A 144,179-nucleotide genomic window follows, 5' to 3' on the forward strand; every position below is an offset into this window, starting at 1 on the left:
TCTAACTGTGACTGCCCCTCATACAGTGGAAGCTCTATGGAGGGATGCCACAAATCACTAGATGTCAAATGCCCGTCGCACTCAATATCAAGCTCTCCTCCTAGACAAAGACAGATTAACCTTCAATAAATCCCTGGCGATCAATCCAGCAACAGTATCCACCGGGCTCCCTTTTTAAGCTTAACACAAGAATATTGCCCTGAATCTCTCGTGGGTGAGCTGAGTATTTATAGATTCTCTACCTACTGGACTACCAAACTACATCTCTGTGTTCTTTAGATCAAAGAAAACTTCCAAATACATAGCAATTCTGGATGTTGAGAAACTTAAAAAAGGAATGTCCAAAAGAATATCATTTCAACAAAACACAGAAGTCAAGGGAATAGATAAAGGACAAATAGCCAATAGTAGCTAGTGACATCTAATATTATGATGATAAGATGAAGACAAAATAGTCTTTATGCTAATTTTTGTAAGTGTTCAACTATTGAATCATTTATGTTGATGGATGTGAGCTCATTCTTGTTGGTGATGCTGCTGGCCTGTGTGCTGCCAGTCATGGTTGGCTCATTTAATTTTAATCCTTAGACAAAAATGAAGAAATCAATAAATAATAAAAATAAATAAACAATTAGATACACAGGTATCACTGGCTTTTTTAGCTTTTCAATATTATACTAAGGAAAGCTCAAATCCCAAAGTATTGCTAATTTTCTTGGGGAAAAAATTTAGTAATATAAAATGTATAAACTGCATGGCTCAATGCAACAAAAATATTCAACATATAATTTGGAATAAATACCTGATTAATTTATCCAAAATATGAACAAATATTTTTTTTTCTTTTTTTGAGTTAGCATAATTTTTGATCCCTTATTCTATATTTCATTGACTTCAAATTATTTTCATAGCCAGAAAACAATAAAGCTCTGTGGTACCTTCTCTTGCAATTTCCAATCATTATTAAATATAGAAAACGGAGTACAGAATATAAAGCAGGATATACAGGTACAAACAACTTGACAATTCTCTTGAAAAAATTACCCAAGCTTTTTGTTTTACTTGATATGTAATTAATAAAGGATTTTTTTCTTCTTTCCTACTGTAGGTTACTTTGCTATGTAGGTAAAATAGACATAATACAGAGAATAAGAATGAATGGAGGAAAAAAGGGAGAGATGGAAATTTCATTAATTTGAAATTACATATGGAAAGGTCATCTATTTTATTTATTCTTTTCTCCCAAACAATAATACTTGCATTGTTGTAGATATTTAGCAACTAAAAATATATATCCTCAAAACTTGACAGAGAAACAGTAGTCTTTGAAAGCTTAAGAAAACATAGCCAATTTTTCTTCTGCATTTGCCGTCATGAAATTAATATTCTCAAGAAGAGGACAAACATAAAGACTGTGGAATGAGGTGGACATCATTATCATAAGTACATGTATGAAGACACAAATGGTGTGACTCTACTTTGTGTACAACCATAGGTATGAAAATTTGTGCTCTATATGTGGAATATGAGTCATAATGCATTCTGCTGCCATATATAACAAATTAAAATTTAAAAAATACAAAAAAAGAACGTGAAAGTAAAAAAAATACTACTGTAAATCTAGGCCCCATCTAAGACTCTTCAATTTCAAGTAGCAATTTGTATGACATAATTCTAGCTGAAAGTGCCAATGGTGCCAATCATTTATTAGTCTTCCTTTAACTTGCATGGTTTCAAGAAAGCAATGGTTCAATGATACACAGACAGATAATTATTAGAGTCCTTATGGGCAAGGAGAATCTCTCTACTACAATTTGCCTAGGCTTTTCCTTTTGATAAGATACACAATTTTTCCAGCATTTTTCTTCTACTACAACGTTTAGTCTCATTTCAGACCTATACCATAGATACCTCTAAAACATAGATACCTTCACTTTAGATCCACATTGGTTTACTGATAAACACAAGATGTCTGTATTCTAAGAAATATGGGAAGTATTGCCCTTTATCATGATGTCAAGTCAAAGTCAACCCATTTTTGTTAAAAAGTTTTTGAGGAATAAACTTCCTTTTCATGTGAGTGAAAAATCAAATTCCAAAACAGATAAAGTCTGATGAAATACGGAACATAGCAATGTAATCTCCAATTACTCTTTAAGTACATGCACTTTTACTTCTCCATTTTCTACAACAGGTATACATGTTATCTATTTCAATATCAAAACTCTATTATCAGAATCCAACAGTTAATTCCTTTAAAGGCTATGGAACCAAGAAAAAAAAGGTATTAAAATCAGAAGTTCAATTAGAAAATTTAACATGAAAAAATCATAATTTTGAGAATAAGAGATTTAATTAGATTTAATTCTCTAAGATTTAATTAGAATTAATTCTGTACATGTTATTTAATTAAAACAATAGCATATGTCAATTACAAAAAAGCATATGTAGTCAATGTTCATAATAATCAGAAAATTAGTAGACTTAGTAATTTTGAAAATTTTATTGTCAACCTTATTTTTTATTCCTTTAATAAGAGACCTCTATGTTGCCTGAGGACTGCTAATATTTTTAAAGATTGTTCTCTGAGGTTGGAAAAAGGCTTAAATTTTGTTTACTCAAATTCAATTAAACTTTTATTTCTAAGTACTGTAGCACTTACAGACTTAGTTGTAAAGTCTTAAAAACTCAAATTTAACTCCTGTATTTATTAGGCACATCATCTTCTACAGTATCTATTGATTTAAAGAAATCTTTACAGTGAAAATGAAATGTTGACAAACACACTCTCTGATACTGATGATCACTGTTGAACATCAGCTAATTGATACTCTTAGCAACAAATACATAGGAGGATTCTTAAAATATCACAGCTACCAAAATAATGAGTGCATTTGACCTTTTTTTAAGTTTGCATATATTTTATTTTCATTTCATTCTCACAAAAGTCTTATAAAATAAGTAGAACAGGTAGTTGAAAGTTGAGTTTACCAAATAAACAATCAAGATCCAGATAATTTAAATCCCTCTTGTCACAGCTAGTAAAGTGAGGAGTCCTATATTCAAACCTAGAGTTTCTAATAATGGGACCAGTCGGTCTCAGAGTATGGCACTCAACTAACAGAATCTGGGACTTTTTTTTTCCCCAGTATGAGTGCATTTGATCTTTAAGAACCATTTTAAATGACATTTCTAAATTAAGTATTAAAGTAGAAGAAGTCTTAAAGGCAAGTAAATTGGATATGCCTGAAAATTTACCCACTATGCACTTAAAGCATGTACTCCCAAATCAAAAACAAACAACTTAACATAAAAATATTTTGAATAAAACTGATAATTATTACTTATATGGTTATTAAACCTTTACTTCAAACTAGACCACTTAACATTAAATTTGTCTTTACAATGGAGGCCAATTTAATAAACAAAATAGTAACAAAATATTAAGCTTTTACATAAAAAGTAAGAGTAATACACAATTAGAAACAAAGAATATACCACAGCCTTGTATTGTTTTTAGTGTCTGGAGCTCCCAAAGCATGTCATCAGTCATTATAACTTAGAAATGCAAAAATAAAAAGTTACTTGGATTTTTTTTGTTCAAAGCATGCTTTGTTAAAGCTGCAGTTTACCTTTTCAATACGTTGGTGTTACAACAGTATATGTGAATGATTAATTAAAAGTTCAATACCTGAATACAAAGAAAGAAAAACACAGCTTTAAAAAAATTGAATAAAAGACACTATGGGGTTAGAAATGATGGTAGAGGGGCTGGGGTTGTGGCACAGTGGTAGAGCACTCGCCTCACATGTGCGAAGCCCTGGGTTCGATGCTCAGCACCACACATAAATAAATAAATAAAGATATTGTGTCCAACAATAACCAAAAAAATAAATATTTACAAAAAAAGAAAAAGAAACAATGGTAGAATGATTTGGCCATTACTAATGCATGGGCCCACATGATTACATGAGTTTTGTAAATCTGCTTCATGGACAACCAGATGAAGGAGAAATTACACTTCACTGATTTGGGATGTGTCAAAGTGCATTCCACTGTCATGTGTAACTGATCAGAACAAATGAAGAATATATTTGAACAAATTAAAAAGCAGAAAGCAAGCTTACCAAAGTTCTGGGGCTGGTGTAAGTAGCAGATGCTCCTCTGCTGTCTGCATGTGTGGAAATTCTGGCTGGTGCGTGGGTCCTGGTCACAGGTGCTTGTGTCTTGATGCCAACAGCAATCCTTGTGAGCACGCAGGCATGTGTGTGAACACAGACAGCAGCTTCCACTTCGAGGGTCCTGAGGGCCATAAGGCACCTTGCTGGGAGATGTACATCAACGAGTGTCATTCAGAGCCCTGCCAGATATATGTTCCCCATGATAAACAAAAACTAAATAATTTACAACTAGAATGCCCACACCACACAACATTCTCAACAAAATATTTCATGAGGATGAATTAAAAACAAAACAGGAAAGGGAGGATCTACACTAAATACACAGTCAACCAAACTAGAAACTAAGTCACATTAATAAGCAGATATAAGTCAAAATGAGTGGGAGCCCAGATCATATCTCAATAATAAACTTGAATATTAACAGCCTGAACTCATCAATCAGAATATGCAGACAGGCAGATTCATTTCATGGGGAAAGACATCCACAGGCTGAGGGTGAAAGGATGGGAAAAAACATCACATTAATTGTGTAAACAAGCTGGGGTTTCCATGCTCATCTCAGATAAAGTAGACTTCAAGCCAAATTTAATTGGAAGAGACCAAGAAGGATATTTCATACTTCTTAAGGGAAGTATGTATGAGGAGGACATAACAATTATAAACATTTGTGTCCCAAACAATGGACGTCTGCATGTATCAAACAAATCCTTCTCAATTTCAATAGTAAGATAGACCATAACACAATAATACTGGGTGACTTTAACACACCTCTCTCACTACTAGACAGTCATTCTAAAGAAAAACTAAATGAAAAAACTATAGAGGGGCTTGGGTTGTGGCTCCATGGTAGAGCACTTGCCTAGCATGTATGAGGCACTGGGATCAATTCTCAGCACAGCATATAAAATAAAATAAATAAAATAAAGTTCTAAGAAGTAAAAATAAATATTTTTAAAAAAGAAACCATACAATTATACAATCAATAATTTATACTTAATAGAAATATATAGAATATTTCATCCATTAACGAGTAAATATACTTTTTTTTCAGCAGCACTTGTCTTCTTCTCTAAAATAGGCCATATCTTACACTGAAAAGCAATTCTTAGTAAATACAAAAAAAGCAAAGAAATTACCCAGCATTATATCATATTAAAATGGAAGAAATTAGGAATCAGCGCTCAAGTAAAAAACAGAAGCCACTCTACCAAAGGGAGACTACATTATACATTATTTAATGAGGAATGGATAGTCAAATAAATCAAGGATGAAATAAAAAAATTGTTAGAGGTAAATGAGAACACTGATATGACATATCAAAATCTCTGGGACACTAGGAAGGCAGTACTAAGAGGAAAGTTTACTGCACTGTGCATGAATAAAGGACCTAACACTACATCTCAAAGCCCGAGAAAAAGAAGAACAAATCAATACCAAAAGCAATAGAAGACAGAAACTAATGAAAATCAGGAAAGGCAGCAGAATACAACAGACACTAGTATGGAAGTATGTATAAACGTGGATGTATAACCAATGTGATCCTGCAATCTGTACAAGTGGTAAAAATAAGAATTCATAACCCACTTGAATCAAATGTATGAAATATGATATGTCAAGATCATTGTAGTGTTTTGAGCAACCAATAAAAAAATAAAATAAAATCAGAGCTGAAATCAATGAACTCTAAAGGAAAAAAAATTGAAAAAACACAAAGTTGGTTCTTTGAAACAATAAATAAAATACATAAATCCTTGGCCATGCTAACAAAGAGAAAAAGAAAACTAAGATTACTAAAAAAGAAGATGAAGCAAGTAATATCACAAGGGACATGTCTAAAATGCAGAAAGAAATTAGAAACTACTTTGACAATTTGTACTCCAAAAAAATAGAAAATATAGAATACATAAACAAATTCCTAGAGTCATAAGACCTACTCAAACTGAATGAGGAGGTCATACACAATTTAAATAGATTAATTGCAAGTAATGAAATAGAAAACACCATCTAAAGCCTACCAACCAGTCTGGGGTTGTGTGGTAGAGTGCTTGCCTGGCATGTGTGAGGCACTGGGTTTGATTATCAGCATCACATAAAAAATAAACTAAAGGCATTGTGCCTATCTAAAACTAATAAAAATATATTTAAAAAAGCCTACCAACCAAGAAAAGTCCAGGACCAGACGGATTCTCTGCTAAATTCAATGAGACTTTCAAAGAAGAATTAATACCATACTTTTCATAGTATTCCATGAAACAGGAAAAGAGGGAAGCCTTCTAAACTCATTCTATGAGACTAACATCACCCTGATACCAAAACCAGACAAAGACCCTTTAAGAAAAGAAAACTTCAGACCAATATCCCTGATGAACATACATGTAAAAATTCTCAATAAAATTCTGACAAATTGCACACAAAAAATATTAAAAACATAGTTCACCATGATCAAGTGGGGTTCATCCCAAGGACCCAAGGTTGGTTTAACATGCAGAAATCAATAAATGTAAATCATCATATGAATAGACTTGAAAACAAGAATCATATGATCTCAATAGATGCAAAAAACAGCATTTGACAAAATACGGCACACTCTCATGTTCAAAACACAAGAAAAATTAGGAATAGTAGGAACATATCTCAACATTGTAAAAGCTATCTATGCTAAACCCAAGGCCAGCATCATTCTAAATGGAGAAAAATTGAAAGCATCCCCTCTAAACACTGGAACAAGACAAGGATGTCCTCTTTCACCACTTCTATTCAACATCATCCTTGAAACTCTAGGCAGAGCAATTACGAGAAAGAAGTTAAAGGAATACAAGTAGGTATAGAAGAACCCAAACTGTCCCTATTTGCTGATGACATGATTCCATATCTAAAAGATCCAAAAAATTCTACCAAAAAACTTCTGAAACTACCAGATGAATTCAGCAATGTTGGAGGATGTAAAATCATCACCCATAAATCAAATGCATTCTGATACACCGGTGATGAATCCACTGAATGAGAAATTAGGAAAACTATTCCGTTCACAACAGCCTCAAAATAAAACAAAATAAAATTCCTGGGAATCAATCAAACAAAAGAGGTGAAATGCCTCTACAACGAAAAGTAGAGAACATTAAAGAAAGTCAAGAAAACTCAGAAGATGGAAAGATCTCCCATGATCCTGGATGGGCAGAATTATTATTGTCAAATGTGCTCTACTACCAAAAGCATTATATAGATTTAAGGCAATTTCTATTAAAATCACAATGACATTCTTCATAGAAATATACAAAGCAATCATGAAATTTATTTGGAAAAATAAGAGACACAGAATAGGCAAAGCAATCTTTAGCATGAAAAGTAAAGCAGGAGGTATCACCGTACCAGACGTAAAACCATACCACAGAGCTATAGTAACAAAAACAACATGGTATTGGCACCAAAACAGACTTGTAGACCAATGGTACAGAATAGAGGATGTTGGGGTTTTTAGCTTCTTTTATTCACTCTGTCTCACAGAGAGGCTTAGGAGAGCAAGCCCCCAAACCGGACGGATCAAGAAACGTGAGGGTCGGCAGGTCACCCACCCAGTCCTCCCCACTGGAAGACAATCAGAAGCACCAGGGAGACCAGTCAAAGCAGGATCTCCTTTATTGAGGAAGTACACACAGCTAATATAATGTGCAGGAGCCAATCAGGATAAAGGTCAGAGGGGTGGAGCAAGTTCACATGTCATGCCCTACAAGAGGACACAGAGACAAACCCACATAAATACATTATCTCACACTAGACAAAGGTGCCAAAAACTTTCATCGGAGAAAAAAATAGCCTATTCAACCAATAGTGCTGGCAAAACTGGGAATTCACATGCAGGAAAATGAAATTAAACCTCTCTCACACCATGCCCCCAAATCAACCCAAAGTGCATCTAAGACTTAGCCACTAGAACAGAGACCCTGTACCTAACAGAAGAAAAAGTAGAAACAAATCTTAACCATGTCAGCCTAGGATCAGACTTCCTTAACAAGACCCCTGAAGTGCAAGAAGTAAAATTAAGGATCAATAGATGGGATGGATTAAAATAAAAAAGATTCTTATCAGCAAAGGAAATAATCAACAATGTGAGAAGAGAGCCTAGAGACTGGGAGAAAATCCTTATCACATGTACCTCTCACAAAGCATTGATCTCTAGGATACAGAAAGAACTAAAAAAAAAAAAAAACTTAACACCAAGAACACATATAACCCAATCAATAAAGAAACTAAGAAAATGAATATACACTTCACAGAAGAAGAAATGCAATCAATCAACAAATGTAAGAAAAAGTGTTCAACATCTCTAGCAATTAAAGAAATGCAAATCAAAACTACACTAAGATTCCATTTGGGGGAAAAGTACACTCATACATTGCTGTTGGGACTGCAAACTGTATGACCACTATGGAAAGCAGTATGTAAAGTATTCTGAAAACATGGAATGGAACCACCATTTGACCCAGCTATCCCACTCCACCCTTTATACCCAAAGGACATAAAATCAGCATACTGCAGTAATGCAGCCACATCAACATTTACAGAAGCTCAATTCACAATAGCTAGATGTCCTTCAATAGATGAATGAATAAAGAAAATCTGAGATAGATATTCAATGGAATATTACTCAGCTTTAAAGAGAATGAAATTATGGTATTTGCCAGTTAAAGGATGGAGTTGGAGAATATCATAATAAGAGATGGAAGACAATCCCCCAAAACCAAAGGCAAAATAGTTTCTGGAATATGTGCATTTTAATTCATAATAAGGGGCAGGCAGGGAACCAGAGAAGAATAGAGTTACCTTGTATTTGGCAGAGGGAAGTGAAGGAAGAGGAGGGAACATGAGGATAGGAAGGATAACAGAAGAAAACAGACATTGCTACTTTATGTATATATATGACTGCAAGACCAATGTGATTCTACAACATGCATACTCAGAAAAATGAGAAATTATATCCCATCTATAAATGATAACCAAAGGGCATGAATGCATTCCACTGTCATGTATAACTAATTAAAACAAATTAAAAATTTAAGAAAAAAGAGACTCTGTGGAAAAGCAAACTCTCCTGCTGCCCCAGAGTTTTGCAAAATCTGTCACATTCCATTAATGGAAATGGATCTAACTTGCAGCACGTGCTCTGTGGTACTCTGGACCTCTTCTGTGGAGACAGTCACCATTTGACCCAGCTATCCCACTCCTCGGTTTATACCCAAAGGACATAAAATCAGCATAATGCAGTAACACAGCCACATCAACGTTTATAGAAGCTCAATTCACAATAGCTAGATGTCCTTCAATAGATGAATGGATAAAGAAAATCTGAGAATCTTGAATGCTGAGAGGCCCAGCTAACACTGCTGAAGTGACTGCTGAGGTGGCTGCTCTGGCTGATGAAGGATGCCAGCTTCTGTAGATGTGGATGGTGCCCTGATTTTGACCTATACCCTCAATGTAGGACCAGCTCTCGCTCAGCTAGCATTTAGGAACACAGAGTGGGGACCCTTTGGGTCTGTCACTGTCTGCAAAGTATGCATTGACTAAGGAGCAAGGTACAGTCTTTTTCCAGGTGGGGTGCACAGAATGAAAATGGCATGATATTGGCAGCAAAACACATACAGAGACCAATGGTACACAAGAGAGGACACAGAGACAATCTGACAAAAATACAGTTATCTCACACTAGAAAAAGGCACCCAAAATATACATTGGAGAAAAGACAGCCTCATAAACACGTGGTGCTAGGAAAACTGGAAATCCATACCTACCAAAAAGAAATAAAAAGCCTCTCTCTCATCATGCATAAACATCAACTCAAAGAGGATCAAAGGTGGAGGCACTAGGTCAGAGACCCTGGGCCTGATCCTAGTACATGTAGGCCCATATTTCCACCATGTCGGCTTAGGAACGCACTTTGTTATCAGGATTCCTAAAGTACAAGAAGTGAAACCAAGAATGGATAAATGGGATGGATTCAAACTACGAAGCTTCTTCACAGCAAAGGACACAATCAAGAACGTGAAGAGAGAGCCTACACAATGGGAAAAAATCTTTACCACATGTACCTCAGATCAAGCATTATTCTCCAGAACACATTAAGAACTCAAGAAACCTAACATTCCTCCATATATCTGGTTTGGTGCCAGTACTGTTTCTGATTCATTCACTATGCTCTTACCTCTTGCCTTCCCATTCCCTTCACTCGTGTTTTTTTAGGACTCTCCATAAAGCTTTCTATAGTGCTTGCACAAATGTGCAGTCCCACCAGCATTGTATGTGAGTACTTTTCCCCCCACATCCTCACCACCATTTACTGTTGCTTATATCCTTGATAACTGCCATTCTGACTGGAGTGAGATGGAATCTCAGTGTCATTTTGATTTGTACTTCTATAATGGATACAGATACTGTACATTTTTAAATTCATATGTTGATCTATTGGGTTTCTTCTTCTGTGAAGTGTCTTTTCATTCCTTTCCAATTTGTTGATTTTTTTGTTTTGGGTGTAGCTGACTTTCAAATGTAGAATTTTCTGTTACTAAAAACAAATTAACAGCTTTCTCACCACACATCCAAAACTAGTTATGATAAAGATATAGGGATTTGCTAAGGGGATCCATTCTAGATCTGAATAAGGTTATTGTCCATAGAATTATTTCTCAAAGGCATATTAAAAACAATTTAACTTTAAAAATGAGTACCTAAAATAATAAGAAAACCCAGTTGCAGGTGCCCTCTGCTCTTTTTTGTAATACAAAGAACTTTGAACTTCTCAATGCAAGAAATTTGAAACAAATAACAGTATCAGAGTTTATATTTTCTTCACGGACTGGAATTGTCAGAGAAATACCTGGATTTTTAATAGAAAAAATAAACTTAAAGATTGGGCAGGGGAGTGGGTGTTCTTGGAACGAGTTTTTAGCAGGTAATTCTACCTCACTTACCCTTAAGACATATCAGAAGGAACCACTCTACATTTTCTAATCCCTATGTGCTTTCTAATGTATATGATTTTGTTTCTCATCCTTCCTTCCTCTCCAGATTATTTCTATCTTCTGAAAAACAGCAAAATGAATGAAATGAAAATGTTCTCCGTGGTTTACATAGATAGCAGAAAAGGAAAAAGGGTCATATCTATGTGGCATTTTGCAGCCAACAGAGGGAAAGTCAAACCCCCATAAAAGGTGGGGTGAGGGGCTGCTAAGAAGTCAACAGGCAGAATTCTATCAGATTTAGTCACTAACAAGCTCTGATATTACCTCACATGAGATAAAATATTGCATGCGCCCCGGTGCAGGGAGGGATTCAAGTACTAAGGGACAAAAAGACTGACCTGATACCTCTAGAGCTCTCCAATGTCATCAGTCCTTTCAAAGCAAACAGGTTTTCCAAGACTTCATCCAGGCAGCCATTGACAAAACAGAGCCAACAGGCTCCACCCAATCACAGAGATTCTTTTCTTGTTCATGGTCTTCAAGGATCTTCACCTGGCTAGGGCAATGTCATTTTTCCTAAAGAAAGAACAAGAGACAGAAAGCACAAATCTGTCAACAGTTCTTAAGAATGACAGCTGCCATGACACTCAAATAAATGCTGTAACAAGAGCTGACTGGGGAAGCCAGATTCGACTACCCTCTTTAGAAGAAATCCTCTACACAGGATGGGGAAGCCCTGTGTCTGCAAGACCCAGAGCTGAGGAGCACCCTGGTGTCATCTTCCTCTCTTTCCAGAAGCACCCATCTGATCCTTCAGCTGCAATATGGAAGTTACTCTGACTTTCTGCTGTAATAAAAGATAGATAAACTACAAAATATAAACAAAGACCCAGGCTTTGTGAGCTTAGGGTATGAGATGGCTTGGGGTTCTCATCAACACAGTGGAAGTGGACGGTCACAGAGAGTTCCTAGGGTTTCAATGTAGGCTGAATCATGAGGAACATTTTGGGTTCGTGTAATTTCATTATTGAGATAACCTACTCCCTATGTGAAAATCTGTCAGAAAAGTTAAATTCCAGCACTTGTAAACTCAAAAGCTCCAGGAACTAGCAAGGTGGATTATATAAAAGTTTTCAGGCAGGACAGAGAACAAAAGATAAAACTGCTGTGACTAATTTGCAAAAGTATTCAATTACAAAGTAAAATAAAATAAAAAAAAAAACCTGGGCACAATGGCACATGCTTGTTATCACAGCTACTAAAGAAGCTAATGCAGGAAGATCACGAATTTAAGCCCAGCTTTGGCAAATTAAACACATTAACCCCTACTCAATAAAGGAGAATAAAATAATATATAAAGGGATGGGGATGTAGCTCAGTAAGAGAGTGCTTGCCTAATATGTGCAAGATCTTGAGTTCAATCCCAGTTAAGTATCACAAATGAACAAAAAAGGAAAACAAGAACTGCTCTGTCAAACAAGACACACAGGCAAATTTCAGTGCAGAACCATCTACGATCTCTGACCTGTGTCCTCAAAGATTTATTTGAAAATATTTTATTTTGTGACCTTACCTTTAGTATTGAAAGGAAATGACAATTCTCAGAGGTGACTGGGCAAGAGTGCTGTAAAACACTCTTGCTATACTTGAATGTACACTCTCCTTGGTATATCTTCTCAGGCTCTTGGGTTCTCTGGGTTTTACATTTATTATGTAAATTTAATGCCTCAGAAATATAATCACATCATAGTCAAATGTAGTTTTTCGTTCTTGGAAAGTAAAAACTGAAATTGCTTTCAACTCAGTGGAGGGCACTGACTTAATCCTAACCTTAGCCCAAAGGTTTAAGTTTATGTATGCAAGTAGAGTTCTCTACGCATTTTCCCTTATGGTCACATCTTTTACTCAAGCTTCATATCTGACTCAGTAGATGCTGCCAGCCAGTATTCTATCGTAACCCAGTAAACCAAATATATAGTGGATACCACACATAATCTGTTCACTAACCTGTCCTTCAATCATGCTTGTTTGGGTTGGGGTTGAAGACGCTAAGAACTATCAAAAGCATGATTTGATTACTGTTAATGTTACTGGGTTGCTGTTGTTAGAGGACTTACCCTTTTGTAGAGGAATAAAACAGAATTAATGAAAGCATCATGATTGCATAACCTAAGCAAGGAATGAAAAACGAGTTGAGCTAGACTTCATTCTGGAAGTTAATGCTGACTCACTAGACAATATTGAACTAGTTTCCTAAATGTTCTGTGTCTTAGTTTGCTCACTGTTAAATATCCTCTCTTTTCCCCAAGGTTTTAACAATCACAGGTCCTAGATTTTCAAAATGCTCCAAAAGGCCCTCAAACATTTAACAATACTTTTTTGTTTGTTTGTTTGTTTTGGTACTGAGGATGGAATCCAGAGGAGCTCAATCGCTGACTCACATCCCCAGTGTTTTTTGTTTGTTTGTTTTTTGGCTTTTTGTGTTTTTTTTTGAGGAGACTCATAGTATTTCCATAACTGCTCTACTAATTTACATAGGTATAAGCATATTAATCATTTAAGGAATATTTGTCTACATCCGATAATTTACTTCCTTCAAGGCTGAAGACATTAAGGTCAGAAAAACTAAGATATTTTCTACAGACCGAATTCTTTTACTATGTCCTGTTCCAGGAACCTGGAGTGGTGCCCAGAAGTCTTCAGTCTTTACCTTACTTTTAGTAGTCAGTCTTGGAGGCAGATCAAGAATTAATACCATACTTTTCATAGTATTCCATGAAACAGGAAAAGAGGGAAGCCTTCTAAACTCATTCTGAGACTAACATCAATACCAAAACCAAAGACCCTTTAAGAAAAGAAAACTTCAGACCAATATCCCTGATGAACATACATGTAAAAATTCTCAATAAAATTCTGACAAATTACACACAAAAAATATTAAAAACATAGTTCACCATGATCAAGTGGGGTTCATCCCAAGGACCCAAGGTTGGTTTAACACGCAGAAATCAATAAATGTAAATCATCATATTTTGTTGTTATTATAATATTTGTGTTAGTGGTATACTACATCATGAAATCACTCAAAACCGATGTTGAGTCCCCCTTAACACACTGGTTCCATCTACTCCCCATAGTTTCCTTGAAACCTCCTTGGGGGCATTCAGTCTTTGGTCATTTCAACTCACTCACATTCAGAAGCTTTCACCTGGCCTACGGCTAACAGGGAAAGGTCAGGGGATTTCAGGGTCTAACCCAATTCATCACTAGAGTCAACAGAATTGAGCTGGACTCCTGAGAACAGAGTAGCCATCCAGGACTCTACCCAAGAATTCCCGGACTCACCTGGAGGATGACACCCAGCTGCAGCTCCCAGCAGAAGTCCTCTCAGCAGGAGCCACCTAGCAGCTGTGCTGCACTCCCAGGTCTTCCGTGGCACTCCCAGGATCCTGCGCGGCGCTCCCAGGGTCCTCCATGGCGCTGCCACTGTCCTCTGCAGCACACAGGAGAGGCTGTGTACCCAGGGTGCGCGGGGCGGAGGCTCTGGCCGCCACAGGGAGGGCGACCTGTTGGGCTTCTTACCAGCTCTCCAGGTGAGCAGCAGACCCTCAGAGGTATGGACGCCGGCACAGGAGCAGGACTCACAGAGTAGGGCTTCGAAAGTGAGAAGCCACCTGGTGAAGGACGGCCCAGAAGCCAACTCATGGGAACTGCCCTTTGGGACGGGTCTTGAGGGTTGTGTTCCCCACAGGCGCCTGGGCCTTCCGGGGTCCTGGAGAGTGCGGAGCACGTGCGTGCGTGTGCGTGGGGGGCGGAGCTAGGCGTGGGCCACATCCGGGGTAGGCAGGCGGGTGGGCGGGGAAACTTTCAAATTTGGGCGGGAAGCACAAGGCTTCAGAACCAGCAGGATGTGGTGCCCGAGGGTGTGCGACGGCACTTTTAAGTTCCCATCCTTGGGAGGCCTCGCCTGCGTGGTTTTATTAGTTGCTTCAGTCAAACTCTGAAACTCATCTCCCCCACAGAAGGTAGTAGTGCAGCAACTGAGTGACCGAATAGCGCTTAATAATAATATCTTTGGAGCTGGAGTTGTGGCTCAGTGGTAGAGCGCTTGCCTGGCATGTGTGAGGCACTGGGTTCCATTCTCAGCACCAAGATACAGGCCCATTTTTTTTAAAAAAAACATCTTTTAAAAAATAATAATATAGTCATTTATTTATCGTTTTATTGAAATGCTAGTGAGAGCATACTGTTGGGTGTTGGACACAAAACAAATACGGGCCCTGTCCACCGAGTTTCTAGACTAGTGAGCCAGTGCTTTTCAAAGTATAAAATCAAGCATTCATTAAGCTCATACTTATGTGGTAAATACCAGGGAAGTGTGAGGTTTTCTTGTTCTCTGAAGGAAACAAAAGTTGTGGTTCTGTGTTTCCCTTAGAAGAGTGATGGACGCAGAGGAATGGAGAGGGTGCATATATGAAGAGTACAAGTCTGAAAGAGTGGATATCCAATCTAAGTATGAATTTATGTACTAGACTTTGTGTGTTCAGCATATCTCGACTGATGTTGATATGTTTAATTGCATGCCTGTCAACAGTGTGTTCACATTGATATTCAGCTGCAGATAATCTATCAGGAAAAACCTACAGGTGGACATGAGTTATTTTAGGGAAAAAAAGTAGACAGTAGGTTTCAAGTTTGAGAGGATGGGATCAGATATGCAAAAGCAGAAGTGGGGGTGTTTATAATCTGGTATGAAAGTAGCCATTTTAAAATTTGTGAATGCACAAATAAATATGCATATATAATATATATGCAAATATATTTTTGATAATTGAATATATAGGTCTTGTTACCCATGTATATTCACAATTTTATGTATGCTTTATATTAATGTAGATTCAGGTATATGGTTATATTTAGGTTTAGTGTTAAACTTTCTGTAGGGTAAGGGTTAGGGTGAGTGAAAAAAATGCATATGGAAAACTAAGAATACTCATTAGAATAACCCATGAATACATGTATGAAAATATAAATAAATATGTTTTGAACTAGGGAAGGTTTTATTTTTTTATTATTTAAAAAAAAATTAGTTGTTGATAGACCTTTATTTTATTTATTTATATACAGTGCCGAGAATCGAACCCAGTGCCTCACACATGCCAGTAAAGTGCACTACCATTGAGCCACAGCCACAGCCCTGAACTGAGAAAGGATTTAATGTGACACATATGAATACAGGTTTTTTAAAATAGTGCTTCTCTGCCTTCAACACACACACTTGCGCTGCCACTCCCTTGTCAGAGCACAGCCTGTGCAAGGCACCTGAGGCTGCTAGGGCTGCTATATAACCTGAAGGCTGCAGGAGGAAGGGGACCCAATAGGGGGTCTGGCTGCCCAAGCCTCTGGGGACCAAGTTGGCGGTCACTTCTGAAGGCTCCCTCTCTTAGCCCTTGTTCGCCCATTCCTGTTGCCTGGCTGGCCTGGGTGACTATCTATCGCCCCAGTTCCTACACTCCATGGTGACGATTGATTAACTGGGAGAGACGGACTGCAGTGTGCTCAAAAAGCCTATGAAGTTGTGCGAGAACCGCTAAGGCAGAGGCTGTAGCTGTGGCGGCCTCAGAGGCAAAGAGTTTGGGAGATGGTGGTTGCCCTGGGTTGCATGTGAGGGGTGGAGACTGCAGTGCCTGGCGGCAGCTGGGCTGACACCAGTGGCAGCCCCTGAACCCTGGGGCTGGGGAGCGCCAGCAAGCGCTTGCTGCTCGACTTTTTGCACACCTTTCCTATCAGAGGTTCTGTCCACCTTCTTCAATACAACACCCAGGAAAATAGGCAGGCCAAGGGCTCCAGGATCCTGGAGTCCATCCTGCACGCTCAGGGGGAAGTGCGCCCTCTTGTGCTCCAGTCTCTACTTGGCTGCCATCCTCTACTTTGAGTGGAGCCCAGGCGCCAGGGGCTCAGGGAGGACCTCACCTTGACTCTAGTAGTGCGGACACTCCATCCTAAGCCCCAATGAAGAGACATCTGCTTGCTCAAAGGTGGCTGTGAGAAGTTTTCCTCTGCTTACCCAGAATTCTGTTCCAAAACCAGCGCCCCGGCAGACTTCTCCCCAGTGCCATGGAGTCCTTTCACCTGCATTGCAGCTCCACTGGAGCCGCTCTGCACAGGCTGCGGGGACCCTTGGAGATTCTTCAGTTCCTCTACTTCCAGGTTGCCTTCCACGCTGCCTGGAGAGACATGCTGCACGCCCTAGGGATCACAGTCCTATTGAATGTCTCCTCCCAATGCCCAAACCACATGCAAGGATGCTACCAGTACAAACGCATCTGGCGAAAGATAACCACAAGTCCAACATGGGCTCCTGGTTCATGGAAGCCATGGAGTAGGACTGTGCGGTGAAGGACTACCGCGGTCCAGGGATGGTGCACTGCTAGGAGGGCATCCTCTGCTCTGCTACCATCTGCTTGGCTTAGCAGATGATAAAGGAGCAGCTGAGGCTAGAGAAGGCCTTGAGCCGCATGGAGCAGCTGTCCCAGGTGCTGGACACATCCTGCTCCTCCAGGCCTGCCAGCCCTTCAGGCCCCTTAGGGGTACTGCAAGCCCACTCCCACCCTTACCTCACAGTTTGTCTTCAGCTTCCCTATCTCCCTGGGTGTGCAATTGGCCCCCAGCCGACTGCAGGACCAGCACAACCCCAACCTTACCTCCCCAGCACTCAGAGCCACTCACCTAACCCCTGAAACTAAGGTTGCTGCCAGGGATGCCTCTGTGAAACTGAACAAAATATAAATTTGTATCAAGAGTATATAATGAGTCTAATGTCTACTATGGTAGATGTCTTTTTCTCCATTTATCATACCTTCTACTACTGCATAGACTGATAATATATAAGTGCAGTTTCCAAGTCTCATCTGGAGTAAGGATTGCAGTTGGCACTGATTCTTCAATGAGATGAATTCATGTGAGACAAACCTACATGTGCATACGGACGATTCAGGGTAGGAGTGGCATGTAGGGAATTTATATTCTTGTGAAGAAAGTGAGTATCCTGATCAAGCTCTGGAGTTGGGTTTCTGGCAGCAAAGTGTTAAATGGCCCAAGTTGGGGAGTAGTGTCCACTGGAATATTTCTGTGCCGTGTTTGGACCTTTCTCCTTACTCCATTTTTTTTCTAGCTGTGCAGCATCCAAACAGAGGTCTCTATCCTTCCTAGAAATTTTATAAAGTATGGAAATATCTTAAATATAACCCTTAATGTAATATAATTACATTAGATTATATAATTACATGTAATTATATGTAATTAATTATGTAATATAATTCTCCTCTCTACATATAAGACCTGACTGATGCCTTATTTGTGAAGATTGAGTTGATTCACCTAAAACACAACATTGCTGTGTTAATGAGCTTTGATGAAAACTACCTGAAAGAATAACTTTTAGAGGAGAGATTTATTTTGGTTCACAATTTCAGAGTGTTCAGATCATCATTGGCTGGCTCCAAGGCAGAAATATTATGGTGGAAGGATGTGATGGTGGAAAGCTGCTCAGCACATGGGAGCTAGGGAGCAGAGAGAGGGGAAGGGACCAGGACATATAGAGCCCAAGGTCATGCTCCCTCTGACCTTCTTCCTCCCATCATGACTCACCTGCTTACAGTTACCAACCAATAGTTCATTCAAATTTTTAATTCATCAAATGGATCAATCCAGTTGTTGTAATCCAACTGTTTCACCTCTGAATATGGTTGCCTTATTTAACACTCGAGTTCTTTAGGGGACATTTCTAGGTCCTTACTATAACAATTGACTTGCCCATGGTTAATATTTTTTCTATTATTATCACTACTGCTACACATAGAGCAACTACCACAAGATGTGAAGGAAGAAAGAATCCATTAGTAACAGCAACAGCAAACCAAATACTTAGACAAAAACCATTAGAAAGCTGTGCAAGATCTATTGGAAGGATAATTTAAAATACTGTAATGCACAAAAAAGAGACTTGAATTGATTTTTCTTAGACTCAATATCCTTCATTTTCCCTTCTGCCTACAAGATTCATAAGGGACTATAATTTCAACAGAAATAACATGATTTCTTCAATTTTAGAACAAGACAAGCTGATTTTAAAAAAATCAGATTGACAAAGATTTGAAGAAAAAGCAAATTTACTTACTAATGAAAATATAAGACAAATTCATATTCAAAAGAATTGATACACAAAAGTGAATGAGAATGACAAACACACAATCAAAACCTTTGGTGGACTACCAATTTATAGGATGAAACCTAAAATAAGGTTTCATCAAGGACAATTGTGTTTTTCCCCCTTTTTAAACAGCTTTTTAGCAGTAGATGGACACAATACCTTTATTTTACTTATTTATTTTTATGTGTTCCTGAGGATCAAACCAGGGCCTCACACATGTCAGGCAAGCTCTCCACCACAGACTCACAACCCCAGCCCCAAAGGATAATTACTTTTAGTTTAGTCAGTATAGTGACTTGATAGTGACTGTAGTGACTGTCACAATTGGTTTATTTAGAACACTGTATATATATATATGTGTGTGTGTGTATAAAATTTTCTAAGTAGATTACACTATTCTTTGCCTAAAGAAAATAGCAGTCACTGATATTGTCAAGAGTAGAGCAAAGGGAAGTATCCTAAAGATGCACTGTTTAGAATAGAACCTGATATTACAGAATACATAGGGGTAGCTTTTTCATTTTTACACGTCTCTTTGGCAGAGTCAACACCAGTAGTGTAGTCACAAATGTATATAGGGTATTAAAGTCCCTCTCATTCCACAATCCTCCACACCTCCACACCCCTCCCTTTACCTCCCTCCCCTCTGTCCAATCCAAGGTTCCTTCATTCCCCACCACCCTGCTTTATAGATCAGCATCTGCTTACCAGAGAAAACATTCAGTCTTTGTTTTTTGGGGTATGGCTTATTTTATTTTCTATTCTTAACACTTGTTCTAGGGACTAATATAGAAATGGGAGACAAAAAAAAAAAAAAAGAAACTATTTATACAAACTTTGCTTTAAAAGAAAACAAAAAGCCACTGAAAGACCGTTACAGTTTCACCCTGCCTGCCATCAGTGATGTTGGCCTTCAACGTATGGCTACAGCAACATAAATAAACCTCTATCTTACATTTACGCATACTAGGAGCACTCTGAAGACACAAAGGAGGCTTCAGTACAATTGGGGCCTGGCCCACACCACTAAGAAACAAGTAGAGGCTGCCATATGCAAGACTTTGCATAGGCTTGGTGTGGACATCAGTCTCATATTCCCCTGAGGGAAGTTAGATTAGCAAAATGGCACAGCATATTTAATGTGGAGGAGTGGGGGCAGTAAAATTTGGAGAATGAGTGAATAAAGGAAGCAGATTGTGCTAGGCTATAAATGAGAGGGCCTCTTAGCAAGTCATCAATTTCCTTCCTCACATGGACTCAAAGAGGTGAGACCTGATGGTGCAGTGCAAAGTCCAGCCTGGCTTGGCCTAGAGGAGCTACATGGTCAGGTGTGGATCTGTGAAAGGTGCTAGCTGAGTCTCACTGACACTGTCCAGCAGGGCCCTGCTGCTCACTAGGGTGCTTCTAGAACTGCCAAGGAGCTCTACATTGGAACCACATGACCCTTGTGTAGGAGGCAACAATTTCCCCAGAGCTGATTTTCTGAGGAGAGCTGCTGAGGTGAGAACTGTGTTGTGACAGGTGCTGTGTCACTGAGGCTGTTCAGAAGCAGTGTCTCGAGGTTTAGCATGCACTCTTAGGTGCACTTTGTCTTAGTGAGAGGCCTGGTGGTATTTGACTACTGGTATTCCATCACTGCCAGGAAGTCATTCTGCCTTTCTGACTACCCTAGTAGGAGACATTTCTGATCACCTCTTCAGACCTGCACCAGATTTGAAGGAATAGGGCCCAGGTGCTCCTTAGCAGATAGACAGTTGTTCAGATGTGGTGAGGGGGTTAGGCCTAGGCTTCCTCGTGTTTAAGGGACCTGTGGTGGCTTTGCTTCTTTTGTGGCTCCTGGAAGGCAAGAGTCTCAATGCTGGAGCACACAGAAGGACCCTTAACGATTTCACCTGCAAGTAAACAAAAGAATCCTGTTCAGATGGAACTGTTAGACCCCACTTATGATGCCCAGACACTGGAATTAGGGCAAAGCATGCAGGAAGGTATAAACATGGTGGGAGGTGGTAAAAAGAATGAGTCAAGGGGATGCACTGGGTCTGGAGGAGATTCCAGGTTCCAGCTTAGAGGATAAGCTTCCCTGTGCACCCAAATCCCTGGTGCCCCAGCCATAGCCCTACTGCATATCATCCTACTACTGTCCTTTTATTACCCAGTTCATACTACATGTTATATGGTCTGAAGAAAAATAAAGGCCTTTGCCATATTCTAGGAAAATAAGGATGGAGCATGAAACATACACATGTAGAAACAGCCTGTACTGAAGAGGACATATTGAGGCAAGTTCCCCTGTTAAGTGTGTGTCTCATTTTTCTTAAGGAGAAGTCAAATTGGCAGGGACCTCAGAGATTATCTAAGTCTAGGTCCACCTTAAACAGATGAAGGGTAGTAGCTCACAGAGGCAAAGGGGCCAGCCAAAGGCATACAACCAGTTGACATTAAGCCTGGAGTTAGAGACCAGAAATCATGAACAAGGAGAGGGTGGGCTGCACACTGGAGGGAGCCAGCAGGAACTGGAGGCTGTGGGTTAACTTGGCAGCGATAGGAGGAGGCTGTACAGAGCCAATCCTCTAAGTGTTGTGATAAGAGACTCAGGAAAGAAAGCAATCCTCAGAGAAGATCCAAAGGGAATTAGAAAGCAAGAGCTAGTTGATATACATCCCATGCTTGATCACACTCTGTGTGTCAAGGCTCTCAGGGTACAACTTAGGAACATTCCTAGAAGGCTCAACTGCTCTGATGTTTACCATATAAGTTTAAAGGTTTAATGTCTCATATTTAAAACAATCAGTTACACATCAAGTTTCTCTTAATAGGATTTCTAGGGAATTATTAACACAGCATTTAAATAAATGTAGAGAATATCTGATATATATATAAATAAATTTCCCTTAAAGTGTCTTTTTTTCATTATCAGTTTTTTCTTTTATATCCAGGAGACCAAGTGGATCTTCCTTCATGTTTTTGAAAGAAAATGAGGTGTTAAAATAAAATGCTGTTCTTAACCTAATTTTGTGCACTAAAGTCAATTTATAAGGTTATGCCTTATTTGGTTTTTCATAAAGTAGTTCAGGAAAGTCCAGAATGCACATATGGCCTCGAGATCTCTTGGTAGACAACTGATTCACAGGGAGACTTTGAAAGTTTCTTCCCTCAAGGACCAACTGAACTGCATTTCTCTGACTCCTTGCTTGACTGACATCAAGGAGAGAAAATTGGGCTAAAGGGGACAGATGGTGACGAGAGGAGAATAATAACAGGGTAGAAAGCTGAGCGGGCAGGAGGGTGAAGGTATGGAGTCTTAAGAGGAGGCTATCCAGGAGCTAAGACCTGTGCGGTGGACCAGATATCTCCTAGAAGGTAAAGGAGGTCAGGGTCACTTACAGATCTGATGTCAGATGGTGATGTATTTGAAGCAGGCTCTGTGACTGTGTAAGACGCAATCGTTGCTTTAGCTCCAAGTTAGTCCTTGCCTTCTTCAAAACATCATGTGTCCTGGTCACTGAAAGAAGAAAAGAGCCCCACAAAGAAGGAATTTCCAGCTAGGCTCTACTTGCTGGGCATGCATTTTCTAGAGCATTTTCTTCTCACCCCTCAATCATGGCCTATTGCTGACCCCTTTGTCCCTGCTCCCGCTGCAACCACAATTGCTGTAGTCTAGCCTTCACCACACAAGATCTAAGGTGCCAGGACTTCCTTCTCATATCATTAGCATATATATGTCACACAGAAAAGCAAAAGTTAGCAGATTGATATGTTTCTATTATTTAGGAAAAAAATGTTTGATGGATGGATATTCCACATGAATGTAACTTCCAGTAAAAACTTGTTAGGTACAGTTTCATAAACCACCTTTATGTATAATTTTCTATGTGCTTTCTAGTACAATGCCTTGTAGTGAAACTTCAATATGCACAAAATCACATGCATATATAAAATACATATACATATGCATATATGTGAAATATGTATATGTTAAAATATTTATCAAGGGCTAGGGTGCAGTTCAGTGGTAGAATGAAGAAAAAGAAACCACTCTATAGAGTATGGCAGGTCTGGCACACATAGAAGAACTTGGGTTCAAATTCTCTGTATTACAAAAGTTCATCAAAATGTAAACTATCAATAAAAGGAGTTCCTGCTAAGAGGAGAGTGGGTCAGAGCCAGGTTCCAGTTCAGGCCTCTGGGGCTGGGAACAAGAGGAAGAGCAGGGACTGAGCCATGCTGCTGCATCTCAGCTGGTACATGGGAAAACAGTGACAGGGAAGCCCTGTCAGGAGGAAGTGAAGAGGAGACTCAACACCACACCCACCATGGCAGCTCCAAAAGGGCAAGGCAGCAACCTAATGTATGCTGAGCACTTCCTGCCAGCTGGGTAATGTGCTTAGCAGTTTATAGATATCTCTTACTTACAGGCCACAATAAAAAGTCCATGAAATAGTCCACTTTCATCTGACACTTGAGGTCATTATCTGAAAAATGTGTATTCAGCGCAACAGAGAAAATAAGGATTAACATGACCCAAGAATATCTGGCATGAGAATGTCAAGGCTCAGACTTAGAGAAACCTGAGCAGAAGTGATTGAGGATATGGCCATGGAGGTGATTGGAGAGCGTGAATCAATTGGTGTCCCCAAAAGACAAAACAGAAGACACAGAGTGGAATGTTGTGTCAAGAGGCTGGGGAGTGGGACCTCTGTTAACACTCAAATTAAAACTAGGGAGGCAAGATAGAGGCTGGATATTGAAGAGAGCCAGAGAAATCTGGTGAACATGCTTATCTGAAGAGGCAGGCAAGAGACTGGGGCACAAGTGGATGTCTACCACGTGGAATAAATGTGCCTGCCACCCAGCACATTCCCACAGCCCTGGTTTCCTTAGGGACAGGAGCATTGTGCCACATACTGAGGTCCCCCTAGGTGAAGAAAAGGAAGCCCTTCTAGAGTGTGGAAGGTCTGTGATACTGAGACGGAGCCTAGTGAGGTGGAAGGAAGAGCAACTAAAAAGCCAAGCACCTGATTAGGTCTCTAAGCCGTGTAAACCCAGCTTGTCTATTAATAAGTCTCAGTGCCCCTCTTTGCCAGTTGGATCATGTAAAATATAAAAATGTAGTAAAACCTGTCCTACTATAAATGACATTGGAAAACACAGGCTCCAGGCCAGTATGTGTCTCCCACTTATAGCCAAACTTCCATAGAAATTTGTTTTTGCCTTTTTAGGTTTCATAATGATTTTCTTACCTATATTTCTTTTTTAAGATTAGAACTGTGTAGTTATACATAGTAGTGGGTTCATTCGGACAAAATCATACACACATGCAATTTGACTTCAGTTCATGATTGCCCCCTTCCCTCTCTCTTTTTTCTCCCATTCCCCCTAACATTTCCCAAATCTTTTTCATCTACTCTACTAAACTTCTTTTTGCTCATCTATTAATTTATATTTGATTGCTTCTTTCTACCTATGCATAAAGGTGGCGTCCCCTGTGGTATATTTATATGCCCACGTAATAACTTTTTAAGAATTCATTCTGGGGCTGGGGTTGTGGCTTAGTCGAGAACACTTGCCTCAAATGCCTGAGTCCCTTTGATCAATCCTAAGCACCAGGTTAAAAATATATATAAATATATTGTGTTCATCTATAACAACAAAAAACAATCATCTGCATTGCCTCCCCTTACCCATCTCTGCACTCTGCCTCTCAATCTTCTCCATTACTGCTCTTTCCTTTATCTGTATGATATCCTATCCTGCCCTCCCCATTTCCTTTGTTTTACTCTAGTTTCTGCATGAGAGTAAACATTCAAGTTTTGAGTTTTTGTGTTTGGCTTATTTCACGTAGCATGATATTCTCATTGCTATCCATTTACCTGTAAATGTCATTATTTCATTTTCTTTTATGCCTTTGAAGAACCCCAGTGTGTGTGTGTGTGTGTGTGTGTGTGTGTGTTTACACACATATCATATATATGTGTCAGAATTATAAAATTTATTTATCTATTAAGGTGATTCCATAATTTAGCTATTGTGAAATGTGCTGCTATAAACATTGAGGTAGCTGTCACTGTAGTATGCTGATTTTAGAAGTTTTGGCAAAATACCAAGGAGTGGGCAGATCCTCATAGGATGTTTACATCTCTAGTTTTTTGATGAATCTCTATAGTGGTTTCTGGACTTGTACTAGTCTGCAGTCCCCTTAACACTATACAAGTGTACATTTTCCCCACAACCTTGCCTGCATTTTTTTTATGTATATTCTTGAACATTGCAATTCTGGAGTGAGATAAAATTTTAGTATTGCTTTCATTTGCTTTCCCTAATTGCTAGTGATGTTGAAACTTTTCTCATTTATTTGGCTATTTGTAATTTTTTTGTTAAGAAGTTTCTATTTCATTTTTTCTACTGCCCATTTACTGATTGGGTTATTTGGGATATTTTTGTATGAAGTGCTTTGAGTTATTTATATATTTGGGGTATTAATCCCTAATCAGATGAGTAGCTAACCAAGATACTTTTCCCATTCTGTAGGCTCTCTCTTCACACTCTTCTTTCTTTCCTTTGCTGGGAAGAAGTTTTGTAGTTTGATGGCGTCCCACTTATTTATTCATAGTTTCAGTTCATGTACTTTTGAGGAAGCTGGTGCCAGCAATAATATGTAGAATGTTGACCCTACGTTCTTTTCTAACAGTTGTAAGTTTTCTGGTCTAATTCCTAAGTGTTTGATTCATTTTCATTTGAGTTTTGTGCAGGGTGAGAAATAGGGTTTTAGTGTTATTTTTCTACATAGTTATCCAGTTGTCCCAGAACCATTTATTAATAAAAAGGCTCATTTCTCCAATGTATATTTTTGCACCTTTGTTAAGTACCACAGGGCTCTAAGTATGTGGATTTGTCTCTGTCTTCTATTCTGACCTATTGGTCTTTGGGTCTATTTTTGTGACAATATCATGCTTTTGTTACTAGAGCTCTGCAGCATTACTTATTGTCGGGTGTTTTGTATTTAACAGTGGTACCAATAATAAAAAACAAACTGAAATAGAAAATTAGTTCAAGAATTAGATAGTAGGAGACAACTATGTAGGCTAATATATTAACATCCCAACTTGAAGTGGTGGGAATTACAATATATATATATATATATATATATATATATATATATATATATATATATATATATATTTAGGAATACAGTATTTTTCTTTTGGCAGAGCTATTTTTGTTTAATACTTTTACTTTATTTATTTTTACGTGGTGCTGAGGATCCAATCACTGCCTTACACATGCTAGGCAAGTGCTCCGCCACTGAGCTACAACCCCAAATCTAGGAATACAGTATTTTTATTGAAAATTCTTTTTTAAAATATTATTTTTACATAATAGCATATTTTGGCATACTATACATACATAGAATAATTATAACTTGTTGAAAATAGGATCCCCCATTATTGTGGTTGCACATGACGAAGAACTTCATTGTTTGTATATTCATACATGAAGATAGGAAAGATGTGTCTTATTCATTCTCCTGTCTTTCCTATTACATGTTCCCCCCTTCTCTTCATTCCCCTTTGTTTAGTCCAATGAACCTCTAATCTTTCACTCCCTTGTTGTGAGTTAGCATCCACATTCTGCCTTTGGGTTTTGGGACTGCCTTATTTCACAAAGCATGATAGTCTCCAGTTCCATCCATTTACTGGTGAATAATTTTATTTTTCATTATGGCTGCGTAGTATTCCATTTTGTATGTATACCAAATTCTTTATCTATTCATCTGATGCAGGACACCTAAGTTGGTTCTGTAGCTTGACTATTGTGAATTGAGCTGCTATTAAATATTGGAGTGGCTATGTCACTGCGGTATGCTGATTTTAAGTTGTTTGGCTATAAAGTGAGGAGTGGGATAATGGGGTCAAATAGTGGTTCCATTCCACGTTTTGTAAAAAAGCTCCACACTGCTTTCCAGAATGATTGTACCAATTTGCAATTCCACCAGCAATGGATTAACTGAATCTCTTTCCCCACATCCTTGCCATCATTTACTGTTGCTTTTATTTTTAATATTTACCATTCTGAGTGGGGTGAGTGAATTCTCAGTGTACTTTTGATTTACATTTTCTAATTGCTAAGGTTTTAAATACTGCAACCTCTGGATCAACCAAGTTTAGGCAGCTTTTCTGATCTCAGGTTTTTCTGTACTAAATCTGTGTTTCTCTGTGTTCTCCCCTCCATTTGTGGGGAATCTTTGCTGCTTTCGGTACCCATGTGGCAGGTGCGTTGGCGTCTACATATTCTTATTCTTTGTTTTTGTACTCAAATTTCTGATTCCCTAGTCCAATTGAATGTACACTATTATATTTTGTGAAATTCCTTTTTCATCAACCTCAGTAAGTGGATATATTCCTGCTGCTAAGCTATGGATTCAACCTAGGTTTTGATATATATATACACACATGTATTGCTCAGCCATAAAGAAGAATAACTTTATGATATTTGCCAATATGTGGATGAATCTGGAGACTACCATGCTAAGTGAATTAAGTAAATCTCCCCAAATACAAGTATGAAATGTTTTCTCTGACATTCGGAAGCTAATCTACACTAAGGATTAGGAGGGAAGAGGGGAAGAATACAAGTTCCAGGTATTAGACAAAGGGAAATGAAGGAAAAAGAGTACGGCAAGGAAAGGAAATGAATGGTAAGAAAAGGAATGAACCTGACATAATTTTGCTGTGTACATATAGGAACACAATGCAGAGAATGTCACCTTGATGTACATCAAAAGCCTGGGGTCCTAATTAGATTAAGATATATTCCATGCTTCTATATGATATCAAAATGGGCTCTACTCTCATGAATAACTAAAAAGTAATAAAAAACAGAATAAAAAATGACACTTTAATTTGCATGTTTAAGTTAACAATCCAGGGGGCTGGGTTTGTGGCTTAGTGGTAGAGCACTCGCCTCGCATGTACAAGACCCTGGGTTCGATCTTCAGCACCACATAAAAATAAATAAGTGAAATAGAGGCATTATGTCCAACTACAACTAAAAAAAATATTAAAAAAAAGATAACCACCCAGGTTTGAGTTAGACTTGTTCCCTATGAAAACCCCCAGAGAGAGATCCATGTGCTAGTAACTTCGGAAAGACTCATTCCCAGCAGAAAGAGGTAATGAAGTCAAGGAAATCAGGTACAGAAGGCAAAAAAGTCTAGAAAGTATAGAATTTAAGGGAAGGTAGCATGTGTCTGAAAGATGCTCTTCATAAGGTTGGGACCCTAATCTGACTGGGCTTCCCTGTGTCAGTTATCAAGAATATTAGGAGACCAGGTGTGAGAACAGAGCAGAGTTCAGAATGTAAACAGGAAGTGTAGATGGAAGGGCAGGTCAGGGCTACAAGGCCATGGGAAATACAGATAAGACCCAACAGAGGCTCCATCTGCTGTTGGAGACAAGCACAGGTGAAGAGAAATCACTGCAGAAGGATGAGCTCCAGTCTTATAGAGTTAAAAGGAGTCAAGTGCATCCCAGAGCCAACATACCTGAAGCCTGAAGGCCAGGGAATCTGCATGCTAGTTTCCTCTTGCTCATCAGAATTTTTCTTACAATTATCCTTTGTTTGCAGACAACTGTGGCATCATTGAGGACATGCTCTGTAAGAATGTGCAAGAAAGACAGGATTTGTAAAATCCAATAGCACCCAGATATATTTGCCAAACACTAGAAAATCAGAGTGGAGGTAGGTTGTGCTTTGGGGAAGAAAGAGATAATAAAAATCAAGCAAAATCAAAGGAGAAACAAACACATTATTAAAGAAAGGAAAACTCATCCTAAGGAATTAAAAAGTATGCATAATAATGATATACTTCATGTATACCCATTATATATGATAAAGCACATGTATAAACAATGTGTAATACACACAGGAGGGATCTCTATATTTATCTGATGGACAACTGCTCCTTTGGGCTCTTGATTCCACCTGTGCATGGGAAACTTGCATCTATGATATGTATGGGCTCACATGTCCACTCAAAGGCCCTTGGGCCTTCTCTGAGGAAGTTGAAAGGAAAAGAGGGTTCAGTAACAATCCCAATTCTTCCTTTGCTAACCACTCCTGGAAAACCCATTTTTTATGTCCCTGCAAATTGACCCAACCTAGCGACCCAGGCACAGTGACAGAAATCATGTGTCCAATGGACATGTCATCTTTTGTACATGTGCCTAGGTATTCTTGGGTGGGTGGTGCCCATACAAAAGTTCCTAAAATAAAGTAATCCAATTGACAAAGAGGGCTTTGAAGTAACAATGTGTTACAGCAGAAGGAGCTACATCCTCATAGAGAAAGCTAAAATGGGAAAGTGCATCCCAGAGCCACAGAAGCTGTCACCACTCTACCCGAAGCTTGAAGTGCTGGGAATCTGCATGCCATCCTCCACTTGCAGAAGAGTTGTTTTCTTTTCATGATCTTCTCTTTCAGGACACTCATGGTATCAGTGAGGACATGCAGCTCACATCCAGGTGTTTTGACAGCCAAGCCCCCAAGGGCATCACCCTCAAGTGTGGGAAGGTTCTGCAGTTCAATGCAAGTATCCAAATTCAGTTCTGAAAATAAAACAGGAACTGTTATCCTGTGACATACCTATTGACCCCAAAGAGTCACCTAATCAAGAAGGCAGCCTTGCACAAGAAAGTCTAAGTATGGATGTGTAGCTTATAGAGACTGATACTTTCAGGGCTGGGGTTGTAGCTTGGAGTTAGAGCACTTGCCTCAAATGCATGAGGCCCTGGGTTCTATCCTCACTACCACATAAAAATAAAGACATTGGGACTGATACTTTCATTTTGTTGATGATTCTGGCATATCCAGTATGATAAACTTGACAGGAGGCAAGTGTGCTTCCAATTCTTGAAAATATTCAAGAAATATGGAAGTTATAGACACCTATAGCTCCCCAATATAAAAGGCAATAATAACACACACATGTATTGCTCAGCCATAAAGAAGAATAACTTTATGATATTTGCCAATATGTGGATGAATCTGGAGACTACCATGCTAAGTGAATTAAGTCAATCTCCCCAAATACAAGTATGAAATGTTTTCTCTGACATTCGGAAGCTAATCTACACTAAGGATTAGGAGGGAAGAGGGGAAGAATACAAGTTCCAGGTATTAGACAAAGGGAAATGAAGGAAAAAGAGTACGGCAAGGAAAGGAAATGAATGGTAAGAAAAGGAATGAACCTGACATAATTTTGCTGTGTACATATAGGAACACAATGCAGAGAATGTCACCTTGATGTACATCAAAAGCCTGGGGTCCTAATTAGATTAAGATATATTCCATGCTTCTATATGATATCAAAATGGGCTCTACTCTCATGAATAACTAAAAAGTAATAAAAAACAGAATAAAAAATGACACTTTAATTTGCATGTTTAAGTTAACAATCCAGGGGGCTGGGTTTGTGGCTTAGTGGTAGAGCACTCGCCTCGCATGTACAAGACCCTGGGTTCGATCTTCAGCACCACATAAAAATAAATAAGTGAAATAGAGGCATTATGTCCAACTACAACTAAAAAAAATATTAAAAAAAAGATAACCACCCAGGTTTGAGTTAGACTTGTTCCCTATGAAAACCCCCAGAGAGAGATCCATGTGCTAGTAACTTCGGAAAGACTCATTCCCAGCAGAAAGAGGTAATGAAGTCAAGGAAATCAGGTACAGAAGGCAAAAAAGTCTAGAAAGTATAGAATTTAAGGGAAGGTAGCATGTGTCTGAAAGATGCTCTTCATAAGGTTGGGACCCTAATCTGACTGGGCTTCCCTGTGTCAGTTATCAAGAATATTAGGAGACCAGGTGTGAGAACAGAGCAGAGTTCAGAATGTAAACAGGAAGTGTAGATGGAAGGGCAGGTCAGGGCTACAAGGCCATGGGAAATACAGATAAGACCCAACAGAGGCTCCATCTGCTGTTGGAGACAAGCACAGGTGAAGAGAAATCACTGCAGAAGGATGAGCTCCAGTCTTATAGAGTTAAAAGGAGTCAAGTGCATCCCAGAGCCAACATACCTGAAGCCTGAAGGCCAGGGAATCTGCATGCTAGTTTCCTCTTGCTCATCAGAATTTTTCTTACAATTATCCTTTGTTTGCAGACAACTGTGGCATCATTGAGGACATGCTCTGTAAGAATGTGCAAGAAAGACAGGATTTGTAAAATCCAATAGCACCCAGATATATTTGCCAAACACTAGAAAATCAGAGTGGAGGTAGGTTGTGCTTTGGGGAAGAAAGAGATAATAAAAATCAAGCAAAATCAAAGGAGAAACAAACACATTATTAAAGAGAGGAAAACTCATCCTAAGGAATTAAAAAGTATGCATAATAATGATATACTTCATGTATACCCATTATATATGATAAAGCACATGTATAAACAATGTGTAATACACACAGGAGGGATCTCTATATTTATCTGATGGACAACTGCTCCTTTGGGCTCTTGATTCCACCTGTGCATGGGAAACTTGCATCTATGATATGTATGGGCTCACATGTCCACTCAAAGGCCCTTGGGCCTTCTCTGAGGAAGTTGAAAGGAAAAGAGGGTTCAGTAACAATCCCAATTCTTCCTTTGCTAACCACTCCTGGAAAACCCATTTTTTATGTCCCTGCAAATTGACCCAACCTAGCGACCCAGGCACAGTGACAGAAATCATGTGTCCAATGGACATGTCATCTTTTGTACATGTGCCTAGGTATTCTTGGGTGGGTGGTGCCCATACAAAACTTCCTAAAATAAAGTAATCCAATTGACAAAGAGGGCTTTGAAGTAACAATGTGTTACAGCAGAAGGAGCTACATCCTCATAGAGAAAGCTAAAATGGGAAAGTGCATCCCAGAGCCACAGAAGCTGTCACCACTCTACCCGAAGCTTGAAGTGCTGGGAATCTGCATGCCATTCTCCACTTGCAGAAGAGTTGTTTTCTTTTCATGATCTTCTCTTTCAGGACACTCATGGTATCAGTGAGGACATGCAGCTCACATCCAGGTGTTTTGACAGCCAAGCCCCCAAGGGCATCACCCTCAAGTGTGGGAAGGTTCTGCAGTTCAATGCAAGTATCCAAATTCAGTTCTGAAAATAAAACAGGAACTGTTATCCTGTGACATACCTATTGACCCCAAAGAGTCACCTAATCAAGAAGGCAGCCTTGCACAAGAAAGTCTAAGTATGGATGTGTAGCTTATAGAGACTGATACTTTCAGGGCTGGGGTTGTAGCTTGGAGTTAGAGCACTTGCCTCAAATGCATGAGGCCCTGGGTTCTATCCTCACTACCACATAAAAATAAAGACATTGGGACTGATACTTTCATTTTGTTGATGATTCTGGCATATCCAGTATGATAAACTTGACAGGAGGCAAGTGTGCTTCCAATTCTTGAAAATATTCAAGAAATATGGAAGTTATAGACACCTATAGCTCCCCAATATAAAAGGCAATAATAACACACACATGTATTGCTCAGCCATAAAGAAGAATAACTTTATGATATTTGCCAATATGTGGATGAATCTGGAGACTACCATGCTAAGTGAATTAAGTCAATCTCCCCAAATACAAATATGAAATGTTTTCTCTGACATTCGGAAGCTAATCTACACTAAGGAGGGAAGAGGGGAAGAATACAAGTTCCAGGTATTAGACAAAGGGAAATGAAGGAAAAAGAGTACGGTAAGGAAAGGAAATGAATGGTAAGAAAAGGAATGAACCTGACATAATTTTGCTGTGTACATATAGGAACACAATGCAGAGAATGTCACCTTGATGTACATCAAAAGCCTGGGGTCCTAATTAGATTAAGATATATTCCATGCTTCTATATGATATCAAAATGGGCTCTACTCTCATGAATAACTAAAAAGTAATAAAAAACAGAATAAAAAATGACACTTTAATTTGCATGTTTAAGTTAACAATCCAGGGGGCTGGGTTTGTGGCTTAGTGGTAGAGCACTCGCCTCACATGTACAAGACCCTGGGTTTGTCTTCAGCACCACATAAAAATAAATAAGTGAAATAGAGGCATTATGTCCAACTACAACTAAAAAAAATATTAAAAAAAAGATAACCACCCAGGTTTGAGTTAGACTTGTTCCCTATGAAAACCCCCAGAGAGAGATCCATGTGCTAGTAACTTCGGAAAGACTCATTCCCAGCAGAAAGAGGTAATGAAGTCAAGGAAATCAGGTACAGAAGGCAAAAAAGTCTAGAAAGTATAGAATTTAAGGGAAGGTAGCATGTGTCTGAAAGATGCTCTTCATAAGGTTGGGACCCTAATCTGACTGGGCTTCCCTGTGTCAGTTATCAAGAATATTAGGAGACCAGGTGTGAGAACAGAGCAGAGTTCAGAATGTAAACAGGAAGTGTAGATGGAAGGGCAGGTCAGGGCTACAAGGCCATGGGAAATACAGATAAGACCCAACAGAGGCTCCATCTGCTGTTGGAGACAAGCACAGGTGAAGAGAAATCACTGCAGAAGGATGAGCTCCAGTCTTATAGAGTTAAAAGGAGTCAAGTGCATCCCAGAGCCAACATACCTGAAGCCTGAAGGCCAGGGAATCTGCATGCTAGTTTCCTCTTGCTCATCAGAATTTTTCTTACAATTATCCTTTGTTTGCAGACAACTGTGGCATCATTGAGGACATGCTCTGTAAGAATGTGCAAGAAAGACAGGATTTGTAAAATCCAATAGCACCCAGATATATTTGCCAAACACTAGAAAATCAGAGTGGAGGTAGGTTGTGCTTTGGGGAAGAAAGAGATAATAAAAATCAAGCAAAATCAAAGGAGAAACAAACACATTATTAAAGAGAGGAAAACTCATCCTAAGGAATTAAAAAGTATGCATAATAATGATATACTTCATGTATACCCATTATATATGATAAAGCACATGTATAAACAATGTGTAATACACACAGGAGGGATCTCTATATTTATCTGATGGACAACTGCTCCTTTGGGCTCTTGATTCCACCTGTGCATGGGAAACTTGCATCTATGATATGTATGGGCTCACATGTCCACTCAAAGGCCCTTGGGCCTTCTCTGAGGAAGTTGAAAGGAAAAGAGGGTTCAGTAACAATCCCAATTCTTCCTTTGCTAACCACTCCTGGAAAACCCATTTTTTATGTCCCTGCAAATTGACCCAACCTAGCGACCCAGGCACAGTGACAGAAATCATGTGTCCAATGGACATGTCATCTTTTGTACATGTGCCTAGGTATTCTTGGGTGGGTGGTGCCCATACAAAACTTCCTAAAATAAAGTAATCCAATTGACAAAGAGGGCTTTGAAGTAACAATGTGTTACAGCAGAAGGAGCTACATCCTCATAGAGAAAGCTAAAATGGGAAAGTGCATCCCAGAGCCACAGAAGCTGTCACCACTCTACCCGAAGCTTGAAGTGCTGGGAATCTGCATGCCATTCTCCACTTGCAGAAGAGTTGTTTTCTTTTCATGATCTTCTCTTTCAGGACACTCATGGTATCAGTGAGGACATGCAGCTCACATCCAGGTGTTTTGACAGCCAAGCCCCCAAGGGCATCACCCTCAAGTGTGGGAAGGTTCTGCAGTTCAATGCAAGTATCCAAATTCAGTTCTGAAAATAAAACAGGAACTGTTATCCTGTGACATACCTATTGACCCCAAAGAGTCACCTAATCAAGAAGGCAGCCTTGCACAAGAAAGTCTAAGTATGGATGTGTAGCTTATAGAGACTGATACTTTCAGGGCTGGGGTTGTAGCTTGGAGTTAGAGCACTTGCCTCAAATGCATGAGGCCCTGGGTTCTATCCTCACTACCACATAAAAATAAAGACATTGGGACTGATACTTTCATTTTGTTGATGATTCTGGCATATCCAGTATGATAAACTTGACAGGAGGCAAGTGTGCTTCCAATTCTTGAAAATATTCAAGAAATATGGAAGTTATAGACACCTATAGCTCCCCAATATAAAAGGCAATAATAACACACACATGTATTGCTCAGCCATAAAGAAGAATAACTTTATGATATTTGCCAATATGTGGATGAATCTGGAGACTACCATGCTAAGTGAATTAAGTCAATCTCCCCAAATACAAGTATGAAATGTTTTCTCTGACATTCGGAAGCTAATCTACACTAAGGATTAGGAGGGAAGAGGGGAAGAATACAAGTTCCAGGTATTAGACAAAGGGAAATGAAGGAAAAAGAGTACGGTAAGGAAAGGAAATGAATGGTAAGAAAAGGAATGAACCTGACATAATTTTGCTGTGTACATATAGGAACACAATGCAGAGAATGTCACCTTTATGTACATCAAGAGCCTGGGGTCCTAATTAGATTAAGATATATTCCGTGCTTCTATATGATATCAAAATGGGCTCTACTCTCATGAATAACTAAAAAGTAATAAAAAACAGAATAAAAAATGACACTTTAATTTGCATGTTTAAGTTAACAATCCAGGGGGCTGGGTTTGTGGCTTAGTGGTAGAGCACTCGCCTCGCATGTACAAGACCCTGGGTTCGATCTTCAGCACCACATAAAAATAAATAAGTGAAATAGAGGCATTATGTCCAACTACAACTAAAAAAAATATTAAAAAAAGATAACAACCCAGGTTTGAGTTAGACTTGTTCCCTATGAAAACCCCCAGAGAGAGATCCATGTGCTAGTAACTTCGGAAAGACTCATTCCCAGCAGAAAGAGGTAATGAAGTCAAGGAAATCAGGTACAGAAGGCAAAAAAGTCTAGAAAGTATAGAATTTAAGGGAAGGTAGCATGTGTCTGAAAGATGCTCTTCATAAGGTTGGGACCCTAATCTGACTGGGCTTCCCTGTGTCAGTTATCAAGAATATTAGGAGACCAGGTGTGAGAACAGAGCAGAGTTCAGAATGTAAACAGGAAGTGTAGATGGAAGGGCAGGTCAGGGCTACAAGGCCATGGGAAATACAGATAAGACCCAACAGAGGCTCCATCTGCTGTTGGAGACAAGCACAGGTGAAGAGAAATCACTGCAGAAGGATGAGCTCCAGTCTTATAAAGTTAAAAGGAGTCAAGTGCATCCCAGAGCCAACATACCTGAAGCCTGAAGGCCAGGGAATCTGCATGCTAGTTTCCTCTTGCTCATCAGAATTTTTCTTACAATTATCCTTTGTTTGCAGACAACTGTGGCATCATTGAGGACATGCTCTGTAAGTATGTGCAAGAAAGACAGGATTTGTAAAATCCAATAGCACCCAGATATATTTGCCAAACACTAGAAAATCAGAGTGGAGGTAGGTTGTGCTTTGGGGAAGAAAGAGATAATAAAAATCAAGCAAAATCAAAGGAGAAACAAACACATTATTAAAGAGAGGAAAACTCATCCTAAGGAATTAAAAAGTATGCATAATAATGATATACTTCACGTATACCCATTATATATGATAAAGCACATGTATAAAGAACGTGTAATACACACAGGAGGGATCTCTATATTTATCTGATGGACAACTGCTCCTTTGGGCTCTTGATTCCACCTGTGCATGGGAAACTTGCATCTATGATATGTATGGGCTCACATGTCCACTCAAAGGCCCTTGGGCCTTCTCTGAGGAAGTTGAAAGGAAAAGAGGGTTCAGTAACAATCCCAATTCTTCCTTTGCTAACCACTCCTGGAAAACCCATTTTTTATGTCCCTGCAAATTGACCCAACCTAGCGACCCAGGCACAGTGACAGAAATCATGTGTCCAATGGACATGTCATCTTTTGTACATGTGCCTAGGTATTCTTGGGTGGGTGGTGCCCATACAAAACTTCCTAAAATAAAGTAATCCAATTGACAAAGAGGGCTTTGAAGTAACAATGTGTTACAGCAGAAGGAGCTACATCCTCATAGAGAAAGCTAAAATGGGAAAGTGCATCCCAGAGCCACAGAAGCTGTCACCACTCTACCCGAAGCTTGAAGTGCTGGGAATCTGCATGCCATTCTCCACTTGCAGAAGAGTTGTTTTCTTTTCATGATCTTCTCTTTCAGGACACTCATGGTATCAGTGAGGACATGCAGCTCACATCCAGGTGTTTTGACAGCCAAGCCCCCAAGGGCATCACCCTCAAGTGTGGGAAGGTTCTGCAGTTCAATGCAAGTATCCAAATTCAGTTCTGAAAATAAAACAGGAACTGTTATCCTGTGACATACCTATTGACCCCAAAGAGTCACCTAATAAAGAAAGCAGCCTTGCACAAGAAAGTCTAAGTATGGATGTGTAGCTTATAGAGACTGATACTTTCAGGGCTGGGGTTGTAGCTTGGAGTTAGAGCACTTGCCTCAAATGCATGAGGCCCTGGGTTCTATCCTCACTACCACATAAAAATAAAGACATTGGGACTGATGCTTTCATTTTGTTGATGATTCTGGCATATCCAGTATGATAAACTTGACAGGAGGCAAGTGTGCTTCCAATTCTTGAAAATATTCAAGAAATATGGAAGTTATAGACACCTATAGCTCCCCAATATAAAAGGCAATAATAACACTAAAGATCTAGACAGAGCTTTTAATCAGATAGAGATTATCAAAGTTAAGCAAAATCATAGTAGAAGGAAAACTATATGAAAGTAGAGAACTGGGGAAGAAACATCCCTGGAATATTTTAAATTTTACTCTGACTGACTTATTTTATATACAGGCATTATTACTAATAGAACTACTGTATATGCCTAACATATAATGGATACATCTGATGAACATAAAATTATGAACATTTACATGTGGAATTGTATAATATCAATATTCTGGCCACTAGAAGTCAGAAATAATTTAGAGACCTGAGGGAAAAAAAGAGAAGTTTGAAAAGCAGATGTTCAAAAATTCCCTGTGAGACACTGCACTACATCCCCAGGCCTATTTTGTATTTTATTTAGTGATAAGGTCTGAGTTGTTTACTGCCTTGCTTTTTTCTGAGGCTGGCTTTTAAAATTTTTTTTAGTTTTAGGTGGACACACAATATCTTTATTTTTTTTTTTTTATGGTGCCGAGTGTTGAACCCAGTGCCTCATGCATGCTAGGTGACTGTCCTACCACTTGAGCCACATCCCATGCCCTCTGAGTTGGCTTTAAACCCAAGATCCTCCTGCCTCAACCTCCTGAGCAGCTGGGATTATAGGCTTGTGCTTGTAATCAAAGGATCAAACATGAGCAAGAACACTGTAGGAGAGATCAGTTGTCCTAGGTTGGAAGAATAAGGTCATGCAGAGCCCTGATATGCACACACATAAATGGTACCTGTGAGTAGGTTACAGTCTCTACAACTTCCCTGCTCTTGTTAGTTCTAGGTTTACCATCCTGAATTTGTCACTGGACCCTCAGAAGTATAATTAATAGGAGTGCATTTGTGTTTTAATGGGGTAATCATGAGCTGCAGCTAGACAAAGGGAGACTTCATGCTCACCCAAGAGATCAGCACTTAAGCACGGGGGCTGGTGGATATCTGATGATTCAGAGTGACTGGGGCAAGTGTTACAGCCCTCATTCAATACGTCCTGCAGGATTTCTTTCTCGTCCTGTGGGGCTTGTCTCAGACTGGAGGGATAAAGAGTATGATTAAATGAGAGTAGTAAATATGAGTCCCAGTTGGTCTAAATAGAGGCCTAAGGGAGTGGTCACAGAAGGGCAAGAGGGTACTCCTTTCAAAGAGAAAGAAAATGATCCTCCTAGGATGTGGGCAGGGTGCACATGTCTTCATGACAGGAGATAGGAAGAGGGGCTCAATCTACTGACTAGAAAAGAGCTGAGGACAGAGACTCCACTCTCCCTGTGTGATACAACCATGAGCCACAGCATACACAGAAAATGGACTTTATGTGTGTGTGTGTGTGTGCACGCATTTTTATATGTGTGTGTGTGTGTGTATGTGTATTCCCCCCACCCAAGGCTATGACATTCCTGCCAAAAAGTCTTATCAACCAGAAAGAAACCAGATTTATATCTCATACTCAATGGACCCATACAAGACAGGAGATGTAGATTCTGTGAGGTAAAAAAACAAACAAACAAACAAACAAAAAAACGAAACATTCAGTTAGTTTGATTACTTCTAGTTGGATACAGACAGGAACGACAGAGAAAAGAAAAACACCTCCTTAAAAGATGGACTTTTTCCGTGATTGAGGAATGCAGTCATACCAGCAGCTTGTGTTTGCCTTTGCATGTGAATAGTGTGGACACTTTGTACCTCTTGGTTTGCTCATCTGGGGACCCTCCTCATATTTAACCCATCCTCTTCCAGGCTCTTAACACTCATTGTTACCTGGGAGCCAGCAAGTCCTGTTCTTTTCCACTCTCCTCCTCTGCACCACTCCCTGAAATCAAATTCAGAAACATCCAGTCAGTCAATGAGTAGTTTCTACATCACTCACTACAAACACAGGGGAAGCCTGAACTGAATGGAGAATCATTAGTCCCAGACCTTTACCAACACGGCTGTTATATGTCTGTGGATCTGATATGGTACAAGAGAATACTGTTAAAAAAGGTTTGAGCTATTCTTGAGGATGAAAAGGCATTTTCATGTCTCCAGTAGAAATCAGTAACTGGGAATTAACCTATGCCCACCCTACACTTCCCTGTAAACTAAAAGTTGCTGTAGTCTTTGTGTTTCATTATTCCATTGTTAGTAAACTGAAGGCAAAATAACAATATCTTTACTTCTGGAAATGATGGATTTCCTTTTGATGAAAGAAAAGAGGAGAAAAAAATTTGGAGAAAATCTTTTTCTCAGAGGGGAAACAGACAATCATACCTCACTTTAGTGACCATAAACCTATCTGCAACTTACGATATTTCTGGAACTGGTTGGTAAGGGTATACACGGTAGATTGACATAAGATGAATTTTTCTTCCAGATCTCGGAAATTCAGTTTGTGTTCTTGTAATTCAGCTTGTAGTCCCCGTATGATTTCTTTAAGTTTCATCTGAGGCTCTCCATCAAGGTTCATTTCATCCCCTCCATCAGGGGAAGGGCTGAAGAATACTGCCATGTTTGTACAGTAAATGTACAGCCAGGACCTGCAAAGAAAACCCAAACATGTTATGGGTTAAAAACAAGAGAATCCAAGAGCTGGCTGCAGTGGCAAACGCCTATAATCTCAGAGGCTCAGAAGGTGAGACAGAAGGATCTAGAGTTAGAAGTCAGCTTGAGCAACAGCAAGGTGCTAAGCCACTCAGTGAGACCCTGTCTCTTAATAAAATACAAAAAAGGGCTGCATATGTGGCTAAGTGTTTGAGTGCTTCTGACCCAAATATTTAAAAAAATAATAAAATAACCCAAGTAGAATTCATCAGGGCTAAGGGAAGACAGCAGCTGTCATGATTCACTTACTGTTGAGAAACAAGTACTCAGCAGTCCACAACACTTGAAACTCCTTCACCTTTCAAACAAGGATTCACACACCTGAGTCTACAGCGTGGACTCAAGACAGAAATGAGGAGGTAGGGCTGAGTGCGCTAGGTAACAGTCTAACAGAATTAGAAGGTTGGAGATGTCATGGAATGTGGGAGCCTCTGCCTTCCAATTGGCTCATGATGGCTGATCCACTGGTTTCTTCAGGTCAGTACAGACGTAGACCATCACTCATTGGGCAGTCTCAGTACTTGTGTACCCTCATGCCAATGTTACCAACTTTTCTTTGTTCCCTTCTCCAAACACCATATTTCACATTACTCCTATAGGTATATGTTGAGAATCCTTGAAGTAAAAATGGTTTCCCAACAAGTTAAAATTATCTACAGGACTACCCAGTGGTCACCTCATTATTCCCTTAATAATAAAGTGGATCATAAGGTTTTTCCTCAAGGGAACAATGCAAAACTGTCAATGTAATATAGCCATAATGTTCTTCTCTGAATATGCCATTATTTCAAAATCCACTAAAAATACAGAACAAAGAGTAAACCATGAGTGTTTGAAATTGTTTTCTGCACTCTCTCAATATTATTTTGTTATACTCCATTTTTATTGTGGCTTCTTTTCTCTCACTGGGACATCTGTTGGTGTACAGGACTCTGAAGGAATTCCTTACTTATTACAAAAGTTCCAATTGGCTCAGGCAATAGGAACATGGAAAGGAGAATAGAAACATGGAGGGGAGCCATGCTAAGTCTTTGTGAACCCTCAACTGTGGGACGCTCCTTGGAACAAATTTTCCAGATCCCTCTTACTAAGTCCAAAGCAGATAATGTCCAGTGCTGACTCTGCTCTTCATGGCAATCCTCCCTTCACTAGGTCAGGCTACTGGTGTCTGCAATCAATGTTCTCACCTACTGAGAACCATGGCTGAATCTGAAGCAGATACATTAAGCTCTTTTCAGTAAGGATTGGATACCCTTCCTAGCATGCTGCAGGGAAATGAGACCAGTGCTTTACCTGTCCAAGCTCAGCAAATGCATTCATTTGCTTTAACTCACTTATAATGTAAGTTCTCTATATACATGGAGATTTTACATTTTATACACATCACAGGGTAAACTGAGGAGCAAAGCAGGGGAGTTAGTTTATTCTGCTTCTATGAACACAAGAGTCATCGACTCTCATCCACTTGAATGTCAGAAAGCCAGGCTTTTAGCCACACCTTCCTCCCTTTTGACTGCAAACCTGAAAATTACTTCAATTATTTACCTGCATTTGAAATGAAGTTTGAGTAAAAACAAGAGTTGAACTTTGAGGAATGACAATATTAGTTTGTTTTGAAGTGGACAGAAAATGCTGAGGTCTAGAGAAAACATCACAATAATCTTCGCAAGGAAGAACTTATGTGTCTTACTTACCCTGCCTCTTTCTCCAGCTGGCCAGAACATACTCAGTATCTATTGATGTCATCAAAATCATCTTCGGATCTTGAGAATATGGATTTCTATGGGCCAAACTGGAGAGCAGGTGTTGGTCTGAGAAGTCATCCATCATTATGCTGGGACCTGTTGGAAACAACTAGTAGGGGGATCAACCTGACTACCAACATTTTTTTGATACAGCACTGGCTACACTCACCAATGAGTCCACTATCAGTTCTTTCACTTGCTGTTTACAAGACTGATAGTTCTGTATAAGCTAAGATTATGTTCGACCCATCTCTGTGTTCACAGTTTCCAGTGAGGCCCAAGCACTGAGGCAGGTTACACTCAATGAATGCATAAAAGTGGTTGCATACCACAGTTATTACAATGAAGTCCCTTTACAGTGTCATCTAAAGCCTTCTAGTTAGTGTCCCCTTCAATGAGTCCACAAGTGCCACATACAGAGTCCTGCACATAACTCTGCAGATGTGAAGTAAAGAAAACTGTCTTGAGAACAGTTTGTTTCCCACCTATAATCCACATTGCACTCTAGGGTTTGTAATCAGTGCTTCTGTCAGTTTTAATTTTTTAAAAATTTTTAATTTGTATAAAAGTTAAAGGTTGACTGAAGAAAAGACTTACACATTGACTTATGCTTGTCCTAAAAGATAGCTGTTAGAAAAGCATCTATGTGCCAGTGATTTACGAAGACCATGCCTCCCAGGAGAAAGAGGGAGTGGAGCTGAGGGAGCTGGGAAAAAAAGGCAAAACAGCCTGCAAAGTGTGTGATTTCAGGGACAGCGCCATGTGTTTAAAGGATAATTTTTATAGTATTTGGACACTGAGTTGGCTCTGCGTCAGTGTGGCAGTTACAGAGAAAAGCAAGACAGCAGCTTTGGATACAGAAAAGAGTTCGGAGTGAAAACCATAGAAGTGAGCCAACCTTATGCATAACCAAAGTTGAATTTTACACTCTCCTATCAAGTGAATATAGGTTCCTTCATGTGGAAAGTCCCACAGAACTTGTGCCTTGTAGGCCTCTTCCTGTCAATATTTTTACATCATATGATATATTGGTGTTGTTTGTGTAGCTGCTGTTTTTGCTATGGCAGAACTGTCCAGGATCTTGGGATAACACTGCAGAAAGAAGTTATTCATGTCATTCTCATTTTAGTTCTTTTAAAGGAACAACTGACTTTTTTTTTAAGGGAGAAAGTCCCCAAGACTTCTCAGACAGATGATAAAAATGCTCAACAGAAAACAGGCAATACAGAGTGGTTTAGCAAGGGAAACCAGTGACACCAGCAGATGGTTTTTACCTTTGCAGCTATTTTGGCCTGTTTGTGTGCTCCTTTTTGTCTGACAATTACCCTCCCAGGATGATTCCCTGGGGGCCAGTGATTCAAGTGATGCTTTTTCTTCATCATGATGCTCTTCACTATTTCCTACAACTGAATTTATAAAAGCCCCTTTAGATATTAAGCAATTCTACCTCACTCGTTAAAAACTAATGGAAGGTAGGAATCAAGAAAAGAAACAACGGATCCCCTTCCTGGTTACCAGAATGAATGGAATAAGTACATTCTGTACTTTTGCTCTTCCTTGGGACCTGCAAAGACAGACACAAAGAATAACAACAAAAACTTATCCTTATGTCCTGTTACCAACCTGGTACCAATTTATTCACAGGGTGAGTGTATTCTTTATGTGATGAAAGGAAACTCTGAGGAGTACACTCAAGGAACTCTTGGGGTGTATCTTCTGAGAAATGGAAAGGTGTCCTTTCCTTAGTCACTGGTCAGATATCCCTTGTTTGGTCAATTAATAGCATCATACTCTATTTTTTTAATCTGGTGAACAGCTGAAACTATTCATTATCCCAATGATCAAGAAAAACTTAAAGACTGGCTTGTAGAACACTTTCTTCAAGACTCAGACCTTACTCCAGAAGCTAGTTTCTTTGTAGATTTGAGATTATTTACAGGGACTGAAATAATGTGTGGGATCTATAGACCTTCCTTGAGGAAAGATCTTCTGTGCTACTGAGCAAACAGAATAATTTCTATTAAAGGGAATGGAGTGTGTCAGGGTCTAGTCCAGGCCTTCAGGAATAATTCTAACACATTCACGAGGGACCATACAAAAATATCTCCCATGATACAATCAAGAGCACTAACCTATTTGTACACTCACCAATCCTCAAAGTAGACTTACTGTTCAGGATCAAAAATTAGCAAGGACATTATAGGAGAGATCACCTGTTACAGCTTGGAGGAAAGAGACCATGCTGATCTCTGTTCCACACATGCATCAGTGGTGCCTGTGGGACTGTTGCAATTTCCACAACCACACCACTCTGGTGATTCCTGTGTTCACCATCCTGAATTTTCACTGAACCCCAACAGAAATCTGACTGATATCAGTATAATTCTCTTTTAATGAACTACTCCCAAGCTGCATCAAGAGAAGTGACTTCATACTCACTAAGAGGTCAACACTGGAGCAGGGATGTTGGTGGATATCAGGCAGTTCACAGTAAATGGAGGATGTCTTACGTGTCTCATTAATGAGTCCTTCAGGGCTTCTTCCACTTCCTCCTTTTCCTCCTGTCCCTCTTTTTCAGCCTGTTGTGATGAAGGGTATTGTTAAATCAAGAAAGTCAGATGCAAGAGTCCCAGGTGGTTCTCAAAGAGGCCTAAGGGAGTGGTCACAGAAGGTCAGGGGGGAACTACCTTCTAAAAGAAAGAAACTGGTCCACCTAGGATAATGGCAGAGTGCTGCTGCTTTCATGGCAGATCATAAAAGAAGATGCACTGACTAGAAAATGAGCTGAGGATGATGGATTCTCAATGCTCCCTATTTGATACAAGCATGGCCCACAGCAACGACAGAGAACACAACAGTGGCTCCAACTTTTCTATAAATTGCATTGATTTTTACACACTTCAGAAGTCAATGCACTTGAAGCACTGCAAAATCCAAAAGGTTTTGTGCATTCTAGGATTCTTTCTCTATATATTGTGAATAGATATCATGTTTTTTCTGGTTCCATGGTATGAAATCCCTGCCAATATGCTAAAGCCACCCATGCATAAACCAGATATATATCTCATCCTCAATTTATCCATACAAGAGTGTAGACATAGATTCTGAGTTTAAAAACTTTAGTGAAGCTGATTATTTCTACCCTCATGAAGCCCAGCATAGGAGAGTCCCCCCCCCCAAAAAAAAAAACTCTTCTCAAATAAATGGGTGAATTTAGTGTGTTACTTTAAAGCTGAAGAGGATAACTTGAGCTGTAGCCATAAAAAAGACTTGGTGAAACTAATAAGAGCAAAAAAATTACAGCAAATTGTTGGAAATTGTCTCGTAAATTAGAAGCAATAATGCAACACCTTTCTTCCATCAATCACTCAATCAATGTACCAATATTTATACATAGGTGCGAGTGTATACATACATATAGACAAATACACAGGTATTATATTTTATATCATATTGTGTACTTAGTTTTCAAAAATGAATTAAAGCCAAATTCTGTTTTATAGATTTTGTTGTTAAAAATGGAAGTGTACTCTTTATTTCTCATTTGAAAAAACAAATAGAACTTAAATCATATTAGATAACACATTATCCTTTACTTACACTTATCCTTATCCTTTACACTAACTATTAGGTAGTAACCAAAACATCTCTATTACACTTAACTAATTTTTCAACCATTATCTGTAAGAAAGACATTACACCGAACATAGCTACAAAAAGGAAGTTATATAAGTGGTGTAATCTTGAATAATTACATTAAGAATGAGATTTACTTATATATACAGTTATTCAAAACAATTGTTTAATATTTTTTTTCATTTTATATATGGTTGTCCTTGATGTGTACAGAATGGTTCCTGGAATTTTACAAAAGTACACTGATGCTCAAATCCCTTAAACCATATGGTATAGTATTTCCATATAATATACACACACTTCCTGGTACTTTCAGTCATCTATGGATTTTGCATAAACCAAATACAATGTAAATGGTATCTAAATAGTTTTCATACTGTATTGTTTATGGAATGGCAAATAAGCCTGTACATATTTAGTACAGCTGCAGCCATGAGAGGCCGGACTACATGCATAGTAAATGATCTGCAGTTGATTGCAGCCACAGATATGGAAACTGCAGATACAAAGGACTCAAGTTGCTTTAAGACCATTTTATGTATCTGTATTTGCTTTCATTAAAAAAAAAAGCTTTAACTTAAGATTTTGGGGAAGTTTTACTACTTAATTGTTTTATGTCCAATGAAAATGTAAACTTAGTTGCTTGTAAAGTAGGATTTTTTAAAATAATTCTCATTTTTAGAATTAAAAGACACTGATGATTTTACACTGAAATTTCTTAATGCTATTAATTAGGTTTGCTATCCTTATATGCATCCATGAAAAAAATCCATAAAATGTGTTTATGTAGGTTAGTTAACAGCTAGATTAACTTTTCATTATTTCTAATGTTTACAAAGTGAATTATATAAGAATCTGTATGATTTAGTATGAATTTCCTATATTTGGTTTCTGGCAGTTATATAATCTCTCATATTTCTTTGAAGGACTCATATACATATACTACACAGTATTCACACCAAACTAGAATGCACTGAATGCAAAGATTATTGTTTTTTGAAGAACTGAAAATTCAGTTTGTCAACAAAACATTGTTCTATGTGTGAATGCATATTTTATCTATAAAAGTACACAGCACCACTTTTATTAAAACATGCCTGCCGCAAACTAATTAATCTATTTTAGTGCTCCACACCAATCTTATCAAAGTCTTTGTTTAACACTATCTTCTTTCCTTGGTAAAGTTACTAGATCAATTGGATTCAGTGTTCCAAATAATCAACTAACATTATGACAAATCAAATTTTTACAGTAATTTGAAAAGAATTAAGTGTGGAGTGTATCCATTCTTGTATTTTTTTTTTTTTTTTTGGTCTCATCTTGACAATGAGTCTCTGAATATTATTTAATGACATTAGCAATCATGTTATATCTAGAATGAAACAGTCTGGGCTTAAGCCACTTCATGAAGGTTAAAAAGACAATTTTAAAATAACAACTTGAATAAAATGGATACTAAGATAACTTAAAAATAGTGTAGGCAGATTTTAGAAAACTTATGGAATATTCATGAACTATATGCAATTATAGTATATAAAACCAATTTACATGGCATAAAATTCAGGCCATGATAAACAGTAGGTAATGTGATTGCTCCCCAAGGGAGAAATAGGAATGAAGTTTAGCATCATAATAATTGACTGCAACAGAAGATATTTTGAGACTCATAATACTATTTCCATTGTGAAAATAGAATTGAACTATTTTATTGGGGGAGATTAATTAAGCATTGTGAAGTATATAGAGCACCTGTACTTAGTTTTAATTAAGTATTATTGATTTGATGTTTACCTGGTGAACTTCCAAGTACAAACTCCAGGAAAATGAGGAATTTAGCAATACAATCTTAAACAACTTAGTGTACACAATGTGGGAGAAATGGTGAAATAAAATCTAATGGGCTAATTGAGAATTTTGGTTAGTGCATTGATAAAATATTTAGAAATTGTTTGGCTCAATTTAAAATAATTTGGCAAATATTAGAGCAGAGGTCAAAACAAATTGCTTTACAAGTCCTCAATCAATGCTTGTGACTCTGAGCCAATAGAAATCAGGGACATAAATTCTAAATAAATGTCAAAGATGACTTTTTAAGTTTGCCAGAAATTGTAATTGTAGGTCAAGAGTTTGGAACATTTTTCTTCTGCTACACACAACTAATTAGATATCCTTAACAAACAGTTTGCTATAAATGCTTTGGGCAGGGCATTATGCATAGGAGTAAAAAGAGGAGAATTAATGATGGTAAATGATTTATATTTCAGACAGAAAACCTGTCACTTCTGTTGTTACTAAAAGATAAATAGCATAAAGTTTTTAAATTATGAATTTGGAATGCACCTTAAGAGGAGTTTAGGCTTAACTGTTGCCCATTTTAGGAAACTGCCAAAAACTTTTGCTCCCTCTGAAACAAACATTTTTAGAGTTCTATAAAAGTGAAAATGTGTAACTTGATGATTGATCAAATAGAACGTTAATCTGGTTTAACTTAACTGCTTTAAATACTAAAATGAAAACAAATAATTGTCATTCAGTCAGAGATATGCTCCTTTTTGTAAAGAATTGTTTTACTATGTAAATAGATGTGTATATATGTGACAATATGTATATGTGTGTGAGTGTGTGTGTGTGTGTATATATATATATATATATATATATGCATGCATGTAGGCATATATAAATATTTACCTAATTATCACACTAGTAATATATTCACTTATAGATATTGTATCTGTAATGGCTCTGCACTGGCTCTGATCTGTCTTTCATCTTTCATTCACTGTTGTATTGAGATGTACAGGATATCTGGGCAGGATTAGTCCAATGTTTGTCAGGAAGAGAGTCAAAGTAAACTCCCTGAATCACAAAGAACACAATCCTATGATCCTAGCTATTTTATCTTGCTGCTGGAATGAACTCAGAGAAGAAACTTTACATACATTTATCAAGTACATGATATTTTGCCTTCAGTCCTTTATTGAATTAATTACAGCTTGTCTAACAATTTTATCTTTTGTTTAAACTATGAAATTTAGAAAGCCAAATTATTTTTCAGTAAAAATTATTGGAAATTTCCATTATATTTAGAAAAGAAAAAATGTAGCTACCTGGAAATCCTTTCAGAGTCTGTACATTATTCTAATAGCTTGTTTCAACTCTTAACATTCTAAGTTTTATGTCAGAAATTTGACAAAATTGAGAAAAAAGTTTGGGCTCCAATCATTCAGGTCAATTTAATGTTCAGCATTCATTAGTGACCTAGATTGTATATCCATGTATTTGAAAGACTGAAAGCTCTTGAGAAAGATTTCACCTGTGATAACTTTAAATGCTTTAGAAGTGAAGTCACTTTCAGTCATAATTTAAGAATTTCTAGTTGATACCACTACTGAGAAGCAATAATATGAAAAGAACAAAGAAGGAGCAGAATCAGAAAGTGGGAATTAAAATTTCTTTATATGATCATTCCAATTATATCTGTCAATTCAAAAGTGGTTTAATAAATTAATGACAAAGGTTTCCTTTATATGGCATGAAATCCTAACTTTCTTAGTTTGAGGGCTACAACCTGGACTTGACTCAAATTATTCTTTCCCATCTAAGTCTTTCTGATGTGCAGGTTTGAAAAAAAATGCAATCATTGAGTTACTGCTGAGACGGATAGCTACTAATCTGTGGAGAAATATACAATTTGTTCCTTTAGATGATGCAAAATTGATTTAGGGAATAATAAACCTTAGCAGCAGAGGCAAGTCTGGATGAGGGGTGAAAACAGAATGTAGAGAAGGGAGCTTTAGGGCCGACTTTTTCTTCTATTAGGTGCAGGGTCTCTGGTTTAATTCCTAGGTCCTTGATCCATTTTGGGTTGTGTTTTGTGCATGGTGAGAGAGAGGGGTTTAATTTCACTTTGTTGCATATGGAGTTCCAGTTTTCCCAGCACCATTTGTTGAAGAGCCTATCTTTTCTCCAATGCATGTTTTCGGCACCTTTGTCTAATATAAAAATTATAATTGTGTGGGTTAGTTTCTGTGTCTTCTAATCTGTACCATTGGTCTACCAGCCTGTTTTGGTGCCAATACCATGTTGTTGTTTTTTTAACTATGCAGTATAGTTTAAGTGGTCTGGTATAGTGATGCCACCTGCTGCACTCTTCCTGCTAAGGACTGCTTAACTATTCTGGGTCTGTTATTTTTCCAGATGAATTTCATGATTGCTATCTGTTTCTATGAGGAATGTCATTAGAGTTTTGGTTAGAATTGCATTAAATCTTTATAGTGCTTTTGGTGATGTTGATAATATTAATTCTGCCTATCCAAGAGCAAGGTAGATCTTTTTATATTCTAAGTCTTTGATTTCTTTCTTTAGGGTTCTGCAATTTTTATTATATAGATCTTTTTCGTCTTTCATTAGGTTGATTCCCAGGTATTTTATTTTTTTAGAGGCTATTGTAAATGGAGTTACCCTGACTAAATTCAATCCCTAGTAACTCCTCCCCGCCAAAAATAAAGTATTTAACTTGCATTTGGGCACAAAGTGTGATTGTGGCTGATTTAGACAAATGTTCCAGACACTGTTCTCAGCATAGAACTAAGAGGCTCCAAGAGGAGTGAGGGCACATGAGAAATGCATTTTATTAATGGAGCATTTTAACTTGGTGCTGCTCAAAGCAAAGTGATCTGGTGTTAGCATTTTTTTCAGGAATTAAATTAAGAAACTAAATTTTTGCTCTGGATGTTTCTCTTTATCAATTGCATTATTCTAGACAAAGGTAATGATCAGTTGAGTGGTATAGGGAATGAAACTATAGAAATTTAGCTATTCTTCATTTAAAAGTTAACCAGACTTTTAATTGACCTTACATTTGCAATCATTATTTTTTTTTTCAAATCAGAAATAGCTAAATGCATATCAAAAGGACCTGCTAGTTGATACCCATCAGGATACAGGTAATAAGTGGAGTTTTCACTGAAACTGGTTTGAATGTGGCTTTGAAATAAGAATTACACCATACAAAAAATAAAAAGGTCAGAATATCAAGGTAAATAAACAAAACGGAGACATTAAGAAAAACAAAGAGAAAAATGGAAAACTAACAAATGAAAAGTGTTAACTTTTTTAAGATATGGAAAACTGAACAAGAATAAGGTAAATAAAAAACATATTCCTGCAATGATTACTTTTGGATTTGTAATCACAACCACTTTTGTAAAGTATCTTTTGATTTTTTTTCTGAAAAACTATTTTTTACACTTAATTCATATTTTTATGAATTCCATGAATTCTCAAATATTTTTCTTAAGTACTTTATAAAATTTCATATTGCTCACATTATTCTGTAATAGTCTTCAAACTTAATATCTCAATAATTTTGTTTGTTTCCTATGGCCCTTTGCTTTTATATATGTGAACAGGACAGAGGTAACATAAACATTAAAGCATATAATCATATACTAATAAGGGTTACAATGCATGACAAGTTGAATCACAGCATATATAGTGAATGCGCTGGGGCAGAAGGAGACTTTGTTTCAATAAGCTAGTCAAGAACAGCCTCTTTTTAGAGGTAAATATTGAGCACAGCATACAGTAAGTCAGGTAGCAAAAAAAAAAGAAAAAACAAAAAACAAAAAAAACCCCACTAGAGGAACTAGCAAGTTGAAAGCCACTGAAGTAGGAACATTCTGGAAGGCTTGAGGCACATCCAAGTGCATAGCCTTACTAGAATGGAACAGGAAGGCGGAGAGGAGATTGAGAATGTAATGGTAGGGCATTGTAGGTACACAGCATAATCTAATTGATGTTTTTAAAAGACACATGGTAAGAATGGAAAGAGAAAAACTAGGAGATTCTCCCAGTTGTCCACTGATGTAAGATGAAGGCCTGCATGAGCTGGCCTGCAATGCAGACTTAGAAGGTGACTAGAGATATATTGGCAAACAAACTTGATGATGGATTGTGTTTGGAATGCAGGGGGAAGTGAAGAATCAGGGTTGAAAGTGAAGATTTTATAAGAACAATGAAGTAAAAGGGATCCCAAATATAATGAGAGAGAAGTTTGGGGTAAAACAGGGTGGGGTGTGGAAAATTGAGAATTTTGTTCTGACATGCCTGCTGGATATCAAGAGTAGATGTTGTGTAATAATCAGTTTGAGATGTGAATCTGGACAGCAAGAGATGTTTGGGACTCACTGATATATTGATTGTATTTTTCCATATGGGGAAAACATCTAAGGATTATCTAATTTTTATTCTTTCTCACACATTATTTATGAAATATTTTCTCCTGTCTTGCAATTTGACTTCAGACTATATTATTCTCTCTGAAAAAATACAACTTTATTCCTTGGACATTAGGCACATATCTGATTATTGTACATGATTGAACACTTGTGATATATAAGATTTCTATATATATAGAAATGAATGAGTTACAACATGCCTTTTCCAGTTCTACAAAGTTTGCTTCCTTTTACTATATTCTACTTCTTCCTTCCCAAAAATAAAAACTGGAGATTAAAAAAAAATAGCTACTCTGAGCAAATATTATAATATGAAAAGTTATTTTACTTAGTCTATAGTTTCCTGGAAAATACCATTTTAAGGAAAATAATGTTACATGTAATGCAAATTTATTATTTGCCTGGTTCTGCTAAGATTGATAGAAGTAACACATATTTCAAAGGAGCCTTGATATATAGAGTTTATAAGTTTGCACAGAATATATGATACCTACATGCAAAACAATGAGAACAAGAAAACAACATAACTATATATATTCAAGCAACATGATTGGTTAAAAAAAAAAGATATTATGGTGGTTCTGGGTTTTCAAAGAGGACACTATATGAAGATGTGTGCAGAGAAAACCTACTGTGCAATCTGAAAGTGAACATGGCTTACTGAGCGGTTGACCCTGGATGATCCTGGCATTTTCCCCAGCCACTGCAGCTCTTGCATGCTGCACACTCCTCATGTACTGTACAAATGCATAACCTCTGTGAACTGAGCATCCAACTTTTTGAAAAAAAAATGGCTTCAATGTAAAATTTCTTGACAATGGCTGAGTTTAAATTGCCAATGAAAACACCGGAATTGATGGACCTGAGGTCATTATTGTTGGTGATGCTACTAGCCTGTGTGTTGCCAGTCATGGTTAGCTCACCTAGTTTTAATCCTTAAACAAAGAAACAAAAGAACACAGTCATAAAGGAAACAAGTATATACACAGGTATCACTGGCATTTTTAGCTTTTCAATATTATACTTAGGAAAGCTCAAATCACAAATTTAGTAATATAAAAGGTATACATTGCATGGCTCAATGTAACAAAAATACTCAACATATAAGTTGATAACTGATTCACTTATCCAAAATTTATTTCCAAAAAATGACCATTTTTTTCTTTTTCAGTTAGCCCATTCTTTGATCACTTATTCTATATGTAATTCTATATTTAATTGATTTTAAATTGTTTTCATAGGTAGAAAAGAATAAACCTCTGTGTACCTTCTTTTGCAATTTCCAATCATTATCAAATGCAGAAAATGGAGAATAGAATACAAAGCAAGATGTACATGTACAAACAACTTGTCAATTCACTTGAAAAATTACCCAAGCTTTTGGTTTTACTTTGATATGTAAATTAATACAGGATTTTTTTCTTCTTTCCTACTGTAGGATACATTGCTATGTAGGTAAAATAGACATAACATAGAGAATAAGAAAGAATGGAGGAAAAGAGGAAGAGAAAGAAATTTCATTAATTTGAAATTACATGTGGAAATTGTCATCTATTTATTTTTTTCTTCCAAACAAGTAATAATACTTCCATTGTTGTAGATATTTCCCAACTAAAAATATATATCCTCAGAACTTGCAAGAAACAGTACAATCTTTCCAAGCTTGAGAAAACATAGCCAGTTTTTCTTCTACATTTGCCATCATGTAATTAATATTATGAAGAGGTGGTCAAACATAAAGATGGTGGAATAAGATGGACATCATTACCCTAAGTACATGTATGAAGACATGAATGGTGTGACTTTTCTTTCTATACAACCAGAGAAATGAAAAATGTGCTCTGTATATGTAGAATATGAATCATAATGAATTCTGCTGTCATATAAAAAATTAAAATTTAAAAACATTTTTTAAAGAATATGAAAGTATAAAAAAAAAGGAAATACTACTGTAAGGTTAGGCTCCAAATTTGTATGACATAATCCTACCTGAAAGTGTCAATGGTGCCAATCATTTATTACACTCTTCCTTTAACTAGCATGTTTACAAAGAGTTTCCTTTTTCTATAAATTTAGGGGCTAAAGGAAAGGTTCAGTGATATACAGACAGATAATTATTATAGTCCTTATGGGCAAGGAGAATATCTCTACTACAAATCTTCTACTATAATTTGCCTAGGCATTTCCTTCTGGTAAGAGTACACAATTTATCCAGCATTTTTCTTCTACCACAACTTTTAGTCTCATTTCAGAGCCACTTCAGTCTATAACATTGATACCTCCACTTTAGATCCACATTGATTTACTGATAAACACAAGAGCTCTTGTATCCTAAGAAATATGGGAGGTATTGCCCTTTATCAGGATGCCAAAGCAAATTTAGCCCATATTTGCTACAAGAATTTCAGAAATAAACTGCCTTTTTGTGTGAATGAAAAACAACTTCCATAACAGATAAAATATGATGAAATATGTAACATAGCAATGTAACCTCCAATTACTCCTTGAGAACATGCATTTTTATTTCTCCATTTTCTAAAACAGGTATACATGTTATCTATTTCAATATCAAAACCTATTATCAGAATCCAACAGTTAATTATATTAAAGGCTCTGGAAGCAAAAAATAAAAGGTATTAAAATCAGAAGTTCAATTTGAAAGTTTAACATAAAAAGAATAATTTTGAAAATAAGAGATTTAATTAGAATTCATTCTATACGTGTTATTTAATTAAACCAATAGCATATGTCAATTACAAAGAAGCATATGTAGTCAGTGTTCTTAATAATCAGCAAATTAACAGACTTGGTAACTGTTGACATTTTATTCTCAACCTCACTTTTTATTCCTTAAATAAGAGGCCTCTATGTTGCCTGAGGACTGCTAATATTTTTAAAGATTGTTTTCTGAGCTTGGGAGAAGGCTTAATTGTGTTTAATCAAACTCAATTAAACTTCTATTTCAAAGTACTGTAGCACTTACAGTTTTAGTTTTAAGGTCTTAAAAGCTCATTTAACTCCTATATTTATTAAGCACATATATTCTGCCAGACATCTTCTACAGTACCTACTGATTTAAAAAAATCCTTATGTTAAAAATGAAATGTTGACAAACACACTCTCTGACACTGATGATCTCTGTTGAACATTAGCTAATTGATATACTTAATCAGCAATGAAGACATATTTATATGAAGATTCTTAAAATATCACAGCTACCAAATTAATAAGTGCATTTGATCTTTAAGAACCATTTTGAATGACATTTCTAAATTAAGTATTAAGGTAAAAGAAGTCTTAAAAGCATGTAAATTGGATATGCCTAAAAACTTATCCACTATGCATTTAATCCAGGTACTCCCAAATCAAAAGCATACAACCTAAAAATGTTTTGAATAAAACTGTTAATTATTATTTCTGTGGTTATTAAACATTCTCTGAAAATCAAGCCTCAAGTCTGTTACTATTGTGCAAATACTTGATTATTAGTCTACTGATTGGCTTGTACATTGAATCAATACGAACGTATTACATGAATTTTCAATTAGTTGAGGAAAGACTTCCACTTTCAGTCATGATAAAATGACAGGGACTAAACTAATCCACCTGACTCAAACAACTAGAAAACCCAGGCAAACACAGATGAAGCAACTGTTTTTCAGACATTAAACTACAAGCAGTACAAAGCCAAGACATCTAAGAGAATACAAATTAAGTCCTAGGGTAGCGCCAGCTTTCTGCCTAGAAAGCATATTTGAGATCACAGAAAATAAAGAGGGGCGGGGGGGGAGGTTTTGCAAATACAGACAGTGACCTGAGTTGAGGAGCTGAAGAACAGAGCTCAGAGTGTCTAAGAAGGCAGGATTTTGTGATGGAGTGTGTGTGTGTGTGTGTGTGTGTGTGTGTGTGTGTGTGTGTGTGTTACTGAGGATTGAACCCAGGGCCTTGTGCATGTTAGGTAAGCACTCTACTAACTGAGCTATAGACTCAGCCCTGTGAGGCAGTTTTCATGAGAGAAAAGAGCTATGGAGAAGAGGAACTCCAGAAATCTGCTTCAGGGTGTCCCTTGAGTCAATGCTCATCTCTATGACATGCACACAATGAGGAAAACTGCATGTGTCTGCTTAAAAAGCTATTGGAAAACTGTGAACTATTAATTCCAAGATCCACAGTGGGTCTATGAGCAAAAGTGAAGAGTCCAAAATGATTCCTGAGAGCATCAAATTTATCATCAGAAGAAGTGGACCTTAGTTAATGGGGATACATGATACCTAGGCCAACCCTGGTAAAACATGAAAACCAGATGATAAAACTGTAGAAATCAAAATGACTATTAGAGAAAAGCATGATATTTCTTTTTAAAAATAGCAACAGGAAACACACCATCTCCAGCATATGATCGAAATCTCCTAGTCATCTGAGGCATTTGAAAAATATGACAAGAGGGAAATGAAAGATACACAAATGAATCAAGTGGAATTTTTAAAGAGAAAAATTTAAATATATAAACATTTTTTTAAAAGAAATCACTGGATAGACAACACAGGTGATAAAGCTTTGCAGAACAGGGAAGAAAATCTGAAGCTGTTCCAATTGAGAATAACCAAAATGTAAATGAAAAGCAAACAGCCTCACAGATCAGTGAAGAATATCAAGTTATTTAAAATGTCTCTAGAGTCCCAGAGAAACTAACACAAAAATATTCAGGAACAGAATGCAAAAAGCTTCTAACTATGACAAAAATGATACTCCTAGAATCTCAATGAATAAATACAAGCAGAATAAATACATAGAAAATCATACAAGATACAACAGAATTAAATTATTGAAAAGCGGTGATAAAGAGGAAAATTGGGGCTGTTAGGCCTTAGGAAAATGATTACATTCTGACAGAAAAATGGGAGTAAGAGTCAAATGCTGCAACTACAAAACAAATGACAAGGGAAATATGATTTTTTTTCAGTAAAAACAGCTTATTTTTAATTCAGAAGGTTGGATGAGCTAAATTGTCCATATGAACGCCACCATAACAGAGAAGATGTAAACTACTGTTGCCTCAAGGAATTTTCAGTGATGATGTGAATATTCTCTATCTGTACTATCAAGAAAGTATTTAATAATCATGCATGGTTTTTGAAATGCAGCTACTATGGCTAAGGAACTGATTTTTAAATTTTATTTAATTAAAATAAGATCATTTTCTAAGGGCTTGCTGTACCCAAAAAGGGTAACAGGGTTTCAGCCCCCTAAAATACAGCCAATCAGAAAAAAATCTATTTATGTCTAATAGAGAATGGATATATTTTTTGTCCTGAAGACTTGGCAAAGATTTGATTGTATTAGTTATATTTAAGAACAACAACAAATAAGTTTAAGTAGCTGCCATGAGAACTAATTTAAAAGATTAAGGTTTTTAGTCTGAAAATATCAGCTGAGATGGTGAATCCTCTGTAAAATCATAGAGAATGTGTTTAGAATGAATAAACATTTTCACTTGTATTCAAGGGAGATTTTTATCCTTGAATCCCAATAGGATATATTAAAGGCAGCTCTAAAGTGTACTTTAGAGGAAATATTTTGTGGAGCATATAACATTAACAGTAAATTCCAGCCTTATCCCAGATTTGATGGTCCTGAATTTCCAATGTAAATATTAGAGGCAGTCAGACTCAAAGAGTAAACAACAGGCTGGGGATGTGGCTCAAGCGGTAGCACGCTCGCCTGGCATGGATGCGGCTGGGGTTCGATCCTCAGCATCACATACAAAGATGTTGTGTCCCCCGAGAACTAAAAAATAAGTATTAAAATTCTCTCTGTCTCTCTCTCTCTCTCTCTAAAAAAAAGAGTAAACAACAGAAAAAAGAGTAAACAGAAACAATAAAATGCCCAGATGTTCCAGAGAATCAACCAAAAATATTATTACATACCATATTCAAGAACTCAGAATAATAATTAAAGGGATACATAAAAAATATATATTATATCCTTAAAGCAGTATTCAAATAAAGACCATAATATTAATTAAAACATAGAAAATATGGTAAGATATAAAAGATGCAAGATATGAAGTCTAAAGTTGTCATCTCTGAGAGAGCATGCACATAAAGGAGTGAGATGACATCCAGCTGAGAAGACCACAGAAACCTTCTTTAAAAAGGTAATATTTGAATTAAATACTGAAAGATGTAGGAGTTCAGCTGACATATAGTAGTTTGCCAAATATTTTTTAATTCACTTCTCTGTAACAGAATAATTTTCTTAAACATGTTATGGGCATATATATGCATAATTACAAACAGGGGAAAACAGAAGATAAACTAATGTATTTAAGCCTCTTTTCTTGGAAAAAGTTAAGTCAAAAGAATGCCATAAAAAGTTTGAATTTATTCTTCAAAAAGCATCCATAAATTAGAAAAATATAACTTATATCCACCACACCACTGACAACTTTGCAATGCATCTTAAGAAAAACTGCCTGTCAAAAATGTTAAAAATCTATTTGTAGAAGTATGCTATGACAAAATGTGATCTTCATTTTGTAATGAAGAAATCACCACAGTATGTTTGTTATTATCCCTCTTATTTACAATATGATGAAGATTGAAGTCTTGAGCATTGAACTGCTTTCTGAAATAAAACAAAAGTAAGCTTTTGAGAGTAAAATTTGGAGAAATATATAAATTTGAGAAATTTGAAGGGATATGTATACACATGTAAAAAAAAACATAATCACAACCTGAAGACATTTTGCAATTAAAATTGTACTTCTTCATTCTTAATAGTTACAAACTAAGTTATAATTTAGAATCAAAAATATTATCACAATATATACCAAGTATCATTACTTATTATTTGAACATCCATTTTATTATGTTGTTAAATAACTTATTACACACAACTTAAATTTGTTCATAGTAATAAAGTTACACCATCATATTCTTTGTGTGCTTGATGCACATTTGTCTTATTTCCAATTTTCTCAGGTCACAAAAATACCTCAAGATGAACTCTGAAAATTTATTAATGACAAGTCCCAGCATTGAAATTCTTTGATCAAACAGGATGGGGAATATTAGTCATCAATGCTCAACTATATTCCTGAAAGACTGAACATTTTCCAACTAGAACCAGCAGGGTAGAAACTACCTCTTTGAAAAGCATGTTCAAAGCACATTTGTCACCTGTCTGCTCTTCCCTAAAAGAAATTTCAGATTCATTAGGTTGAGTAGGAGGAATGGACGGATCATAACAGATGCTTTGATTTGTAATGGTGAATGAAGTTCAAGAGTTAAGTTAGGCTGGTTCCAGAAATGGAAAAAGCACAACTCCTTTGCACTCCAGGAAAAATAAAGTAGAGATTGGAGCTTCCCAGGCATATATTCAGTCATTATTATTTAGAAATGCAAAAAAGTCATTTGGATTTTGTTTGTTCAAAGTATGCTTTGTTAAAACTGCAGATTACCTTTTCAATAAGTTGGTGTTACAACAGTATGTGTGAATGATTACTGAACAATTCAATACCTGATTACAAAGAAAGAAAAACACAGCTGTAAAAAAATAAAAATATTTGAAAAAAGAAACTACACAACTAAATAATACAATCAACAATTTATACTGAATAGAAATATATGAAATATTTCATCCATCAACAATCTTTCTTAACAACAATAAAATTCAAAGAGATAAAACCACATTATAGTGTCAATCAGAAGTATTCACTTCAAACAGATTAAAGAACATTCATATTCTCTGTAATATAATCAAATTGATATACTTCTAGGAAGTTTAGTGCATGTCTTTAACACTTTAGTCTTGAACACTTTCTCCTCTGCAAATGGAACTTTCAGTAGCAAATCAGCTGTCAAAGATGCTGATTATAATTATGTCTTTATGGGCTGGGGATGTGGCTCAGCGGTAGCACGCTCGCCTGGCATGCGTGCGGCCCGGGTTCGATCCTCAGCACCACATACCAACAAAGATGTTGTGTCCGCCGAGAACTAAAAAATAAATATTAAAAAAATTCTCTCTCTCTCTCTCCTCTCTCACTCTCTCTTTAAAAAAAATAATAATAATTATGTCTTTATGATAACTTCCCATTGCTTAACATGACCTAGTCATAAAATTGTTTTGAGTTATATAAAGAAGTCAAACCAACAATCATGAGGCTCCCTTACTTGACTGGGGGAAATGGGTCAATCAGGGGCAGTATCCACTTGTGTCTTAGAAAATGGAACTAGTAAAAAAACAAGCTTCCTCTGAATTGTTGAAGAGTTTGTGATTGGCACTATACCTACATTATCAGGGATTGTGCATTAAAAGCAGACACAACTCTATGCCACTGAGTACTGTTTGAACCATTATTTGTCCGAGAGCCATGAATCATGAGACATCATTATCTTGGTTTGTGACTGTCAACAACATCTAGTAGAAATGACAACCTGGTGAACAGCCCCTTTCCTGGGATGGGAATAGGCAGTCAGCAGAAGTGTGGAAGAAGTAATCAATGGTACATTCATTCTTTGTTCATATCACATTTTTTAAATGCCTGTTGTAGAAAATGCTTGAAATGGTTCCAAGTAGGATTAAGAATTTTAAAAGACTATCTATAAGTCATTAAAACTACCTTTAAAAAGTTGTACAACAATTTCTATTTAATAATCAGAGAGCACTTATTGTTACCCGCCATTGAGCTAGGTACTTATTAAATATTCATTTGCTGACACTAGTTTTTCCTTTTTTCCCCACTTATTTCCTCTAGGATCTGGAGTATTTCTAGGAAAGTGTTCCAAGTTACTTAACGAAGGTGTCAATCACTATAATGCACAAGAATTACACATCAAGAGGCCTCGTCACCACCATGACTAATGTCACCTTGAGGGCAATAGCCACAACTGCCAGGACACACTTTATAATTTATATTGAGAACAAATGCCTGATAAAGTATGTGCAGAATTCCCAGAGATGATTATTCTAATTTTTACCAATAAATTATAAGACTCCTGAAATCATACAAAATAAAGCAGAAATCACGTAAGCTTGTATTCAACTTTTTCTGAGTCACTTGATAATAAATACTATGACATAGTTCACCTTATCAAAGTTCAATCAGACAAATATGGAGAATCAAGGCAGACACACGATATTCACTTCTAAGTGCATATTATAAGAGAATTACCCTTGTGTACACACTGAAATAAAATCTGCTTTATTCACTACATTCATTCACTGAATAAAACATCTTTCTCTTTTTAAAACTCTTAGGTCACTTAAAACTAGAATTCCGAAGGTAAACTTTACTATGTCCACAGGAGAAATTCACTCTTAGTTAACAGGTGCATTCCATTATTGTTCTCCTTTTCAAGCTGGAATTAAATTTAGACCACTAAGTGACTTCATGTAGGCTACTAAATGGCCCACAGAGACAAATAACTGTCAATTATGATTGATGTGGCTTTGGCAGACTGGTTCCAGAGTGAAAGGTCTTAAATCCCACAACCACTGCCCTGAAATTTCCTGTACTCCCCTAAAATATAAATAAATGTCCACAAGAGGTGCTGTGGTGAACTTCCTTCAGCAAACTGAAATGTCTGAGGTTGCAATAAATAGCAAATAAAAATGGTACAGTGAAAATTCCTTTGAATGTATACATCAGATAATGTCCCTATTTACAAATTTCTTCAATTCAACTGCTACGAATGTAGATGTGGTGTCATAGATGATACCATCTAGCAAAGCAGATGATGCAAATAACTGACACAGAACATAATTTCTCAGTGGAAAAGATCCTATTCTTGTGGATACAATAGTCCATTATGATACAAAGACTTTCCACATCTTCCCTCACCTTAGCTACCACATAAGGCAGAATCTGTAAAACATTGAAAAAAAAGAAATGAAGAAATTAAAAATTGCATATGCCCTCCTCCTGATAAGAACTACAGTGTTGCTATTAATTTTTATCCCTTCCTTTGCTTAGTCAAGTTTAAGAACTGATAAGATCTTACTCTAGAAATAACAGAAAGGACAGTGACTATAGGTATGACATAATTAAGCCATTTAAGTATCTTCATTCACTGGACATTTGTAGTCCCCACACAGACTTTGTAATCATTTTAACATCAGCATAACTAGTATAACATAGAAGATATTCCAACTTGGAGAGAAAAAATCTACCTTCATTTTTAAAAAGGGATGTCAATCAAGGTTATGCAAACAAGGATTCCAATTCCAGCTCTGCCTTTTTCTTGCTGAGTAACTTTGGGCACTTTGTAGCTTTTCAGATTCTGTTTTCTATATATAATTTATAAATGGCAATAGGAACTGCTGATATGACTTTGGGAGGTTTAAATGAGATGTAGTATAACATTATGTACAGTATTTAGCATATAGGAAGTGATTAAACTCTTAGTTATTTAGAATATATGCACAAGTTAGAAATTCATGCCCTAGATTATTTTTCTTCAACAAAAATGATATTTACCCACTTTCAGGAATACTGAGTGAATTCAAGTATGACTTACATTTCTCGATTGACAATTTCCACATTCTCAGGCAGTTATCTGATAATCTGATTACTTTTATGAAACTAGATTTAGATAATGATTCTTAGTGTTTTACATCTGTTTCTTTCTAAAAGGGTTAACTGGGTTCTTTGGAGATATGGCACACAACCTCCAATAATATTTGGTCTGAGGTCATTGCAATACATTAATCTCAACAAAAATTTTTTAAATCAACATTACCGGAGAATGTTTTAATTTATGGGCATGTATCACAGCATTGGTTGATATTGATTGACCTTGTGCTCATGAGCAGTTAGGACTCTACAGGTACCTCACTTTGGTTTTATGGCCTAGCGCTTGGACAATACTGACATATACATAGGAAGGACATGATGTTACAGAGCTCTGATGTTTGGCCTTATACATATATTCTTAGGGATGACTTTCACATTCTGTGTGCATCTTTGATGCCGCAGTCTGGCTGGGCACAAATCACGAGCCACTCAAGCAGGAACAAACTTTATTTCCGAACTCCACCAGCACACTCCACACACACTCCCCGGGAACTCTCCCGAACACCACCCACGGGGCTCTTCCAGAAACACACCAACCGGAAAATCCCTCCTCTGGCACTTCCCCAACCAATTCGAACTCTTCAGAAATCCCCGCAAGAACTCAACGGGAACTCTGTGAGAACTCAAAAGTCATCATCTTAAAGGCTCGCTGGCGTCACCTCTCAACCACTACTTCTGGCAAAAATGCCACGCGTCATCCCGACTGGGCTATGGCTCTCAGCACTTTGATTTTACATACAAAGCCTTTCATAACCTCTCCAGGGGCCAGGGTGATTATATAGCTAGCTCTAAGCTTCATCTGGAGTATACATTTTATGTGCTCAGACAACAATGTTGGTTATGGCTCTTTTTAAACAATTTATGTATTTTTCTACAAATTTGATATACTAATAATGAAATCAGTGTGTGTAGAGGGGTGACATTTGAGAAGGGCAGATTCCAGAGTTGGGCCAACACACTGCAGACTGCATTTATCAGCTGTTTACCAGGTGTAATCTACTAGCTCCTATTAGCATCCAAGTGGATGGCACAGATAGACATTAAATAGTCACCTGGTCAATTGCACTCACACACTCATAATGATGGTTTATGATTTAAAAATATCTGCACTAAACCAAAATAGAATGTCCAGAACACATTTGTGTCTCTGAGAATGAACAGAAACCTAGATCGCCACTCAGGAGAGTTTCCCCATCTGCACAGGAATATCTTATATGTACTTGAAAACCAGGGACATTTACCCCAGTGAAGTGGAGAAAGGTGTTGAGTCTCCTACTTGCTCTTGGAGTCTTCTTTCTTCATATTTAAAAGAGACTTATAACTTTTCCTTGACTTATTGACATCAATTTTGCTTTAATTCAGTTGTCTCTGGAGAGTTTCAAAATGAAATTTACATATAAATTATTCTCAGAACATATTATTTAAAGTGCTGAAAATTGAAATGCTGAGATAGATCATGCAGCTTCAAAACAGAAGCAACAAAATAGCTTCTCCAGACTAAGGCACTTAGGAAGTTTAAATATCTGGTCAATGAGCTCTATAAATTTTGCAAATAGGGATAAACTGATTATGCAGTTGATTTACTCAAAATATAAATAAGAACATGGGTAGATGTCTAGCATTCTTTTTAGTTCTCACTGATATTACGAACCGAATTCAACAGAAACATCTGTATCAACATTGCCACACACCACTACCAATCAAGCAGATAACAATAAAATTTTCTTTTCAGATTTTTGAAATAATTTTATAACAGTATTCATTAGCAAATCCATTGCTTTCAATGATAATATGATGAATTTTGTTGAGAGTCAAACTCTTGACAAGAAGCAGTCAGATTCTGATAGAGGAGAAAATCTTTCTGATAGATTAACCTTTGTAAGAGGCTTTGTCATACTGTATGGATAGGAAATAGATTTTTTTCCCTTGTTGCATCAATTCAAAATTTATTCCATCTTATAGACCGTATATGGATAATTTTTCTTGTCCTTTATGTGTAGAGTGATTGTTACCCTTTCTAGCATGGCTAACAATCTAAATCAAATAGAGGATCTATGTACATTAAGTAGGCTGGATTATACAGTGTGGCAGAGATTATCATATTTACAGAAGGAAGAGAAGCACAATTTTGAGAAGCACAGGAACACAGTCAATAAGTTGAACTACATAGTTGATAATGGTATGCTTTTAAATCTCTCATAACCTTTTAAGAACAGTGTTAAAAGGAATATAAACTCAATAACAAATTAAGGGATATTCAATTCTTACTTCAAATAGAATTCAGTACTTTATGACCGCCTATGAAAACATTCCTTTAGGGCTGGAGTTGTGGCTCAGTGGTACAGCACTTGTCTTGCAAGTGTGAGGCACTGGGTTTGATCATAGCACCACATAAAAACAAATAAAGGCATTGAGTCCATATACAACTAAAATTTAAAAAAAATAACATGGTAGCACTACTGTACATGATAGATTCAAACAAAAAAGTAAAGCTATGAACAGGGAGTGGTTTCTATTGTATGAGGAAAAAGCCAGCTTTTTACTAAAGTATATTTAGAAATAATAGCTATCACTATGTAGCTATTGTTTAGTTGATAGCTGTGGCTTATTCAGTAAGACAAAACTGAATATCATTTAGGATCATAAACACAAACACTAATGACCTCAATTTTCCCCAAGATTTATACAGAAAAACATAGGCATTGGAAATATATAAGTAGGTTTTGTGGGGATGAAAGTTCAAAAACCAAAATGATTTTTAAAGAATGCTAATAGTCTCTTACCTACTGCATATTCAGCAAGCATTACTTATAGTACTGTCTGATTGTCCCCAAGGTTCTGTAAAATATTTACATATAACAGGTATTTCTAGGGAACCATCAGTAGAACTACAAGACTCCCTAGAGGACTTTCTCATCTCTAATAACACCTCCACCTGCAAAACCATGTCTTCAATGTAGTCCACACCTGCAGGCCACAATCTACACACAACACAAAGCCTATTCAGAATCTGGACTAAAGTCATGTAATGCCTATTATTAGACTGAGGCAAAACTGGTGCTACTCTGGTTTTAAAGTGTGCGTCCCTCCAAAATGCCTATGTTGGAACTTATGCCCCAAGAGACAGCATTAAGAAGTGGGAGCTTTCAGAGGTGATTAAGTCACAAAGGCAGAGCACTCATGAATGGGATTAGTGACCTTGGAAAAGACCTAGAAGGAACCAGCTCAGCCCTTCAGGTTCTCCAGCCTGCCCTCCCTGTCAAAGCTGCTGTCTTGGAAGCAGAACCAGGTCCTTAGCTGAAATCAAACCTGCCAATACCTTGACTTGCACTTCCCAGACTCAAGAAATAAATTTCTGTTCTTTATAAATTACCTGATCTCTAGGATTGCTGTATGTATACACATGGATGTATAACCAATGTGACCCTGCAATCTGTACACGTGGAAAAATGAGAATTCATACTCTATTTGAATCAAATGTATGATATGTCAAGATCATTGTACTGTCTTGAGCAATAAATAAATAAATAAATAAATTAATTAATTACCTGATCTCAGATATTTTGTTATAGCAGAGGAAATGGTCCAAGGCAGACACCTATTGTTACATTTTAAACACAGTGCAGGTCAAATGAAATGTAGCATTTAAAGACCTTAACACATCGAAAATTCTTGTGATACTTTCATGAAAGCAGAATCCTAAGTCCTAAGTCAGAATGGTATAATGAAAGCAGTAGCCTGAGAATCATGATCTAAGGCAAAATGTGTAGCATTCTTGATTTCCTCCAAGTAGAATGGAGTGCCCTTTTAATTGGATCAAATAATAAAGCAAACTTTGAAAATTTATTTTTGTGTCAAAAAACAAATTATAGATAGCTTTCACAGTACTTGACATGGTAATCATGCAATAAATGTTAATGATAAGCATATATCTCATACTGTGGTTTTAAGTTTTTTTAATATAAATAACATTTTAAATTTACATAGGAATTTGAACCTCACAAAATGCTTCATTATTATTATCTCTTTGATTCTTATATAAACCTTGTGATGTAGATGGGACTTATTATACTGGTTTTGGTTTACACAGAAAGCAACTAAGCTGAAAGTCTGGTTTTGGTTTACACAGAAAGCAACTAAGCTGAAAGTCTGGTGATACTGATCATACATCCACAGTGCAAAATCCAAGATCAGTGACATTTAACTCAGCACTAAATGTAACTTGTATCTGTGGTTCATCTTATTACAAAACAACTGAGTTAACTTGATCATTGTATTAATGTTACCTTATTCATGAATTAGAGGGTCTTATTTTCTTCTCAAGGTGTGTTAACTTGAACATCACATGGTATTCAAATTCCTGTGGGAATAATAATCTCTGAAAAATAGTGTTTTGGAAGTACTGAAGGACCTTTTCATCTATCTAACACAACTTTCCTCCATTTTTCCTCTGAATCACTTCCCTTTACAATGATAGCAACAAGAGTACATTGACTCTAATGCATCAGGTTAACAAGTTTTTATTTAAATTCATCAAAGCAGACTCTTAGAAATGTCAGTCATTAATCTATCGCCAGGTATCAACTGGTGAAATATATCCCAAATTTTCCTCCTTCAGAAAAGATTAGAAATGCATATAAGGCCTACCAAAGAGGAAAATCAACAGCACAGTTCAGTTAACTGTGAAATATACTGTCCTCGGGATCTAATAATTATTGAGCAAAACATAAACTCAAATAAGCTGCTTGCAACTGCCTACAACAATGTCCAGAACCACAGCTGTGAGCTATCCTCTATGGATGCAGGGTGAGACCTTCTCTGTGCTAAACATCTGCCTGCTGTTGGAGAAAAAATAAACCTCTGGCAGCTATAAAGTCACTCAGGCTTATCTCCCATGTCACAGAGCAACAAGGGGCAAACAAAAACCTTATGCAATTAATGAGACTTGACAACCCATCCTTGATGGCAAATTAATATACTGCGTAGTTTCATTTCCTTCTGATTGCAAGATGCTAACCATATGCCACGGTCTGAATTCTAGACTGAAAGCCTAATAGTATATCTTACCCAGCCACAGTTTCTATGCATTGTTTCCTTGTAGAACTGCACACTTAGAGAATCCATAATTAGACTTTGGTAGTTGATACTTCAACAATTAAACAGATTAAATGGGGTCCTGCATGGGACAATAATACCTGCATTTCACGAGATGATAACGATTATTAATACAATTATGTGCACCTGCAGTCAATAAGGAAAAATCTAAGCAAAACTGAACATTCAAATAATCATCATATATAAATGATGGATGAATGAGCTCCTGGGACAGTCTCCTGGTCACTGTAGAATTTGTTGCAGGGAAAGGCAGAATAGAAACACAATGAGCAATGGAAACTCCCCCATCATTAACTTACCAGGTGATGAAAAAGTAACCTAACTCTATAATATGTTCTAGGTATTTTGTCAAAGTACAGGTAGCACTTTCTAGGTAAATACCAGCTAGGTGACAACCCTACTAGGATTGCATAAGTATATACAATTGAGGGTTACATTGAGCTCTGCTGTGTGACAGATTTCACATATAGAAACTTATTCTATTTTTTGTTTCCTTGATAAGAGAATAAAATATCCATTATCCTGAAAATTTAAAAAGCAGATTGGTTTAGGCTAAAAAAATTTTATCCAAAAATGATATTTCAACTAGGAAAAATTCAACTAGACTATTTAAAAGTAAAATTGCATAAATGTGGACTTTACAAAATCTGCTAAATAAGATGCATTTTAAATAAAATACAAAGTCCATTGTGACCCAATATAACATACTTATTTTTCTTAAATTTGAAAATTAGTTTTTATACTAATGATAATTGTGAAAACTAACCATAAAGTTCCTTTTCCCCCCCAAAAAATTATTTCACTTAAAATAACTAAGTATATTTATAGAATATCAAATATCTAATAACTAGTATTTCACAAAATATTTTAATTATTATTATTATAAAAAAAATAACAATTTGAATTATACACTTCATCTGGACAATGAAAAGTGAGGCCAATCATACTTAGAAACACACCAGAAGACCCAGAGAATGGTGTCATTCTAATGTCATGGTGCATTTGTCAGTGCTACCATTACAAAAGTAATGGAGTTGTACATCTCAATATTCTAGTAAATACAGAGAAGATTTAAAACACAGAAAAACAAACACTGTAGCTCAGTGGTGGAGCGCTTGCCTAGCAAATGCAAGGTCCTGGGTTTGATTCTCAGCACCGCATATAAATAAATAAAATAAATAAATAAAAGCTTAAAACACACTGTAATTACATGAGTAAAAAATTAACATAAATAAAATATACAAAACAATTACATGGCTGCATTTTCTTAGTTTCAGAAAAGAGTATATCACTGCAGTGTTTTGTACAAACAGTAGTTTTTCCTATACTTAACACACATAAAGCAACCTTCAATGACAATAAATATACTCTATGTGAATGGCGCTAGTGATAATGATTTATATACTACATTCAAAGTTAGTAACATGAAACGCAAAAGTACTAAAGGAAATGATCTGAGCAAGTTTGACAGCCAGAATCAAAGATTATTGTCTTATATCATCTTGTTATTCTGAATAATTGTCATATATATGTGTGTGAGGTTGAATATTCTGATCTTAGTCCTATTAACAAAATTAATTATTTGACAGAGCTAATTATTTTGAGATTAATAATCCACAGGTAGGGATAGAAACATTTTTATATGCAGACCTAGCTTCCAGGCCACATGTCAGAATACCCAGCATCACATTTAATTCCCATTAGTGAGTCCAGTCATTATTTTAATATGATTATACAGTCTTATAAAATGTCCTTTTTTATGAAAAGCAATCAACTTTCATTTAATAACATTTTAGATGCCAAGTATTTAGAAGTGACTCTGAAGAACAAAGTTATTTCCTGAAAATGTTCATACAAATTAGCACCAGACTGAAGGCAAGGACAAAACAAAATCAAATATAAAGACTGGATTTTAAATGCCACTACTAATACCAGATTAATTTTGAATATTCCTATTTGTAGTGGAGTATTCATAACAAAAAGAACATTTCTAGTTTAACATCTACAGAATAAAGTTTTAAATAGCAATCCTTAAAATAGTTCATTTGAAAATATATATAGAAATATAATACGTGTGCATAAATGTTTTTTCATCAGATTTGATTACATACTGAATGTAGATGTTACAAGTTATTCACCCCTGATTATCAGTAAAGTTTGCTAGATGTCATGAAGTAAAAGACCAGAAAAAAAGATTCTAGAATAAACACTGCCACTGGAAAAGACACTGAAAAGCAGCCATTTGCAACATTTTGAAAATCTGCTTTCATATTTTAGTTTTATAAGAAGTAGTTTTAAGTATTACATACATGATGATAAATTTATACTGGTCTCATGTAGTCCTGAATTTGGTGCAAAAGAAACTACTTTAAAATCACATCAAATCTCAAATGGAGTAAAGTGATTTTGTTTTGTTTTCTCCTTTTGATAAATGAGCATGTGTTTTACAGTCTCTCAGTTCACAGGAGTACAAAGTTAGACCCTGAGCATGACTTGTGGCTGTCTTTGCCTTCCTTCAGAGCTCCCAAATCACAATGAAGAAGTACACTGTAACACAGTACTGAGATTCAATAGTTGAACACCTGCAAAATATGACTGATTAACTGGTTAAAATGTAATCATATTCATCAATATAATTTAAGATTAAAAATAATTCTCATATCTTACTACTGATTTTCAATATCGCCCATCATTTTGATTCTTTAATACTTGGTATATTTCTCTTAAAAAAAAACATATTGGGAAAGGATAGTTTCATTGAGATAAGGACAAGAACAAAAATTATTGAGCTCTATGGAAACTTTGATGATTAAACAGACAGCAGTTCAAGCACCTCTTACTTTCTTAGCTAAAGGTACTATTGATGGGCACATCAGATACTAGGAAGATCAACGTGCATTGTGCTAACAGACATGAGAATTGTATTTAAGGTAGTGTGTTAATAAGCACTGAAGAGATCCATTAGTAACTGCAATGAGGTTTTTTAGTCAAAGGAAGTATTTAATAGAATTATAAATAATGGTTGTTATTCAATTCAACCCCAGAAATGATACTGAATATGAAAAGACGGACTTGATATTATCCAATAAAGTAATGTTTGGCAAGTGTCAACGTTAGACTAAAAAGGAGTTGATTGTGTATATCTCTAAGTTAAATACTATTGCCTAATTGTTGAGTGACTTCTACAAGTGTTTTATTTGTAAGAAGGTCTTTTTTTTTAAATGTGGGGAGACACAAATTGCTATTTGCTTACAGTATTTCAAACTTTCGCAAATAGTGAGGATGGGGGTTAAGAACATAATATTGGATCAAATGTTCAAATGTTCTAATAAAGACAAAAAATGTAAAGAAATCTACAAGTGCTGCAAGACTACTTATTTCTCAGTTCAGAAATTGATTTTATGACATCAATGACAGATCATTGTTAAAAAAAAATTTAAGACTAACTCCTTTAATAGGAATTTTTGATAAGATACTGAAATTGATCTTTTCCTTCACTTAATAAAATTTTGATTCCACTTTCTGCATTCCCTTCTGCTTTCTACCTTCCTTCAAATACATTAACAGATTAAATATATTAACAGACTTTCCCATGAAATATATTAACAGCTTTGTCCATTCTCATTGACTTTCTATTCTCATTTGACAGCCCCACAGCCTTCAGTGCCAAAAGGAAGCACTAAAATAACAAAATGCTTGGCTCCAGAAATTACTCTAGGCAACAACTTCTGTCTTCTGTCCATTCTTTTTCAGTTCATCTCCCATTGACCCATGAGCAGTCTATCCTCCTTTCCTTTGGCACCTTGGAGAGTTCACTGGCTTTGAGTCAGCTTCTACCCGGGTGACAGCTATAAAATTGCCCCAGTAAGCAGAGAAGACTGTGTAAAGGCAAATTCAAAAACTTTTTCATGGTCAGGAAGAGATGAAAGGCTTAGAACCCTCATAAATTAATAGATTCTTCTAATCACAATTCGTAAATAGGATTCTTCCTTTATATTCATATTTATCTTTCCAGAGCTCAGATCTTCAACAATTATTATAATAGTATAATTATTATTAATTTCCTCCTCAATTCACTTAAATACATATACACACATACAATAAAGGACTCTAATAACTCTATCAATGCAATTTTCACAGAAAGTATACCTGACTGCATTATTATCATTAAAATCATTCAATATCACTCTTTGTTTTTAGAAAAATTCTATTTGGGGGGTTGGTGTTTCATGACAGGGATCCTTTTCCCTAATTTGACCTGCTTCTTTGCATTTTAAAACAAAAATGCTAATTCTAGTGTTGCAAACCACTTTGGGTTCTCTAGATGGTCAAGCTTGGGTATTTCTGTGCACCTTCAGTCCCTTACTCCTTAATATGGCATTTCCATTGCCTTATAATTCCTGCCTCATACCATGTCATTGCCTGACTGATTCCTACCTAGCTTTCTAAAGTGAGTCTACCAATGGGATGTTCTGATAACTGGTACTTATAATTCCCTCGATTGCTCTTTCTAGGTGATTCTATGGCACTCTGTTAATTCCCATCTAACAGATACAGAACGTGCACAAATTCTTTTTCTGCTTGCCACTTTATGCAGCTATACCACACACCACCTGAGGGTCTTATATCTTGTATATTTGAATTCCAAGCACTTTATCACAGTAAGTGCACAATAAATGTTTGCCAATTGCATGCCATAAACTTCAGATACTAAAATATTAAAAATTTCATATATGAAATTTCAAACTTAAACTTGAAAATATAAATATTGGTGTTAGGACAAAGTTTCCCTTTTAGAGTCTTTCTATTTTACTAACTGTATTCTAAACTAGATATCAGAGCTCTTAGAACATCAGACAACAACAAGAGCTAGGGAAACTTAACACAGGAATTTTTCTCTACCTACTGGACTTCCAGAATACATCTCTCTCTCTGTATTCTTTAGATCAAAGAAAGCTTCCAAATACATAGCAATTCTGGATGTTGAGAAACTTAAAAAAAGGAATGTCCAAAAGAATATCATTTCAACAAAACACAGAAGTCAAAGGGAAGAGAAAAGTACGAACAGTCAGTAGTAGCTAGTGATATCTAATATTATGATGATAAGATGGAGCCAAATATTCTTTATGCTCATTTATGATATGAAAATACTACAGTTTATATAGCTTAAGAATGAGAGATTAAATAGAATATCAAGCATAATGTATTAGACAGAAGCAGCAAGTTAAAATTGTGACTACACAAGGTATTTGTGACTAAATCATTAAATACATCTTATTCAGCTTTACATGGTTTCCTTTATTTTGGTAATTTAGCTCCATGTCAGTATTTCCCTTCAAATTACTGAAAATAACTTAAAAACACTTTGGAAGATATTAAACAGTTAAAAGCATATACTACTTATAGTTCTTATTAATTCCACACTTAAATGTATGACTTGTAAAGTTGTTAGTACATATTATATTAGAAACAAAAAGTTGTCACCCACATCTTTCTCTAGCTGGGCCCAGTTTTACCTTAGAAATTGTATTATTTTAGGAAGTCAACTGAGTGGTCCTCCCAGTTATGCAACAGTGTGACAAAAAATCACCCTTCTGTGAATGGGGACAGAGATACTTGACCTTCAGTGTTCTGACTAAAGCTTCCCTGACCACTAGACCCTTTCTGTGTAGAAATGATTGTAGAAAAAGGACAAGGAGCCTGCTGGGAAGAAAAAGAACAGAGTTCAGGAGTCAACATCCAGAGCCCTCAGAGACTCTAAATTCCAGAGCTACTTCCAGCAACAGGGCCCAGAAGCATTTGAACATGGTAACTTGTGTGCAGCATATTTTGAGCTCATCAACTTACATTTGTGTATTCTTTAGAATGAAAAAATCTCCAAACTAATAGAATTCTGGAAGTTGTGAGGATCCAAAACAGTTGATATTAGACTTCTTGGCAAAAAGGAGAGAACTCATGCCATTAATTGGGCAAGTACAATATTCAACTGTATTTGTACCACCAAACTTGTGAAGCAGTTCATGCAGCTTATGATGAAGGGGAAAAATAGCATTTGTAACACTCATTTTCCAAACATGAAATATTTTTACTACAAAGACATCTGTCTCTGTATAACAAAGTTATAAATCATCTGGGGAAAAATTATTTCCTGTAACTCTACCTTGTATGGATGCTAAAGCATCAATCATTGTTTCTTCTACAAATGCTATTTTTGTTAAAATATTAATAAATATAAACCTGTTTCCTCTGTTGACCTCTCAGTCATGTTAAAACAACTGCTACCTCAATAATGCTTTTCTCAGACAGCACATACATCCTAGCCAAGCTAGATTAATTTTATCTGCTTTCCTGTTTCTCTTTAACACAGTACAATAAACAAATTCAATATGAAGTAAACTTTAACATATCCAAATTTTTGTACATGTAACAGATACGGTATTTGTAAACTTTTTTTTTTGAGGGAAAAGGTAGCTTAAATTTTAGGTTTTTTGGTGACTTAATCTATTAATTACTACATTCTTGCTTTGAAGCTTAAAAGCAGGCAATATGTACATGAATCATCATGGTTATTCTAACAAAAGTTTATTTACAAAAACACTCATAACAGGTCAGATTTGAACTGTGAGCCCACGGTTTTTTTAATGCCTGTCATGTATTAAAAAACTGGGATATAATACATAAAAGAACGTGCAGTAAAGCAAACCATGACTTAAAGAAGTAAATACAAAGAATTTCTAGGACATAAAGTATATTTACCTCAGATTTGTTATTATTATCTCATAATTAAGTAGCCTACAAATGGTTGACTAATGGAAATACTCTACCAGCATGCAGGTAATTCTAACCTAGGTCAGTGAAAACCTTATTGCCTCTCAAAAATTCTTTGTTGGGGCTGGGGATGTGGCTCAAGTGGTAGCACACTCGCTCAGCATGCACAGGGCGCTGGCTTCAATCCTCAGCACCACACAAAAATAAAATAAAGATGCTGTGTCCACTGAAAACTAAAAAATAAATTTAAAAAAATTCTCTCTCTCTCTCTCTCCCCTTAAAAATCTTTGTCAAAGCTCTAAACAATTGCTTTGGCTATTGTTGAATTTTAATAGTATACTTGCAATTTTCAGATTATCATGTTTTTACTAGTGATCCTTAAATTGAGGAGTAAAAAAAAAAACTGTATTGAATGTGAGTCTTAATTGAGACACCTTCATTACACAGTCAAGAGTGTGGTCATGAAGTTTTGATATCCTCTGCACTCATTTCAGGCAGAGTTCATATCCACAGACCCTGTGATACTACCTATCCCTGCACTAAAACTACAGATTACATGAGCAATTCCTCACTGGGCATACAGTGTGAATAATGCAAGATGAATACATTCTAGACATCTGATGGACAAATTTGTTCTTCTTAACCACACTGTCTTCTATGCCTAAATGTTTGTTAGGGGATACATCTTATGTTAAGTGTTCTTACCACAATAAAATAAAATTTAAAATCACAATAGATTAAATATAACACAGACATTATATTATTATAAAGAGGAAGAAACAGAATTTGAGTTACCTCACTTCTGTCATTCAATGTAACAACTTGAGTTTTGTTCTATTTTCTGGAATTTATTGTGAAATAAGCTTTTTATGTATCTTTCAAATTGATTTTTCTTTTTAAAATGTTCTGTTTGTTATTCATGTTTGAGAGAACCTGCCCTTTACTAGTGTTCTGCTAGAGCACTCCTCATTCCAGTTCACCATGACATGTCACACCTCCCTGCCTTTGCTTAGGTTCTTCCCCTGCCAGGAATCCTTCCACTTGATGAGCTCTTTCTCCTCTGAAAACCACATTCAGAATTATTCTCACTCTCTTTGGATACCCCATAGTACTTTCTCTTTCAAATATTTTGTTTTATTTGTAGTTGGACATAATACCTTTATTTTATTTTTATATAGTGCTGAGAATCAAACCCAGCTGAGCCACAACCCCAGCCCACCCTACAGCATTTTAAAAGTATCCGCATTATTCTGCAGTGATAATTTACTAGATTATAGACTAAGGTTTTGGTTTTACATATTTATTTTACTTCCAAGAACTCTAAAAATGATTAAGACCTTGTCTCCTTGCACTGGATTTCCTACCGCCTAGTTTTATCTCTCACAGAAGAGAAACATCAGTAAATATTTGTTAAATGAATGAGTTTATTGAAAGGTCTATCTATCTTGATTTCTAAGGTGCTATCTATTGTAATACTGTCTTTCAAGTCGACAAAAGTTTTTCAGAAAAGAAAAACTACATTAAACATTTACCAATTTAAAAATGCACCTTAATTTAGGGAATATGAAAATGGAAAAGTATTTACATATCTGAATTGATGTAACCCAATAATGTCTAGAAAAGGGACTAAATATATTAAAATAAAGCATGTTCGCAAAACAAATTAATGCAAAACAAAATATTCCAAAATAAAACTGCATCTTCTGTTTTAGAAGATACTGCATGGAAAATGTTGCTTTTGTTCAGAAAAAGCTTTTAGTTCTAACCCAGTATGTTTTCTCTCTAAGCAGTTTTTTTGCGAAAATACAACTGCTTCCATTTCTCCCTTCTTTCTTGATAATTACTTCACTCCCAAGTACTTATCTCATCTTTTCATCAATTATTACATTTCCCACCTTTCGGTTAATGATGCCTTTGCTTGGGTGCCTATAGGTAGAATTAAGATTAAGGATAAAGGCACATTATTTAAGTGAATTGCAATCATTTATGTTATTATTAAATGGAGAGCAAAAGACTGTTAAGGTGAAATTGGAATTTCTGGATTACTACCATCCTGTGGAAGTTATTAATCAGCTACATCACAATGGCCTGATGGACCATAAGAACTCAGAAGACTTCAATTATGTCACAAGGTCTACACTGCTGCAACAACTAACACTCTATGTCTCTAGAGGGTGAAAGAGGAAAGTATGTACCTAGTCTGGTGTTTAAAAATTTGTGTCTAATCTGCAGAGGAAAAAAGTAATTTAAGATCACCGTTTTAGAGTATTAGCTTCATACCATAGCCATGTAAATTAGGAAAAAAGTAAAATTACATTTAATGATAACAAACTAGAAATTGAAATAATTTTATATTTATTTTAAATGCTAAATGTTCACACATACTTAATTTCATTTTGATGAAATTCTAATTCTCCAATTTTTAGATCTTGAAAATATATTCAAAGTATACTATAAGGAATCACAAAATCATTATCTTTAACATTAAGATGTTCATTTAGACACAATATAGAATAATATAGCTCATATTAATTATCCTCCAACTCTAGGCACAAAATCAATATGCTATTTTCACTGTGTGGCTAGTGAGGGCAACAATTAGTCAACAGTGAATCAGTTACCTATAAGAGTGTCATCAGTCTTATAACAGTACACAAACTATTATATTTATGCTATAGTACAATAAATTATTTTGTTAGTTTGTAATTCTTGCAAGGATGAGTATATTAGTGGAGATCATTTTATACTTATAAGAACAAGATTAGATACATAGTTCCCTATAGCAATTTAAAAACAAAACCCAAAGCACATTTTTAAGAAAATGTGCCCCAAGATACACAGTTCCTTACTGTGTGTATCCGTTTCCTGTGGGTCTTGCTTCATGACCGTTTTGTGCAGCTTGTGTGTGTCCAGTTACAGACAGAGATTTTTAAGGTTGCTAAATGTTGAATGGAATTTCAGTGGCTGCTTGACTGCAGAAGAGCATAGATAAAGGGTGTGATTATTTCACAGCTAAAAGAACACAAAGATATTACTTAAGCATAAATCAGCACAAAAAAATATCAAAAATGAAATTGATGATGTTCAATATTCAATATAACTATACAAGCAAAGACCATTTACTACAGACTCATATGATTAATATGAAAATAACCTTATTACACAGGACACTTTTTCAATAGAAATACCTATCACGAGATTCCATACTTAACGTCATTTGAAAAATTAAAACAAGGGAAAAAACTGTTATTGATTTGTTCTCAATAATGTGGTTCTATCACAAAGATTATTATTTTAAACTTTTTCTGGTTTGCTTAAGTATAAATGTAAAGCATAAGCTTATTAATTGAAGAAAAATTCACTATGGAATAACAATTTCTTCAAATAAATTTGCATATAACAATGCAGAATGATATTAGGATCACATGGTCATGCAAAAGTGCCTTTTTTTTTGGTGGGGAGGGAGGGGGGCATACAATGGACTTAACTCAGGGGCACTCGACCAGTGAACCACATCCCTAGCCCTATTTTGTATTTTACTAGAGACAAGATCTCACTGAGTTGCTTAGCGCCTCTCTAAATTGCTGAGGCTGGCTTTGAATACCAGATCCTCCTGCCTCCACCTCCAGAGCCACTGGAATTACAGAGGCCCCCCCCACCCCAAGCCTGGCCAAAAGTTCCTTTCTTAATTTTCAGGATTTTTTCTCCTTTTAAAAAACAATTTATCAAAACTACACTGTTTTATCTCGCTCCAGTTTGAATGCCAACCATCAAGAGTACAAATAGTAAGAAATGCTGACATTTCTACCTGCGAGCAGAAGTCCGCGGCCCGGACGCCCAGCTTGACGCACGTGGGACGCTGGAGCTTGGTCTCGCTGCTGCAGCCGTCCATCTCGCACACCCGCGTGTCCACCGCCGCTGTGCTGCCCGCCTGCCCGCCTGCTGCCGGCGGAGGAGCGGTTCACCGGGGAAGAGGTGGAAGGGAAGGGGGACCGACAGCGCGAAGGGGAGGAGGTGGCAACGGAGTCTACAAAGGAGTCCCGCCCCCTGGCGTCCGGAAGCTAAAGAGGGAAAAGCGGAATCCCGGAGGCGACCACTCTGTGCGCCCCGCCCTCGTCCAGGAGCGCAGCTGGCGCCCCGCCTCCGCCTTCCCGGGTCTTCCCGACAGAGCGCAAGTGGGGGCAGCTGGGGAGTCCAGCCTCGCTTTGCGCTGGTTGGACGCAGTTCACTGTCTGCACTCAGCTCTCCCCAGCTCTGGGCGGTGAAGGCCTACCTGCTCATCTCTCCCTCACTGAGAACCTCAAAGCATCATGTCTTTGTGTATCATCAGCTGCGTACCTGGCAAAACTTTTCTCCCCATATGTGGCTCATCTTTTAACTTTGTTAACAGTGTCTTTCACAGAGCAGAGGTAGATTCTAACAAAGTGCAACTTCTCGGCTCTTTCTCTCATGGAATATGCCTTGGTGTTGTGCCTCAGAAGACATGTACAAACTCAAGGACTCCTAGGTTGAATATTTTTCTTCATCATCTTTAGGAGGCTTATTAAACATTATATGTTTTATATTTTAGGTCTGTGATTTCTATTTAATTTTTGTGAAAAGTGTAAGGTCTGTGTCCAGTTTCATTTTTGAGGGATGTGAGTGTCCACTTGTTACAGAACCAGTTGATAAAAAGTCTCCTTTCTCCTGTGGATGGTCTTAAATTCCTGATCTAATAATGTTAAAATATCTGTTTGGTCTCTCTCCTAAAATAATGTTTACTCCAAAGTTTATTCCCAATATTTCTTTAAATTATACCTTAGGTGCCACAGTTGGTCAGGTGAGTGACATGAATGGAAGTAAATTCAAATTTCAGTAAGTTTCCCTTTTCAGTTTACCTCCATACTGAGTAGACTGTGTAATTTTTTTTCATTTAAAGAAAGTTAATTGGCCTTTAAGTGGCTCAACTTGCCAATAAATGAATCAGGTAGTGGCATCGGCCTAAGAAACTAGATGCATCATTTGGCTTCACAGTTCCTGAGTACCCAGGAGAGGAAAGGTCTCAAGACAAAACCACAGTGTTTGTGGTTAGGATTCCTGGTTTAATGGCTGCAGTGAACACACCTGGAGTCTGCTGGGCCTGCTGGCCAGTGTGACATTGGTCACTTTAATTCCATGCATGACATTGCTTGTGAGTAGTAAGAAACGAAAGATGTACATCATAAACCCCTAAGCAAAAATATTTGACATGACAAACTAGATGTAATATCTAAAGACATGAATTCCTAAAAAGCCTCTTTTTGATAACTTTATCAACTTTATCTATGCACCTGTTACCCCAAATGCCTGTACAACTTTGACATTATCAACATTAGCTCATATTTTAGCAGAAGTTTCCACATACTTATCCTTCTACTGGCCAGCTCTCTTTTTTGCCTTTTCTATAGAAACCTGCCTTTTTATCTTTCAAATTTGATCTGTTACCAACCAGTAGAAATGAAAGATTCTCATCTTTTTTTCCTCTTAAAATATCCTCCTTGAAGCCAGCTGTGGTTGCCAACAGTTGCATTTCTGCAGTCGAGAAGGCACGGAGGAACTCCTCCCCCATATGGAAGCAGTTGTTTCCAATTGCAGCTTGGTCTTCCTGTTTAGCTGCTCTGAGTTGTGGAGATGTACACTTCCTCCCCATCCAGCACACCTTCTTCCTGTAGCTCTCTGCTTTGCTAGGTTCAGAGTCCTCCACAAACTCCTCATAGATGAACTGTAGAGTCCCAACAGATTTGCCCGCACCACCACTGCTCTTCATGATGACTTTGTGTAAGGTTAAGAAATTCTGATATTTGCAGGGGTGTGCAGCCACCTAGTGCTGTGGAGTTTTCACCATAGTATTAAGAATGATCTGCACAGCAAGCTGTGTGCCACCCAGTAGGTCCCAGAAGCCTCAGCTGGATTGGCTGTGGAGGAGGGTGCTCTGCCTTTGTTGTCTGGGAGACTCCTTTTAAGGGGAGTCAGAAGGAGGAGGCTGCAGGGTAGCAGCAGAGTGTGGGCCAATGAAGGAGAAGGAAGGGGATCCAGGCTAGTCTATGGGGGAATCCACCCTCTTCCTGACAGCTTCCAGGCTCTGTCATGTGCATGCTGTAACTATAGATGCCATTGACCAAAATCTCCTGTACTGTTTTTACTTTTTCTATTTCAGTGTCTCAATTTCTCCTGATTGTTCTGTTTAAATCTAAGACTGTATTTCTTTCAGATCAATTCTCCTGTTATTATTTGAGCCCTGTTGCTGTGTAGGTGAGTTGTGGAAGGACAGGACTCTTTCAACAGTCCTGGAATTTATTCTTAGGTTTTAGTCAGCCTGTGACTTGGGTTGTGACCTTCCCAACTACTCTTGTGTTTCTTGTACCTCTGCAATCTGGTTAGTCCTATGTACACCATCATGATTTGCAGGGGACCCCCACTATGTGATTGGTACAATTGAAGTTCTTTCAATGGAGTCCTCACGAGCTGCATCTGGAGGAGAACTTTATGTCCATACAAAGGTCACACATTGATACTATGGCTCCATGCTCCGAGGCTCCCATGTGTCTGTAATGAGTGATGTGGAACTACTCAATGCCGACTGGACATTTCTGAATTTGATTTCAGAGAATTGTGAAGATGGAAAAGAGCAGGAATCACAGGCTCCCAGGTAACAATGAATACCATGGGCCTAGGAAAGGATGGTAAAATATGACAAGGGTCCCCCATGAGGAAACCAAGAGGTTCAAAGTAGCCACGTATTTCACATGCAAAGGGAAACAAAAACTGCTGGTATGACTACATTCCTCAACCAGTGAAGAAGTCCATCTTTTAACAAGGTGCCCATTGTACTGGTTCTGGTCTGCATCCAGGTAGACGTAATCAATCTCACTAAAGTTTTTATTTTTAACTCACAGAATATACATATGATCAATTGAGGATGAGACTAATATATAGGGTATTGATCGATTGTGGATGAGATGTATATCTGTTTTGTTGTGGTTGACCTTAATTTGTTGGCAGGCCTTTCATAGCCATGAAATTGGATAATGGAGATTTATATCTCCATATATTAGATTGCATTAGATGTCTTGGACTCTACAATGTCTCTGAAGCATTAACTGTTGTATGTTAACACATATAGAAAAGTTTGAACTTGTGTTATGTTCTCTGTGTGCTGTGGGTCATGGTGGTAGCATACAAAGAGAGTTAAGATACCTACCCCCTCAGCTAATTGTCCAGCCAGTGTAAAGGTGAACACCTTTTCTTGCCACTGGCCTTCTACTTCTCCATGGTTTCCCACAATCTCAAGATTCAGCCTGTGGCTGAGTTTTTGCTCCCCTGCACAACTTCCACAGGTGCCGGAGCATGAAACCAGCTCCAGTCAAGATTTTGTGAAAAGGATAGTTTGAGCCCTCTGTTTAGTTCCATACCCTCACACTGATTTATTGCTGCTGTCTAATAGGGCATCTGCTTTTCATGACATCTCTCATATTTCTAAAGGTTTTCTCTTTTCAAGTGACCATAATAATAATTGTATAATGACTCTCCTTTATTCCTATATTATACTTGTTCAGACAAACATGAGTATCTACATGATGTCTACATGGTGGGTAACATATACAGTGGGTATGTATGAAATATATCATTCTTATGCAACTTTTTTGAAATTTATAGGTTTACTCTTCATTAATAGTGGTCTCCTCCTACTTTGATTTTGCTTGATTATTTACTTTCTCCTTCCTTCCCATAGTGCAAACTATACCAAGTATGATTTCCTTATCTTTGCCTTATAAACTCATTTTTTTAAAAAAATATTAAAAATTATTATTTATTTTTTGGTTGTAGTTGGACACAATGCCTTTATTTATTTATATGTGGTGCTGAGGATCAAACCCAGGGCCTCGCATGTGCCAGGAGAGTGCTCTACTGCTGAGCCACAACCCCAGTCCCTAAACCTGTTGTTTTTTAAACAATCCTATTTTACTTGAATATTTTTATAAAATGGGAGAATCTTTGCTTCCTGGCAAGCTTGATCATCACTGGATATGTAAAAACAACAATAAAAATAGAAATATCCAAGTCTTTCTAGACTTTAACCCATTTCTGGACTTCCTTGTCTAAGACTGCTTCCTTGATTTAATGAACATCTTGTGTGGAAGAGTTTATTATAGTAACATCATAGATAATAGATCCTGTTTCTATGGTTTTCCTTTCAGAACTGAACTTAGATGCTTGTCTTGGGAAGAAGAACCCGCCCAAGCTGGAGTGTGATGCTCTTGAAGGCTCAACTGCTAACAAACATGGGTTTCGAGTGCCTGGCTTCATTGATGCCACAACTGTGCTGAGACAGATGATTCTACAAAGAAAGCTATGGCTTAGCATGTGGAAAATAGCCTGTTGATTCCCTGGCCTTCAGCCTTCTGGTACAGCAGTGATTGTATCTGTGGATCTGGGAGTCACTTACTCCTTCTCATGGTGTGACTTTTCTACATTTTTTTTCTAAGAGCTGATGGAGCTTCTTTCTGTCTGGTTTTACCTCTATCTTCCTTGAGTTGCTGCCCTGCCATGCCCTTTAATCTGCATCTCTTGTTTGCACTTGGAGTCTCTAATTTATGTCCTTTAGCACCCAGAGGGAAGCTCAGTCAGATTAGGGTCCGATGCCTCTGAGGAGCATCTTCTACATACGTGCTGCCCTCCCTGAAATCACACACTTCCTGGGCTTTTTGGTCTTCTTTTCCGGCTTCCTTGACTCCACTACCTCTTTCTTCTGGGAGCATGGCCTTCATAAGTCACTGGCACAAGGCTCCTTCTCTTGGGCCTGCCTTGAGAAACAAGATTGAGTCAACCTGGACTGTTCTCTTGGACATGCAAAGTGTTAAAATTGATGAGAAAGACCCCTGATTACAAACACTAAATTACAAACTGGGCTGTAGGTGGGAGAAGCATGCTGGCCTGAGGCACAATTTGTCTTCAGAGTTTTCCAGGACTCAGTGTCTAAAGATCATGGGCTCATTTAAGCTGACATTAACTAGAGGACATTAGATGGCTTATAAAATGGATATCAGTTTAGTAACAGACCCCAGAGGGGTGCTTCAAACAGCTCAGATCCTGAGCTCCTTGGGCTCTGTGTTCTCCCTTTTTATTCCTGTTTCCACCTGTGCATGTCCAGTTAAGAGTTGAAAATGCAACTTTATTGAATCTTGAAGTCTTAGAATATCAGACTTTGTTATTGACAAAAGTAAGTTTGGGGACTGGCTCAAAACCCAATATTATTGTCAAGAACACAGGACACTTGTTGCCTCAGACCTGTCCAAATGATGAAAGAGGGATTTATGTGCAATTTTCAGATAGAAGAGATCCACCTATAGTGCCAAGAGTGAAAGAGCCAACCATGAAAGTGATGGGGAGATGAAAGGACATGATGGGAGTTGGGGTCCATTCACTATATCTAAATGATGCCGCCATGCAATAGGTACCTTAAGATGTTCCTTAAGATGAATGTGAGAGCACACCTGGGATTCTCAAGCAAGTGGTCTGGGATATAATTTGGGCATCAGCATTTTCAAAAGCTCTCAGATAATTTTAGCAATGAGAAGAGCATGGGGTATACAATGATCTCAGATTACCAACATGGAAATCCTCCACACATGTGGTTTACTGCATAGAAAAGGCCGAGCGTCCATCAGCCATTGAGAAAAGGTCGATTTGCCTCTCATGAAGACTCGTTTTATATCACAGAAAAAAAATTTCAAAGGAAAACATGCAGATTCATGGCTTAGATCTGTATCCTCTCTGTTGAAGCACCCATGTGCAACTTGTTTCAAATACAAAATAAATAATAGTTACACTAAAACTCAGTGCACAAAAAACAATACTTCCTGCCATTACAAATTATCAAAACAAGTATTTTTTTTATTTTTTTAAACAAAAACTACAATTTACATCCTACCACATGACCTAACAACCTTTTAATGGGATCAGCACCACATCTGGGAGTTTTACATTTGGCCCATTATTTTCATTAGGTAAAAATCCCCCAATAAAAAATGGTAAATCACAATGGAAATGCAGAAAATGATGGTTATTAGACTTTAGTATGTCATTCTTGAAATTGGTATGAAATACTATCAAGAAATCTTTCCCAAAGTAGAACTTGGGGAAGGAAAAAGATGAAGGGAGGAGAGTACAGTAATACACAATGCCATCCTTTAACTTCAGAGAGGTGCTGAACTGTCCAGACAGAATGTCCTCAAAATAATTCACCTTCAGACAAGGTGCAGAGTCACCTATGGGGAACTAGAGAAACGGATTTGGTCTGTGGTTAAGCTCACTGCTCTCCCTTGAGTCATGGCACTTTGACTCCTTTTTCTCTTCACTCCTGATCTGCTTTGGAAGAACTGTTTCCCATGGGTGATTCTGTCTAGCCAAAGTGACCCAACAGTCCATAGGGCCTGGGGAGGCCTTCAGATTGCAGCCTTCCTCTCCCCCAATATTTATGGAAAGGACCTGAGGCCTGGGTTTTGGATCCAGACTTAAGACAGGTCATGTGGCTTAAAGCTCAACTCCTATGGCATCACTTTTTTTCTCAGTAAAATGTGGTAGTGGCCTTGGATGTTGTCTGTGGTCCCTGCTGGCTTGCCTTCTAGAATTGTCCCTCCTACCCACCCATTGCCATTAGAACCTGGGGCACAGAGTTCTAAGAGCATGAACTTCTCCTCTTCCTCCTGCACCAGTCTATTCTAAACCTGCAAGAGTGGTACTAAGAGCCTCCTTCCTTGGTAGGTGGGAAAAGCCCTCAGTTGGGTCAAGATAAAGAGGATCAGGAGGAAGGTGTTTGGTATCAGTGCTGATGGGTGGGGCAGTGCAGGTGCCCAATATCCTGTAGCCCATGCTAAAGTGTACATCCACATTTCCACCAGCCAGCTGCTGGCCCAGCCCTTTAGCTTATCTTTCCAGAGGAGCTTAGGGGACCCCTGACTGTTACTGCCACTGAGCCATACCTCTTGAGTGACTGTCAGCTGGCCTGACCAAAGCTCTCATTTGATTTCTCTTTCCCTCAGAGGCTAAGTCCTGCTGCGACTAAGAAAAGATATTGCCTATTTGAACAAAACTGCACTGCCAAATGTAGTTTTCCACTTAATAAAAAAGACAGCAAACCAAGTTAAAGGCCAAAGTGAACACTGGAGGGATCATTTATGAACAATGGATTTCTCAGATGTATACAGCTTTTTTTTTTCCTCCAAATGTCCAGTTTTACAGTTATTCCACTCCCTTAGCCATTAATTGTGACATAAGAATTCCAAAGCCTAGATCTTCATATTCTGTTGACCAGTCTTAATTCTTGTTGTCTCCAATCTCAACCTGCATAAAAACAAAGACATGAGAAACTGGAAGGAGACCACAATTCTAGATGGACACTCTGCCTCCAGATAGTCACAGACATGAGTGTTTTTGCTGAATGTTTAGCCTGAATTATCAGACAACTGCAAAATGTAGACCACTGAAAAAGACAGCTGACATATCTTCAGTCAAAGTCACTAGGAAAAGTTACCAGAAATAAAAAAAGGCATTTAGAGTAAAAAAAAATCTTTTAAAACATACATACATATACACGTATATATGTGAATATATGTGTATATGTGTATATATATACACACATGTGTGTATATTTTATATACACATAAACATACCCATATATTTATGTGTGTGTATATACTTTGTATATATATATATATATATATATATATATATATATATATACATATATTTATGTGTGTGTATATTTTACACACATATTGGAGGAAAGTTGAAAGCACTTCCTTTAAGAGCTGTAACAAAATATACACACACATATATTTTACATATATATGTATATATACACATATATATAAATATATATACATATGTATAAATATGTTCTCTTGAAAAGCCTTCTTCATCTTTTTGTTCTCACAGTTTTTGGTGACTTTGACTTGTTTATAGAAGACAGATCAGTTATTATTTTGCCCTGTGCCTACATCCTACAGTTATATATGACAATATCCTTAGGATTAAATTCAGCCTGAACTTTTAGCTGAGAACACTTAGCAGTTAATGCTGTGTGCGTCCCATCACATCCAACCTGCAGGCAGAGTGTGCTGTGTCCTGTGTGTCCATCACTTGATGCTAGAACTGGTCATTTGGTAATGGAGACATCCACTGGGTCAGTTTGTGGAGCAGATACACTGTTTCTCATTGTAAAGCAGTTTGGAGACTGGTACTTGGATAATGTACAAATATTTTGTTCACCAATGATCTTTCTCTAAAAATTTTATTTATGATCCTTACTTGTGTTAATCATTATATTCCTATTTGAAACCTGGAAATATTCTAATTCAGTTCTTCCTATATTATTCCCTTGACTAGCCTTGTGTTGTTAAAAAAATATGCAGTTATTTCTCTGAAGTTCAATTTTTTTCCACAGTTAATGTTAACCCGAATAATTAAAATGTTTTTATCACTATGAACTCATGGATTTGTTAATTTCAATGTTACAATCTTTTAATACTGTGATTAGTTTTGTGGTTAAGGATATAAACATACTTATTTTCCTATTTATATTCTGACCTTTCCCATATCATTTAGGTCGTATTTACCATTTATAGTGGATTGTATTTATAAGAGTTTTTTCTCCATGTTTGTGTATGTATTCTTTGGTATTTAGGAAGAGTCGTATAGCTCATGTTTCACATTACCTTAAGAACTTTTTTACATCTTTTGTCTCCTCTACTTGAAAAATGTCTTAATATTTGTTTTATATATTTTATATCATATCATTCAATTTCAACTGTAATCCAACCTGGTCATCTATATCCCAGTTACATTTATTTCTCCCATTCTACACATTGGTTTTGCTTTAGATAAAAACTGAATATGTTAATGCTCACCAGGTATTTAAAATTGAGTGGCTTCATTCATCACTTTTTCCCTGGAATTTATTCTTAACATATTCTCATGATGGGATCGTGATACTCTGAGTTTGGCATAGTTCTCCTTGTCTATGGCCTTGATATATGAATATGTCAGAGTATATTTAGTATTTGTAGAAAATGATTTTTCTTTAGTATTTAGAAAATACTGTCTTGGTTTTGGGGATGGGAATGTTACATGTTTGAATTCTGAGTTTCTACTTTTTTCTTCTGGGATCTGAAATTTCCATGAGCTGCAATGAAGCATGCTATAAAATTCAATTTCCCCACATGATTATGAAAAAAATAAACTCAACCAGTTAAGTATTGTGGGAATATACCTCAACAGAACACAGGCTATACGTGACAAACCATTGTCAAAATCATGCTGCTGAATTGGAGGAAAGTTGAAAGCACTTCCTCTGAGAGCTGTAAGAAAACAAGGATGTCCCCTTTCACCACTCCTGTTCTCTATAGTACTGGGAAACAGAACAATAGGCCAAAGAAAGGAATAGGAGACATCCAAATAGGAAAAGAGGAAGTCAAATGATGTCTCTTGGTGGATCATATATGTAGAACAAAATCTGAAGACATCAGCAAGTAGCTCTTGAACCTGATAAACACACTTAGTAAAGTTGCAGAATGCATAATTAACATAAAAAACCAGCATTCTTTTATACACCAATAACAGACTGACTAAAAAAGATACTTTAAAAAATATCCTATTTGCAATATCTCCAAAGAGTGCTTGGGAATAAATTTTACCAAGAAGATTGAAGATCTCTAATAATTAAAATTATCAAACTCTTATGAAAGAAAGTATAAAGAACATGTGCGCGCGAGCGCTCGCACACACGTTTGAAAGATATCCCATGGCATGGATTGGAATCACTGATATTGTATAATGTCAATGCAGATTCAATCAGCTATCTAGCAACAAATAATGGACATTGATCACAAAACTAGAACACGTAATCACAAAATTTATAGGAACCCCCAAAATCCAGAATTGCCTTAAAAACCCTTAGGAGGTGGTGAAAGGGACAAAGCAGGAAGCATTAAAGTATGTGACTCCAAAATAGACTACAAAGCCGTAATAATAGAGACAGCATGGTACTACCACAAAATAAGACACACATGCCTATTAAAAACTGAGTATTTAGTTGAGAATTAAATTTTTATGTGGAATTAAAAATTGAGATAACAATTTATCTTTTAGCCACTTGAATTTTTGAAGATTTCAAGAGCATACCTTGGAGAAATTACAGCGTTCTTTATAAACGGTGCTTGGAAACAAACATATACATACACAAAATAAATAATCTCTCTACCTCTCACCACATTAAAAAAATCAAGTAAAATCTCAGGATGTAGCTGAATGATAGAGTTCTTACCCAGTATATGTGCAGGCCTGGGTTCTATTCCCAGCACTAAAAAAGAAATCAACTAAAACTGTACCACAAAGTAAAAGGGAAGAATGCAGAGTTTGAAATGACTGAAATAACACAAAAGGGAAACAGTTCAGGACACTGGAACACTTTTGGAAAGACCCCTAAAGCACAGACAACAAAAGCAAAAACAGACCAATGATATTATATTAAATTAAAAAGCTTCTGCACAGCAGAGGAAAGAACAGAGTAAACATTCTACAGATGCAGAGGCAATGTTTCAGACTATTCATTTATCTATTCAGAATATATAAAGAATTCAAAAATCTCAACAGAAAATAAATACTCTGATTTAAAATGGGTAAAAAGTCTGATATTTCTCAAAAAAAAAAAGATATACTATTCTTTTTGGTGACTAACGGTCACCAACTATATGCCAAAATGCTCAGCATCACTAATATCAGGGAAATGGAAATCAAAATTACAATGAGGTACAGTCTATTCAGCTATAGTGGGGCCCACAAAAATCCAGAATTTGAGCTGGGTGTGGTGGTGTATGCCTGTAATCTCAGCGGCTTGGGAGGCTGAGGCAGGAGGATCGCGAGTTCAAAGCCAGCCTCTGCAAAAGCGAGGTGCTAAGCAACTCAGTGAGACCTTGTCTCTAAATAAAATACAAAATAAGGCTGGGGATGTGGGTCGATGGTCGAGTGCCCCTGAGTTCAATCCCCTGAGTTTAATTCCTGGTACCAAAAAACAAATGAACAAACAACAATAACAATAATAAACCCAGAATTTGTGCTTTAAGTAGAAAGAACATGGTATTGGAAGACAAAAAAAAAAGTGCTGGTGAGGATGTAGATAAAAAGCAACTTTATACAGTGTTATGGGAATATAAATCAGTACAGTCATTTTGAAGAATAATATGGAATATTTTTAAAACCTGAAAGTAGCACTATCATATAATCCATTCATCTCAGTATTTTGTATATATCAAAGGAAATGAAATCATTATATCAAAGAGATATTAGCACACCCATATTTATTGTGGAAGTAGTCACAGAAGTCAAAATATGCAATCCACTCATGTGCCCATCTATCAATGAATGGATTCTGAACAATGGGGTGCATACATACAAGATACATTATTCAGGCATAAAAAGAGGATATTTCATGAAATAAGATCAGAAAGACAAATACTGGTTATTCTCAGACATGTGTAAGTTAAAAAAAAAACCTGATCATCTAGAAGAAGAGAGCAGATACTTGTCATAGCATCTAGGACGATTAGAGAGGATAGAGAGTGAGTAATGAGCACCAGAACCCAGTAGGAGGAGTTGAAGTGGTTCTAATGTTACCTAGCACGTTACAGAGACTATCCCTTACAGTAAGGCTTATATATTTGAAAACAGCTAGAGAAGTATTGCAGGTGTCCAACACAGAAATGCTCATACATCCTTTATATTTCTTTCACGTTTCATTTATTTGATGTTCTATCTTAATGAATGCTCTATGTGTATTTGAAAAGGGGTGCATAGTCCTTAGTGGCACTACTTATTTCTCTGTGGTTGTCAATTTAGCTAACCTGATTGATTTGCTCCAGGGGATGGTTAACTTACTGTCTGATCACTCTGGACTTGTGCAGACTTGGTTTATGCTCCATTAGGGGGAAACCTTGGAAATCCCACAGTATTTCTTAAGGCCTTTTAATTTGGCAGAACTCAACCAAAAAATCCATCTCCCCCGTGGGATATATCATAGTTTGGTTCTAAGCTCTAGGAGGGCTAGTCTAGAATAGGTCTTATTCTAAGGCCTGGCCCAAATATGAGTATCCAGGATCGATCCTGTGGAACAGGGGTTTACATGCTCTAGAATTAACAAACCAACCAGCCAAAGAGTCTTTGTATCACGCTATGGGGTTCACTAAAAGGCAGATTCGTGGGAGTTTAGAGATTTATTATTGTCTTTTGTATAAAACAAATTAATATGCAAAAATGAAATAGACTGTGGAGAAAGAAACATCTGAGTTTCATCAGGAAAATAGCTTCTACATCCTCATGATTCATCTTGGGTGTTCTATTGGAAGGGAAAGGTATTCCTCATGGGATAGTACAGAGCCTGGGATCCTGCCAGCAAGTCCTGTATTTAGAGCTAGCAGCTGGGGTTTCTGGCCAGCTAAGCTTCTTGAAACTGTCAACTGTCAACCGTGCATTTTAATGGCTACCACAGATGTCCTGATTTGAGCATCTCTCAGAGACACAAACTTAAGAGCTTGAGAAGCTCCTTTTCCCATCATCATAGCAAATGCCTCTGAGTCCCTACAGGGAAGACCTGGAAGAAGATTTACAGCATATACCTCTGACAGTAGTGCAGGGCTCATTCTTCCTCAAAGGAATCCAGCCTCCTCTCAGACAAGGAGCTCCAGGTCTATGAACTGAATAAGAGCTCACAAGTCCTACTGTGGTGACTCAATCAGGTTTCTGTCCTCAGAACTGGAGTTTTCCCCATGATTGCATAAATCAGTTTCTTAGTGGGCTTCCCATCTATTTAATTCATAGGGATCCCACAATGATTAAGCACCATCATATATCCTTGCCTCTCAAGGTAATTACTCTCATTGTGTATAAGTGGTTAAGTGCCACCACGTGTCTTCTCCTCCTTCAGGGAAGGCAAGTCCATAGGAGCATTTCTCATTATTACCTCCAGCCTACAGAGGGCAGGTACCACAAGACCCTTGCATGAACGCCACTGTTCCCCTCACTGGTGCATTTCTTAATGCCACAGTGAAGAAAATGTCCTGGACCTTCCTAGGTGGGAGCCAAAGAAACTAGAGAAATAGTGCTGTGGGGATCCACTGAGAACTGGGACTGTAGAAAAGGGCCCACTGAAGTAATGGGAGCAAGTAGCTACTGCTGGAAACTCTGTGCTGGACGAGGAAGGAGACGGAAGAAGTACCAACCTCACCCTTCTCTCATCTTCCAGGCTTCACCAGGCATCCCCTTTTCACCAAACCTAGCCAGGGGTGTGCAAGCAAGGGATCCAAGGGGGTGCAACCTAGAGAGACAGTGAGCCGGGAGTGGCACAAACCAGGGCAGAGATGAGTGGAGAGTGGAGGTAGAGGAGGTGGGGGAGATTTTTGAGGAGGGAGAGAGAGGAGATTACCAGCTAATGGCATCAACAAACACTAATACCATACTAGACAGGCATTGTTCTACTCACTTTGTATGCACTAAATGGATTTTATCCTCAAAGAAACACCTTGGGGTAGAACTATCACTATCCCTGCCTTCCTGGGAAGAAACTCAGGTTAAACTCTCCCAAACTCTGTGCTTGTGTTCAGAAAAGTTCTGAATAAAGCACTAAACTAGGAGTCACAACACTAGATTTTCAACCATTATTTCTACAGAAATAATATAAAGGGCCAGCTTATATGCCCATGGCCTTTTAATTTGTCCTAAAGTGTCAGGTGGTACTGGGGCCAGAGCAGCTGTGTTCAAGTGTGTGCTAAATTCTGAGAATGCAAGAAAGAGAACAGAGTAGATGTCCAAAGAGTGCAACACACCGTGTGGACCCAGAGTCAGTGGCTGGGTCAGGCACAAATATTTCCACGAGATGCTCGTCTGTCTCTCAAATCACTCACTTGAATTTGAGCTTTCTGGGGTGTGTTTCTCCATCATCATAACAAAAGTCTTAACAGCCTTCAAGGAACTGAGAGTATAGCAGTCAGATCCCTGCTTTGGTTTCACCATGTCCCTGGTAAGATGAGGTGGAGGTTCTGGGTCACTTCCAAATTCTCCTGGCTCTATAATTCTGGTTTCTTTTCACAGACTTCACTTTTGGAAGCACATATTCCAAAGTAATCATTTTGACAACCTTTGTCTACTGTGTCCAGGCATTCCTAGGGCTATTTCAGATAAAAGCCTCCCAGGTGGCTGTACTCACAAACTACTCTGAGGCCATCTGTTTCCTGAACAAACATTTGCTCATTTGGTATGTACATAAAGGGAGGAGACAGACAGATAGCAAACATGCGCAGCATGAAATATGGCATCTTAAAAAGGACATGAAGGCAAGACTTTGCAAGAGCGCTGTAAGATTTATTAATTTTAAGCCTAACCCAGTGAAGGATGTCCATAAAATGCTTATCTAAATAATGTTTCAGAAATTGTTGAATGAGGGACTATGCCATTCAAAGACTGTATTCCCAACTATTAATTCTTACCAAGACCTGAGTTTCTCTGGATATATTATTTTGTTTGACCATTCTTATCTTCAAGGGCTACCCAGAGAATTTACTTATTTTCCCCCCTGGGCACAGATATCATGATTCACCAGTGAGGCCCTTTTCTACCTGTGACCCTATACCTTGATCACTTGCATACCCTGTGTGGTTGGACATCAGCTCATCCTGGTCCCAGGTTTCCTTACACAATTAGCCTCCTTTCTGAAGCCCAAGGTTATGAGGGTGGGGAGTTTCCCCTTGAATTCATCAGCTGTATCTCCAGTTTAGGAAAAAAATAACCCACTTATGTAGAATCCACCCCTCTTATACATGGTGAGAATGTACAATGGTATAAACATTTGGGGGGGCGGTAAATAAAAAGCCTGGCAGATTCTTATTCAACTAAACTACTACCTACTTTATGTTTCAGGAATTCCAAGATATGTATCCAAGAGAAATTAAAACATAGTCCACAAAACAATTTACACAACAATGCTCAGAGCAGCCTCATTCATAATGGCAAAACTGGCAATACTCAAGTATCTGTCAATATAAAAACAGAATAATAAGCTTTGCTTTGGTATATTTATTCAAGGGGATAGTAAAATGAAGCAAACTTCTCATGTACACAGCAATATTTTCATTTATTTTGGATAAATCTCAAAAATATTTCATTGTGTAGAAAGAGCCATAAATGAAGAGTACACACTCTTGAGTCCCACTGATACAAGTTCTGTAAAACACAAATTTAAGCCAGTGGAAAAACATCAGAATAGAAGCTATTATATATAGGGCAGAAATTGCCTGGAAAGGGCATAAGGAATTTTTAGGGTGATGGAAATGGTTGATATCTTCAAAGGGATCAGTTTACATGTATTTATGCATTTGTCAAATCTCAGCTAATTATAATGATTTGTTCATTTCATTGAGTGTAAATTTTACCTCCAAAAAAAGCCTAAATATAAAAATTTAGCAAAAAACAGAAATGCTGAAATACTTATAGGCAAGTATAGTGATGTCTGTAATTTACTTGAAAATGCAACAAAATCTAAGATGGATTTATGGATGAATTGGGAGCTGGTTAGAGATATAGACTGTGATAAAGCAAGGGCAGTAAATGTTAATGACAGAATCTGGGTGATGGGCATATAGGTGAAAGAATCCCAAATTTGTGAAAGTCTTTCAATTTTTCTTTATGTTGGAAAATGTTTGTAATAGAGACCCCACAAGAAGGAAAATCCCCATCAACATCACCTGTTAGCCACACCAAGGGCTGACCATGTTCATTAGAACAACAATCTATCCAGAATAAAACCATCCTTTGTGATCAGCTTGAAACAAACCTGCTAAAGCTGGTCAAGGAGTAACCAACTCTATTGCTAGCGAGACGCCCGCTGGGCTTGGTCTTTGTACATCATAATGCATCTGGGGAGCACCATCAGTTGCTGCTCCTCTTCTGAGTGCTACTTTCACATGAAATTGCTCTGGCCCAAATAGCCCACTACCTGAGAAGGTGGCTTCCAACTGGAAGACTTAGATTCACCTGTATGACCCAGATTGACCACTGTTGGATCAACCATTTCTCCAAATATCTGGATGTCTCTATAGGGAGAAAGCCCCAAGGAGCATTGCATTCAAGGTAGTTAGTTTATAAGCACATGGATCCTCAAAACAATCCCCTAGTATATTCAGTAAACATATATTAAGCTTTTACCACATTCCAGGCAGTGTGTAAGGTGCTGGAAAAAAGCAATGAGCTTCTACTGTCACCCAGCTCAAGATTTCAGCATTTTTGCAGCCCAGAGTTGATCCTTACTGCTTTCACTTTCTGGCTCTGGAGATCTTCCAGGATGGCTTCCCAATGTTAGCTAGGGCTAAGATTGCTGAAACAGCTGATGGGTACTCTGGTATTCATCACCAAAAGTTCCTGCTCTTGAAACTCCAGGTAGCAGACCAAGTTCATTGCTGTCATTTGAAACCATGTACCACAAACCCTACCTTTCAGTACACAGGACTGAATGATATGAAATCTAATTCCCTACCACTTTGTCGAACACCTGCAAGAAACTTGGCTTACTCCTTCCCTTCCTATCAGGACCAGGGCTTCAAGTCTCCCTCAATCAAAAAGCATGGAGTCAACTAATTTGTTGGTGTTTTAAAAATTTTTAACCAATGATTGATATATACAAAAAATTTATATAAATCCATCCTTTAAGATAAGCTGATATTCACTTCCACCTTTTAGAAGAAAATTTAATCATTATTTATGCAAGATTAGACATCTTTTGAAAGCATTGAAGGATATGAATAACTTTCAGACTTGAAAGTAAATGATAATTTCTTTCCTATTTTTCTTGAAGAGATTAGAAAGCAGAATAAACAATACTTTCATAGGAACTTTGGGGGAAGGGCTTGCTTATAAATTAAGGGAGGCTGAAGGTAGTGGAGGCTTGCCATTTGCCACAGTCTTGGTTTAGTCACATCTGAATAAACTCTGTGTATGGAAATGTACTTCATGTTCCACTTAGAGCAAGAGCTTTGGATAGACCACTGGGAGTGCATGGTATTCCATGCTTCCTTCCCAGCTTGTATGTGTCACATGAACAACTGGGGCATTTTGGAAAGTGTCCATTTTTAAAAATCTGACATTTGTTAAGCTCTGACTATGTACCAAGCACTGTGCTAATCATGTTTCATTCATTGTCTCATTCAATAGTCACAATTTCCCCATGGAAGGTGTACAATTAATATCTGATTTTATTAGATAAAAAAAATAGTGGACCCTTGAAGATTCAGTATCTACTTCAAAATTCCCCAACTAACAAGTGGCAGCACCCAGTGAAAATCTGACTGTTGCCAAAGTCCAGACACCAAACACCATGCTCCTCTGCTTCCTTCCAATCTAATATCTGAGTAGAAAATGACTTTAGAAATCATCCACTCAAATACTCTTCTTTTGAAGATGAGGAAACTGAGGCCCAGAAAGGAATATTGATTTTCCCACATAGGAACTATCTTCTTGAGAAGGGCTGGGACATTTTCTTTAAACAGGTCTCCCGCCCCCTCAAGCTTTTAAAAATATGCATAACAATTTACATCTTCATCATCTCAAGTGGTACTAAGCAAATGTATAATGTTGTGCAAAACTACCACCATATATAACTCTTTTTGTCATATAAAACAGAAACTATCTTTAAAACAATAACTTCCCTCCCCCACTCTCCTCAACTTTTTGGAAGCTACCATCCTACTTTCTGTAAAAAAAAAATTCTGACTAATTTAAGCACCTCAAACAAATGGAATCATAAAGTATTTGTCTTTTGTGGCTATCTTATTTCACTTAGCATACTGTCCTCAAGATTCATCCTTGTAGTGCATTACCAAATGTCTTTTTTACTTTTGAATAATATCCCATTGTATGGATTTACCAGAGTTAGCCTATCCATTCATCTCTTGATGGACACTTGGCTTACTTTCATATTTTAGCTATTGTGAATAATACTGTTATGAACCTGAGTGTACAAAAATCTTTTTAAGATCCTGCTTTCAATTCTTTGGGGCATACACTCAGAAGTGGAATTGCTGCATCATATGGTGTTATGATTTGGAGCTTAACTGTACCCTAAAGGTCCACATGTTAAAGGCTGTTCACAATCTATGGCACTTGTAGAAGGTGGTAAAACCTTTAGGAGGTGGGGACTAATGGGAGGAAGTTAGGTCATGGGGGACATGCCCTTGAAGGGGATCTTGAAACCCTAGCCCCTTTCTCTCTTTTTGCTTCCTGGAATCCACAAGGTGAACCCACTTCTAGTATGTGCTCCTGTACTGTGACATACTATGCTGCCACAGGCCCAAAGCAATACAGTCAAGTGACCATGGACTGTATCCTCTGAAACTGTGACTTAAAATAAATCTTTCTTACTTTCAGTTGTTCATCTCAGCTATTTTGTCCCAGCAATGGATGACAATTCTGTTTTTAACCTTTTAAGGAGTTGTCATACTGTTTTCCACAGTGACTGTACTATTTTACATTCCTTCCAACAAAGCACAAGTGTCCATGAGGTTCTGGAACCAAATCTCCAACACAAACAACTATATTTCATTGTGTAAATACCATATATTCTTTACGTATTTATTCATTGATGGATGCCTAGGTTGATTCCGTATCTTATCTATTGTGAATAGAGCTGCAATAAACATGTGGACGCAGATATTTCTTCAACATGAGTCTTTTGGTGTTTTCTTGTTGAGTTTTATTAGTTCTCTATATAACTGGATATCAATCTCTTATAAGATATGATTTACAGATACTTTTTCCCATCCTGTGGGTTGCCTTTGATAGGTAGACGGTCTCTAATTCTTAACTTCAAGATTAGTTATAGTACGTGAAATATATATATCTTATTTTTAAAACTAGAACAAAAAGTATTAAAAGACTGACAATGCCAAGTGTTACTCAGGATGGGGAGTACTGCTAACTCCCAGGCATTGCTGGTGTGTATATAAAATAGTTAAAATGCTCTGGAAAACAGTCTGTCAGTCTCTAACAGATTTTAAAATGAACATATTACACAACACAAAAAAACTCATTCTTTTCTTAAAAATATTTTTGGTTGTAGATGCACGCAGTACCTCTGTTTCACTAATTTATATTTATGTGGTGCTGAGGATCAAACCCAGTGCCTCACATATGCTAGTCAAGTGCTCTACCACTGAACCACAACCCCAGCCAAGAAAACTCATTTTTACATGTGAAATAAAAACACATGTGCACCAAAAACAAATGAAAATAAAACCCTAAAACCAAACACACACACACACACACAAATATTCACACACAAAAAGAAGTATTGAAATAGACAAAATGTCAACTGAGAATCAATCAATCAATTTTGCTGTATTCATGGAAGGAAATGCTACTTAGCAATATAAAAGAGCAACTATTATATCCATGCAAGCAACAAAGTGTATGGCTCACAAATACATTATGTTGAGTGAAATAATCCAAACATGGAAGAGTACATAATATAGGATTTCGTTAATATAAAATTCAGAAAGTGGCAAAATGAATCCATAGTGATAGAGATCAGCATAGTTGTAGCCTTGGTGAGAGTACCTGCTGAGAAGAGGCAGAAGGAGCTGTCCCAAGGAAATGGAAATGGTCTCTATCTGGATCCATGTCATTGTTACACAGACGTATAGACATGTCAAAAGTAACATCATCATAAAAAATCTTTTAAAATGCAAAACAAAATTAAACAAGAAATCTGGCAATTAGGGAAACCACATTTTCAGCTAGTTATTTTGAGGAGGTAATGTGGCAAGACCCAACAGATAAGAAACAAGGGAGTACATATGCAATAAAAAAATAACTTAGAGGGCAAGGGGAGAAGGAAGAAAGGGGGAGAAGGAGAAGAGGAAGGAGGGAGAAAATTTAAAGTCATCAGAATCCAAAAATGAGAAAGGAAGTAACTAAATCACATGCTAGAACTTCTGGTTAAAAGCTTTCTCCAAGAAAGATCAGGTATTGACAAGTTATCAGATAATCCTAGTCTTTAAAGATGTTTACAGACATCTAATCCAGCCTTATGGCAACCCAGTGAAGGTCAGCACACAGGAAAAACATCCTGTACGTTTAGTGCTGGAGAGCAGCCCCCCTTGAACCCAGTATAAACAATCTCCAATTATTCACAAAGCCCAGGGCAGAGGAACAGCTGAGCTACGGAGGGCATGCCACAGAAGCCCATGAGGAAGAAGGATGAAATTTAAAGAGCCATATGATTGAAAATCAGGAGAAGAGGCAAGACCCAAAGAATCTGAATTTAGCAGGAGCTAGAGAAACCGTCTAGTCCAATTCCCTCATTTGAATGATAGATGAAAAGCCAAAGTCATGGGTGTTTTGCTCAGTGTTATTAGTAATTCCTTATGTGCATATACAGCAGTTCTGAGTTTTTTGGGCATTTTGCAGTATAAAATGTCTTTCACTTTGATCATACTTATTGGTTTTCCCAGCAGACTGGTGAGGTAAAGAGGAAAGATTATTTCATTTATTTGTTGTTTTGACTACTTACAAAAATAAAATATACTGGTGACTATTTTCAAAGAAAACATAATTACATAAAAAGTGAAAGTTGTGGGCTGGGGTTGTGGCTCAGCAGTAGAGCACTCGCTTAGTACGGGCGAGGCTCTGGGTTTGATCCCCAACACCACATAAAAATAAAAAAATAAAGATAAAAGGTGAAAGTCATTCCCTTTTATATTCTATTTTATTCTCCAGATGGATAATCACAGATAAACATGATTTGCATGGTGTTCTATGCACATAGATTAATACCCACCTAAAAATCTAGCTGGGTGCCATGATGCAAGCCTTAATCCCAGTGACTCGGGAAGCCAAGGCAGGAGGAACACAATTTCCATTCCAGCCTCAGCAACTTATGGAGACCCTCTCTCAAAATAGAAAATAAAAAGGGCTCTGGATATAGCTCAGTGGTAAAGCACACCCTGGGTTCCATCCTTAGTACTAAACACGTAAAAAAAAAATTATAAAGCTTATTTTATAAAAATCGTATAAAATCTACATACATTACTGAAATTTCTAATCATTATACCATGAAATCTTAATATGAAATAAAATAAAAGCAAACTAAAACCCCTATTCTCAGAAGGCCTTTATGAGTATGATGAAATTTGTTGAACTCTTAGGGAAATGTAAAGAAGTTCACCAAATAGCCAGATGTAGTGCTGCACACCTGTAATCCTAGTGCCTGGGGAGACTGAGACAGGAGGATCCCAAGTTTTGAGGCCAGCTTCAGCAACTTAGTGAGACTCTCTCAAAATATGCTATTTGGAAAGGGCTGAGGATGTATTCCAGTGATAGAGAACCCCTCAGTTCAGTCCACAGTACTAAAAATGAATAAATTGGGCTGGGTTTGTAGCTCAGCAGTAGAGCTCTCACCTAGCATGTGTGAGGCCCTGGGTTCGATCCTCAGCACCACATAAAAATAAATAAGTAAAATAAAGGTACTGTGTCCAACGATAACTAAAAAATAAATTTTAAAATAAATAAATAAAAATGAATAAATTTATCAATTAATTTAAAAATTACAAAAATAGTGGAAACAAACAATTAGTTTGATATTTGACAATAGACAAACATGCCTAAATGTCCCTTACCCACACCATGCTTTCCACCTTCCCTTCATTCTCCCTCTGCTCACCTCTTTTCTGATCACCTCTTCCTATATCAATTCTATTGCCTAAAATATGGATGTTTTACTGCCTTGTATTCTCCTGATCAGTGTTCTTGGGGTCTTCCCACTCCAATTTTCTTATCAAGGTATATTCCTTATCAAGATAATTTCCTCGGCTCCCGGGCGCGCTGCGCGGCCGTCGCTGCTGCCCGCGCTCGTGCCGCCGCCGCCGCCGCCGCCGCCGCCGCCGCTGCGGGTTACGCCAGCCCCGCCGCCGCCCGCTCCGATTCTGCGCATAGGCAGCCCCCAAGCCTGTCATTCTGCAAAAACACAGTTTACTCAACACACCACACACTCGCACACACACGCGCGCACACACGCGCACACTGGCCCCCGCGCGCACACGCACGGAGGGCGCGAGCGAGCAGACGCGCACACCCGGCGAGCCGAGTTCCGCAGCCTGGCAAGGTTTCTGGGGACCTTTACGAGGTACGGGGACGCGGGGCGCGGGCCGGACCCAGCCCGCGGGCGGCGGCGGGCGGCGGGGCCGGGCCGGGCCGGGCCGGGCGCGAGCGGAGTTGCCGAGCCCGCGGCGGCGGCGGGTGGCGGGGGCCGGGCGCGCCGCCCGCCCGCCGCCCGCCGCCTTTCTCTTTCTCTCGCACACACTCTTACTCCATCTACTTTGCGGCCTTGGAGGGGAAGGAGGAAGCCGGGCGGCGCCGGGCGGGGGAGGTAGCGGTCCCGGGGAGGTGTCTCGCCCGACGAGCCGCCCCGAGTGCAGAAAGTACAGGTAAAGTCGGCGCCGGACGTGCCGGGGAATGCGGGGGCCGCGCCGCGGCCGGCGGGGGTGCGGGGCGGGGGTGCGCGGCCGGGCCGGGCCGGGGGCGCGGAGGCCGGGGGTCGGGCGGCCGAGCGGAGCCCGCGGGGCGCGGCGGGCCGGGGGCTGCGGACGGGGCGGCCGGCGGGGCTCGGGGGACGCCCGCCAAACCGTCCCCGGCCCCGCCCCTCCCCCCCCACCTGCTGCCCCGCCGCGGGCTCCGACCCTCCGGGCTGGGGCGTGGGGGCGGCCCTTGCGGGTGTCGTTCTCGCCGGGGCCGAGAGGGGGCGCTGCGGAGGCCCTCGGTGGAAGCGAAAGGAACATGGAAGTCGGAGGTGGGTGGTAACACGTTGCCAGAGGACGAGGATGGGAGCCTTGCCCCCACCACCCTCCGCCACCCTCGGCGGATACCGCACTCCAGGTCCACGCAGGTGGTGGGCAGCCCTAGGTATTTTGAAGTCGTTCCAGAGGGGTGAAGGCAGATAGTAGTCTGGCACCTTCAAACAAGGTAGAAATACCCCTGGTACCCGTGACCTCTGGAGAGCTAGGGCTTAACCAGCCCTGGACTGCACACGTACCAGCTCTGGACGTGGACAAGTGGACCAAACAAGAAACCAGCAGCGCTCCCTGGAGCAGAGAGGGGTTGGTTCCCGAGAGAAGGTTCTGGATAAAGAAGCCAACGGATGGGCCATCTTCAACCAAAAGGCCTGCTGATCCTGCAAGAAGCCAGCTCAAGGGTCACTCTGGACCTGGACTCCCCTGAACATAAGTCAGTTAACAGTTCTGAATTTCAAGACTTTTGGGTGAATTGAGACAAAAACCTAGAAGCAGTGGGATTCTCCTTCTGGCTAAGAGACTAGAGGGGGTGATTCACCCATGGTGAGCGCTTTCTTCTGGGTCTCACAGGCAGCTCAAACTTTATCAGATGGATTTGCTGGCTGGTGTGGGAGAAGAATGGAAAATAGGCAAGTTAGCATCTCGGCCTCCTGTGTAACCAGGGCTTGGTGAGGCCCAGTCATGGATCACTCACCCATATGCAGCTAGGAGCAGCCTTAGCACTTATTGAGTGATGTAAGTTGCCCTCTTATCTGCCCTGTGGCCTTCCTGATCCTTGTACTGGTAGAGAAGATGAAGTTGGATGGAAACTTGTTGAAGAACTTTGGCAGAGACAACCAATGGGACCATTAGAGCTCTTGGGTCTTTTTCAAGATGGCAGAGCCATTTCCAGAAACCCAAATTGAATCACAGTGAAATGGAAATTTTGAACTTCCTGTAGTATAACCAGCCCCACCAGGACCTTGGCCAAAAGGAGATGTTCAGGGGCAAAACTAATCTTGTTGAGATCATGGAGTTTTTCTGTCCACTGTTGCCCAATGTGTTAGAGCTGCTGACCTTGCCCAGGTAAAAGTTGCATGGCGGAGGCTTTAAGAGGACCTATCACCAGCCATCAGTGTTTCCCCATTTAAAATTTGGAACTTACAAACCTTCTGGGGATAATTTCTTGCTTAATATTCATCTGAAACTGCCCTCCTTAACGTTGGTAATTATAGTTGCCAGATGAGTCTGAAGAGGGGAATTTTCACAGCGGCCTTGAACTATCTTAGCATCTCAAGAGTTCTTATTGAAGTTCAATAAGCAGACAATAATAATAATTACTTCTGTGATAGTAGGTAATTGTACTAGATGTAAAATGGTTTTCCTGTGGCTGATTATTTGCATAGTCATTACTAAAAGGGCTAAATTGCATTATGAGAATATAACCAATGTCAACATTTTTATAGCCTGTGTCTACGTTATATAATGTATACTGAGGAATTTAATTTGTTGTTCAAATTTAACTTTAAAAACAATTAAGAACTGCTAAGTGTACATTAGCACATAGACTTCTAACTGTAACATTGTTGTATGCATAAAAATAGGATATTGATTAAGAAAAAATCTTGGAATACCTCGTATAATGACTGATCTTTTTTTTTATAATTTTTTTTAATTTTTTTTTTAAAGAGAGAGTGAGAGAGGAGAGAGAGAGAATTTTTAATATTTATTTTTCAGTTCTCGGCGGACACAACATCTTTGTTGGTATGTGGTGCTGAGGATCGAACCCGGGCCGCACGCATGCCAGGCGAGCGCGCTACCGCTTGAGCCACATCCCCAGCCCTAATGACTGATCTTGAAAGGAAAAAACCAGATCTCATTCTAAATTATGCTGTTACTTTAATTAACTATTATACTTGAATGTACATAAAATGGCTTCTCATAACCTTTAACCAATAAACTGCATTTTGAGTGAAAAAAAAAAAAGATAATTTCCTCAAAAATAAATTATGGTTCCTGCTACTATAACAACGTTTCACACCTCTACATATGTATATGTAAAGTATATATATACAATATTAAGACAAAAACCCAATCTAATCTGTAAAAAGCTTTAGATGAAAATAGAATCTGGCAGCTAATGGGTTTTGTGGGTCTTTTATGTTCCAGACTCTGCCAGGAATTTCACTGCGTTGAAATTGTATATGAGACCGGTACAACAAATACATTTTTCCAGGTCATCACAATAACACTTCATTTAGTTTTAAATTATTGGTTCATTATAATCATACATAATAGTGGGATTTGCACAATAGAACAATATAATTTGGTCCATTTCATCCCCCAGTATTTCCCTTTTACTGCCCCACCTCCCTTCCCCTGGTCCCCTTCCTGTGTTCTCTGGTCTCTCTTCTATCTTCATGAGAGTGCCCACAACCTTTCTTTTCCTTTTTCCTCTCTAGCTTCCACATATAAGAGAAAATATGTAACCCTTGACTTTCTGAGTTTAGCTTATTTTACTTAACATAATGTACTCAAATTCCATCCATTTTCTTACAAATAATATAATTTCATTTTTATGGCTGGATAAAACTCCATTGTGTATACATACCACATTATCCATTCATCCATTGACAGATACCTAGACTGGTTCCATAATTTGGATATTGTGAATTGTGCTTCTATGAACACGGGAATGCATGTATTGCTATATTATGTTGACTTTGATTCTTTGGTATAAATACCAAGGAATGGTATAGCTGGGTCACATGGTGATTCCACTAAGTTTCTGAGGAACCTCTGCCCTGATTTCAATAGGGTTGTGCTAATCAACAATCCCACCATCAGTATAAAGTTGTTCCTTTTCCCCCACGACCTGTTCAACATTTATTTTTCTTGATGGCTGCCACTCTAACTGGGATGAGATGAAATCTCAGCATAGTTTTGATTTGCATTTCTCTTATTGCTAAAGATGTTGAATATACTTGTTGGCCATTTGTATTTCATTCAAATATTTGTCACATACTTGTTGGCCATTGTATTTCATGTTTTGAGAAGTGCCTGTTTAGTTCACTTACCCATTTATTTCTTAGGCTATATTTTTGGTGTGTGTTATGCAAGTTCTCTCTTCATGCTCTTAATTGTTTTCTTCGCTGTGCAGGAACTTTTTAATTTGATGTCATCCATTCATTAATTCTTCATATTATTTCTCAAGCTTTAGGAACCCTATTGAGGAAGTTATTGCCTGTGCCAATATGCTGGAAGATTGGCTCTACATTTTCTTTTAGCAGAAGCAAATTTGTTAGTCTAATTCCTAGGTCTTTGATCCATTGAGACTTGACTTGTACAGGGTAAGAGCTAGAGATGTAGCTTCATTTTCCTACCTATGGATATCCAGTTTTCTCAGGACCATTTGTTTAAAGGCTAACTTTTCTCCAACAAATACATTTTGAACACCACCGAGGTGTTAGACATACAGGTAAAGATGGAAAATCACATCCCTGCTCTTGAAAAATGACACTTTGTTGGAAGCAAAAGGCCCATAAACACTGCTTTCCATAAACTCTGGGAGATGATGTTATAGAGAAAGGGGCTGGTTTAGGGCAGCCTTCTGGGAGAGATTAAGGCTTGAGTTAAAAATCTAGAAGTGTGAAGAATTTTCTATTTACATTTTGGCAGTGGACTTTCTGCTGAGCCTCTTGAGTGAATCAACTGATGATTTCCAGCAGGAAAGTTTTTCATGAATCTAGATAATAAATTGTTCATGGAATGGAGGGGAAGGGGGCTCACTGCCACCTGTATCCCACTCTGGAGATCGGTGGGCTCAATGAACCCTTTCTTCAGACTGGCTGTAAAAGTTAATGAACACCTCCACAGTGACTCATTTCCTCTCTCCTGCTGGTAGTATTTGCTTCACTATCAAGGGATGTTGTAGGGCAGGCTTGCATTGGTGCCCATGGTTCATATCTCTGTCAAATATGAAATGCAAAGTTCAAGGCCATAAAAATTTGTACCCTCTGGGGACAGTAAAGAGCTCTTGATAGTTTTTTTTAAAAAAATAATGAGTAGTTCATGTTGTTTTCTTAGGGCTTAGAACTGGGGGAAAAAAGTTAAGACTCACTTCCTGATCATATAGCCTCTTCACATCTTTCACAAATCCTTCTAAAAGACTTCATTTGGAAAATATTCTCTTAAAATGCATTCTTTGATCTCTTTTTCATGTTTACCATTCCATTCAGTGCTTTCCATGGTACTGCCAGTGATTGAGGCTCTTCTTTCATGATAATCTAGTACTTAGATGTAAAATAATAATAATGATGATGATAATAATAGAAACTTTGAAAATACTTTGGACCAGAAGCAATAGTAAAATAGAAACTGTTCATTAGTTAAAATGGATACTACATGAGTTGCTGTCATAGCAAAGTTAGAAAAAATTATCCCTGAATTCAAATGAAGAAACAATGAAGGATTTCACTATTTGACTCAAAAATGGAGCTTATCAATCATTTAAGGAGAAAGTCAAGGGGTCACTGTGATCCAAGCTTCAACCAAGGAAAGTAAAGCCAGAAAAAAACATGGTAGACTTGATGAAAAAATTCGGAACTCAGCCTATAACATCACACACAGTGACAAAGCTTTCTCACCAAAGTGTACTTTACTTGTCAGCAGAGACGCTAATGCTTAGAGATATAATTAACTTTGGCTTAAATGCAAGTTTGACAGCTTCCTTCCATACTCCCCACAGTTCCTTCAAGTTCTTAGGACTTACCTGTACAAGTTTTCCTCTGTCCCTAAACTTCCCTGCAAACAGAAACAATTTTTGTTTTGGTATTCATCAACTCATCTCCACAAGAAATTGGTTCCCATATTGCTGGTCTGCATTATCCAATATGGTAGCCTCAAGTCACACATTGGCATTTAACAATAAATTTTATTATTAAAATTAAATAAAATTTAAAATTCAATTCCTTATCATCACAAGTCACATTTAAAATACTTGATGAACATGTGCTTTTGGTGACTACCTCATAGATATCACAGATTGGAGCATGTCTATGAGCATAGAAGATTCCACTGGATAGTCATACCAGTATGTCATGAATTGGTGAGAGCTCACTGAGTATTTGTGGACACACGAGAAGAGGTTCTGGGAGTGGATTCCAGGGCCTTGCACATGCTAGGTATGTGCTCTACTATTGAGCTATATCTCCAACCCAATGGAAGCATTATTTTATATATATATATATATATATATATATATATATATATTTAGTTAGTTAGTTAGTTAGTTAGTTGTCATTGGATCTTTATTTATATGTGGTGCTGAGAATTGAACCCTGTGCCTCTCACATGCTAGGCAAGTGCTCTATCACGAGCCATGATCTCAGTCCCTAATGGAAGCATTTTTAATCATGCATCTTTTTTCTGGAATGTACTATCCATAGAGATATATCAATATGTATGTTCCCATTTGGAAGGGTCTTTTAGGAAGCCAAGTGGAGTCATTACATCACTTAAGGTATGAATCCTTCCAAGAGAGGAAAGAAAACATCTCTCTATGAAAAAGAAGTGAATGTCTTCTCCCACAAAAAGAAAAAAATGTTAAGTAAAAGGGGAAAAAATGATCAAGATGAGCTGACTTGTTCTCTAGAATGTGTGGAAGGAAACACCTTGGAAGGAAAGGGGCAGGTTTGGAAGCAGCTGTCTTTCCTGAGTTCTGGGTCAGTTTAGACACTAAACTTTCTGAGCACAAGCTTAGAAAGTTGAAGGAGGTACGTTTCTTCTTTGGGAGTGGCTTAGAGATTTATTAACAAAGACATAAAACAGAGACTTCAAATGCAAACAGAGGGCTGGGGATGTGGCTCAAGCGGTAGCGCGCTCGCCTGGCATGCATGCGGCCCGGGTTCGATCCTCAGCACCACATACAAACAAAGATGTTGTGTCTGCCGATAACTAAAAAATAAATATTAAAAATTCTCTCTCTCTCTCTCTCTCTCTCTCTCTCTCTCTCTGTCTCTCTCTCTCTCTCTCTCTCTCCTCTTTCACTCTCTCTTTAAAAAAAAAAATGCAAACAGAGACTTCAAATGGGGCACATGAGCCGCAGGGGAGGCATCTCCACTGTCCGAGAATGGAATAAGGAAAAAACTTCCAAAAAGTTGTGGACCAAAGCAAGCTGCCATTGTTGAAAGCTCTCACATGACAGGGATAGGGTCAGTGTTCTGGAACTTTTCTTACTTCTTGTTCCCATCTTCATGGTACCTACACCCATGCACCCAGATCCTTGCAATCACATTTGCTAATTATTGAATTACTTAAGAGATGAATAAACACCATCAAAGAAAGAGAAGAAGGCATTGCAAAAAGGGAATAGCATGAAAAAGGGCACAGATGGCCCTGGGGGGAAATACTGACATGTGGTATTGAGGGAACAGAAATTCAAGTGTATGGGGGCAAGAGTGACAGGAGGCACTGGGATGTGGAAGGGGTTTCCTGCTGTTCTAAAAGTCTGGGTGAAGGTGGGGCTCAACTGCAGTTTTCCTTCATAACCACAACAACATCAAGTTTGCATGTCAAGAGTACTCTGGTAATACATATACTCAGAGTTCTAATAAAGTCTAAATTTAATCTACATCTGATTTTAGAACATTTTAACTTTATTCCAAATTCTCTCTAATCTCAGTTGTTATTGTCTGGTATTTTAGTTCCTGTTCATATTAAAAATAAAGATACTACCAATCGTATTCTAAGCATAATTGTAATTATTCATTCCAGTCAACACTCATTTCTTTATTGATTCACATACTTTTCTTCTGGGGTCATTCTATGTTCTTGCCAAAGGACATACTGGTGCAATAATTTAAACAAAACAATAAATAAAAACCTTTTAAGTTTGTATGATTTCAACATGTCTTTATCCCATACTCACCCTTAGTGATTGGTTGGCTAGGTGTAGAATTCCAAAGTGCTTCTCTTCACACTTTCAAGATAGCTCTCTCAAGCTGCCTGGATCCCATTTTATTTCTCCATTATGGAGTCATTCTGATCTTTCATACCTTATACGTAATTGTTGCTGATTTGTGGTTTCTAGGGTTCTTGCTTTCTAAATTTCACATATAGTGTGTCTTCATGAAAATTGCACTTTCATTTTAAACTAATTTTACTCCACATTGGGTGGATCTTTTTGATTCAGATATTTTTCTAGTCCATCATAGTCTTGTCCCAAAATTTCAGGTATGGCCAGATGTGGTGACACATGCCTATAATCCCAGAAACTAGGGGGGCTGGGGCAGAAGTATTACAAGTTCAAGACCAGTCTCAGCAATTTAGCAAGGCCCTAAGAAGGGGCGGGGGGAGTTTCAGTTGTATTCTATGAATGCCCTCATTTGGAACTAATCAAGGGAGGATTCAGTGAGAGGCTTCTTAAGTTCTAGAAATGGATGTTCTATTTCTCTCTCCTCTTTTGTTCACTATATGAAATCTTTATACAGTGGCGTAGAATAGCAGAGCAAGGGAGAGGGTGGAGTGGGAAGTGATCTACCTATTTTGTAAAATTACCTGTTTTGTAATCACATATTTTGTAAAAGCTTGGTTTTTGTTTTGTTTCTGTTTGTTTGGGCTCTGAGGATTGAACCCAGAGGCACCTCACCACTAAGCTATATCCCCAGACTGTTTATTTATTTTTTTTTCTATTTTGAGACATGATCTGGCTAAGGTAATCCATCTGTCATCCTTCTGCTGGGATGGCAGGCACACACCACAATTCCTAACCTGTAAAAACTTTTCTGTATTACATCTGGACCTGGGTTTTGGAACTTACAAGGCTTGGAGTTACTCTCTTTGTTGTCCATTGTGCTGCGAAGCAGTGGTGATTCCCATCCAGCTGCCTAACAGAAAAAAGGTCTGTGTTAAACAGGTAGTGCATACAATGAAATTCATCTGGTAATACCATCCTTCCACATACCGATGTGAAATCCAAGGCTCAGAGAGTTTCCATAGCATGTTCAGTGCTACCCAATGAAAGGGGGCCAAGCTCCATGGGAAACCAGGCCCCCAGAGCATCATCAGAGTAGAAGTTAAAACGTCCTTTGTAAACCATTAAAGCAGAGCCTTCTCAGGTCCTATCATGACTTCATGCACAGGTTGGAAAAATACAATCAAAAAAGGCTCAGTAGCATTTTTAAAAACAACACTGAGCTTGGAGCATGGAAGCTTAATTTCTGATGTCAGCTTCACCTACAACCAACTGCAGACTGAAGAGCTCATGACCCTTCTCTGGGCCTCAGCTCCTTTCCAGTAGAGTAAGATTTGATAATTATCATGGTTCTTTGCAGGTTTAAGGTTTAAGTTTTCCAAACACACAGACCCTTTACATACCTTTAGAAGGCTAATGACTTCTGGCAACTACAACATTGTTTAATACTTTGCCATCTACACTGGAAAGGAAACCTTGTTGCCCTTTCCAAAAAGTTTATTTTTTCAACAAAACCATGCTTCTGCAAGCAGGGCCATATTTTGAGTCAGAGGTTCCAGGTTCTAGTTCCACTACTGGCCAGCACTGAGAACCTGTGCCCGTTTCCTAATCTTTCTTGACATTGGGTTTCTTGAGGGTGTAATGGGGATGCCTTGTCCTACATTGATCATAGGGATTTTATTAGGATCTCATCTGATGATCTAAGAGAAACCGTTGTAAAATATTATATCAACAAAAGATATTTTGACATCATTGCCCTGCATAAGAACAAGATTTCAGTATCTTGTTCTACAGGAAGAACTCACATAGTAGAAATCTGAGAAACCCAATGCATGCTGGGAGAGAGGAGGTTGGGCTTCAGAGAGGGAATTCTGTAAGGCAAACCACATGGGTCATGATGGTAAAACCTGTCTGCAAGGATAGAAACATGATTCTTTGGAGCTAAAGTTGGGCATCTTTCTAAAAAGGAAGGGGAGATACGGGCAATGTGCAACAAAAAAAAATGTATATAAAGACAGAGAACAAAAAAAAATAATAAGTGAAGTAAGGGGAGAGGAAGATGGGCTATCAACAGACTATAGGATACTGTTGATTTTTATAACATGGGATATAAAGGAGAGATTCTGTTTGCATACTGGGAGAGGTTCTTTTTCTGGCTGTTCAAAGCACAAGTTGCCTCTATCCTTAAGCCATCACTTGCATGGTTACATGGTTAATTTTCTTCTCTCTCATTTTTTTTTTTACCACAGATAAGGCTTATTGTTGGCAAATAACCTTATTGCCCCTATGATGAAAATAAAGGTTATTAAATCCTGAAGCAAGATGATATAAGAGCTCCAGAAATTTTGCCTGGGACCACTGGAGACGCTGAAGAAGGCAGGGTTCTCAAAGCCTCGGGGCCAACCAGGTAATAATCCTCATGGAAGCAGGGTCAGAGGGCTTTCTTTGGACTTCTGTTTTCCTCTGCTATAAATTACAAATCATAGCTCTCATGAGGTTAGTGATGCTTTTTGTTGCTGTGTTGTCTGATTTGAATTGCTTATTTTCTTTCTCCCTCATTTTGAGGAGCATCTGCTTTGGTGTCTCTCAGTGTTGGGTTAAATCACAGCTCTGCTGCCTACCAGCTGTAAAACTTTAGAAATGTGACTTAATCTCAATGGACATCACTTTCCTCACCTGTAAAATAAGGTAATGATACCAGTAATGCAGCCTAATTGTGGGACTTAAATACCATGGCATAGGTATCCACTAGACATCAATGATTCATTTAGATTGATTTTTTTTAAAAAGCTGCATCCTTCTTCCCCCAGACATCTTGATAGATAAATTTTAACAATTTGCATATAAAGGATTTTAGGACACTGATAATACTCCATTACTTGTGGGAGGATATAAGTGTGTATTCATGTAATTAATTAAAAAGGAGGGTATACAACAGTTCCACACTCTTCACCTTTTGTTTTCTCCTGTTAACGCTCATCAAAGTGTTCATATGGACCCCAGATTAGATTTTCCAGGAAAGTCTCCAGTTCAGATCTGTAATTCCACTATTCTCCCTAAGCCATCTATTCTTTGATAGCTCGACCATGTGTCCTGACTTTTTACCATAAATTATGGTCAAATAAAAACTGAATGGGTAATTCACTTAAATAATTATTTGACAAAGAAAATCTAGAACCCAGTTTCAGACTTACACTGACATAAAGCCTAGATAGATGAAAAAGAAGGGAATAAGGATGACTATTTTAAACTTATGCAACAGTGACGGTCAGATAGTCTGATATAAATTCCAAAAATTCTAAGGGAGATCATACATAGGACAATGTAATTTTTTTGAAAATTTTAGAATGGTAAAAAAATATGAACCAGAGAAAAATAGAAACTGGGAAACACTGTTAATAGCATATAAAAGACATACGAAAAGGTCTCACAAATCATGATCAAAAAGAAGGATGAATGCACAGTGGCGCACGCCTGTAATCCCAGCAGCTCTGGAAGTTGAGGCAGGAGGATCGCGAGTTCAAAGCCAGCCTCGGCAAAATTAAGGTGCTAAGTAACTCAGTGAAACCCTGTCTCTAAACAAAATACAAAATAGGACTGGGATGTGGCTTGGTGGTCAAGTACCACCTCCAAAAAATGATGAAATAGAAAAATATTAAAAACTGTCCACTTAAAATTCACAAAAGAAAAACAAAAAGCTAATCATTATAAAAAAAGATGATTTTATTAGCAACTTTAATATAGTGACAAAATACTGATGTTTTCTTTAATATACCTAAATTAGGGGGAAAAAAAGTTGGTGGGGGGTGTGGGATTTTGGTGTAGAGGTTGGAGAAACCAACATCCCTGAAAACTACTGGTGGAATACTTGGTAAAACCTTTCAGAAGGAATTTTAGCAGAGTTTCAAAACAAAAATGTGCACACTCTGTTAAGTTGCAACCTGGCATAAGTGAACTTATATGAGAATCAAAACTGCATGAGGAAATGTGACTACAAGAACACCATTAAAATCGATCTGTTTCTGAGAAACAAAACCATAATAATGAAATTTATATAAAATTGTACAAAGAGATTCATAGAAAAATGTCTGTAAGGCTATTCACTGAATAGTTTAGTTCTGAGCAATGGTATTTAATTTTTATTTTCTGGTTTTGCATTGATGTTTTAATAACATATACTTTTGATAATGGAGGAAGATAACAAAGCTACTAAAAAAGTGATGTCAACAAACTATAAAGGAAAAAGTGCTGGGTTGAAGTCAGATCTAGCTGTAACTAGTAAAAATGAGACTTGATAGCTATAGACCTCAGGTTCTTTTACCTTTAAAATCTGAATGTTGGGCCTTATGTTTAGTTTGAACCTTAACATTAGTGTTGGAACCATTTGATTTGCTTTTCTTGACTTTAGAAAGCCCATCACTATCTAGTTGAGAAAGCTCGCCCTCTGCTGGCTCTCCTGAAAATAACAGGAACCGGCTTTCCTGTAGTTATTAATTGCCTTCTCCATTTAGACTATTAAACTGTTCAGACTGCTGTAGTTAGGTCTCAGGCACTGGTCCAGAATGCCTTGCAGGAAAGAACAAAATCGTTTAAATTAAGTTTTCCTATGTCTACATTAACTTGATATTCTCTTCATTGCAAAATCTGGATTTCACCAGAAAAATATTATTTTCCTCCATTAAATTCCTAGGTCCTTTACATTGGTGCAAATGTGTTCTGATTGCAGATCTAGGAAAATCTAGGAGTTGCAAAGAAAAACTAACAAGGACTCTGAGATTCTTGGAGTTGAAGTATCGAAAGTACTGTCCTCAGGGGAAGAGGAAGATGGCATCCAGAAGTATGCGACTGCTCCTGCTGCTGAGCTGTGTGCTCAGCCCTGAAGTCCTAGGTGGTGAGTAAGGCCATTGAGTGGGACCTGAGCCCATGGTTGATCCCACAATGCTCATGATACAGTCATGGACTTTCCCTCTCCTGCCCCCACCTCCAAAGAGCACTGCAAGAAATACATATTAAAGGTGCAAATGAACAACAATGTGGTAAAAAGTTCAAGGGCTCTCAAATCAAACCAACCCTAGATGGTTGTAAGCCAGACTTAAATAGAATAAATTTTGAAAGTTTATTGTGAAGGATATAGAAACTGTTGAAAACACCATACACCTAGCAGACCGCCAATAAATGATAGCTATCGTCAGAACTTTGTAATATTTAGGCAATGTTTTCTTAGAGTTCCACTGAGCAGGAACTCCAGTTTGCAAGAAATCTGCAACCTATTTGTAGAGATGACTCTTCCACACTTACAGGCCAGGAGTCAAGTACAAAGTAGCATGTCAACAAAATGGGAAGCAATGCTATAGAATCTACCAATGGAGAAAGTGGGGGATGGGGAACTGAGTGTGCTAAGAATAAATATCATGGAATATCTGAAATCTTCCATTTCCATAAAATGTGGGTTTATGTGATGTAACTCTTTTGTTCTACTTATGAGAAAAATGAGGTCCAGAGAAAGGTGGAGACTTGCCCAAGATCACACAACAAGATGATGTTTCCCTCTGGCTGGCTCCTGGCCCTAAGTGTCTGGTATCATCCCATGTGGCCTTCTGGGAGTTGTATGTGGAAGAGTGAAGAATCCTGACTTGAGCATCACTTCTGTTGAGAAGAAGGGCTTCTAAGGGATCCTTAACTTAGCTTTGCTGTCCATAGCTTAGCATTGTTCCCACTTACCTTTTGAAGGAAATCTGAAGGAAAGAAAGCATTCTTGGGTACCATGTTGGCCCCCACAGTTGAAATCTGTGGACCTTGCTATCTTCTACTCTTTATATGTCCTTGTACTATGTGGTTCTCTGTCCTCAACCTCACAACTATTTCTAGCTACTAATTCTTTCAACCATTTATGGGTGTTCAGATTCTGGGAACTCAGTCATCTTTTCTTTTCTTTCTTTTTTTTAGAGAGAGAGAGAGAGAGAGAGAGAGAGAGAGAGAGAGAGAGAATTCTTTAATATTTATTTTTTTTTAGTTTTCGGTGGATATATATCTTTATTTTATTTTTATGTGGTGTTGAGGATCGAACCCAGTGCCCCGTGCATGCTGGGCAAGCACGTTACTGCTTGAGCCACATCCCCAGCCCTTCCTAATATTTCTTATTGGTGCATTATAATTACACAGAATGGTGGAATTCATTGTTAAATATTTATATACGCACATGATACATCAGTATAATTTGGCCAATAGCGTTCCTTATTATTTTCCCTTTTCCTCCCCTCTTTCCTCCTCCTAATTTCCTCTACTCCACTGATATCCCTTTAATTTTCATGAGATCGTCCGCCCCCCCCCCCCACTACCTTTCCTTTCCTTTTTCCTCTGTGGCTTCCATACATGACAGAAACATACAACCCTTAACTTTACAAGTCTGGCTTATTTCACTTAACACAATGTTTTCAACTTCCATTCCTTTTCTTGCAAATGGCATAATTCTATTCTTCTTTATGGTTGAATAAAACCCCATTGTGTATACATTTTCTTTGTCCATTCATCCATTGATGGGCATCAGCCACTTTTCTGAACTGGGCAAGAGTATGCAGGACTGCCCTGAACGCCCCTGCACGGTTACCTTCGTGGCCATTTCTACATGGACAGATGGTTTCTTGCTGCTCTGGTGCTGGGCTGACCTCAGACTGGGGCTTGGCATTTGCATCTGCTATCTCCTGGGGAATAATAAGCAAACCCATATTTCAGATTTCACCAACCTCTCTAGTTTCCCTCTTTAGGAGCCTATGTTGTAAATATGTCATATAGAGAGTCTGTATACTCTCTGTGCTATGGCTTACGGGAAAAGTCTGATCTTGCACTTAAAGGAAGTATGGAGAACTTAGAAATGAATTTTCTCTCTCAACAGGACCTATGGTCATGATTGTAACTCTTATTGTTTCTGCAATGATTTCTTTGTTCTGGACTGTGTCTGTCCTTCACCTTGGAGCAATGCACAGGACCAATTCAATGGTTAGAGAGCCATAGAGCATCACGATTCAGAGACAACAAAAAAAGGCTTCATCTGGTTAATATTTTCAACAATATCACACTGACTACAGTAATAATGATGATTTTAATAGCAGTGATTCTATCAGCTAGTATTTATTGAACAATTACAATATACTAGGTTCTGTGCTAATCATCGTATATTCGTTAAACTAATTAATCCTCCCAGGAACTCTCTGAAGAAGATATATATTGTTAACCCCACTCTGCAGACAAGAAAACAAGACCAGAGGAGGTTAAACAATGTTCCTAACATTGCTCCTCTGGCAAGAGAAGCAGTGCCTCAGCATAACACTTCTGGTAAAGAAGTTGGTCTCTGGTGGAGAAAGACGGTCAGAGAAGTACAGACCAGATGTCAACAGCTGAGACTTCTTGTCACTGCATGCATATAATGGGGAGCTCTAGCATCATGAGAGGTGGGATCTGGGGTCTAGGGCTGCTGGAAAAACATTGATCCCTTCCTGAGGGTCCACTACACTCCCCATCTGGTGACTTCAGAGGGTCTTTCTGAGGAGGTCTCTTCATCTGTACAATGAGATACCCATCCCTATGTCTCAGGGAGGGTCTGGTACTTAGGGCATTCTGAAAAAATGTGGTTGGTTTTAAAACAAATAGCTTCAGAATAGTGACTAAGATGACAGGAGCTTCTCCTTGGAGTCAGACTCTCTGGGGTGAAATCTTGTCTCTGTCTTTGCTATGTGATCCTAGGACATGACCATTTCATTTTCTCATCTGGATCATGGGGATGAGTATCTAACTCCTAGGGTTATTGTGGGGATGATTGGAATATATGTAAATCATCTGGAACAGTACCTGGTACACAGCAAATGCTCCATGAATGTGTGGAGCAGTAGGAGGCACAGCAGTGCCTCAGCAGAGCAGCAGTTGGTTGCATTTTCTAGGAGCTGAAATGTCTCCACCAAGGGGCACATGGCCAGAGTTGCACTCCTGCGGGGCCGAGGGGAGAGGAGGGGAAGATGGAGAAAGAACAGAAGGCGAATACAGAATTGCAGATAAAGAGAGACATACAAGCCCTTGTCATTAGGAGAGAAAGTAGCTAAGTCATCTTTTTTTTTTTTATTGGTTGTTCACAACATTACAAAGCTCTTGACATATCATATTTCATACATTAGATTGAAGTGGGTTATGAACCCCCAATTTTACCCCAAATACAGATTGCAGAATCACGTCGGTTACACATCCACAATTTTACATAATGCCCTATCAGTAATTGTTGTATTCTGCTACCTTTCCTATCCCCTACTATCCCCCCTCCCCTCCCCTCACATCTTCTCTCTCTACCCCATCTACTGTGATTCATTTCTCTCCTTGTTTATTTTCCCATTCCCCTCACAACCTCTTATATGTAATTTTGTATAGCAATGAGGGTCTCCCTCCATTTCCATGCAATTTCCCTTTTCTCTCCCTTTCCCTCCCATCTCATGTCTCTGTTTAATGTTAATCTTTTCTTCCTGCTCTTCCTCCCTGCTCTGTTCATAGTTGCTCTCATTATATCAAAGAAGACATTTGGTATTTGTTTTTTAGGGATTGGCTAGCTTCACTAAGCATAATCTGCTCTAGTGCCATCCATTTCCCTGCAAATTCTATGATTTTGTCATTTTTTTATTGAGTAGCTAAGTCATCTTTAAAGAGTAATAATGAAGAATCTTGCTTAAAAAAAAAGTGACACACAGAGCACAGAGACAAAAGAGAAAGAGAGAGAGAGACATGGAAACAGAGAAAGAGAAAACAACACTTAGAAAGATCTGGAGATGCACAGAGACAGAATGGGGAAAATAACTGAGATGGTCAGAGATGGAGAGAAACCCTCAAAGAAACAGACACAGAGGAAGGAATGAGGGGAGAAGAGATTACTGATTGTCTGGCCTGAAATGTAACATTAGGTCTCCTTTTCCCGACCCCCCCCCCCACTCTGGATCCTCTGCCTGCGCCCCTGGGATCTCTGCTGTCACTACCCAGAGTCAGGAGAAGAAAAGGCCACCGTGGTGGAGGATCTGTCCTGACCCATTTGCCCACAGAACCCCAAGGATTCTGGCATTTCAGGATTAATGAGGAATTCCGATCCAACTGCACCAAGAATATTTGGTGTGAGGTCAGGGCTCTTTGTCCTCAGACTTAGGGTGGAAGACTTGGGCTCTTCTTGATCCTTCTTTCAGGATATCCCCACCAATACTAAGACAGAAGCTTTGCTTCTGAATGTGTCTTCAGGCTGCCCCTTTCAGACACGAGAGCCCCGTTCATCAGCTCTGTCTTTACGGATGATGATCAATGGTCAGCCTCCTTCTTAAAAAGATCAGCTTTAACTTCAAGGGTCAAGGATCTTCTTTGCTTTCTTTCCTCCTGATGTCGTAAGTGAGGCATCCCAACCTGCTGATCATTTCTGTTACTAAATTCCTAATTTCTAATTATTTCATATTTATTGAAGGTTGTGAGAGTTAGTGGCGGGAACATGGAATTTTAAGTCTTAGAACTGAATCTGAAAAGCAGCTTTTCCATGTTACTGTGTGACCCTGAGCAGGTGACCACCTCAGCCTGTTTCCTCATCTCCCTAAATTTTTCTGATAAAAACATAATATGGATAAGCCCCTTTGCCTAGTACCTGGCACCAAGTAAATGATTCCTATGTAGAATTTGGTGATAGTGGTGACAGCATTAGGAGCAGAAGTGGTGTAAAGTTTTTCTTTTTCACGTAACATAAAATTTTGTCCAATTTTCTAGAGGTAGTTGAACACCAGGCATTTAAATAAATGAATATCTTTGCTGCTTTGTCTCGGTGCATTTCTGGTACCCCTCAGCACTTTTCCTTCTTAGCTGGGTGATCATTACCCATCATTCATAGACATAACAGCACATGGGAAGAATCTAAATCTATCATGAGCATCTTGTTCTAAGCCACAGCTGGGACTGCAGTACAGGAAGATGTGGCTGGATACTAGATTGAGAAAGTCCTTATATGCTAATGAACAAGAGCTTATGTGAAAGCAGTGGGGAGCACCTGGAGATGAAACAGATCAGAAGGGCAGGGCAAACCAATGACAACAGTGTCAACTGATTGGGAAGAGCAGAATGTTACTATGATAACTAGTCCGTGGACAGCCACTGTGGGAGGAAAGACCCTTGTACCCATCCATCCAGGGTGTCAGAGCGTAGCCACATTATCACAAAGCCCAGACTGCTAGCTTGACATTGCCTTTGTTACCTAGCCCCCTCTGCACTTCCATCCATATTCCCTTCATAAACTTCCAAGTCAAGTGATGTGGCCCATTCACCAGTTGGTGAACAGAAAGAGTGTGAGTTGCCCTGAATCATGGCTTTCTTTGCCTCAAGGCCTCTTCTGCCCAACCCATCCCCTTTTCTTAACATGTCCCCTCCCCTTGCAACAGAAGTACAGCCCACCTGTGCCTGCTTCCAGCCAAGTTGCCTTTGAACCTGTTCCATGCATCTCCACCTAAAGGATTCTTTCCTCTCACTGATACCTAAACCCACCACTTTATACCCCTCCTCCAGTCCTGTGCTGCCTAAATCATAGTTGTTTGGTCTCAGATACCAACGTGGTTTTCTGCCAGATGTTGAGTATGTTTACCCAGTTATGCATTTTAGATCTGAGGAAATGACCACAGTTGGTTAGGGGACCCACTGTGAGACAGACCTGAGCCAAAATTCCATTGTTCACCTGACCTCTATAAGCCCCACTCTTGACGGCTAGGCCCCAGTATCATTTTGGGTCCCCTAGAATTAGTGTCAGTTCAGAGTCAGGGTCCAGCAGTCCCAGAAAGCTCTGACTATTTTCTTTTCTCCACTGCACAGCTCTTCTGGTAAAAGGCCACCAGTCCCTTTGAAGAAGGCTGAGGGAAAGATTAACAGTGTACATTTTTAGCAATGCAGCAGGGTCCTTCTGAAGAAAGGACTCTTCTATCTTTTCATTCAAAGGGTTCTCAATCTATAAGCTGCATCAAGTCTGGGCTTGATTATTTTTGCTGTCATGACTTTAAATTTTTCTTACTTTTGTTTTTGAACAGATATCATCATGAGACCCAGCTGTGCTACCGGATGGTTTTACTACAGGTCCAATTGCTATGGATACTTCCGGAAGCTGAGAAACTGGTCTGATGCTGAGGTAAGGGATTTGAGCATTTGGCTTCTCTCAAGCAAGGGGCCGTCCAGAGCCCCAGATCTCATTTGATTCAGAATGAGGAAGAGATCTCCCTTGGCATTTTGAGGAGAAGCCACCTGGATGGTGAAATATAGAGAAGAGGGTTACTGTGTTCAACTCATTCCATATTGTGAGCACTGATAAAGCAGATAGGATATGCTCAGGCCCTGGATGGGCTGCAAGGACACAAGAATGAATAGGAAACAGCCCCTGACCTCAACATAGAACAAAGGAGAATGAAAAGACCAGGAGCTTGCAGGAAAAATTAACTGAATTCTTGAGCGAGGTTTACCAGAAAGAGAGTAATATGTAGAAAGGCAGGGAACAGAGGCCTCGGAACTGCCTAAAGAAATGGAAGTAATCCCAATAAATGGGAGGTTTCATTGCTCTACACAACCCCCAAATGTACTGATGTTGTTTCATTGAGACTTTGTGTGCAGCATCCCCAAATAACCAGTCCCAGTAAGTGGAGATTCACTGTTGCCTCTGAATGTGGTTTATTGAAGCGACTGGCTGGGGAGGCCATGGGGGTATGATGTGGCATGATCTGGTCTCAGAGTCCCTGCACATAACTTAAAAGAAATAAAGCAAGGGTGCAGCACTTACCACGTGATAGCTACTGAGGACTCCAAAAATAATCTATGGCTTTAAAAAGTACAGGATGAGTGAGGATTGTGACACTTGAACAGAAAATGCCAACACAGCATGAGCATAGATGACTTTTCTAAGATTATACCAAAAATGACTAATAGGGAAAACCCAGGGAAGTCTGCAGTAATGCAGTGCTTTCCTGAGCTGAGTCCTGAATAACCAGAGAGAGAGAGTGTGTGTGTGTGTGTTCGCACGCGTGCAATAGAGGGAAGGAGGGAGAGAAAGAGTGTGTGAGAGAGCATTAAGCAAAGGAATTTCCCAAACTGCAATTTTGAGGAAACTGTACCTCAGAGAGGTGAAGTAACTTGTCAAGGTCACAAGCACTAACAAAAGGCAAGACCAGGTCATCAGGCACTTCCTCTCACCCTAAATCTCTTGCCTTCACCTTGCGATGCCTGTTCCTCACAGACCTGACTCTGTGGCATTGTTTCTTCCCATGGTGACAGGAGTCTCCTGTGGGATTTAGGTCTTGGTTGCTGGAGGAGTAAGAGGGGGCTATGTGAGTCCCTTCTGCACACTAAGGTTCCAAGGAGAGGGCTGTGCTTTGGGACGTCAAGGCATCATTAATGGGACCTCTCCTTGTGTGCAGCTTGAGTGTCAGTCTTATGGAAACGGAGCCCACTTGGCATCTATCCTGAATCTAAAGGAAGCCAGCGTCATAGCAGAGTACATAAGTGGCTATCAAAGAACCCAGCCTGTATGGATTGGCCTGCATGCCCCACAGAAGGTAACCCCAGACATGGCTCACAAATGCCTTTTGAAAAAGCCAGGAAGATAGCCCCTTTCTGGGAAATGGCCTCATGGCCCACTAATAGGGGCACAGGTAGTGGCTCTTCTGTCAGGTGCCTCTAACCGATAAAAGCCAAGACATCAGGGTCAGGAACCCAGATCTGGCCTACAGTGGAGGATATAATTTAAATAGTACCATTTTACAAACTTCTATCTAATTAAGGTCCTCTTGAATCTGAAAATGTGAAATTATCAGCTTTCTAGACCCTTTCAAAAAAGAAATTAGGTTGGTGTCAGTATGTGTGTGTCTGTCTGTGTGTGCGTGTGTGTGTGTGCGTGTGTGTGTGTGTGTGTGTGTGTGCAGGGAGACTTATCATGAAACTCAGATTTATTACATCTTCATTAGATCTAGAATGAAAATTGAAAACTCTTTGCTGATCTTTTTCTCAGATGCTGTTATTTCTTTTCATTATCCTTGAGTTTTTTCCCACTGAACTCTGGCTGTACCTTCCATCAATACTTCATTGTAAGACATGCCGTGTGAGGTCTCCGAAAGGTTGCTGAGGTCTGCAGTTTATAGATATTTTGTGGAGCTTTGGTTCTTAACTCATAGGGACACAGGAGAAAACCCCAAAACTTTGTTTTTTGGTCACATTGCAAGAGATACCAGACATTCATATCACATCTGTGGTGAACGCATATTTATCCTTTAGAATGTACCATAAATATCTTCCTGTTTTTTCTCCTCTTGAATAGTATGAGAGAACCAGTAACCTTTGATCATAGTTGCTACAAATATTTTATACAGTTACTCATCCTTTAATGATGTTTCTATGATTATCATAAATTTTACATTTTTATCTATTCATAATTGCTGTTAAATAGAATTCTGCTCTTCAGAGATAGGATAAATATTTACATCTATTTCTAGAAGAGCTTTGTAGTTTAATGTTTTATATTTGTGACCGAGAAAAATAAGTGACAAATAAACATTTTAAAAATTGAGTAATGTCTCTTGCAGTCAAATAATGTAAATTAAGATAATATAATTTAACTTGTTAGATTGTCTAATTTTTGCTTTGTCTTGATGAATATTTTTAAGTATATTGAGAAATTGTTCTTATGCCGGGTTTGTAAGCATGTACTTCTACAACTGAACTATTTTGAAACATACTTTGTCAATTCATATCAATAATCTCAAAATATTCATACCCTTTAACCCATTAATTCTACTTCTGAAATTCTATCATAAGGAAATAATTTAAAATATGAAACAGCTTTATGAACTATTCATAAAGTATTTAGAGCAGTATTCTTTATAATAATTTAATTTGGAAATAATATAAATGTCAATAGAAGAAAATAAAGGGAAATTATTGTACATTTTTGCCATTAAAAATATTTGGAAAGCAAGTTACAAAATGAATATATATTTTAATTTATTGAATATATATTTACAACATTGGGAAAATACTTCAAAACAATGATATGGGAAAAGTTGTTGTTTTTTTTTGGATAGGACACAAAAAAGCAAAGGCAAAAATAGAGGAATAATCTCTGAAGAGTAAAGTTCTGTTTAATAGTAATTATGAATAGATAAAAATATAAAATTTATAATAGTCAAATAATCATCAAACTAACAAGCTTCCCTGTAGCAAAAGAAACCATCAACAGAATGAAGAGACAGCCTGCAGAATGGGAGGACATATTTACAAACTATTCATCTGACAAGGGATTAATATCCAGAATATATGAGGAACTCAACAAACTTAACAAAAAAAAAATCTAATTAAAAAATGGGCTAAAAATCTGAATAGATGTTTTTCAAAAGAAGACATGCAAATGATCGATGAGTGCTGGAAAATATTCAGCCTCACAAATCATCAGGGAAATGCAAATCAAAACCTGTCACCTCACCGCCATGAGAATGGACATTATCAAATAGAACCAATAATAAAGGCAACGGTTAGGATCTGGGGGAAGAGGGAACCCTGGAACACTGTTAATGGGAATACAAATTAGTACAGCCATTATGGAAAACAGTATGGGGGTTCCTTTGCAATTAAAAATTGAGTTATGATAGGGCCCAGAAATCCCACTATTGGGTATTTAGCCAAAGGAAAAGAAACTATTATGTCAAGGAGATACCTGTACTCCCAAGTTTATTGCAGCACTATTCAAGTTATGGAATCAACCTAAGGATCAATAGATAAGGAAAATGTGGCCCTGTATACAATGGAATTTTATTTATCCATAAGAAAATAAAATCCTCCCGTGTGCAGCAACATAGTTGGAACTGGAGATTGCTAGGTTAAGTGAAATAAGACAGACACAGAAAAATGCCACATCTTCTCACTCCTCTGTAGAAGCTGTGAAGAATGGAGTGGAACAGTGGTCACTAGAGACAGGAAAAAGCAAGTCTTCCTGCCCTCCAGGAGAGGGAAATGATTGAAAATTGGGCGCCAAAACACAGATTAGAGGAATTTTTTTCTGTCTTTCCATAGTACAATAGGGTGACTGTTGTCTACAGCAATCCCTGACATATTTCAAAATAACTTGAAGATTATGAACATTCTGAACACATAGAGATGATTAATATTTGAAGAGATGGAAGTGCCTTTACCCTAACCGATTATTACACATTATATATGTATGTATTTGATTATCACATTATAAGTATATACAAACATTATTTCTTTATGAGTAAACAGAGAAATGTAATGATCCATGAAAATATTCACTTCAGAAGTAAGTTTGCTGAAATAGCAGCAATTTTCTCCTCTCAGTGTTTGAGGGTAGTAACTTTTCTATTTTTCATTCTTTACATATTCCTGTACTTCCCAGTTTTTACAGTGAAAACTACTTTCAAAAAGCCTACTAGGGTTCGGGCTTGGGAAGGTAGGCTGGCTAACTTCTGTCTCCTGTCATTGCAGAAGCAGCAGTGGCAGTGGATTGATGGGGCCTCATACCTGTACAGACCCTGGAGCGGAAGGTCCCTGGGTGGGAACAAGCACTGCACCGAGATGGGCTACAGAAACAGTAAGTGCACCTGCATTCTGTACCTCTCCCCAAAGCACGGCTCCTTCCCTTGATCTGTTGAGAGCAAAGATGGACATCGTCACATTTTCCCTGTCACACCAACAATTTTCTCCTACAGGACAATGGCATTGCCAAAGCAAATGTTTACCAAACTTCAGTCGTCTGTGACCACTGAACAATCTTTGTCATGCCAGTATACAAGCTGTTCAACAATTTAATCTGTATTTTCTTTAAATCCACTCATATATTTTCTTAAATATATTTATTTTAAAATCATACTGTATACCCTGAAGGGGACACATGTCCCGCTTTGGTAAATCCAGGCTGAATCTCAGCTGCAAACTGCATACACTCAGTCACTTGGGGTTCAGGCTTGCCTTTGCTTGCTTTCATTCTTCTCTCTTTATGATACTAAGTTATATTTTCCAACCTTAATACCAAGGACCAATGATGTGGAATGGAGATTCATTGTTGTGCGTGGGTGGGGGGGCAGCTATCCCGTATAATCTGGGAGGTTTAGTAGCACCCCTGGTCTCTCTAGTCCATAGATCCCATAAGCACCACTCTCCTTCCCAGGATGTGCCTACCAAAAAAATCTCTCCAGATATTGCTAAGTGTCCTCTCTGGGGTCAGATTCACTGGGCATTGGGAACCACAGCCAGTAAGTGAATGGAAGTTTTCAGTGGCAAAATAAGAACACAGAGTTTTAAAGGTGAAAGAATATGTATATTTGAGAACATCTTTGTGAGTCTAAAGATCACCATAAGTGACACCAGACCCCTCTCTTAGCCAAAACGTGGACTGGTGCAGGGACTGGGTCAAGTACTCAGCAACTGGGTCTAGGGTAGAAAATGGACCAGGTGCTTTGGTTTACTACCAACTGAGGGATGAAGCTCATAAGAACAACAACAAAAAAGAGTGAGGGAACTTTCTAACAGCAAAGTGGGGGGAGGGTGGACATGAGGAGACAGACTTGAGGAAGACCCTCAGAGACAGAAAGCTGGAGAGGGGATTTTCACTGACCATCGGAGTCCATGCTACTGTACAAGGCATCCGTCAGCTCAGCTGAAAGAAACACAGTCAGGACCCATCAGCAGAAGCTACCAAAATGTGGATGCCTACCCATATGAAGGAGAAAGCAGAGCTTTCAGCACCATCCAAACACACCACAGGCTCGCCCAGGAAGTTGTGATAAACCCATTGCTAGAGCCAACTAAGCAAAAGGTGGACATCATAGTTTTCATTGTAGTTGAAACATTCAGAGTGTTTGACGAGAAGCTTAATGACACACAAAAGATCCACCGAGGAGCATATTAAACTATAAATTCCAGGTATTCATTTCAGATCTACAACATAAGACTCTCCGGGGCTGGAAGATGGACCAGCTTTGGGGAAGTGGTATACCAGATGCCTCCCAGAGTCCCTCGCAGACTCAGGTTTCTGAGGATTCCACTGGTCAAAGTTCTCAAACAAAAAAGTCTTTTCCCTGTCAGCCCTTGATCAGATGAGAAAAAAAAAATTCCATAGTGATGTCGCCTCAGGTTCTTGGGAGCATCTGGTCTGTTGCATCTCCTTCTTTCACTGTATTTACTTACCTCAACTTGACTCTTAGAGAACAGGCTCCCAGAAAGAAACTACAAGCAAGGAACCCAGGCTGAGTGAAAACCACGTGGAAGGTAGAATTGGAAAGGACATGGTCTTCAACCCCATCAGTGTCGTTTCCTATGTGGAAAATGGATTTTTGCCCCCAGATTCCCTTTCTAGTTTTTAATTTTAAAATTTAAAGTGTGTAATATTAATTCCCCAACTCATAGTGACATACACATTCTCCTCTCTCACTGACAAGGCTCATTCCTTTTTCTGATATCTATTTAGAAAAAAACAACAACAGAAAAAAAATAGGATATTTTATTCTGTGTGGCCTTTGGTCATCCTCTGGGACCTTCTGCTTTTATACCACGGTGTAACTGTTTTGTGACTCCCTGGTGGTGTTGTGTTTCCTGACTTATCTTTGGTTCACTTTGAGACATTTAATAATGGTAACTACAATTTGCAGCTTATAAAGAAATTCCACATTCAATCTGGTTTGTGGTCAAGAGCAGGAGTTCTGTATTCTAAGTGCCCAGGTAGAATTCCAGCTCTTCCCATTCCTTTGTACCTCAGATGCCTGAAGGAAACAACAACTTCACCAACACGTGAAGTGCTTCCACTGCAGTTCAGGCTGGGCTCAGACTCCTGTGCCCCAAAGTGGAGGAGTTTGATCTTTACCCCCCCCCCCTTCCCTGCACTTCCCCTCCCAGGATGGAGAAGGGAAGACAGATGTCTCTCTAGGTGGGTGCCTGGGGTGAGCTGGCTGCTCTTGGTTGCTTGAAGCTTCAGTTACAGTTTATTTATGGAATCTGTGGGTGTCAACTCAAAAGGACCCAGTAAGAACACCCTCCATCTCAAGCAGCACCCAAAGCATTTATGCTCCAAACCAGACTCAACCAGACCCCCTTGGGGTAAATTCCATGCTAGTGACCTCATGCACCATCTTTTTGCCCTGCACTGTGAAAATGCCCAATAAGCCTGCCATCCCCATTGCATTTACACTATGTGTCTCCAACTTTGGGCTACATGGATGCGAACATGGGCAGTCCCTTCTCTGTGCTTCCTGAGATCTTGGAATGGGAGAGGGAATGGAGCAACATCCCTCCCTCCTAGGCTTTCTCACACCCAAGAAACACACACACTGCCAACAAGATCATGTCTGCTGGCCAAAGCCCAAGCAGACTCCTAATTGGGGAAAGATGCGCATGCCTGTAGCAGAACACCCTGGGATGACAGGGGACTCTGAAGAGCTTGATTTGGGGGGAGTGAAATAGTTGAGCCTCTCCTCAAAAACATCTCAAGTCCTTCAAAAGGCTACCCGCTCCTGGCTCCATTCATCTTTATAAATGGGTAGCCTGGTGGGATGTGACTGGCTTCAGCAGCTTCCAGTTCTTTGAGAAGAAGCTTCTTAGAGATCAACTATGGACTTTACGAAGGAGCACCCCCAAGTCCTCACTGTACCCTTTGTCAAACATGAGACATTTTCAGTAGATTCATGTCAAGCCTTGCCTTCCTCCAAAACAGGATGGAATGGAGCTTTTGCAAGTGCGTGTAACCTTTAAATGGTTCTTCTTTCTGTTGGTATTTGCATTAGTAAGGGATCTCCAGAGAAACACAAATAAAAGGATGTATGTATATAGAGAGATTTATTTAAAGGAAGTGGCACATGCAATTGTGAGGACTGGTCAGTCTGAAGCATGCAGGGCAGGTTGGCAGACTGAAAATTCCTGCAAGAGTCAACGCTTCATTCTCAAGCCTAATGACAGTCCAGAGGCAGAATTCCTTTTGCTTTAGGGGACCTTAGTCTTTCCTCTTAAAACCTTCAACTTATTAGACAAGGTTCACCCACATTATGGAGGGTAACTTGCTTTACTCAAAGTCTACTAATTTAAATGTCCGTCGTAACTAAAAAAAAATACTGTCACCACAGCATCTAGACAGCTAGACAACTAGCAACTGCTAGACATCTGGACCAAAAAACTGGACCTCATAGCCGGGCCAAGTTGATACATAAAATAGATATAATTAGCCAGGTGCAGTGGCGCATGCCTGTAATCCCAGTGGCTTGGGGGGCCGAGGCAGGAAGATCACAAGTTCAAAGCCAATCTCAGCAATTTAGTGAAACCCTGTCTATAAATAAAATGCAAAAAAAAAAAAAAAAAAAAAAAAGGACTGGGGATGTGGCTGTTTGGTTAAATTCTCTGATACCAAAAATACAAAAATAGAAAAATAGCCATCACTGGGCTTTCCCCATGACTAAAAGCAAAACAACAAGACAACATGGGAAAGCTCTGTACTGAACTGGATTGATGATTGATTTAAATGTCTGTTTATTCTCTTACAGACTTTGTAACTTGGAGCAAAAATGAATGCAGCAAGCGCCAACACTTCTTGTGCAAGTACCGACCATAGGGCAAGAATCAAGATTCTGCCAGCCCTTGCACAAACTTCTTGCTCTTCCTTCTCTGCCCTGCTGTCTAAATCTGATCATTTTCTCAGACAGCAGACATAGCCACTAAGGTGGATAAGGTCTCTGGTGCATGAATTTTATTAGGCCTAGAGACAGATATCTCAGGATTGGTATGCCAGTGGCTTCTAGCACTAAATGCTCACCCCACAATCTCTTTCCATTTTACTCTTTTTTCCTCCTCCCCTCTCTCTGATTGTCTCAAGCAGGCTAGGGGTGTGCATCCCCAACTGAGGAAACAGCTAGGTCTTTGGCTGTGAGTGTAAAGATTCAAAGACAGCAGAAAGACAAGAATGAGCTTCTACCCACTTCAGCTTCTCCACCCTCTCCATAGCTCATGCCCACTCCATCAGCCATCCGCCTATTCTTCCTTTTACCGTGGAAACGTTCATCACTAGAGTCCCTGGTAGACTGAGCTGGGCTATGAATTCTTTTAATAAATAGTTACATTCGTAGGAAGCTTCTGTGTTCCAATCCAGTGAGTGGAAAGGTAATAATAGACTCAGAAATACTCCCAAGCATTTCTTCATTTTCCTCCTTTGAGCCTCTGCCTCTCACCTGCTCAGCAGTAGCCCTGGTTTGAATAGGGGAGAAAAGGAGGTGACATGCCTGCCAACCTCAGAGCAGGGATGAGTGAGTGGGGGGTTGTTGGATTATGGGTACTTCAGATCTGGGAGCTGAGAAGACAATCACAGATAGTGCAGCCTAGTGGGCCTAGGAGTCACCTACATGGCCTTTCTCAATTCTCTTTTGCTTTGACAGTTGAAATTATTGTGTGGTTACTTCAATTATGAGGAAGTAATTGTACCCTCAAACAGACTACGCCCCCTAGATCATAAATCTGCATAGCAATCTAAGAAGAAATAAAAAGGACTTGATTATAGAAAGTTTTTCTTTGGCAGGATCACATTCATATTTCTTAGAGGCAAAAGCAATGGGACGGTCTTGGAGCCCCACCTTGCAGTCAGGCTGGGAGAAGGCAGCTGCTTCCTCTACTGGCACAGCAGCCAGTAAACATGCAGACTCTGCTACCCTAATTTGAAAACACTCCTTATCACCTCAGCAGTCCAAGACCACCCACTAAGTGCTGGCTGAAAGAAGGGTTCAGGGAAGAAAGGACCATACTCTTCCTTGTCAAAGAAGAAAACATCAAAAGAAATGAATTATTCCTCTGAAGCATTAGAAAGGATAGTCCATATAAAAGATAAATCTGTTAATAGTGAGATTTCAGATGAGATGATAGGCAGGTGGCAAAGGGTCATCCTTTGGAAGAATAGAGTTAGTTTTAGCAAAATAGCAACTACCAGTTCCTAAAAGGTCCCGAGTAGGTTGCCGCTGGGGAAAGAAAAGTACCAGATTCTTGGATAAAGAAAATAGATAAATTCAGACTGTCAGACTGATGTGAGCCAGAGAAGCCTGCCGAGTTAAATGCCAAATATGTCAAGGAAATATGGGTGAAAATATCCCCTCAAAGTAGGTCTCATTTTTTTTCCTAAGACACATACCAAGAGATAAAAGAAAATATGGCCCACCTTCCCTTCTTAATTTATTTACATTTCCAGGAGGAATAATGCCTCATGATAGTAAAAGTAAGGATGAGCAACTTGAAAAGCCAAAAAATAATAGTACATACATCAAAATAAAGTAAAATCTGTTATTCTGTAAATATACTAAAAATATTTAAAATATGTTTTACACCAATGAAAACTCAAAACCAAAAAAAAGCTAATAAAATAAAATTGAAAAAAAAATATTTTAAAGTAATTCCAATTGAAAAGCATGACCACCTTAACAGTCTTGGTGATGTAATAATAATACAGCACTCTCCCTGGAATTGCTGAAATGCCAAAGAAGATCTGCATGTACACATTGGGATCCTCATGACATTGCTAAGAATTGACAAGTAGTCACCTTTCTTACTATAAGGAGGCTTGGGCTGGAGGTATAGCTCAGTGGTAGAACACTTGCCTACAATATGTGAGGTCCTGGGTTCAATCCTTAGTACCACAAAAAAGAGAAAGAGCACTAGGCTAGTCCATGGTTAACTCTAGAACTGTGATGATTTTCACGTATGCATATGAAATTTCAGTTATCCTTAGTGATTCACTGAGTAGTTACATCATTCAGCAAAACTTTATTTAATACAAATTGTGTACAAGAACTCGTTTTCGGGGCTGAGAATCCAGCACTGAACAAAACAGATAAAATTCTTTGTTAACATGGAGCACACATTTCAGCAGGAGAGGAGAGTAGAAGCAGACAAGTACTAAACTAAATAAAAAAATACAGTATGAGAAGATGGAAGGTTCTATAGTGAAAATATAAGGCCAAGACAGGGTGCAGGAAATAGAAATGTGTTCGGGTATGTATGGAATAGCTTATGACAACCAAATGAGAAGAGAATTTATTGGTTTATGCTATTTCACATTCTATAAACAGATGGGAGATTCTGGTATAACTTGACCAATGGCTCAATAGAATCACCAGGATAGGTTTTGTTTTTTGTTTTTCAAAGAAAGTAAAATTTGGGGGGGGGCTAATTAGGATTGTAAACAGAAAAAAACAGATTCAAGTAGTTTGAAAATGTGCTGAGGTTTCACAAATTAGCAGATGTATATATAGCTTTAAACCACAGGAGCATTGGAAATTACATCTCTTAAATGTTTTTTTTTCCTGGTGCATTATTATTATACATAATAGTGGGATGCATTGTGACATATTTCACATGCACATAACATAATTTGGCCAATTCCATTCCCTAGTACCTCTTCTTTCCCCTCACCTCCTCCCTTCCCTGGTTTCTTTCCTCTATTCAACTAGTTTTCCTTCTGTTTTCAAAAGATTCCTTCATACCCTCTTCCCTCTTTGTTCTCCCTAGCTTCCACATAATGAGAAAAAACATACAACACCCAACTTTCTGAGTCTGGCTACTTTTAAAAAATTTTATTTTTATTTACTTATATGTTTTTTATTTGTTTGTTTTTTATTCAAATTTGTTATACATGATAGCAGAATGCACTACAATTCATATTAATATAGAGAGCACAAATTTTCATATCTCTGGTTGTATACAAAGTATATATTCACTCCATTCATGTCTTCATACATGTGCTTAGTTAGAGTAATGCTGTCCCTCTCATTCTACCATCTTTTTTACTCCCATGCCTCCTTCCTTCCCCTCCCACCCCTTTGCCCTATCTAGAGTTCGTCTGGCTACTTTTTCTTAACATAATGCTGTCAAGTTCAAGGTTAAGGTTTTCTCTGTTCATTTTTTGGTCATTTTTGCTGGGAATTAGCTTCATTATCAGGCTCCATCTAGTTGCAAGATGGCTATAGCAGCTCCAGCACTCATCCCTACCAGAAGAGAGGTCCTTGTCCCTCACACAAAAGCCTCCAAATGAAGTCTCATTAGCCAGGAATAGCCTGACCTGAGTTATGTGTCATTCCCCCAACCAATCACCACAGCCAGGAAGATAGAATGTGATGATTAAGTTGGCCAAGTTATACCACATGTAGCTCCTCTACAGCTCAGAAATTTACTCGGCTTACCTGGAAAGAGGGGACCACTCCTAGCCCACATGATGACTTGGTAGAAATTGAGAAGAGATCACTCCTTATTTTCATGGGAAAAAACAAACCCATGGGCTCATAGGACCAAAGCAGACTGGATTTTAGCCACCATTTGCCCTCTTAGCCATGTATTCTTGTATTGTGTACAAAGTCCACAGCCCTATTCTGGGACTTTGCTGACATACATGGGCTGAGAGTGGGTCAGAGTGATTCTTTACCCAAATAGCCAAGAGTCCTTTGAGAAATTCTATCCTAGGTTTCCACTACAAGACCTGAGACTTGGGACTCTAAACTAAAACTGGAGAAGCACCTGATGTGAGAAAGAGAAAATTCAGGTAGGTGTGATTTCATGAGATGGGTCCAGTTACGTTAGAGTCCCATCTCAACCCATGGGAGTGAATTACAGTAGGAAGAACAGAGGATCTGTCTGGATCTGTCTGACATCCCCAAACTGGTTGTGTGACCTAGAGCTTCATTTCTCGATATTTGTCTTCTTTTCTCAGGGATTTGTGCATTAAATTAGTTAAGATATGAGAAGAGTTTGGAATGAGGACAAACATTATTGTCCTCTATGGAAGTCACAGGAGCAGTCATAATTAGCTGCTAGACCACAGTAGCTGGCGAACTATAATCAAGCCCCCTCTACTGGAGTATGGGAGGACTGCAACAGGAAAACCGTGGGCTCCAGCTGGCTCTGTGGACAGAGGGGGCAGTGCTACACATCTGGGAGGGGGAACAATGGACAAGCAGGTCCTTTTTCTCTTTAAAAAAGTGCATTACCTCTTTGAAGGGATTTTTCTCCATCTGTATTTGAGGGTCCTTGGTGCTGGAAGCAAGCAGACTATAGACCACCTCTCTAGTCCTGGGCTGATTCACAACCAGCTATGTCCCTAATAGAGGACTATGGGTGGTGGGTGGAATTTCTAAGTAGCATTCCAGCCCTCTCCCACAGTGGGCAGTCTACCCTTTTTACATGGAGAATATGGATATGAAATGCATCCTGCTCTAGGGTAAAAGGCACTGGACAGATGATCTGAGTTGTACATCCCTCTTTGCCGTGATTTGCTGCCTAACGCTGGCCCACATCACTACCTCGCTCTATCCACCATTTCTTTATCTATGAAAATAGAGGACTGGATTGGATGACTGATGACATCCACTGTGGATAGCTACACTACTCTCCTGATGATGAGGCCATATAGATGGTGAAATGTATCTAATACATCAAAAAATGTGCCCTGGGTGTTGGGTTCTCTTTCTTCTTCAGGTCTGCTTTTTCTTCTTGTTTCAACCATGTTAAACATTTCCCCCCACTTTTCTTTGTTCTAGGTTTAGAAGCCAAGCCCACAGAGATTTTGTGAGAGATGCTACTTGGTCTCCGCTCAATCACTCCCTCCTCACCACAGTGGGCTGGGACCATCAGGTCATCCACCATATTGTGCCAACAGAACCTCTCCCAGCCCCTGGATCTGAAAGTGTTGCTGAGTAGATTGGATTTAAGAAGGAAAGTAAACCTCTCCTAAGAATCCACTCCTTTGCCTCTGACCCCTCCGTTTGTGAGACAACAGAGGAGCCTTGGATGTTATACCTTAGATCTGTGTAGTTCATAGGCATTGTTTCTCAGTGTGAAGGAGGCTGGATTTTGGTATCCTATAGTCACAGGAAGGAAAAACTTTCTTGCAAATGGATATATATGTGTACCTCAGTGTACATGAAGATCTATAGTTTTTGGTTCTGGGGGAGACTAAAAAGAATTGATTTCCATCTTTCTCAAGCACATCTCTCCCCACACACAAAAAAAAAATCGACAAAAGGATTTTATGCTTCCCGTGTAGTTTTCTACGAATTGGCTGTGTCTGAGTCGGGTATGGGATGTGGGCATCCCTGGGTTCTTGTAAGCTCTTAGGCTACTTAAAGATAGGTACAGCTTTAAATTTTTTTTAATGGAGCTTGATTTACCATTATTACGGGAAATGCTTCCATTTGCAAAAATCCAGTCCAACTACTTGACAAAGAGATAGGATACAATCACCGCAGTTTTGCACAGCTCCTTGCCAGAGTTTGGCTAGTGCTGGTATAATGCCTCCCTGACCCCCATGGCTTTGTGTTTATGAAATATAAGTGTTTTTCTGGCATAGCTTCACAGAGCAAAGTTTAGGGTGGTGGAGAGCTTAAATCATTTCCATGAAGTTAGAAAACTGACATAGACTCTAACAGGGACATCTTTGTCACCTTTGCTACCCCAAAAAACAGCCTGAGGACTGACCTGCCTCTGGGCCCTTTCTCTGGACATAGGAAGTCTGCTATATTTGTAGACTCCTAAGATTTTGCAATCCAGCATCAGGGAGAGAATTAGGAATATCGATTGATTAAATAAAGAGTTTAGGCATTGTTTGCCTGTCTTTTTTGAAGCTTTTATGTTATCTGCACTTAGACACATTTCCACTTCTGTGAATTATCAGTGTCAGCTTAGCCCACAGCTCTTTCTCTGCTTCCTCAGTTCCCAGAATAGTTACTTAGAGATGAAGGTAAATGTTTCTTTACTCCTTGGGTTGGATTTAACTGGCCACTGCCATTTAAAATCAGATAAATTGCTGATTGTATTGAAACAAAATATAATCAATTATATACTTAGGAACTTTGCAAGTTTAAATTAGGGAAGATCATGTAAAACTGGGGCAGTTTGAATATGGGCAAAATATTTCTAAGTAAAGCTTCTGTATTTCATTCTTGCTAATCCTGAACTCTCTGTTCTCATGGGAATGTGTAGTCATGTGATCTCCCAGAGTTAGGGCAGGGAAAGAATACATTCTTCATTGTTCTAACTATTACTTCCTGGGGAGGAGTAGGATGATTAACTGGAATTAAGTTCTGCTTCTCTTTTGTGACCTTTTTTTTTTTTTTAAACAAACCAGCTCCTTAAACTTGGAGATAATGATAATTCTTTCTAACCATAAAATCTGTAAGAATTTATGTTTAAGAGTCCAATTAGTACCAGTCAGCAGATAAAGCTTAAATTCTGTGGTTACTTAGAGGAAATAAGGAAGGGGCATAACATGGGCATTATATTTTCAGGATTCTTTTCCTCTTAAGAATAGTAGAGGAGAAAACTAAGTGAAAGAGATGAGACTCCACGGAAATGTGTGTATGTGTTAAGGTGGCTAAAACAACATTACAGAAGGAAGAGTTTTACAAGAAGAAAAACATCTTTGGCTTCAGATGTATCTGTGCTGATGAGAGTAATTCACTTCTATTAATGATTGCCACAAGACATATGAAAACAAAGTAACGCAGGAGGGACCAGCACAATTTTCAATGTATGTTATGGTGAGCCAAGAAGATAGTTCAAAATAGAAGGTGACCTCAAAATAATCAGGAATATGATGTCATTTGGGGCAATTGTCCACTAGGTCTTTGTCATGAGAAGAGTTTCAGTAGAGTGAGCATGGAATTTACCTACAACAGGGAGCAATGGAATTGCTTTGTTTAAAAACATACAAACACCCTGATCTTGGGGAGGGGGTGCAGGATTACCCTTCTTCCCTATCTAGGCTGAGTAATCTTGTCCTGAGGACACCCACCACATGAAGTAGAAATCTCCAAAATTAATAAGTGAATTTTGACCCCTGTTAGGCACAAGGTGGTGGAGGGGTGTGTATGGGTGGGTGGGTGGTGGTGGTGGTGGGAGATGTTGCCTTTAAATCACCTCTTTGTCCTTGGGTGTTCACCCACCACATGAAATAGAAATCTCCAAAATTAACCAGTGAGTTGTAACCCTAGTCAGGCACATGGTGGGGTCAAGGGGAGTGTAGCCTTTGAATCACCTCTTGAAAAGCTCTTCTGTTCTCCCTGATAGGTAGAATGGCAGACTCTGGGACAGGTGTCGCCAGTGTATTTCCTTCAGTAGCAAAGCAATAAAACTAATGTTATTCCTTTTTCTAAAAAAAGAAAAAAAATCACACACACACACACAAAGGAAAATGTCTTGCATTTAATTTCACTGATTCAAATTTTTGAATGTGAAAGTGAATCCATTCAATTTAATTATTCTGAAGTCCACTATTAGCCTAATCCACTGTATTCCACTGCTGATTTCTGGCAAGGACTACTCAAGGCTCACTCCTTGAGTAATACTTGGAACCAAAGAACACTGGAGAAGGTTTACCCAGATTCAGCTGGTGTCAGACATTGGGCTGATTCTCAGGGATCTCACTAGCTTCTGGGAATATAACCAGTTCACAATCATTACAGCATCAGAAACATCCAAGCTCTAATTGCTGGAACCTCTAGTCATGTTTCCTCAGGACAGCATGTTAGAAAGGAAGGAGATGTGGGTGTTAGGGAAGAAATGTCAATGGTGGGAACACAGTTCTGTAAACTGGGCTTACTGTGCTGGTACCCCACATGCTTTCTTTTGCAAGAAGCAATTTATCTGTAGCCCTGCCTGGCTTAAGTGAACAGGATATGTTACATTCCTCAGCAAACTGCCTGTTAGCCATAGGAGAAATACAGGCCTGAAATAATGTCAATAAGAGGAACCAAGTTAACCTGAAGGGGGAGACTTTTTGTGACTTTTTTTTTTTTTTTTTTTTTTTTTTTTTTTTTACAAACCAGCTCTTAAACTTGGGAGATAACGATAATTCCTTCTAACCATAAAATCTAAGAATTTATGTTTTAAGAGTCCAATTAGAACCAGTCAATATGGGCCTAAGTGACCTAAAGTTATCATGGTAGTGGAGACTTGAAAGTCTAATACCATTCTGCTGTCAGTCAAAGGTTAAGAGATGAATCTGGGTGGGCCTCTGGAAACTTATCTGGGATACCCAATAAAATAAGTGCAGAAGAGGCACACATCCCTCTTTTTATTTACTTATTTTTTGCATTACAATTCTTAACACATCATTATACAATAATTTATTATATCTCTGATTATATATAAGGTACGGTGACACCAAATTCACATCTTCATACATGTATTTTGTATAATGATGAGGGTCTCCTTCATCCCTCTTCTCTCTAAGAGGACCCACTCCTGAAGAGTGCCCCCTTTCTCTTTTCCTAGCCCTTCAATAAACTCTTGCCAGTTACTTTGAGCTACATGTGTGAAATTTTTTACTTGATTGTAAGAATTTCTTTAGTTCTCAAGTAAAAGACATTTGTAAATGTCAGGAGAATAGGCTAAGCACCGAGGAGGGATATTTTCCAAGTATTCAGGTGGGAGTATAAAAAAAGCATTAATTGCATTTATTTTTCCCTTTGACAGCAAGAACTCAAGGGAGAGGATTGTGAGCAAACAGAGCAACATGACACTGATTTTCGACATAACACTCATTCAGCATTTTATTATTCATCATTTGCTATACACACAGAGTTGTAATTGCCAACTCTGGTATTGTCATCCCTGAGTTAAGCAGAGGTCATTCCTGGGCTCCCATTGTTAGATTTTGGCATTCTTGGCATCATCAATCACTTTTGTAGATATGGAGAGGTCAGGTCTGAGATCCAGCCACAAGCACTGCAGTAGGATAGGAGCCCAGAGAACCCACTCAGGTGCAGATGAACGAGGTTCAGATTGGCAAAGAAATTTGGCTTCTGTGATGGGTAGAGCATTAATGGCTAGTCCTGGCTGAAGTGTGAGTGGAACGGCAAAAACTTAGTAGGGAACCTCAGTTATGTGGAATCTCTGGTGGCAGGGGATGCAGTGTGGGGTAGGGAGCCTGAGAAGTAGGGAGAGGCAGGCTTTCCACATTAAGAAGGTCGTAACAGAGCCATGAGGCCTCAGGCTGTTCAGTAGAAGGAGCCTGGGATGACTCAGGCCCCAGACCCTAGGAACCAACTGCAAGCTAATGGTTGCAGAACAGGAATAGGCATCAAAACAGACCCAGTAACAAGAATTAGAGCAGGCAAGTAGGAATTGGAAAGCAAGTAAGAGCATGGTCATTGGAATTAACTAACCACACCAGGGATCTTCTTCCCAGTGGTAGAAGTTGTGCCACGTCTGACCCAGTGTGGACCTCAGGAGGTGTAATTCTCATCTCTTTATTCAGGCTAATAGTAGTTAAAGGTATGGAGGGCACAGGTGAGACTCAATTGGCCCCAGGTATGGTATATGGTAGGAATGGGATATCATGTCTGACAAGAAAACTTTTTTGTTGTTGTTTTCCTCACTGCACCCATAATGCTACTTCTCCAAAAAGACACACTTCAGCTCTAGGGACATGATCAATCTGTTCACTAGACCACAGGTCATTGAAAGAAGAAACTAAGTTTTTAGTGCCCAGCAGGGCCTGGCACAGGCCCAAAGAATATTTTTTGAACTGTTTATTGAGTATATAATGGAAGGCAAAGATGGTGAACAAATGGACACATCATCTTGGTTGGGTGCAGTCCATCAGGATTTCCCAGAGTTTCAGTGAAATATCCCCTCCAAACATTCTGTACCATTGATTATCTTTATTCCATTGTATCCAAGCAAGCTAGTGATTTTAAAACAACAGCTTTCATGGTTTCTTCATACTAGAAGTGAAGATAGATATTATGGAGATTTGATCACTGTCATTATTATTCCCTGTCGTGTGTTACACTGACATCTACTTAGTACCTCATGTTGGTACACGTGGATTAGCAGCACAAGTCTCTGAGAGGATGGGTACATGGTTGAAAACTTCTGCATCAGACAAAGAAAACTGATGAATCCTCAAAGCATCTGACTGACAGACCTGTTTTGTTTATCTTCATACTGTTGCTATATTTTTTAAAAATTGATTCTCAGTTATCCAGTATCATATTTACCATGTTCTTTTTTTACCTTGTGAATTCTAGATTTTTTTTTTATATTTAGCATCCTCTTGAGATTCATGATACATGCTCATTACTGACCCATATACTAGCTCAAACACTGTTGATTCCTACAAATGCAGGTTTTTGTCTTCTGTGGAGAAATCAAAGGATCTATCAATCCTGGGCCCATTTCCCTGCAGGACAACCATTTCGAGCTGCTCAGAGTTGCTCCTATTCATACTTATCTCCATTGTCTCCTAAGAGGCTTCATGTCTGTAGATGTTTGTCTCTGGGTTCAGCTGCTATTCTAATAATGTAAAGAGTGCTCCATTTGACATGTTTACATGACCTGCCTGGTGAGTGTCAACATCTGAGTTTGAGAATCCAGCTCTTTTGGGTAACCCTTTTGACATCCCTAATAATAGAAACCATTTATTGAGCCCTTGAGTGCAAAGCACTGAACTAACAATTTTCATGCATTACTTCTTTAATCTCTATAAACCCTGTAAGATTAGTATGAGCTGTTACCTCCATTTTATAAACTGAATCTCACAGAGGCTAAGTAACTTGTCCATGATTATGAAACTTCTAAACAGTGACAGTGAGATTCAAGTCTTGGATTCAAAAGTCTGAGTCCAAGCTGAATTTTTAAAGTTTATATCACACTGTTTCCCCAACCAATAAACTTGTAACAGTAGACTTAACTATTTTCATACAGTGTTTCTCCACCATACTCGGTCCACTTGGGGCCAAATACCAGGAAGTGAGACTGAGAACCAGGAAGAGCTCAGGAATGCTGCCCTACCCTTGCCATTGCCCATGGTGGACATTCAGTTTGTGTCAGCCAAGGGCTGCGACTTTGTTGGCTCCAAGATCCACAGCTATTCTGGAGAGGGAGGACAGGAGGTTCTGGGCTCACTGTGACTCTCATAAATCATTGATCTGGTGTGTGTGTGTGTGTGTGTGTGTGTGTGTGTGTGTGTAGTTGGCCTGTTCAGGGCTACAGCTAGCTCCTATAAATGGGCCCAAACTTTGGCCTCACAGCTGTTAAACCACCGAGATGGGGAAGTTGTGGCTATGGGTTGGTGAGTATTGACAGTTTCCAGCAATGTCACTCAGTCCAGGAGTTACCAGCCTTCATGTGTTGTTGTCTCTTCAGTGCTCAGTAGAGCAGCCAGCCTGGGACTCTGGGGGCCTGGATTAGATAGAGATGGGTTGGAATATAGTGAAGGGTCAGAGATAACCGGGAGGGGGGAGGATGGAAGTAGTGGTTCTCCAACCTGGTTGTATATTTGGCGTTTTTAAACCTGAGTTCCACTTTGGCTCAATTAAATCAGAATCTCTGAGGGAAGAGCCAGGATACCAGTACCTTCTACTTTCCATCCACTGGCTTAGAGCTTTCACTGGGACGTCTAACTCCTTGTCTCTGTGCAAAGTGTGTGTGTACAGTACTTTTTATTAGAGAGAAGAGGAATGTAGATCTAGCTCCACTGGCTCAACCTCAGAGGAGAGGAAATGTGTGAATGGTGTGTGTGTCCCCATGTGTGCATCTGCATCTGGACATGGTGCCCTGTTGGTGGGGGCACTTGCTGACTGGATGGTATGTAGGGCATCCCACTCTGGATGTGTACACAAATCTGTGTGTGACTCTTTCTTTCTTTCCTGCAGCTCTGTTTCTTGTAATGAAACACCAGAAAGGTAAGAAAATCGTGTTCTCCCCTCCAGAGCCAAGGAGATTCTCTGGCTGTTAAGTCATCTGCCCTGAGTGTCCCTTGCAGCCCCATCCTGCCCAGATACCTAGATGGGGGATTACTGATTCCATGCAGCTCTGCAGAGGAAGTTTGATCACCTGCAGTTTATGTTGCTCACTGTTGTGTCAGCATCCAGACCTGAGGGTCCATTCAGAACAGGACTTCACAACTCATCTCCCCACTCCCAGAACTTGAGTAGTGGGGAAGGGACGGGACCTCAAAAAGCTTTGGGGCATGTGGATGGGGAGAGTGGCCTCTTGGCCCTGCCCCCTCCCTTGATCTCTGCCAACTAATGCATGCTGTCCCTGATCAGGTGCTGCCTACAAGCTGGTATGTTATTTCACCAACTGGGCACCTGGACGCCCTGAATCTGCCTCCACCTTCCCCCGTGACCTGGACCCCTTTCTCTGCACCCACCTGATATTTGCCTTTGCCTCAATGAGAAACAATCAGATTGTTCCCGAGACTCTCCAAGATGAAAAAATTCTCTACCCACAGTTCAACAAACTCAAGGAGAGGTATGTTCATATTGGAGGTGGGGTTGTATTTTCAGACTTTATAGATGTAAGGGAATTAAGCCCATTCTTCCAGTTGCTCTCTTTCTTCTGGTTGTTCCAGCCCTATCCTCAAGCATTCCCAATGTAAGAATTCCCTGTTACCGGAAGACCTTGAGCTCCTTCTAGCCTCCTTGCCTTGCTAGTTGCTGTTGTCTCCCCCTGGAACATGATGTCTCTCCTCTCTGCCTAGCAAACCCCCACTCACCCTTTGAGTCCAGTTGTGAGGATTTCAGATATTAAAGTGATTCAAAGCGGGCATGGACATTGCAAATGCTCAACAAATGTTTAGTGTCTTTATTACCATTTGTCACCTGTAAACCCCAAGCTGCAAGTTCTTCAAGGGTAGGGGCAGTGCCTCCTTTATCTCTAGGTCTCCCAGTCAGTCAGTCAGGTCAGTACCTGCACTGAGTTGGTGCTCAGTAAGTGCTTGCTTAAGTACTCCCCTCCCAGAACTTCTGGGTTCTTTCCCTGCCCAAGGGAGGGTTTGTTACTGCATTGATGGCCATAGATGGGCAGGGTTGCAAGCTTCCTGAAAGTAAGGAGCTTTCAGTCAGTGGCACAAAGTCATTGCTCAATAAATATTTGTCAGGTAAGAAAAGAAGTGAAGAGAAACATTTCAGACTACTCTTTCTTTTTGTTCTGGAAACATTATGGGACATAGGGATTTTGGTGAACTTTGTGTGGCCTTGAAGTTGTGAGGCTGTGATGACCCTTGGGTTAATTGCAAATTCCTCTTTTCCTTTCCTCCCTGATCCTATGCTCTTCTTTCTCCTTCCCTGTCTCCCATTCCTCATTTCCTGTTGTTATTCCATTGAGTGAAGAAAAACCAATACAACTGTAGCTTCCTGCTGGTGTGAGGACCAAGCATAGTAACCCTCTCTTTCACATCCTAGGAACAGGGAGCTGAAAACACTGCTGTCCATCGGAGGGTGGAACTTTGGCACATTGAGGTGAGACCCTGCTGTCATCATCTTCTCTGGAAGGTGGAGCCAGGGGGCTAGACGTGCGCGGGAGCCAGCTTGAATGTGAGGACCAGAAAGCTAGTGCAGACACCTCCCCAAGTCCTGATCTGACCCTGGATTCAAGGGCCCATGGAGGGCCAATTGCTGGAAGTTCCAGCAGTTGGTGAGAAAGGGAGTGAAAGGAAATGAGAGACAAAAAAGTGTACTCACAAAGAACCCTCAGCCTCCAAAAGAAGCAGGGGTCTTGCTTGTTTCTGAGGAGAGGAGTTTTATTCAGGACAAGAAGTATAAACCCAACCCTCCCAGGGCCTGGGGTTCCTCACTTTATAAATGGAGCCAGTGGTATCCACCACAAAGGGCAGTGTTTGAGAAAAAATAAAGCACCCGTCTTAGAGCTCTGGTCGACCCTGCACCCTCCATGAGGCAATGTGGAGATGGCTGAGGCCTGGGGGCAGGACTTTTAGAGACAGAGCTGGTGGCCTGGAATGTGTGAGGTTGCCCCTTGCTAGGAATATTCAGATATGAAGGAGAAAGGATTTCAGGTGTGAGCTAACAACTGGTTCAGCCTGAAACCAGGCTTCTCCTTTCCTACTCGAACACGTGCCATATGCCAGATGCTGGGCTGAGAACTGTACACATTACCTCGTGGCCACCAGGGAGAAACTTATGAAATGGTTGTTGGTATTCCAAGACAGCAGAAAAAGAAGAGGCCCAGGTATTAAGGAACTTGCCAGATTTCTCCCAAGTGTCTGTCAGAGAGCACCCAGCTGAGAGGTGGCAAGCAGACAATGGAATCCAGGCCCATCTATCTCTGAGTCTGGTTATTTTCTAATCATTATCCACAGAGCACTCCTAGAATTGCTTGAAATTCAGCTTAAGTAGTTCTAATTTTTCCCCAAAGTATCTTCACTTTGGAAGAGAAAACAAACTAAAATAGAAAAAAAAATCAATTAAGTAAATGAAGAAAAGAGCCAAGGACCAGAAACCCCTTATCAGATCCCTGACCTCTTGTGCCAATTTATGCAGCCCAGGCCCAAATGAGCTCACTGATCCTTCTGGAAGTGCGGGCCATTGGCTTATGTTTCCTCTCCAGTCCAGTCCAAGAAAGAATGTCAATGCTAGGTCCAGCACAGGGAATGGAGTAGTTACTGGGGAGACAGGAGGGAGAGGCCAAGCGCCTTCGCAGCAGGCAAACTTGCAAGGGGCCCTGAAGGTGGCTGTGTTGCCTCAGCCCTGCTCTCCCTGCAGGTTCACCTCTATGCTGCACACATTCGGCAACCGTGAAAAGTTTATTAATTCAGCTATATCCCTCCTGAGGACACACAACTTTGATGGTCTCGACCTTTTCTTCTTATACCCTGGACTGAGGAACAGCCCCACGCATGACCGATGGAAGTTTCTTATCTTAATTGAAGTAAGTCTAGTTTGGAAGCTCCAGAATCCAGAAACGGTTCTACTTTTGATCATATTTGGGCTCGTGGGAGCACAAGGCCGGGCCAGGGGCAGGAGAGAAGAACCAGAATATTCTTCTATTGCCATCACACTGGAGCTACTGGGCCAACTTGCTGCTGAGCAGGGGTCCTGTGGTTGCTCTTTTCTCTGTCTGTGTGGGGTTCTTGCTCCAGTCCTCTAGGCTAGGTTATGCCTTCTGGGTGCAGTCTCCTGGTCTCCCTCAGGCAGTTTATTTGCCTCCCTCTGGCAAATCCCTACTTGCTGGCTCATCTTTCTTCCTCACACGCTGTGGGCAGGGCCTGTTTCTGCCTCACCATGGTGTCCCCTGATGGTGCTCAAGGAGCTCAGTCAAAGTTTCCTGGATGATGCTTTCTTTATAGGACTGTTCTGTATGGTTCTTTCTTCCCAGGAGCTCCTCAGTGCCTTCCAGAAGGAGGCCCTGCTCACCCATCGTCCGAGGCTGCTGCTCTCTGCTGCAGTGTCTGGTGCCCCACACATCATCCAAACATCTTATGATGTAAACCTTCTAGGGAGGTGAGTGGGTGTCGTGGGAAAGACAGTAGAGGGAAGGGGGCATCTTGAGCCCAGAACCCAGAGCTGCTCAAGCACTGTTTCAGTCAGCACTTTTTTTTTTTTTTTTTTTTTGCTGCTGTGACCAAAAAGACTTGACAAGAACAATGTAGAGGAGGAAACGTTTATTTCGGGGCTCACGGTTTCAGAGGTCTTAATTTATAGACAGCTGGCTCCATTTTTGGGGGGCTCAAAGTGAGGCAGAATATCATGGTGGAAAGGTGTGGTGGAGGAAAGCAGCGTAAGACATCACACCAGGGAGCAGAGAGATAGAGCATGCTCCTCACCAGGACAAAATATAAACCCCAAAGACATACCCCTGGGACCCACTTCCTGCAGCCATACCCTGTTACCACCAAGTTAATCCTTATCTGGGGATTAATGCACTGATTTGGTTAAACCTTTTATAAC

The 144,179-nt window shown here is 38.7% G+C and overlaps 2 protein-coding genes and 1 long non-coding RNA gene across 4 annotated transcripts in view; 2 read left to right on the forward strand and 1 right to left on the reverse strand.

The window, feature by feature from the left end:
* Positions 1–4,133: 4,133 nt before the first annotated feature.
* LOC308655308 lies at positions 4,134–78,523 on the reverse strand. The gene is made up of 3 exons (XR_014023449.1): positions 78,401–78,523; positions 66,996–67,069; positions 4,134–4,324 (listed from the first exon to the last, which is right to left on the reverse strand). It is a non-coding gene; the product is annotated as an uncharacterized lncRNA (long non-coding RNA).
* Positions 78,524–113,268: 34,745 nt separating this feature from the next.
* Positions 113,269–128,071, forward strand: LOC308655306 (regenerating islet-derived protein 4-like; the record flags this gene model as incomplete). Its single annotated transcript, XM_081305310.1, has 5 exons — positions 113,269–113,335; positions 119,517–119,614; positions 120,891–121,028; positions 123,964–124,069; positions 128,004–128,071. The coding sequence occupies 5 exons, from the start codon at positions 113,269–113,271 to the stop codon at positions 128,069–128,071; spliced, it is 477 nt and encodes a 158-aa protein (XP_081161436.1).
* A 10,184-nt stretch (positions 128,072–138,255) lies between these two features.
* Positions 138,256–144,179, forward strand: part of LOC308655297 (oviduct-specific glycoprotein-like) — an 11,955-nt gene continuing 6,031 nt past the window's right edge. For both annotated transcript variants that reach the window (XM_081305282.1, XM_081305283.1), the window contains exons 1-5: positions 138,256–140,174; positions 140,541–140,745; positions 141,678–141,734; positions 142,995–143,160; positions 143,608–143,732. In XM_081305282.1, coding sequence (XP_081161408.1) covers positions 140,000–140,174; positions 140,541–140,745; positions 141,678–141,734; positions 142,995–143,160; positions 143,608–143,732 — 728 coding nt within the window. In that variant the 5' untranslated portion in view covers positions 138,256–139,999. The remainder of the gene's footprint in view (positions 140,175–140,540; positions 140,746–141,677; positions 141,735–142,994; positions 143,161–143,607; positions 143,733–144,179) is intronic.

Source organism: Spermophilus citellus, assembly GCF_964194105.1.
Source record: "Spermophilus citellus genome assembly, chromosome: 9".
Classification (NCBI taxonomy): Eukaryota; Metazoa; Chordata; class Mammalia; order Rodentia; family Sciuridae; genus Spermophilus; species Spermophilus citellus.